The 144,179-nt window shown below is 37.9% G+C and overlaps 1 protein-coding gene and 1 long non-coding RNA gene across 3 annotated transcripts; one reads left to right on the forward strand and one right to left on the reverse strand.

Annotated features, from left to right (window-relative positions):
• Positions 1-8,051: 8,051 nt before the first annotated feature.
• TCF21 (transcription factor 21) lies at positions 8,052-11,139 on the reverse strand. Its single transcript, XM_082731186.1, has 2 exons — positions 10,415-11,139; positions 8,052-8,614 (listed from the first exon to the last, which is right to left on the reverse strand). The coding sequence occupies exons 1-2, from the start codon at positions 10,862-10,864 to the stop codon at positions 8,525-8,527; spliced, it is 540 nt and encodes a 179-aa protein (XP_082587312.1). The 5' UTR covers positions 10,865-11,139; the 3' UTR covers positions 8,052-8,524.
• Positions 8,569-84,232, forward strand: LOC309865064. 2 transcript variants are annotated; one of them, XR_014311934.1, is made up of 3 exons: positions 8,569-8,640; positions 29,636-29,775; positions 84,197-84,232. It is a non-coding gene; the product is annotated as an uncharacterized lncRNA (long non-coding RNA). The 2 variants fall into 2 exon arrangements; XR_014311935.1 differs by lacking the exon at positions 84,197-84,232 and adding an exon at positions 31,476-31,607.
• The last annotated feature ends 59,947 nt before the right edge of the window (positions 84,233-144,179 follow it).

Here is a 144,179-nt window from a genome sequence, read left to right on the forward strand (position 1 = left end):
AGGATAAATTTAATATAACAGATTAATTATAAAAATGGTTCCAAATCTCCACTCTTCCCTGATCCACACTCTATACAATATGACTTTGCAGCTTCTCCCATCTAGAGATAGATTCTATTTCCTCACCCCTCTGATCTATGATGTTCTGTGACTGGCGTTAGCCAATAGAACACAGCTGAAGGATGTTATCTAGATCTAAGAGGCCTTGTTTCTATTTTCTCTAGTCACCATGAGAGCAAGTACAAACTGGCCTACTGGGTGATGAGAGACATGTGGTTCAGTCCCTCTCATCACTCCAGCCAATAAAATAGCCCTCCTGCCACCAGACCTGTGAGTGAGGCCATCCCTAACCAGCTAGCTCTCAGATAAATTGCCAACCAACCACAAATAAATGAGCAAGTTCAGTGAGCCCAGCAGGGCCCTGCCCAGACCAGCAGAACTGCCCAAGTGACCTGCAGACTCTGAACAATAATAAATGTTTATTGTTTTAAGCCATTAGGTTCTAGTATGGTTTATTATATGATTAAAAACTAACTAACACATCATGGGTGAAAATCACCAGATTTTAATAACAGAATAAATAAATATTTTGGAATGAATTAGATTCTGAATGTAAAACATATTTTTGGAATATTTTAATGAATTTATTTTGTTTATAATTTCTTTTTTGTATCCCCGATAGTGACATAGGATAAAAATATATTAACTAAGAAGCCTGAGAGATCTTTAAATAAGTATAAAATAAAAATTTGAATTGAAAAAAGCATCATGTCATGATTTTATTGGAGGTATTCTTTTTTTTAGGGTTATAACCATCCTTAATTTCTTTTATCTTGGGGACTCTCCTATGTTTAAGGCAGAAGTCCATTTCAGTTTAAATATAATAATTCTATGCTTAGCTTTCAGCCACTTCTTCACTATATAACTTCAGGTAATATAATCCCCTCACTGAGTATCAGTTGTCCTATATGAGAAGTGAGGATGATAATACCTCCTGGTTAGGGTTATTCTGAAGATAAAATATGATAATGCATACAAATGTGCTCTGTGTTATGCAAATGGATGAAAACATTAGGAAAGCTGAATCTATGCTAATTAGCATATTTCTAAAAATGTTCAATAGTAACATTTTATTGGCTGAAGAGTGATGGTGATTTTTTCAATAAAATTTTTCTATTCCATAAAGTAGATCATTTGGTTATGTGACTATATCTTTTCTTGCTGTGGTTATCCCCACTCTTTCCCACAACGTAGATATAATGAGATCTGTGAACATGACCTTTTTCCCATCACATGTTGCTCACTGTTGGTGTAACAGAATAAAACCAGGTGGCCCATATGCAGACATCCCAGTCCTGACTGCATTAGATTACATATGTAGCAAGGAGATTTGAGATTCTTGTCTCACCTAGAACCTCCCTCTCAAAAAATCTGCCTCAGTCAATAGCCAACCTATCCATCCATCCCCAGCCAACCACAGTTGATGGGACAAGAGGCATACAACTGTTCTGGGGAATTTAATTAGAGCTTCTTAGAACAACTCTGTAGTGGTCCTGGTCTTGAGAATTCAAATTAAGACATGCTGAGATTAAAATTTTGGAGAGTGGAGTCTAACTGAATATACACATAGAACTGGTACCACAGTCAGTAAGTAACCTAACAGATCAATCACATACGAAAGAGAAAGTTCCGGAAGAATAGAAAGCAAGTTAGCACAGAAAATCAGAGGAGAAAATGCAGAACACTGGCAGAAAAAGCAGAGCTAAGGTCCCAGATAGAAAGAGAGGGTGTTTCACTCCAGACTTTCCGTTTCCCAGTAGATTTTCTTTACTGTTTATTTTATGCCTGGAGATGTCAGCCAGATTCCTTGGACTATCTTTACAATGCCTCATTCCCCTTTTTATTTGAGCCAGTTTGGAGGGATTTTTGTTCCTTGTAACCAAATGACCCCTGCTGGTTTGAAAAATTCTCCTGTGTTTAGCAATCTCTTGGATTTCTTTTTAGTTCTTGGTGGGGAAAAAAAAGCCTATTGAGGAAAAAAAAGAAATGATGGAGGAAGGAGCTATTGAGTGGTTGACAGATGCCTGAAAGTAAGAGACTGGGGAACCACAGAAGGTGATAGTATTCACATAAAGTGTGGAGAAGAAAAGGGATTCTAATGAGATTCATTAGTGAAAGACCCCAGGAACCAACCAGAACAGTTTAGACCTGAGGACTCCCCAGTGATGGTAAGAATTTTGAAGGGAGACCCACAGTGTTTTGAAAGACACAATACTTAATAAAGACCCCTTTCTTGGCTTTGGTATTCAAAAAAAAAAAATCCATATATAATGAGAACTCATGTTTTAGGTTAATTCCCCTTTGATAGACTTGATGGTGATTTTTTCATCATAGATTTATTTTTATTATAGAGTAAATTTCATCACAAATTCCAACATTAAGATTAGGCAATATATTTGAAACAGCCTGGGGTTATAGCAATGCTACAGGAACTTACCCAGCAGACAGAGACATCTCTAACAAGCTTTTTTTTTTTTTTTTTTTTAAGATTTTACTTATTTATTTGACACAGAGAGAGAGAGAGAGAGAGAGACAAGGGTGGGGAGCACACAAGTAGGGTGGAGCAGCAAGCAGAGGCAGAGGGAGAAAGGAGATTCCCAATGAGCAAGCACCCCATGTGGGTTAGGCCGGGACCCTGGGATCATGACTTGAGCCAAAGGAAGATGTTCAATAGACTGAGCCACCGAGGAGCCCTCTAACAAGCGTATTATTAAGCTTTTGCATTCATTCCTCTTCAAGCACTTGCTATGTGTCTGTCACTGCACCAGGTGCTGGGGAAACCAAGGTGAACCAGCCAACGCTGTGGTCCCTGCCCTCATGGAGTTAGAGTAGATAGACACAACTAGATAATAGAGAAATGAAAGAAAATAAGAATTACCTGTTGCCGGTAAAGTGATAGGTGCTGAAATACAGAACTTCCGAGCAGGATCCACGGCAGATAAGAAAGACAAAAGCTGAATGTAACTTGTTTTAAACACTTTTAAGACAACCCGAGCAATGAGATTATAAGAATTTACTATTGTTTTCTATTGGCTAGAAAATTACTTAGGGGAAATGTATATCATTCTTTGAAGTACTTTTATAATTCAGCGATGAGAAGAAAGGGAGAAGAGAGAAGGAAAACCAATTTTAATTAGTGTCTAACATGTTCCAGGCATTATGTCACCAAAGGAGTCATTATTACATGTAGAGGAACCAGGTCTGAATGGTCAAGTATTCAAAAGCTCCTTCCATTACACTATACACTAGATATAGATCTAACTTCATCTGTAAAAGCCAACGGACTACTTCCTTATCACCAACTTGGTTAATTTTAAAATAAGGTCCTGTAAACATTTTATTCTTACAAAGTGTCTTATATTATTTCTAGTATTTAAAGCACCTTCTAGGCTAATAATTCTGGCCTAAGGGCCGGATAAATTCATAACTAAAAATGTCATCTCTGGGAAGGAAAAAAGCAGATTTCATCTGAGTTGGCGGGGGAGGGGCAGATGAAACATCCCACGCCCGGATTGTGCCACCCAGTCCCATCCTGTCTGTTCGCTTTGTGCTTTTCTCAAATACGCACTGAGACGTCAGGGCAAGAGTTGAGTTTCCATTTAAGCACAGCAACAATCTCACAATTTCTTCCGTCGAGCTTCCTTCACCATAGTCTCAGAGAGTCAATGATTCAAATTCATTCTTGATTTAACATTCATGGAGGTGTGGGGCACAACGCTGAGTTCTGGGGGCGGGGAAGATGATGACGCTGTGAACCAGTCTGGTCTCCGCAAAGTTCTAAACGCCAGTTCCCTCCGCCCTTTTCAAGTTTTTCTCCTCCTTCTGCTCGGGGAGGGGATTTTAAGCCTGGTCCCCTAGGTGGAGAATCCTGTCCGCAGGAAGGTGGACCTGCGGAGCGGGCCCAGCCCAGAAGATCAAAGTCAAGTCGACCCCAGCCCCTCGGAGGAAGCCAGACGAGCTCTCAACAATGCAGCAGGCAGCACGCGAGCTTCCAGGGGCACAGCCAGCGTTTGGAGGGAAGGATGCAAAGCTAGCAAAGGAAGTTCGGCAAGACAACTGCGTGGGGAGGGCGCCTTCCTTCCGCAGTTGTGCAGGGTCCTAACCCTAGAACCTTCCGGGGTGGTGTCTGCGCGCCAGGCGGTTCGCACGCGGACCCGGCCGTCTCGGGGGCGGTTCTCAGAAAAGGCGGTGGACCCAGGAGACTGTGTAGGCTAGGGCTCGGAACTCGGAGCCTTGTCTCTCCTCCTCCAACCTACTTCATCAACACTTGGGAGTAGAAAAGCCGCCAATGAAAACCTGTGGTTCCTTACTCTGCCTCTGGGCTCGGGTCTCTGACCTGCCCGCCAGCCGCAGCCGAAGCTCGCTCTGCGATCACCATCACCTCCGGAGCCCCTCCACCCAAACCTAGGTCGACTTCCCATAGGACTGACGGGGTCCCAGCCCAAAGCCAACATACCCACTCCTACTGGAGTGAAAGGGAAATCTTTGCTGGACCCTCTGCGCAATCGGGGGTTCGCGGGGGGTGGGGGCTGGAGGGGGCGTGAGTCCTGGTACCCATTTTTTCCTACCCCTTTAGGGGTCGCAAAGGAACCAACAGCAGAAGGGCCTTAATCCATCCAGGGTTGTAATTCATCTGATGACTGAAATCTGTCTCGAGGGCACGAGATGCGCGCACAACCCTCAATACATGAGGGCCACACAAATCTTTTATTTTCTGAGGATGAATGATTTGGTTTCCCTACAGGCATTTAAACGTTAATCTGGAACTGGGAGAGGGGATGAAGCCTGATCATGGACTTCCACCAGCCACCTAGGTAATTCTTCTGGCTTAAAAGTCACCTTGGGCAGAATTTCCCACTGATCACCGAATATAACCAGAGGTACCAGATCTCCTTTACCACTTCTCTTTTTAGAAAGTCTCCAATTTGGGGGCACCTGGGTGACTCAGTGGGTTAAAGCCTCTGCCTTCCACTCAAGTCATGATCTCCGGGTCCTGGGATCATGCTCCGCATTGGGCTCTCTGCTCAGCGGGGAGCCTGCTTCTCCCTCTCTCTGCCTGCTCTCTGCCTACTTGAGATATCTGTCTGTCAAATAAATAAATAAAGTCTTTAAAAAAAAAGGAAACTCTCCAATTTGGCAGCAGAAAAACCTGGTAGAAACACAATGAATTGCTTGTAAGAAGTCCTACAAGCAATCAGAGAGAAAGAGAGGGAGAGCGAGAAGAGGGACTTCCTGCACTACAGGGCAGTTTTACTATCTGTCTACTGCTCCTGAGGACTCACAGACATGTTTATTTTCCAAGCTTCTGAAGTCTGATTTCCTTGTTCTCCCAGGTTTTGTTTTGTGTTTCGTTTGTTTTTGTTTTGTTTTGTTTTGTTTTTCCTGAAAGCACCTTCTAAGACAGTTTTTATAAGGAAGAGGCCAGGGGCAAGTCACACCCTACCCCTCACCCTCATCTGAGGAGCAGCAAAAGAGGTCCTCATTCTTTTCCCAGCAACCACTTGCCTCCTTTTCAAATCAAGGCACACCAGGTACCTGGACAGGGCAAGGGTAGGATGGCTGTCACAGGACTACAGACACTGGAAAGAAGGGCATGGTGGATGGGGGAGAGCTGGCTGGCCTAAGAGAAAGGTCCATGGGGAAGAAGTGTTTAGACTGTAGATGTGTGTATGAAGGTGTTTGGGGTGGTCACATTGCCACATTTCTGTGCCTAGTGGGGGTCATTACCCAGTCATTCCTATAGTGTTGCCTGCTCCTTTCAGTGAGTAAACCTGGTATTCCAAGTACACCCTTGCCTTGTGGCTGAGGCCCCTGTTAGCAGGCTTTCCTGAGAGCAAGACCCCAGGGTAGCCCTTCTGTTTACTAATCTCGGGCCCTGTATTTGCTCTCTGAACTCTGGGTTCTAGATTTTCAAGAAGTAGTCACACTGGTAGAAAGCTCTAGACAAATTTGGAGAACACTGGGGAGAGGTAAACGCATGTGAGAGAGAGAGAGAAAAATTATAACCTTCAGCATTGCATCAAAGACAGAAAAGTGTTTTGTTTGGGCAATAGAAAGACTATCACCTGTGCCTTATGAACACACACCCTTCTAGTTTCCCGTTGGAGACACTTTGAGGTCAGGTCAAGCATGGACAGCTCATCTCTGGCTACTTTGTGAAAGTAACTGATACTTGCACTGATCTTTCATAAAGTGATTACATAAATATAATCTCATTTGTGTCCCACTGAGGTTTTGTGAGGCAAAAGCAGAAAAGTACCAGTAAGGTTATTCTAACTTTCATCTCCATTTTCAGAGATGAGAAAATGGAGGATCCAAGCCGTTTCAGGGAGAACCTAGAGGTGAAACCCGGGCTTAACTCACATGTTCCCTATTCATAGCCTCATGCCTTATGCTGAAAGCAAAGGCTTCAAATTATAGGAAGGAGGTATAGGACTTTTAAAAAGTCCGTTTGCAGTTTGGGGGTCCCCAGAATGAGCAAGCAGAAATTTCTTCTCTGTGGGCCACCTGAGTAGGGTGCTTAGAATTTTGAGCACTTGGTTTATAGGAATGTAAGTGGGAGCTTGGAAATTTTGTTGAACATGAACAGCAAACATCTGAATCACTCTGGGACTCATTTCTGAATTGGATTCTGAATCCTGGAGCCAGGGACAATGGCCCTATGGTTGAAGTGACCAAATGCAGGAATTTGGAGAGGGTGGAGGTGGTCAGGGCTTGAATTGCACTCCTAAAAGTCAGGTGGGGGATGGGGGAGTGGTAGGAAAGCCAGACACCAGGAGAGGTCCTCTGACGTGCAAAAGACGGGCAGGCGGGTAAGGAGTGAGCCAAGTTCCCAGCCATCGGAGAGGAGAGATTTGCACTTGATAATGTGGTAGCTTTCACGGGCAGAGAACCTCCCGGGTTCACCTGTCAGGACCAGTGTCACCGGCTCCTTCCCAGAAGGCCAGGGCCAGGCTTCTACCCACTAAGCAGACTAGGGGTTGGTAGTAGGTGCACAGGATGGACCGAGGGAACTCTTACTCCAGGTACCAAACTGAGCCGAGAAAAAGGGAAAAAAAATCGAAAAGAAAGAGTAAATGAAGCGGAAGTTTCAAGGCCCTCTGGGAGGAATAACAGTATAAATAACCGAAGACGTCTTGTAAACACTGCGGTCATAACCCCGAACATTAAACAGCCCCGGTGGCATCTGGCGCATTGGCCGCTGCGGGCTGCTCTGGGGCAGCGAGTGAACCCGGTTCCAGGCTCCTCAGCCTCGCCTCTCTGTTTATCTCAACTTAATCTTCCCCCAACGAGCTGTTCCGTAGCATGGAAGATGTTTAAATTAAAACCCAGTCCGCCGGAAGTCGTGGCCGGGAGCTGAAGGCGACGGCTAACTGTGACCGATAGGCAGGCATGAACAATGTTAGAAGTAATTCATTAATTACTAAGAAGAAATATGTAGTGTATGTTGTCGCACTTCTTAAAGGTTATGGAATTTACACTTTTCATAGCTCCCATTATTTCTTCACAGTTTGGTACTGCGGGTTGCTCAGGTTCACATCTGCGCCCAGAAAACTAACAAAAAGTGAAATTTATCTTCCTGCTCCTGTCATCAATTTTACTGTGAAATATTTGAAAATCGGATTTTCCTTTTGGTGTGTTCTCCCCTGGAATCGTGTAACTGTTAGTAATGTTATCCCCCAACCTTTTTTTTCTTTTTCTTTCTTTCTTTCTTTTTTTTTTTTTGGTTCACGGTTACATTATTTATAATTATCTTAAAAGTAACCTGCAAACCTGAGCCCCGAGTTGCTTTTTGAGGTTTCATTGCAAAATATGAGCTGCACCTTCCCCGTGGAAATTGTGTTTAATCTTTCCCATTTCTAGAAGTCTGGATTGAGGTTCAAACAAATCACTTGTATTATCAGGCTTCCCCATATTCTCCCACTTTTCTAAGGTATCTATCTCTTTACCTATCTATCTATATTTTGTAAAAATCACACCAATGTCAGGGCTTTTAGCAATATAAAGAAAGATTTATTTTCGAAAGTAGCAAAACTTGTTTGAAAAAATATATATATCTTTAAGTGAATTACTTTATAAATGTGACTGTCAAAGTCAGCTATTCTATGATCTACATTTTACAACATATTGTACAAAAGATACACGTTGATAGGCTCTTATTATCTATTTATATATTTATAATTACATATTGCACTTGGACCAGCAAGGCTCGCAGAGTCATTCACGGTAGAAGTTAATAAAGTTAAATAGATGGGAATCTTTGTAAGTACAATTGATCTCCTCAGGTCTGGAAACGAATCTCCTCGTCGCTGTAAAGTGTTCTTGCGGGGTGGGGGCGGGGGCGGACAGGGAGAGGAGCGTTGCGAGGGGGAAGCACAGACAGAGAGCAGGGAGGGCAGGGGTCGCCTTCCCGGGGCCCGCTCCCCCCTGGGAGCGCGCCTTTCCCAGACTCGCACCTCCAGGGTCAAGACGCTGTGGTTCCACATAAGCGGCTCGCGGTCACCACTTCTTTCAGGTCACTCTCGGGTTTCCCGGCCACCATAAAGGGCCACGTCTGCAGGAGAGAAGAGAGTGGAGGAGGTAAGTGGCCTTGGAGGAGGAGTAGGGTGGGCTCCGAGCCTGAGACCAAAGGAGAAGGCGAGTTGGAGGCAGGCAGTTGGCGAGACCCGTTATCGCTGCAATTTGATAGGTGTTCTAGTGCGCCTGTGGCTGAATAATGAAAAAGGGTTGGTGCCGAGCGTAGCTCGGGGTGACAGAGCAAAGGGGTTCATCCTAGTTGTAAGAGAAACCGAAAAGAACAAGTTCTTGGAAAGCCCAAAGGTGTTGGGACCGTGGCACAGTCTGGAGGCCCCTGTCCCCGTGAGCCTAAGCAGGGAAGGCGAGAAGGTCCTCGTACCAAGTGGACACCAGGTTCCAGGCGAAGTGCCTTCGGGCCCATCTTCTGAGGCTCTAGCCAGGTTTCCGACCGCTTGCTTTCCTCCCCGTCTATTTTTCTACTACCAGCTTTCATTTCCTCCCTCACAAACCCGGGCTTTTGAACACACTTCCTAAATTAATCGGTGGTGCTTAAGGGGAGGGGAATAATGCTAATAAAATAATATACACTGATATTTTAAGATCATCTTTCTACTGGGCTAAGGGAGCATTGCCTTTTCTCCTTTCCGAAGTGTTTTAGAATAAAGCTAACTTAGTTTCTTCAAAGACGAGCACAGCAGCAACTGTAAACGAAGTGATTACTTTCATTTTAGTTCCAGATTTCTAAAAGCTATTTACTCATCTTTTTTTTTTTCGAAAAAGAATAAACTTTTAATTAGAGGGAGAAATATTTACCGGGGCAAAATGTCGTTTTGGATCCCCTCCCCCCAATTCCTGAAACCAATTCAGTGAGAAGACAATTCAAAGTTTCAAACCTCTCCCACTAGTGCTGGCCGATAAGACGACTTTTAAGAGGAAAACCTCTCATTCTTATCATATATAAACAAAGGTGCTAGTAAGTTGTGGTCCTTGTTTTTCTTTAGAGCCTGGAAGTCTTAAAATTAAATCAAATAGAAAAAGGAATTAACCCATACTTCTTATACAGCAAAATACATTTGAAAGAAAATTCGCCTCAACCAGCATTACTTTTTTTTTTTTTAATTTTAAAAGGCAGACTGAATAGGCATACTTTTTAACATAAAATATATCACGTTTTTAAATCTTCGATGAGAGTGACCTATTTTAATGTTATTTATTATAGACTCGTATCATTTATTACACGAATATTTGTGAGAATTTACTGATTATGCTGATAGTTGTTAGAACTTCTGGGAATTAAAAATGTTAACCTACCTGTAAGAGAAGAGCCGAATATTGAAGTACTTGGGAACTTACATGACAATTATGCGGGCACGAATTTGTCTGTATCTAATGGTTCCAAATATGCTTGGGAAAGAAGCAGAGTTGGGTGTTTTTGTGTACAAAAAATCAGAAAGAGAAAAAAACCAAGTTCTTCAGCTCAAAGAAAAATAAAGGCATTAATAAAATGCCTTCTGGGCGCGCAGCAGCTGGTCGGTGCTCCCCGTTCCACACCAGCCCTGATGGTGCTGGCGCGGGTTCGGGGATCCCTCCTCTTTGCCAGCTCAATACACTTGCAAACTCTTAATTGGGCTGCCACGTCAAACACTAGCATAAATCATCGCTGCTCCCGCGGCTTGCAGGGCAGCGAGCGAGGGCCGCGTGGGATCTCCTGCAAAGGTCCCCAGGGGCGCGCCGGGCTGGGGGCGGCAGAGGTGCGCGCACACACACTGGGCACAGCCGGCTGCGGGCGCGCCGGGCGGGGGCTTTCGGGTCGCCGCAGCGGCACCCGCGGACTTACCAGGTTGACCGGGTGAATGTAACCGTTCTCGTACTTGTCGTTAGCCAGGATCTGCCTCAAGTGCGCAATGTAGCTGGATGCCAGCCTGAGCGTGTCCAGCTTGGAGAGCTTGGTGTCCGGGGGCACCCAGGGCAGGGTCGTCTTGAGCCTGGAGAAGGCCTTGCTCAGCACCCGCATCCGGGCCCGCTCGCGCGCGTTGGCCGCGTTGCGCTGGACCTGCTTCCCCTCCTGGCTGACGCCGCTCAAGGGGCTTTTCTTGGTGGGCGCCTTCCTCCTCTTGCCCAGGCCTCCGCGGCCTTTCTGGGGAGACCCCGCCTCGCAGTTGGAGCTCTCCTCGGTGCTCTCGTTGGAAGTCACAAACTCTTTGCTCGAGTCCATTTTCAGCCCGTCGCAGTCCAGCATCTCCACCTCTTGAAGATCCTCCACATCGCTGAGGGAGCCGGTGGACATGTTTGGGGGAGAGGATGAGAGAGAGTGGGGGGAGAGAGAGAGAGAGAGCGCGAGAGCGAGCCCCAAACCAGGGGGCCCCCGGGTGTGGAATGTGGAGCAGCCACTTCGTGTTGGGAACTGGAGTTGGGGTCTGGTTGAGTCTCAAACCCCTTTCCCCTTCCCAGAGCTGTGAGAAGGAACGGAGAGGGCTTCTGCGGGGAGGAACCCGGCTGTGTTTCCCCACCCCCGGAGTCGTGGCCGCAGAGGAGTGTGAGAGAGCGCTGAGGAATTTGGTGGACACTAGGAATTTATCTGGGGGAATAGAGAGGCGGATCCTTGTAGCCCAGGGGAGGGGCCTACTAGGCCCTAGCGGACTCTTAGACCCCTTTCACAACCCGAGGGAAACTCGGGCAGAGACCCTGATTTCCAACTTGAAATGTAAATCCTCTCAACTGCAACACGCAAATACCAGTTACCTTCCACTTCGGCCCAGGAGGAGAGCGCCCCACCCACAGCCCCTCTCCTGGGCCATCTCCTAAGGCCCGCTTTCCCTCTTAAGAGGTCATAGCTGGTGGTTAGTGAGGATTTCAGGAAAATGACCAGATTCTTTTGCTCTTCCCGGGCCTTCCAAACACAAATTTCACAAGCATCTCCCTGTCCTCACTTCACCGCAATTAAAACACCAATTAAAATCCAGACAGCGATCAACTCCCTCCTGCCTGAGATGGTGGCTTTACCAAGGTATCTTCTCTCCTGAACTGGGGTAAATTAACAAAACAAGCACTTCACTGAACCTTTAGGATGATGCAGGGAAAGGACCCAAACATCCATCTGCACCTGGTCCCTTTAAAGCTATTAAGGAACTGCCTGTGTGTACACAAACATCCTTGAGACTCGCACACCCACAGCAACATACACAGTTTAGTGGGAGTGGGGTCGCGGTGAGAGTGAGTCACGCAAGTGTATGGAAAGCATTTTGTTAATTGGTAATCTTTTTGTGACGAAATTAAAACTTTCCCCTAAATTTCTTTCTAGAAATGCATTTAAGAATGTCTTAAGAATCTTAGCGGCTCTCAGATATTATTTTGCCTGGGATTTGTTTTCTCCCTCCCCCAATGCCTTGGCCTCCTCCTTAGGACCTCTTTGCTACCCGGGTTCCCCACACGAAGTTGATATTGCAGAACACGAAGCATTGCTATCCCTTCAGGAAAGGTTTTTGTTGTTGTTTTTGTTGTTGTTGTTTGTTTTGTTTTGTTTTTCCTTTCCTATCTCTAACTCCAGCCAAGACCCTCTTTTTCCTGGAGCATAAGAAAATCTGGAGAGCTAAATAGAAAAGCAAAGGGCGCCAGAAACCAAGAGCTTGCACAAAATCCGTGAAATAAAATTGGAGAGATGGAACGCATGGATCTTACTGATTCTTCTCTAGGTTTTCTTTCCTTGCAATTAGGCACCAAAGATGAGGGCTGGAGCAGAGTGTAAGAGCAGCTTCGGAACTTCTGGCTGGCGGTCTGTACCCCTCTCCGACATTAAGATATCATATCTCTAATCCTGGCTCAGCTGGGAATTCACTAACCTCTAACGTTTTGTTTTGTTAGCAGGGTCTTGTTTGCTTTCCCCCATGCTGTAAACTAAACAGATTGTCAGCAAATCAGTCTTTATTAATGAATTAGTGAGAACCCCTCCCCATAACATCTTTGCCCAGGATCCAAAATTTGTTAATCACCAGTGTAGAGATTTATGAGCTCTCTTATTTTCTGTTGTTTGTGCAGGTGGAGATTTAAATGACCATATCCACCACCAAGATTTATTGTGAGAGTGATTGATGTTATAAACCAGCAACAGGACTCTTCCCACAGCAGGGATGACAGAAATATCAAGTTGAAGTTGCCTTTGTCCTCATGCACAACGGAACCAGGACTACAACACAGAAAAAATATAATAATTTAATCTGAGATCCAAGACAGCATTAAGAGAACACCCAGCAGGCCTGTTAAACATTTCCCCACTCATTCCCAAACTAGTTTCTTCGATTTTCCCTCCCTTTTCTTGCCCTTAGGTAGACATGGAAGTTATTTTTAGGCTAAAAGAGCTATTGTGAAAGTAGGCATTGGTCACACTTTGTGAAATGTATGTTTGCAGCTCCTGAGATATCTGCAAACTAGCCACAATTTATTTATGTATTTATTTAGGCTCCGGAGTGGGATCATAGTTAAGAAAAAGAACTATGGCCACATACCAAGCTATTAAGCTGTATAGATTTTGCTTCTCTGAGCACTCTCTTTTGGTCAGGGGGGATAGGGTCTGGTTATCTGCCACACCTCAGTTGGTAGGCTGCTCAGGCTCTTAGAAGGACAGCAACCATCATAGAAATAAGTACTGCTGAACAGATTTCTGCGATTTTTTCAAGGTCTGAAGTGTAAGATGAGCAATTTCTGGAAGAGAGCAAAACTAGCTTCATGCCACAAATTGGTTTATGTGCCTAGCAATTATTATTGTTTTTTAGATAAGCAAGGATTAAGTCCACTTATCCTGCAGTGATACATTTAGAGTGGGAAGAGCAACTGGGTTAGTAATGAACTTTGGGGTGTCTGTGAACACTCTCCAGGGGATGGTTACCAGTTTGGGATGTGAAGATGTGAAGAAGGCTGTTATTTAGGTATCTGGATGTGAAGTCTGGAAGAAAGTCCATTAGTATAAATAATACTTTTTTTTCTTTCCTCTTGACATTTTGTGTCTCTCCCTGCTAATAAACACTAAGGGGCAAATGGGTGGGAGAAATGCCTTATTGGATTCTACTAAGAAAACCAGTTAAGCTGTAACTTAAGCTGTGCCAAATTCTCCCCAAATATAAACTATATTCTGTGAGAAGAGAAGCACTTTTGAGAAGCTGTATTAACTCTTTCGATAAAAGAGAAATACTTAGAACATTACTCTTTCAAAACGCCAACTAGAAAGCTTGTGGTTTGAAAGCAGGAGGTAGTTACTAAAAGTTCTTGCTTTATTCTTAAGAGAGAGTTTATGCCCCAGAGACATCTGGCCAATTTGCTGTACACTTCTAACGATTTGTTTTGCAAGAAAGACTATCTTTGAAAGATTTCAGGGCTAAGGAAAATCTATCTCCAAAGGTTGTAAAATGAAGATTAGGTGTGGAATGTGTCCTTGAACTTAAATCCTGGTCTATCAGCTGATAAATTTTCAGGAAGTTCAAATCTGATTCAGTTGTGCTTGGATGAAATAATTTGCTTCTTTTTTTTATGAGAAGGAAACCGTTACAGGCTTCTTTCAGACTTTATATGCCATCACATTCTCTTTCTTGGGGTGAAAGGGGGGGGGAATTATATCTTCCAATTAAAAATTTAATTCTTTTCTCATACTCTCCATTTTTTGGCCAGAAAGCACACAGGCTGACAAATTGGAGAAACTGCCAATTCTTTTTTTTTTTTTTTCTTTCTCTTCTAATGAACACCTCCTGAGGTGTTATTCTCTTTACTTGATGGCAACCACCACTTAAAAAATGTCTGGGCTTTCTGTGCAAATCAGTGGCTCTTTTTCCATTCAACAAAATTGTCACTGTATCCTTGGCTGCAACTAATTGATTGCTTTCCATCTCCTGCTCATAAGCTTATTTAAATCTGGTTCTTTTTTTTTTTAAGAGCAAGGGCAGGGAGGGGCAGAGGGTAGAGGGAATCTTAAGTAGGCTCCACATTCAGTGCAGAGCCTCACACAGGGCTCCATCTCATGGCCCTGAGATCATGACCTGAGTGGAAATGAAGAGCTGGATCCTTAACCGACTAAGCCACCCAGCTGCCTCCCCTCTTTTAAATTACATTTTTAATTTAATTTATAAAGTGAGTACTGTCTCTCCTTATGTGTTCCAAATTGTAATGGTGCTGGTCTATCATATTTTAGCAGTTAAAGTGAGTAGAACACTAGTGAGTGAGATTGGTGTCTATTTAAGGAGGTCAATATAGCGATACGGGTGTTGTGTTATCTATGCCTGGCATCAATTATGATCAACAATCAGAAGTCCTCTTCGTGTTCACCTACCCCTTCTGCCCTTTCCACATTTTATTCAATGAGTTGTAGCTCCAAATCCACAACACTAAGATTTAAAGCTGGCAAACAAAACAAAACCAACAACAGTAAAGCCCAAAGAAAGTCCAAACGCCTCGTGGCTTTTATATCCAAGAAGCAACCTTGCAGCTACATGCTCCATAATGTGACTTTGAAAGCAGCCAAGTCCATGTGCTTCAAGGACAGAGTTTACCTTAAGAAGCAAGTTGGCTGAAGGAACTCTGGAAGATAGTGAGAGATAAAACTTTCCAAATTCAATTTCATGTCCTCCCAATCCTAGAGTAATTGTATCAGACCTACTCAATATTGAGAAAAAAAAGTGGGGGGGAACCTGAACAACCCCCCTCTAGTTGGGTACTGGGTGAGGAACTCTGCCTCCATTCCTCTATTTTATGTAGCATCTTTCCTTTCTGTTGTCACTATTAAGGAAAGAGTTGATATACAAAGTGACCATCTTAATAGAGATCTGTGCCAGAGACTTTCCCTCCTTTAATAAAAGAGTTTTAGGAAAGCTTGTTTGAAGATGACTTGTCTGTATCTTAATGTGAAGCCTGAGAACAAATCCTCCTAAATTCTCCTAAAAAGAATAAATCTTGTGGATTACACGAAAGATACCTGTAAAACACATATATGTGAGACATGTTTATTGGTGGCTATAAAACAGAGATGGGCCAACTTGCTGTCAACCTCCTTCCTGTCAGGTTAGGAGGAGACGTGCGCTAGAATTGAAGCCTATTTCTGGTGATTATCTCCTGATCATAACCTTGTGGCAGGTGCTTTTCGGCTGGAGGAGTGAAGAGTCATGGAGTTTGGATCGCAGGACCGGCAACAAAGTCCTGAGACTGTGACTCCTGATCTCAGAAACATGAAATATTTCCAGATGATATACTTTTAAAAAATAGAACCCTCAAGTAATAGATGGTCAGAATTGGAAGGGCGGAGGACCAAGGGAGGCCTAACTAGCCAAGATTTCTGCGCAGGTTCACATTAGTTATCTGTGACCAACTTGCCACTTGAACCTATGTCCTGATTTGCCTTCTAATGCTCCTTGCACAAAGCCAGAGTGCTTTGAATTGTTCTTCCTATTTGAATAACAACAAAATATGTGAGAAGACTTATATTCTGTTATCCCCTGTAACAACTGAATCCTGAATTACATAAAATGAGGTAGATTTAAGCTATCCCTGGGCATAATGCCTAGAACCTCATCTAAAGGTGTTTTAGTAATGTAAGTTCCAGAATAGCCTTGTTAAAATCTCATCTCTACCATGAGGGCCTCATGGGTGGCCAAGGGCCACTCTTTCAATCTCCTTTTTTACATTTTTTTTTTTTTCTATCTCCTCTGCTAAAACTCTGGTTCCAGCCATCAAAATCTTTTGCTCAGATGACTATAAAAGTCTCTTAGAGGACCTTTTGTTTCCATTCCTGCCCTTCTAAAATCTGTTTCCAAAGGAATTGTCCAAGTCATTCTCCTACTTCAAATTCCTTAAAGCTTCCCATTGTGTTTGATATAAAGTCCAAATTCCTTATCGTGGCTGGCATGGCTCTACTTTGCTTACCACTTTCAACCACACAAAGCCATGTGTGTGTCCCTCCATGACACTGTATCAGTGCTTAGGTCAGGACCTTTGTCCCTATTCTTTAGGAGGCTTCTCTTTTGCTTTCTGCAAGGTTGACTTCTTAGTTTTCAGGTCTAATTTCAAATGTCACCTTCCAAGCAAGAACTACCCTGAGCATCCTTTCAGGAATATTTTTGTCCTATCATCCCATTTTACTTATTAGTAACAAATAACAGTAGCCAAAGTTTACCACAAATCAGACACTATTGTATTTTCCAGATTAACCCATTTAATTCTAATAGCAACTTTGGGAGTTAGGAATAACTAATTTTACAGATAAAATTGACTTACAGAGAGATTAAATGTTTCATTCGGAAAGTTGCTATTCCGGTTGTCTATTATTGTGCAATAACCCAAATTCGTGACTTCAGTTATTTCTCTTATTTCTGTGGGTTGACCAGGTTCTGATGGTTGGTTTTTACTTCTGGTGTCTCCTGTTGTTGTAGCTGGAAGGCATCTGGAGCTGGAGTCATTTGAAGGCTTGCTTAGACTGAACATCAAAGGTGACTTCTTTATTCACATACTCAGTGTCTCAGCGAGGATGGCTAGAAGAACTAGGGCCTGGCTGGGCGTCTCTTTCTATATAGTCTCTCCGCATGGCTTCCTCAGCCTGACAGTCTAATAGGGTAGCTGAACTTCTAATAGGATAGCTGGCCTCCTTCTGAGTGAACATTCTATAAGACCCAGATGGAGGCTGAAAGTCTTCTTACGACCTAGCTTGGAAGAATGCACAACATCATTTCTGCCTCATTCTCTCGGTCAAAATCAAGTCATGGGGGAGGGAACTATACAAGAATCTGAATACCAGGATGTATGGTTCATTGGCTGGGGCATGGATGGTTGTTGTCATCCTTGGAGGCTAGTTACTACAGTGGATAACTGCAAACCAAGATTTAAACATGATCTAGCTCTAGAGCCTTATTTTATATAGCTAATATGTCCTACTTGTTTTGTTTAACTGTGTTTACTTTATTATTGTCTGTTGACTCCCCTTCCCCCTTCTTCACTATAATGAAAGCTTTAGGAGTGCAGGGACTTTAGATCTAGACAGGTGGTTCAGGGTGGGTGAGTGACTGCTCCAAAAAGACACACCAGGACTCGGGTTCCTTCGCTCTTGTAACTCTGTTGTCCCTGAGCAGAAGTACCTTCCCATACATAGGTGAGGTCAGCTTACCCTTACCCTTAACAGTTCTCAGGGAGGGGAAAAGAAGGTGAAGGGCAAGTGGATTTCTTATAACAAGATCTGGAATTTAGACATATCACTTCAGTTCCTGTCATATTGGCCTCTTTAGCTGGAAAAGGAAAAATTTGGAAATACAGTCTCTAAATATGCTCAGCTTAAACTCAGAGTTGGGGGAATCCATTAGTAAGAAGAAGGAAAGCCAATTCAGTCTCTGGCCATATATTTGTAGCATAAAGGATTAGGTTAACATATATGGAAAAATACAGATCACAATTCTATGAAGTTTAAAATTTGTTCAAATTAAGTACTAGTGGACTTCAGTTCTTACTTGGAGCTCAGAAAAATATTTAACAAGCTATCTTTAACTGCATATGCGAGAGCACTCATCAGTGTGGGTCATTTCAGCCAATGTTGTCACTATTTTCTGCTTAGTAAATGGCTTTGTAAATTTGCTGTTTTTGAGGATAGACCAATGAAAAATGTTTAGGTTGCTGAGGTTATTACTAACAACCATTGGCCCTCACTAAAGTCCTTTAAGTTGCTTGTTTAATTTCTATCAATTTTGTCATGTGGTGGCAAGGTTGAGACTGAGTAGAAAACTTTTTTTTCTCTCTTTTAAAAAATTTTTTGTTTTTCTGACACACTTTCAAGATTTGGTAATAGTTTGCTGTCTTAGGTTGGGCTGCCATAACAAACCTATGTTCTTATAGTTCCAGAGGCTGGAAGTCCAAGATCAGGCTACCAGCATGGTTGGTGTCTGGTGAGAGCTCTGCCTGGCTTGCAGATGGCTGCCTTGTCACTCTATCCTCACATGGTCTTCCTTCTGAGAATGTGCAATGACAGAGATCGCTCTCTTCTTATAAGGCCACCAATCCTATTGGACCTACTCTTATGATGTCATAACCTGAATTGCCTTCTACATATCTTATCTCCAGTGCAGTCACACTGGAGCTAGGGCTTCAACTTACGAATTTGGTAGGGGAGGGGAAAGAACACAAATCAGTCCATAGCATTTATCTTTAGAAATTGTGACTGGAAAAAATATGTGTTTTTTAAATTCATTATTATTTTCAACTTTCCATTTACTCAGGATTAAGAAAAGATATGCCTAGGACACTTGTGTCATTTGAGGGTCTGCTGTCATCAATGTCACCATACCAATGTCAATGCCAAGAATGAGAATAACAAATTCCCAGCATTGTTTGTCTCAGTTTTCTTTTTAAGGACACTAGGAGGAAGAGCTTTAAATCTAAATTCATGGTCTATGACGAGGAGGGTCATCTGATACTCATTCCTAAAATCTGCAAAGGGCAATCCTCCTAGAGAAAGTAGGACCATTCTTTAGTCAGAAGCTCTAAATCAATTCTACAGAGCCCATTAGCAGAAGAATCTAGGAATTCTTTATCTAGTGCCTTTGAGTATACCACATAGCTCCCACACAGAAATAGACATGGGTTAGATCAATTCAGTAATAAAATTTGCCAAACGTTTTTGGGGGATTACTTATAGACAAAACAAACAGTGAATTAGCTTCACTGGGGTCTTTTTAACTGGTCACTCTGACATATTTTAGATAAAGCCAGTATTATTTTCAGCTAGAATGTTAGGCAGATACTATAACTTGCCCTCACATGAATAAGTGAATTCTTTTTTCTTTTAACCCAGTTGCAAAACTGACCAAAATGAGAAAATCCACCCAAGAAGGGGAGAGTAAAACATTTCTCAAAGGAACAAAATATTAAATGGAGAATATAATGCTCACATCCCACTGAATTATAAAAAATGAATGTCCTTAAAAGGACCATGATTTTTGCTCTTCTTATCCTCTTCTCTTAAGTCACTGTAACTCAGTAGAATACTTGCACTGTGTAAGAAGAGACCAGATCCAACTTCTGCTTATACAACTAACTAGTTGTTTGAACTCAAACAAGTCTCTTAATTTAATTTTGCTGGTTTTCAGTGCCTGTTTAACATGGCGACAGCAGGGATGGACCCCATGTTTGGGGTGCATTAACTGAGATGATATCTGTAAAGTGATTTAGTTTAGTCCTTAACATGTAGTAAACACTTACAAATATTGGTGGCTGTTGTGATGGTGGATGCTATGATAATTATCTCTAAGGCTCTTTTTGACAGTAGCAGTCTGGATTTTTTTTTTTTTTTTCATTTTCACTTTGGGGTAGGAGTAGAATTATAAGAGATAGAAACCTTTCAATAAGAATAACAATCATACAGAACGAAGAAATACCTTCTCTAAAAACAAAACCCTAAAAAAGTGTGTGTGGTCAAGGAGGAGTAATTTCAATAAAATCTAGAATTCTCTTATTTTTGGACCAAAAGCAGCTATTATGCCAGTCATAAAATTAAAATTCTATTCAGTATTAAGTTATGACTATTTTAGTCTTCCCCTTTACTTTCTGGTGATTTGAAGGATTTTGTCATTAGCAATTATTTTTCCCCCCTGAAAATTGAATTTGTTTAGTCCAGATCATGGTGGATAAGGATAAAGTATGTTTTGTAAGGGCCTCACAGTAAGTCAGTTATATCACCAAGCATTTAACCCTAGTGATAAAAAATCACAGCTCTCTACTATGCAAATAACTTGGCTTTTAAAAAAAGAAAAAAAAAAAAGAACTATCACCAAATATTAAATCTTAGATACAACCACTTTTATTTGGGATGGTTATTTTAAAATTGATACTGGGTTAGCATCCCTTTTGAATTTTTTTGTCATTTTTAAGAAATGTTAAAATTCTATTAAATAATTTTCTCTTTTGCCTTGGTAGGGGTACATTCTAAATTATTGTTTGGGGTTCTTAAAAGAGAAAAAGAACTATTTACAATGAAAATGATCTGCTTCCTATTTTTGGTTTTGTATTACTAATTTCCAAAATATTAGATCTCAGTAAGCCTAATAAAACAAAACAAAAGAAAATAACAAACAAAATTGTTCTCACCTACAGCTAAAATGATCCCATCCTGGGATCCTGGCCTCCAAGTTCATTCTCACAGAAAAGGGCCAATATCTTGAATAGCACTTATCTTTGGTATTCATGACTGACTGACAAACAAATGAAGAAATTTTGAAGTACAAGAATTGTCTTCATTTCCTGGGGCAGCTAAAACCAATGACCAAAAACTGAGTGACTTAAAACAACAGAAATTTATTCTCTCAGGTTTCTGGAGTCCAGAAGCTAAAATTCAAGATGTTCACAAGGCCATGTTCCTACTGAAAGCTCTAGAGAAGTATTTTTCCTTGCCTCTTCCAGCTTCTGGTGGCCCCACGTGTTCCCTTGCTTGTGGCCACCTATCTTTGCTCTCCATCTTTATCATCACAGGGACTTTTCTCTGTGTTCCTGCATCTTTTTCTATCTTTTATAATCATACTCTCATTAAATTTAAGGCACACTTGAGTCCAATATGATCTCATCTTGATTCTTATCTTAATTATATCTGCAAAGATTCTATATCTGGATAAGATCACATTCTGAGGTTCTGGGTGGACATGAATTTTGGGGAGGTACTTCAACCTACTAGAAGTCTCCATTTTGTGATTTACACTACACACAACCATGACCAAGGATCTCAAGTTGGGTCCCCATGGACTGAAAAAATCAGGGCGAATAAAAGAATATATTTAGTCATTTATTTGCATCTTAAAGAAATTTAGTTACATTGGATTCTTATATATATGAAAAAATGCAGCCAAACTTTACCTCTAGTGATGGGGGGGATCCACCAATCAATAAACCAAACATACAAAAACAATTTTTAGAATAACACTTTTTATAAAATTTTAAACTTATAGAACAGAAGGAAAATAATCATATCTTTCTAATATTATATTGATACCTGATTTCCCATTAAATGGAGATAGGTAATAAAATCATGAAGCTTTTATTTTAATGTTACTCAAATACATACTTTATTATTTCAATTTTTATATATGTATTTATATTCATATACATTTCAAGTATTAAAAGTTTTAAAAATTCAAGTCTTAAAAATTATCTAAGAACTTAACCACTTATAGCATGTATTTTTCATTATTTTACCTTTAAGAAGAAATTTTGAAAATTAGTCTATAGTTATATTAAGAAGAGCATGAAACGCCTCAGTGTTTCACCTTTGAGTTTTTTATCTCTACTAAGTAATTACTTGAGTCCAATTATTTTGCATTCTTAGCTCTCTCTTAAGTTCCCTTTCTTTAAAAAGTGCTCATAGTTTTGCAGCAATGTCTACAGTAGCCTAATTATGGAAAGAGTCCAGATGTCCATCAACAGATGAATGGGTAAAGAAGATGTGGTATCGATATCTACAATGGAATATTATACAGTTATCAAAAAATGAAATCTTGCCATTTAAGACGGATGGAACTAGACGGTATTATGCTAAGTGAAATAAATCAATCAGAGAAAAACAATTATCATATAGTTTCACTTATATGGGGAATTTAATAAACAAAAAAAGGAATATAGAGGAAGGGAAGGAAAAATAAAATAAGATGATATCAGAGAGGGAGAAAAACCATAAGAGACCTTAACTATAGGAAACAAACTGAGTGTTGCTGGAGGGGTGGTGGGTGAGACGAGGGCTAACTAGCTGATAGACATTAAGGAGGGCATGCGATGTAATGAGCACTGGGTATTATAAGCAAATGAGAATTTATTAGACTCTACATCTGAGACTAATGAAACACTATATGTTAACTAATTGAACTTAAATAAAATAAGTTATAAAAAAGTTAGTCTCTGATGCTGGATAATCTTAGAATAAATATGGTACCCATCCTCCTTCCTTGTGAACTTTTAGCCATTGAATCAAAGTCTCATAGATTTCCGAAACAATAGATACAGTATGTAAATTTGGTAGGTTTTTTTGTTTGTTTGTTTTCTTGTTTACGATAATCTTTTTTTCATAGTGGAAGGAGCCTGATGAAATAGGTTTCTTTCTCTCTCTCTTTTTTTTTTTTCCTTTGTGTTCTTTCAGTTGTGTTATTACTTCTACATTGAAAGGTCAGGATATGATCTCTTACTTTGATTAAAAAATCTTAATTTAAAAGATGATATGAATATGGTGCAACCAATGAAAAGTTATTCTGGGCACAGGTAAGGATCTGTGTTGTTTGGCCATTCGGGTGGAAGCTGGAGCCAGTGAGGACCTCCATCCAATCCAGCCAGCTGTTCTGCCCAGCTCAAGTGCTCACAGAACCTCCTCTCTGCTCACAGAACGTAGCTCACCACTAAACCAAGGCAGCTAACTGAATTTCTCTTCTTTTCCATGATGTAGCAAATCTTGGGAGTGCACAATATTTTTTTCTTTTTAAAATTTTTTTATAAAGATTTTATTTATTTGAGAGAGAGAATGAGAGCATGAGAGAGCACAAGAAGGGTGGAGGGGCAGGGAGAGGGAGAATCAGACTCCCTGCTGAGCCCCATGTGAGGCTCAAGCCAGGACTCTGGGATCATGACCTGAGCCAAAGGCAGATGCTTAACCTCCTGAGCCACTCAGGCATCCCACAACATTTTCTTCTTAACACTGACAAATACAAATTAAGAAAAGAATGAATGACTGCTCAGTGCCTGGGTAGGTCAGTGGGTTAAAGCTTCTGCCGTCGTCTCAGGTCATGATCTCAGGCTCCTGGGATCGAGCCCCACATCGGGCTCTCTGCTCAGCAGGGAGCCTGCTTCCCTCTCCCTCTCTGCCTGCCTCTCTGCCTACTTGTGATCTCTGTCTGTCAAATAAATAAAAAAATCTTAAAAAAAAAAGAATAAATGACTGCTATTTATAAAGAGCCATTGATCATAAAATTGAAGATACATAAATCAAATACAAACACAGTTACAAATGAGAGAAGGGTGTGTTTGAATTGAAGATGCCACTGTTAAAATACAGATTTGCAAAACATTAATTTAAAGGTCTTCTGAAAGCAAAAGACCAGAAGCTTCTGGCGTTTACCTTTAATTATGAGATTTATGATAATTGGTTGAGATTATTATTTAATATAATGGTTTTCATCAAATTCTAGTCTCAGTGAACTTTGGGATTGATTTCAACTTTAGCATGGAAATAAAAGCATATTTCTCTTCTTTCTTTGCAAGGTATTGTCAGGACAAAGTCCTTGACTTGCACTGCAGGTTCATAGACATTATGGAATGCCTTCTGGGGTCTAGGCAGAGCATGGGACATCACACAATGAGCTGTCTGATTTATACGAATATATACTTTAATGCTTTTCACTCTTTTGGGAAACATAATTTCAACACGTGACCTTAGTGGGTTGAAGAATAGGGTAGAGATGACAAGCAAACACTTTTTCCCCTCAATTTTCTTTCTATATTTGGATCTTTGGTGAGATAGGAGAACTGACTTAGATCCTGAACAGCAACTTATACTAACAAAAAACCACTAAATTGTTGGGAGAAATACTAACACGTGACCTTCTTCAGACATTCTCTAGGTGTATTATCATCACTAAATTACTTAGTGATGTTTGGTTGCATTGTGTTCTTTTATTTAAAAAATAAAACGTCTATAAAAACAACTCATGTTGTATTAGTCATCAGTTTTGGCACTAGAAGTCTTATTGACACATACCATGTGAAAATAGCTAAAAGAAAATGTTATCTTAAGGTTCCATACATGTTTTTTTTAACTTTTACCTATAGAAAATATAGGAATAAAACATTCTTTCTTACATCCCTGAATACTCATGTATTTTTAAAGCAAATGTTTGACTCTTTTTTTTTTTTTTTTTAATTATTCAGAGTGCCATAGAAACTCATTTCAATTGAGAAACCAAATACCTGGACCGATCTTCTTTGTGATGGCTTCACACTCCGTCATCCTACAATTTCCTTTACAGGCAAAATATTGAGAGAGATGTTGCCTTTTCTTTGACTGCTTGTTTCTGGAATGCTAGAGTCTACACCAACACACTTCACTTACATTTTTTCTCTCTATAGAAAACAATTAGGGGAATTTTCAACATTAGGACAACCCAGTGCCCATTGTTTTTTTCCCCCTCCTGAAAAATAAAGATAACTGATAAAACTAGTATTCTGGGGAAGAGCTTACATGATCTAAACTATTGCCTTTCTTCTCTGTTCAACAAATATAAACACCTATGATGATAATACACCTAGAGAATTAAAACACATTTTTAAATATTTTAGCTTTCTTATGTTTCTTCTTTTTTTTTTTTTTTTAAGATTTTACTTATTTATTTGACAGGCAGAGATCATAAGTAGGCAGAGAGGCAGGCAGAGAAAGCGGGGGAAGCAGGATCCCCCCAATACAGGGCTCCATCCCAGAACCCTGAGATCATGACCTGAGCTGAAGGCAGAGGCTTAACCCACTGAGCCACTCAGGCACCCCAGCTTTCTTATATTTCTTATCTTTAGTTTTGGGTTTCATCCATATTCAGGTAAAAATGCTCTGTTTTATTTAAAATTATATCCAAAAGAGGGGGATCAGTTTGGCAAAATTATGCTTTTATTTTTGGCTTTTCTAAGTTGCTTTCCTTTGAAGGCATGTTTGGTGCGTGATGTTCTCTAGTTAACAACTACCACATCACAAAACAAGCTTAGCTGAGAGTTGCAAACTAATGGAAACAAACAAACAAACAAAAAACCTTAAATGCCTTTGACAAAAGAAGAGAGGGTTTAAAAAGAGTAGGTGAGGTGTAAGTTATCATGAGGGCTGTGGGTAACTCTATAGGGTAAGTAGCTATTGACCTGTCCACAGAGTTACTGAAACCTCTCCCGGAGCTCGGGGAAGGAAAATAAAGTGTTAGTAGAAGTTTCCTGTAATCCTTCCTCTTCATGACATAGGATCCCTTGGGAAATCTGCTGCTGTTTTAAGATTTCTCTACTCCATACGGAGCAGTGATTGTCTTTCCAATGTCATGTTCTAGGCCCCTTAGCCAAGTAATCCAACTCATTCTTGGTGACATGCCATCTCCATGGGCAGGTCTTCCCAAGATGCCTATCTCTCACATTTCAGTTTTACTTTTAAATGGGCTCATTAAATTTCCACGTAAATGTTAAAATTTAGCTGACTGAAGCTGTTTCTTCAAAAGCTCAACAACTTACGATTGTGTTAAGTAAGTCAAACACACACAATGAAAGAATCAGATTTAGAATTTTGAAGGCACTATGATAGAATTTTAATTTTTGGAGTATGATTTGGAGTATTTAATTTTTTTGGAGTTTATTTTAAAATTGCTTTTGGAGTATATTTTGGAGTATTCAATTACTGAAGTATTATTTAAATAAAATTCACCCATGAACATTGGGGAGTTATGTGCTATGGTGAGTGCTGTGAATTGTATAGGACTGATGAATCACAGACCTGTACCCCTGAAACAAATAATACATTACATGTTGATCAAAAAAAATTAAAATAAATAAATAAAATTCACCTTTATAATTCAATGATTTTAGTAAATGTATGGAGTTGTGCAATTATCACTACAATCCAATTTTAGACCATTCCCATTATTCCAAAACGATCCCACTTGCTCATTTGTAGTTTATTTTCACTCTTGCTCCTGGTCCTATGTGGTCATTGATCTGCTTTCTGTGTGTGTAAATTTGCCTTTTCTAGACACATTATATAATTTATAAATGACATAATTCAGAAAATAATGATTCTTTCTTTGCATTTTCCCTTTTTTACTTAGCATAACATTTTTAAGGCTCATGCATGTTATAGTATATTAGTATTTTCTTCCTTTTAATTGGTGAGTGATAGTCTTGCATTTTAATTTTTAACCAGGTATTTGGCACAATATGGAAACACAGAGTCAGCTAAAGGACAGAGCTTTGACTTTAGTAATAATTTAGTATTAATACTTTAGTATTTGCAACTATATGCTAAGTGTTTTAAAGAAAGACAGTGAGATAAGTACTTTCTCTTCACTTCTAAAAACTGTAATGGAATATGATGACTAGTCTCTCATAATTTCTATTTAGAGTTCTTATGGAAATAACACTGCAGTTTGTTCTGGGAAGGTTGTTAAGAGAGAATTTTTAAAAATATGCATCAATAACTCCTGAGAGAGAAACTATGCTCCTAACATGATCTCTTTATACAGACATTGGCTGAGATATATTTTTCCCAGCTCTAGTCCCCCAGGTTACAGTAGATATGAGGAAAGAGAAAAAAAAAGAGTAACAATATAAGACAGAAAACAAAGGCTTAAAATTACACATCAGGGAAAATTACACAAACTACAATTACACTCAACATTATGGGTTAATCACGGAACAAAATGTTCGATGAAAAATCAGGCCACAAAAGACTCACTGTAACTGTTTATATAAATATATAATATATATATGAAGCTATATACAAACACGAAACTCAGATTAGTGATTTTATCTAAGGGTAGTAGAAGGGTTTCTGAGGGAGCACAAAAATAGATTCACTGGTGTATTAAGTAGTATTCTAGGTATTAGCCTTCATGTGTCTGGTGAGGGTCTGCTTCCTGATTCTGTCTTTTCCCTGTGTCCTCACCTGGTAAGAGAGCTAAGGAGTTCTGTAGAGTCTTCATTATGAGGCCACTAATCCCATTCGTGAGAGTTCTGCCCTCATGATCTGGTCTCCACCCAAACACTTTGCCTCCAAATACCATGACATTGGGGATTAGCTTTCAACATATGAATCTGGGGGTAAAAATAAGCATTCTGTCTATAACAGTGGTTTTTAATAGTATGTTCCTAACTTACATATGTATTGTATAAATGTCTTTATGTGTGGATTAAATATTATATAATTATATCCTTCTGTGATATAAACCAGGAAACAAGCTTGACACAACTCACATGATTTGTGAAGTCATTAATTTATCATGTCCTCTCAAATGATATGGAAATAGATTTTTATTTCTAATAAAGTTCTTCTTTGATAGTAGTAAATATTTCAGATGTTAACCTTCAAAAGAAAATCTGTTGTCCCATCTCCAGCAGAATGCCAGGAAGGACTACCTGTTCAAAGTGGTAACTTTAGTGAGGCCAAACAATTTTTTACAGACTGAGTATCTCTGGGGTTCACTGCCTTTGGGATTGATTATCCAGTTCTGTTCCTTGTTCACCTTTTGGGACTTTTCACTACTCATTAAGCACCTCCATTAGAGAGGAGGGAAAGGAAAGGAGAGGAGGTGAAATTCAAAACGCTCAATGTTATTTCAGTGTTGGTTAGCTAGCTGGGCTCTTAAGAGCTATAGGACAAATGCTGAAATTAATGGGCATGCCAAATATTTTTGTTAATCTGTGAAATTCACTTTAAGGTATTTTTTCTTACATTTTTAGATATAGTTCCAATAAAAATGGGCCTTTTGGATGGGTTCTGCCTCAAGTGACAGAAGACCTATTATGATATAAGCAAAGGGAAATTTATTGGCTCTTATAGGTGAAAAGTCCAAGGATGTAGTTGGGTCAGTACTTCCAGGGTTAGCACTTAAATTCATCATTAGAACTCAGTCCACATTTCTCCTCTGCCTCCTGAGGGGCTGACTTCTGTGTCAAGCTCCAAATGGAATTAGAATCTTTGCCTGAAAGTTTGAATGTACTTACTCCCATGTATTATCTAAGCAGAAGAGGGGGGAATGCTGTTTTCCCACAACTCCAGTGAAAGAGCTCAGGGCAACACAATGACTCTGATAGGTTCATACCACACAGATTTAACCCTGAAAAACTCTGATTACCCGCTCTCTTAGTCTTCCCTGAGGTAAAGATAAAAACCTTGAGCAGGTCATGGCACCTGGGTGGTTCAGGTAGTTAAGTGTCTGCCTTCAACTCAGGTCATGATCCCAGGGTCCTGGGTTTGAACCTTCTTTTTTTTTTTTTTTTTTTTAAGATTTTATTTATTTATTTGACAGAGAGAAATCACAAGTAGATGGAGAGGCAGGCAGAGAGAGAGAGGAGGAAGCAGGCTCTTTGCTGAGCAGAGAGCCCGATGCAAGACTCGATCCCAGGACCCTGAGATCATGACCTGAGCTGAAGGCAGCGGCTTAACCCACTGAGCCACCCAGGTGCCCCTGGGTTTGAACCTTATGTCCAACTTCCTGTTCAGTGGGGAGCCTCCTTCTCCCTCTCCCCCTTGCTTGTGCTCTCTCTCCCTATCTCTCTTTCTCTCAAATAAATAACTGAATTCTTTAAAACAAATGAACAAACACACATGCCTTGAGCAGGTCATATGTGTGACCTTCGCTTTCACTTCTTCTTTCTTTGTAATCAGGATTCTTTCCTTACCGGTATTCTGAACTTGCTCTTTTAAGGTCGTCATCAATTTCTGATGATAAAAACAATGGAGTTTGAAAGGAGTTTGGAAGAAGTTGATTGGGTGAACCTGGTGGTGGGTATTGTGGAGCGCAAGTATTACACAGAGCCCTGGATGTGGCGCATAAACAATGAATCTTGGAACACTGAAAAAAAAAATTAAATTAAAGAAATAAAGAAGAATTAAAAAAAGAAGTTGATTTCAACTCCCATGGATGACTGTGAGGGTTCAGAACTTTAGTGGATGGAGTAACCAAAGCTATAGTGGACAGCAGGAGAGCTAGAATTAGCAGTGGAGCCTGAAGATGGGTCTCCCATTGCTGCAATTTCATTATCAAACCTGAACGGATGAGGAGCTGCTTATGGATGAGCAAAAAAGGTGGTCTCTTGAGATGGAATCTATTCCTAGTGAATTCCTTCCATAGTGAAGATTATTGAAACAACAAAAATAGACTTTAGACTATGACATATACTTGCTGATAAAGCAGGGGCAGAGTTTGAGATGATTGACTTCAATTTTGAAAGAAGTTCTATTGTGGGTACGAGGCTATCAAACAGCATCGCATGCTACAGAAAAATTGTTCATGAAAGGAGTCAGTTAATGCAGCAAACCTCATTGTTGTCTTATTTTAAGAAGCTGACATAGCCCCTCCAACCTCCTTCAACCACCACCCTGATCCATCAGAAACCACCAATATTGAGGCAAGGCCCTCCATCAGAAAAAGACTGACTTGCTGAAAGCTCCAGTGATGGTTAGCATTTTTCATCAATAAGGTAATTTTAATTAAGTTATGTGGGGTTTTTTTTAGACATAATGCTATTGCACACTTAAGAGACTATAATAAAGCATAAACATCACTTCTGTAGGCACTGGGAAATCAAAAATTTAATTCAACTTATTTTATTGTGATAATCATTTCATTGCAGTGGTCTGGAACCAAACCTTCAGTATCTCTGAGGTATGCCTGTATGTAGATGTGTACATGGGTATATGTGAAGAATATATGAATATATATTATGTAATGATTATTTTCCTCATAAATTTGGATCATATATTTTTTGTATGTATTATATATTTAATATAGCCTAGATAATAGACAGATATATGTATAGTATTTACCTATCTATCTATCTATTGACTTGTAAATTTAACAAAATGGCTTGGAAATCTTTCCATGGTAACAAACATAGATCCACTTCATTGCAATGATTATGTAGTACTCTATGGTATTACTGAACCATAGTTTAATCATTGATGAAACATACACACACACACACACACACATACATATATATCATATATATATATATATATTTAAAATTTTCTCAATCTACTAGACTTTATTCTCTCTTCACATTATCTTCGATCACCTGTTTTATTTTCACTGTGTCTCCTTCACAAGTCACCTAAATGTGGGTTCTCTCTAAGGTTCTGCTGCTGCTCTTCTTATTTATTCCCCCTTTTTTAAATGTACTATTCAGCATAACATTTAGTTAAAAGTTTTTCCGCTAATTATAAACACAAATTATATTTTTCAACTGATATTAATAGAACAAAAAGATTAATGGCTAGAAGCAATAAATGTACTGGCAGTCCATCACCAAGCACACACATATACACACCTGCACACAACCATCTTATCTACTTACTCAAAGCTGCCTAACTTAACATACCTCTCTTTGTTTTAAGTCTCCTGACTGGTCTTTTTTCTTTTGTAATGTTCAGTTAATCCACATATAGTACATCACTAGATTCTGATGTAGTGTTCAAGATTCATTAGTTGATATAATACCCAGTGCTCATGACATCACATGCTGTCCTTAATACCCATTAGCCAGTTACCCCGTCCTCTCACCCTTCTCCCCTCTGTAGCCCTCAGTTTGCTTCCCAGAGTTGAGAATCTCTCATGGTTTGTCTCCTTCCCTGATTTCTTCCCACGCAGTTTTCCCTCCCTTCCCCTGTGGTCCTCTATGCTATTCCTTATATTCCACATGTGAGTGAAACCATATGATAATTGTCTTCTTTCTCTGATTGACTTATTTCATTTAGCATAATCCCCTTCAGTTCCATCCATATCGATGAAAACGGTAGCTCTTCATCCTTTCTGATGACTGAGCAATATTCCGTTGTATATATAAATCACATTTTTTAAATCCATTCATCCTTTGAAGGATATCTCAGTTCCTTTGACTGTTTGGCTATTGTGGGCATTGCTTCTATGAGCATTGGTGTGCGTGCGAACCTTCTTTTCACTACATCTGTATCTTTGGGGTAAATATCCAGTACTGGAATTACTGGGTTGTGGAGTAGCTCTATTTTTAATGTTTTGAGGAAACTCTATGCTGTTTCTCAGAGTGCCTGCACCAGCTTGCTTTCCCACCAACAGTGTAAAAGAGTTCTCCTTTCTCCATATCCTTGCCAACCTTTGTTGTCTTTTAATGTCTTTTTTTTTTTTTAAATTTATTTACTCTAGAGAGAGTGAGAGAAAGAGAGAGAGCACAACCATGAGGGGCACAGGGAGGAGAGAGAATCTCAAGCAAAGACTCTGCAGTGAGCAAGGAGCCCAATACAGGGCTCAATCTCACAACCCAGAGATCGTGATCTGAGCTGAAAGCAAGAGTTGGATGCTTAACCAACTGTGCCACCCAGGTGCCCCTGAAAATTTTGGTTAATTCGTAGGTTTTTCATTTATTTATTATATATAGGTTTATTATTTATTATTGTATAATCATGTTTGTTTTAATAATACTATAAAATTAATAAACTTAATAAACTAACAATATCAAAGTACAAACAATAGGGATGATTTCTGCCCAAGCAGGACTCTCCTTAAATATATCAAATAATGTTATAAATATGCTTAACAACCCATGACTATTGTCCATCTCACAGTCTCCTTTCACCATTTAGCAAATGTTTATTAGGACTTTCCACATGTCAAGTAACAGACAAGGGCCCTGTTGACTTTCTCACTCGCCTGTCTCTTGAACATCTTCATCTCCATCTGACTCATGAAGCTGGAATTCAACATGCTTAGTTCACCACAGGACCTGGTTTGAGGTAGTGGGCCATACTTGTAAAACTGCAAGTCAGCAGATGCCAATGTTGGATGGGCTTTTTTTTTCCTCCTTCCATTTCACCCACATTTGAAATTCAAACATTTCTCCAACAAATTCTTTTATAAATTTAAATTTGTGCTTCAAATAAAAAAAACGAGTTTTTTTTTGACTGCAGAATAGATATTAAAAAAAAAGATCTTTAATTTCCTGTGGCCCTTATTTTCTTCCAGTGAACTGACCACTGGAGAGAAATGGGTACCTGTGAGGACAGAAGAACACAGTCCTGTTTGGAGCCAGATGAATGGGTCATCCGCCTTTTGCTTCTCGATGACTCTGGGAGAGCTTGGGCGTGATCAACCCCTTTTAGCTTTACAGGATTGTTATGAAGATGGAGTGTTATATCACACACACACACACACACACACACACACACACACACACACACACACCCTAAGTCTCAGTAAGTATTAACTCTTACTTGACATACTCTATTTTGTGTTTCTTGAATGCTCCAAGTGAAGAAGGTTCCTTTCTCTTCCATTTTCTCTAGGTAAAACACATTATTTCTCTGATCATTTAGATTGCATCTTAAAATTTCTAGAGAAACTAATCATTATAATCATTATAATGTGTGAAATGTGAACTTTTAGTGAATTGTAAGCTATCAGTTCTAATCCTATGTGTCTGAGCAAACCCACTCACTACAAAAATCTCTGTATAATAAAATAAAGCCCATGGTATTAATTGATGTATTTGAATAAACAGTGACTAAAACACTAATTTCAAGATGATCAAAGTACTTGAGCAGTTCTCAAGATTTTTTTTTAATAACAGAATTACATCTTTATCGTTATTATAATTTTGAGGGAACTACTAAGCTTTGTTATACAAATGTAAGATCACCTATCTGCCATGTAACATTTAAAGTAGTTAAAAGCAAAGGAATATATTTGAAAAATCTGTGTCCTGTGCCTTTCAAAAGACCAAATTCCACTGTGACAAAATTATGTTTTACATTTCTTCAAAACATTTGGCAATTTCATATAAGTAAAAGTTTATATACTCATTTTATTAACTTTTCTGTATTAGATATTAAGAAATTACAAGATTACAAACTCATCTCAACAATATTAGCTTCCAAAAATATACTTTTTATTTAAAAGGCAGTAAATAGTTTGCACCAAGGTGTGAAGGACTGGCTGGTTTGCTCTCAGGAATTACTCATTTATTAAGAGCAAATATGGTAATTTGGAAAATCGCTGATCCCTAGAAAAATATTTATGCCACATGGGCTGAGTGCTTGACATATGTCATCACAATTAATCTTCCAATATTGTTTCTGGGTGGATATTATTGTCTCTCTTTATAGACATAAGACTAATACTGTGATTTTCTGGCTAAGTTCACTCATTCAAGAAGCAGGAAGAAGTTGATAGAACCCATCTTTTTTTGATTGATTCTTTTCCACGGCCTCATACTGTTTCCCAATGATTTCTTTCCTTTCCTTTCCTTTTCTTTTCTTGTTTCTTTCTCTCCCTTCCTTCCTTCTTTCTTTTCTTTTCCTTTCCTTTCCTTTCCTTTCCTTTCCTTTCCTTTCCTTTCCTTTCCTTTCATTCCCTCCCCTTCCTTCCTTCCTTCCTTCCTTCCTTCCTTCCTTCCTTCCTTCCTTCCTTCCTTCCTGTCTCCTTTCTTTCTTTCTTGAGAGAGAGAGAATGAGCAGAGGAGGGACAGACGAGAGGGAGAGAGAGAGACTCTTAAGCAGGCTCCACACTGAGTGCAGAGCCTGACAGGGGGTTTGATCTCATAACCCTAAGATCATGATTCGAGCAAAAATCAAAAGGCAGATGCTTAACTGACTGAGCTACCCAGGTGCCCCCTTAATGACCTGTTTCTGATAATATTCTTCATACAGAAACTTCTGAATGCATTTACTTGTCAGATGAAGTGATATTTTCTCTGACATAGGTTCTTGGGGACTCATCTTTTTATAATTGCTCGAAGTATTTTAAGGACATAGTGTGGTGTCTTAGCAAAACATGTGATACCTATTTAATTGTATTAGATATATATATTAACTTATTATGTTCATACTTTCATGAGTCTCAAAATTGACATACTTTTGTTCCTGGAGTACCTTTGTTTCTAAGCCACAGATTCAGAGAAAGCAAGCCTCATTCCTTGGGAACAGCATCAACAGCAAACAGAAACACAGGACTGGTTCTTGACACCTCTTTCTCTCTCATCTTCCATATAAGATAATCCATCATCAAGTTCTGTTGATTCTACCTCCTAAAAATTGATGGCATCTATCCATTTCTCCCATCTTCCCAGTCAACATTGGTATTCAAGCTACTGCCACCACTCACCTTGATAACCAAACTGGATTTGTTCCAAGTGGTCTCCTGACATGTCATGATACAGCCAGAGTGATCGTTGGATGCACAAATCTAATCAATTCAGTTCTTTGTTTCAAACCCTTGGCTTTTCATTGCCTTTAAAATAGAGACCAATACTAGTTCTTGGTGGGAGGTAGATTTGAGTGTGGCACATATACCAATGTGATGTTTCAAATATGTACAAAGCAGTAGTGTCTTTCATGCCTTTTCTCATGACTTGATATTATGAAAATTTACCGTGGCCTGCTATGGAGACAAAAATTGTTTCTCTAGAGAATTTTCTGAACCGTGATATTAGTACTGGTGTATTTTAAGTTCACTTGCAGAACTAATATGGTAGATAAGAAGGTGGTATAGTAGAAGGCTTCACAGTATGTGTTTGGGAGTCGGACCACCAATGTTTGAAACATGCTTCTCTGTTCCTTGTCACTGGAAAACTCACTTGATCCCTCTGGGCTTCAATTTCTCCATCTGGAAAGTAGAGGAAACAGTTTCTATTGTGAGGATTAAAAGAGATAATACATGCGAAATCTGCTTTGGAGACCTTGGCACATAAAAAGAATCCAGTAAATCAAAGCTGTTTTCATTAGGTTCTTTGGGCAGATAAGTAACATGAAATTGAGAAACACTATACAATTTTTTTTTTCCTAAACTGTCATTAGATCAATAAATGAGATCTAAGCAAAAATACCTAAGTGTAGGTATTTTTCTTACATGTTGAAACAAATTTTAAATTAGAAATGAGAAAGAGGAAATGACCACAGGTAACTAGAGAATCGAAATAATTTAAAGAGATTACTTTGTTCAACTATAGAAAACACACTTGTGACTTGTGACTGGAGAAAATACAACACAGTAAAACTCAAACCAGAAGGGACAAAAATCTAATAATTCTGAAAATAAATTGAAAAATTGTAAGACTTTCCATTACACTCCCCACCACAAAAGCAATAGGACTCGATGGTTTTATCATAGATTCTGTAGTCTCTAAGGAATACATAACTCTGTTATTACTTGCATAGTTTCAGAGGATAGAGAGAAAAGAAACTTTTGAAATTATTTTTGTAAAGCAAGTGTAATATTGGTATCAGATTTTAAAAATGCTAGTGTACTTGAACTTGTTAACAGCCATTCACCATATCTAAGAATATAAGTACATTCTTATGCAAATCTTTGGAAAAATCCTAACCAAAATATGAATACACTTCTACATGTATGAATACAATTATGTTTAATACTAGAAAATCCATTAGTGTATTCATTTTGTTAATAGATCACAGGAAAAAAGAACACATAGGCATATCTATATGTGTTAAAGACATTTGAAAAAATTTAACATACAGTCATTCAGAACACGTTATTATGAGGTTTCTGGGTGGCTCGGTCAGATTAAGTGTCTGACTCGATATCAGTTCAGGTCATGATCTTAGGGTCCTGGTATCAAGCCCCGGGTCAGACTCTATACTGGGTGTGAAGCCTGTTTGACATTCTCTCTCTCCCTCTCCCTCTGCAGCTCCTTTACCCCTCTAAAGGGGGGTACACTAAAAAAGAAAAATCTTATTTTTCTTATAATTAATTAATTTACATAATTAAGTAGAAATTTCTATAATGTACACTAAAAAAGAAAAATCTAATTTTTCTTATAATTAATTAATTTACATAATTAAGTAGAAAAAAGAAAAATCTTATTTTTCTTATAATTAATTAATTTACATAATTAAGTAGAAATTTCTATAATGTGGCAAAAACATATGATGAAGCACTAGACAGATTCTCATTGATGTTGAGGGCAAAAACATTTACATTATTTCTATTATTATTTATTATGGTTCTAGAAGTCTTAGCCAAGGCAATTAAACAACAGGAAGAAATGAGTTAGTTAAACTGTATAGGAGAAGGTCCATTTATTATTGTTTTCAGATGATAAAGTTATATACCTGGGTAATTGAAGAGAACCAATTGAAAAGCTATAGAAAAAAATTAAAGAACCAATAAAGATGGCAGCTTGTAAACTGATGTACAAAATTAATAATCTTCTTTTTAAAAAATATGTATTCATTTGAGAGAGAGAGAGTTTGAGTGCAGGGTCTGGGGGAGGGACAGAAAGAGAGAATCACCAAGCAGACTCCCTGCTAAGCAGGGAGCCCAGAGGCATGTGGGTGTGGGGCTCCACCCCAGAGCCCATGAAATCATGACCTGAGCCAAAACGGAGAGTCACACGCTCAACAGACTGAGCCAACAAAACAACCCAACAATTTTCTTAATACAAGCTAACAACCTGCTAGAAAATAAAAAGGAAGGAAAGGTTCCATTTACAACAAAGGATTAAATACTTAGGAAAAACTCAAAAAGCTATGTGTAATACCTAGTAATAGGGATTATTTATTGAGCACTTACTATTGCCAGATGTTATTTTAAGTGCTCTGAATCTCACTAACTCTTATTTCAACTCTCTGAGGCAAGTGTTTATTATTTCTCTTTCACTTGTGAGAAAATGTGGGCACAGAATGTTTACTTACTTAAGATCTTTTAAACTTGAGAACCTATACTCTTTTTTTTTTAAAGATTTTCTTTATTTATCAGAGAGAGAGAGGGGGAGAGAGCGAGCACAGGCAGACAGAATGGCAGGCAGAGGCAGAGGGAGAAGCAGACTCCCTGCTGAGCAAGGAGCCCGATGTGGGACTCGATCCCAGGACCCTGGGATCATAACCTGAGCCGAAGGCAGCTGCTTAACCAACTGAGCCACCCAGGCGTCCTGAGAACCTATACTCTTAATCAGTTGAATATAATTCCTCCTGGGCAGGAATGTCTGAAAAACATTTTAATAAACTGGGGAAAAATCCACTATAAAAACATACATTGTTCTTGTTGTGAAGACTTGATTATTTTGAAGATGTACATTTTCCCTATAAAAATAAATTTATTGTAACATCAATACAAATATACTGAAGATTTTTTGAAACTAGATAAGATAAATCTTCTAGTGCCAAAAAATTTAGTAACAAACAATAAGAGAGGAATGATGCCTTATATAAAATATATTATAAATATGATAATTTCATAATTGTTCATTGACACCTAAGTAAACACATACATCACTTAAATGATATAAAGCACCCAGAAATCAAAATATAAATGAAAATTTAGTTTCTGAAAAGAGTGGCATTTCAGATCAATGGAAAAATATATTTCTTCATAGAAATAAGCTGTATCCTTACTTCACTGCTTGAACCCAAATACATTTTAAATAGTCTAAAGATTTAAAAGTTGGGGCACCTGTGTGGCTTGGTGGTTAAGCCTCTGCCTTAGGCTCAGGTCAAGATCCCAGGGTCTCCCCTAACCCACATCAGGCTCTCAGCAGGAAGCCTGCTTCTCCCTCTTCTACTCCCCCTGCTTGTGTTCCCTCTCTCCCTGTCTCTCTTTCTCTGTCAAATAAATAAATAAAATCTTAAAAAAAAAGACTTAAAGTTAAAAAAAATTAAAACTATAAAACTATTAGAAGAAAAGTGAAGAACTTTTAAAAACGTATAATTTTAGTGTGTGTGTGTATGTGTGTGTGTGTGTGTGTGTGTGTTTATGTATGTGTGTGTGTATGAGGAGGGGGCATTCCAAACAAAGACAAAACCTGAAAGTCCTGAAAGGAAACAGTAATAAATGTGCTTCATACACATTTTAAAATCAAAAGACAGATTTCTGATAGAAAACAATATTTGGAAATATATGATAGATTGAGGATCCATGTCCTTAATCTATTAAGATCTTTTCAAACCAATATGGAAAAGGCCAACAACTCAGATAGCACCATGGATAGAAGACACAAAAGAAAAGATTCATTTCCCATCATAAAAAACTTTTGAATGAAAACTCATCTACCACTATCCCATGATAAGTCACTTTCATATATATCTTATTAAAATCTTTTCTATGTATATATTTTTCACAAAAATGGAATTCAATTTTATAATAATCTCTTTTGTTATCTTGTATATTATAAATATCTTTGGGTATCATTAAATGTTCTTCTATGACATAATTGAATGACAAACTCATTTTTATGTCATATATATTTGTTTCCAGTTTTTTGTTATTGTGAAGATTCCTTAAGTAAAATCTTTGTGTACATCCCTAATTATTTCTAATGAATAAATCCTCAGAAATAGAATTGGTAGGCTGAAGGGCATATGAATTTTAAAATCTTCTAAATCATAATATTGGACGTTCTTAGATTGCTCTAATTTATATATTTTCAAGAAGTGTTTGGAAGCAGATGTCTCACTGGATTCCTGTCAAAGTTGGGAATTACTATGTTAAGAAATCTTGACTAGTTAAACCATTGGAAAAGATATCCTATTATTATTTTAATATTATGGAAATGGTTACTATGGCTACTGAGATTTTTGGTACAATTTTAAGCATTCGTTTAATCTGGAAATGCTGAGTTTTCTTTGGCTCAAATGATCTGATCATTTTGATTTCTATGATCACTAGAGTAGGTATTCTTGCAATCAGTTTAGGAATAAAGTTTACAAATAGTTTCTTAACTTATGAGCTCTTGAGTAGTGGCTGTTAGTCAGGAAACCTACCTATGCAAATTAACCAAACACTCAGGCAAGAAGAAAAACTTGGTGAATTATCACAGAATTCAGATGATTCTCCAGTATTCTTGACGATGGTAAAGTTTTTACAGCTGCTTTCTATATCTTTTTCCTTATGATTTCTTTACATACTAAACTCTCCCTTCACAGAGGTTGGTTTCATTTCCAGCGGTCTAGGGAAGACACAAACAGCTCGGTGTTACATTGTCAATTAAACCAAGGTGGAAGAGGGGGAGGGGGAAGCAGTGATAAATGAGCAGTCATTTCAATGTTTTCTTTCCAGCAGAAATCAGAGCCAGATTACACTTTATCTCGCCCTGACTTTTAGCAAGATAGATAGCTACGCAAAATTTTCGGGTTCAAATAGTCTCCATCAAAAGAGCTAAAACCCTCATCTTCTGGACACATGGAACTTTCATCTTTTTAACTGAAGGGATCCGATTTCTTTTACTGAATAAGAAAGAGTGTATTCAAATTATCTTCCCAGCCTTAGGTCTTTAACCAACATAAAGGCAAACAATGAAAGAAATGAACATCACCATCACCTCTTGATGCAGAATTTTTTAGAGATTGCCCGAAAAGCACTGTTTCAGATCCCGAAAGCAAAGTGATTCTGTTTACTTGTTATCAACAGTCCCAGTTCCTGTTCAGAATGACCTATTCTAGGTGTCTAGCCTTGCATCCTCGCATTACCTGATAATGTAACGTTGGCCTTAAAGATGAAGCAACAATAAATTACATTAAAAGCATACACTATTGAAAAATAATTCCTTTTGTTTGAATTGCAAGTTAGAAATTTACCTATTTATCTTTGTTGGTCAATATTTAGTACAGATGTCTTTGTTCTTTTTTTTTTTTTATCTTTTAAAGATTTTATTTATTTATTTATTTGACAGACAGAGATCACAAGTAGGCAGAGAGGCAGGCAGACAGTGAGAGGGGGAAGCAGGCTCCCTGCGCAGCAGAGAACCCAATATGGGGCTCGATCCCAGGAACCTGGGATCATGACCTGAGCCAAAGGCAGAGACTTTAACCCACTGAGCCACCCATGCGCCCCGAGGTCTTTGTTTTTTAGAGGACTTCAGTGTAACTCTTCACGTATTAATGACAAATAAATCCCAAGAAATGCATTAAGTTCAGAAATGCATTAAGTTCAGAAAGTCAAGAATGAACTTGACGGTGGTTTGTTCTTTTCTTGTTAGGTGTAGGAGCTGTAAAGGCAATAGTTGTGGGTAGAATTCGTGACTCCAGGATCTAAATTATCTTCAGTTAAGAACCACAGTTACATGGTCCTATTCTATATTAAGTGGAATTAAATTTCAGGTTCAAATTTGTTAGTTCTTTAAACACACACACACACACACACACACACACACAACACCCAAAGATTTCTAAACGACCTCACTGATATATGGCCTGGATGGATGCTGCAAGACCAAAGGATTTTTACCAACATGGGCCTTGCAGTGTGGGCTCAGGACTGGGTCACCTGCAGGGCAACCCCACCAGATCTCAGATTTGGTGACCTTCCCGGAACCTGGCGGGGAAGGTGCGACTGGAGAGTGAGCGGGAATGTCCTCGGACTGGCCTGGAGGCAGCAGCCCGAACTACGGAGCCTGAGCCGGGACTGGGAACTTGGGCTGCCAGGGGTCCCCGCAGGGCGTCTGCAGGTGAAGACGCGCCTCTCCGAGGCCTTGCTTTCCCCTTTGGGTTGGGAGCAGGTGGGAGGATCTTCCTTTCCGCCCCAGGACCGCCCGGGGTCAGAGGGACTGTCCTCCGTTGCACAGCCCAGTTAATTTGTCAAGGTACCGCATCCGATAAATAGCTGTCTCCCTAGACCTTTATAGTGACTAATCCAAATAAATCGTAGTCACTTTTACTGAGCACGTCGGGGGGCAGCCGGGCTTTAATGGCTGTGCCTCCCAGACCTCCGGGGTAGTCTCACCCCGGCCTCGGCGCGCACCCCCGCGCGCCTGTCCGGGAGCCTCAGCCTGCGTCTCCGGCCACCGCGCGGGGATGGTAGCTCAAGCTGGTGCGATCCGCCGGCTGGCCTTGTCCTCTGCGCTCCTAGGGGCAAAAGCGAGGGAAAGCCTCTCTTTTTTTGTGGTCGTGTCTGGAATTTGACGGTCTTGTGTTGGTGGGGAGATGTCTCCTCTGGGCTATTGTTTGCTCCCTACCTTTCCATCCCCTTATCCTGCTGTCCTAAGCCTCGGAAATTCGAAATATCTTCTGTGTCCCTCTTGAAGCCTTTGGGAGAATCCATCGGATCTTACCGATTTCCTGTGGGACTTTAAAGCTTTGATCCCCAAACTTAGAGCTTCATCTTCCCCACTTCCATCCTTCCCCCTCTGGGGTCCCTCTGGATGGCTGCTCAAAATACCTGCTGGCGCCAGAGGAAATTCACTTGTAACAGATACCAGCGGGGGTAAAACCAACACTCTGCTTCCAGGGTCATTTTCCTGCCCAGCTTCTGCCCCATCAACTTGTCGCTTAGCGAGCCCTAACCCCGGGAATTACTGTGAATCCTGAGCGCCTAGCTGGGCGATTTGGAACCACTTTAATAGCCCCGATGATTGCTATTTTACATGTTGCTTCCCCCCCGCTCTGCCCTCCTCTGCTGTGTGCACAGGCCTCGGTGAGACAATTAACCCGAGGCCAAGATTGGTCCGCAGGTAGCTTTTGTAATAAGAATCTAGCGGGTCTTCAAGCAAAACGTAAAATACCTACAGTAAAACCCAACTATTTCACTCTTGCCTCCGAAACCACTACTAAAGTAAGAAATTAAAAAAATATATATTCTGAAGAAAGCAGCAAAGTTTTGCTTTGGTGAGTTAGATGAACTAGCAAGGTTGAACAGGCAACATAATTTTGCAATGGACTTAATTGCAAATATCAGTTACATTTCATATGCAAGATGAGACCTCATAAAGAATCCGTGTTATATGAATGTAGATGGCCCGGATGTTGAGAGAAACGATAAATGGAAGGGAAGACGTACTTTCTTTTCCTAAGAGTTTGTAAGAAGGTTTAATGGGTTTTATTTGTACAAATAAAATATATTAGAACATTTCTTTTCACAAAAGCAAAACCAATTAGTCCAGTAATAAAATATTTTTGACTGTTAAAGAATTTTTTTTTCCCAAAATTTTATTGAAATTCAAGTTAGTTCACATATAACGTAGTATTAGTTTCAGGGGTAGAATTTAATGATTCATCAGTTGCAAATAACACCCAGTGCTTGTTCCATCAAGTGCCCTTCTCTATGCCCACCACCCTGTTGCCCCATGCCCCCACCCACTACCCCTCCAGCAGCCCTCAGTTTGTTCCCTATATTTCAGAGTTTCTCATGGTTTGCCTTAATGAATTTTCTTATGGAATTTTGTCTATCCCATCCTTTTCAAATTTCACTCTTTACAAATTATTTGGCATGAATACGACTATGGGGCAAAGCTCTTAAGCACTATAAAATGCTGAAAAGAAAGTGTATGCTTTTTAAAAAATATTTCTAAACATTAAAATTTGTTAGAGAGATAGTGGCTACTTTCAGGTAGCCACTACCTGAAAATTTGCCTGAAAATTATCTTTCAAAAGGGAAGATTTAGCTCTGGAGTTGCTCTCTGCTTTGGCCCTGCCTTTGTGCTGCTGACCAGAGCAGTAAATGCTTACAGAACTCAGTTTGGTTGACAGCCAGAGAGAAAGTCTGTCTTACTCCAACTTCCCTGTCACCTAGGATATCTTGAGATGAACTCAGCTGGCTCGAGGTGTAATTTTCAGTCAAGATCCATGACTCTACGTTGTTCTACTGTGGTATCACTCTTATGGTCATGGACTTTTGGACTCTGTGAAGTAGAGTTTCCCCATTTTGTAAATCACTTATGGAGAGCTTGCCTGATTTTCAGTCGGAGATGGCGTTTAAACAGTGGTTGAAGATAAGGCACAGATATATGCTAAGAGTTAGTAACATCTTCCTGTGGGAAAAATTTGCCATATTTCAGATTTGGAGCTCTTTGTGGAGCCAAGTGTGACATACAATTTTTGTTACATGAGATATTTCTTGTTTATAAAATTTTCCGGTTTCTTTTTCTGCCAAAAAGAAATGGCAGAAAATATCTGCAAATAAAAATTGTAACTTAAAGACAGCATCTTCTGGGTCCTAGGAAAGCTAGCATGATTTTAAGGAGAATACCAAGGAAAACATATGAAATACTCCACAAATTAGAGGTAAATGCCAATGCGATTGCTGTTTCTTGAACCTTTCAGAGAGCAAGGAGCAGGCACTGGGGCAAGAGGGAGTTTCTCAGGATTCTCAAATTAAATTTCCGAGTTGTCCATTATGGAATTTATTTCATAATTAAAGTGTGCAAGCTCAGTTAACTAATCGAATTCTTGATTCTCACGCCAGAGTATTTGGTGGGTGACAGAGCATAACAGTGTTGTTTTATTTTTATTAACCTGAAAATAAGTCATTTTTTGACAACACCCAAGGTAACTGATTAGCTTCAGGTCAAAGTTGAGAAGCATGAAAACAAAGCTTTATTTGGGTAAATCAAATTATTGTAGTATTAGGACAGAAAAATGGCAACAAAGGAATGGGGAACAAAAGATTAAGATAAAAACAGTAATGCCAATTGTAATAATTGTATCACTTTGGATTTTCCACCTTTGACATACTTTTGAAAAATGATGCTGTCCTTTGTAACTTTCTCAGGTTAAAAAGCTCTTAAAAATAGGGACGCCTGGGTGGCTCAGTTGGTTAAGCAGCTGCCTTCGGCTCAGGTCATGATCCCAGGGTCCTGGGATTGAGTCCCACATTGGGCTCCTTGCTCAGCAGGGAGCCTGCTTCTCCCTCTGCCTCTGCCTGCCTCTCTGTCTGCCTGTGCTCACTCTGACAAATAAATAAATAAGATCTTAAAAAAAAAAGCCCCTAAAATAGTTTAAAATATAAGAATTACATTACCAAAAAAAGTAACACTGACAGCAACTTTCTAGTGAATTTAATTTGGGTAGAAAAACTAAATAATTGTGCTTCCAAATAAATCTAAGTCCAGATAATTTTTCGAACCTCCCTCCGCTTTTTGAAAAACAGCTCTATTGAGATCTAATTCACATACCATACAGTTCACTCATTTAGAATATACAATTCAAGGTATTTTAGTGTATTCACAGGATTGTGCCAATATAACTGCAATCTAACCTAAAATATTTTCATCTCCTCCTCCACCACAGAGACTGCCCCCACCACCCCAAAGCTCCCAGTAGCAGTCATTCCCATTCTCTCCTTTCCACACCAACACACTTTGTCTTTATAGATTTGCCTATACTGGACATTTCAGATAAGTAGATTCATATACTATGAAGTCTTCTGTGATGGGCAGCTTTTACTTAGCATGATGTCTTTGAAGTTTATACACATTGTAACATGGATCAGAAGTTCACTCCTTTTTGCAGCTGAATAGTGTGCCATTGCATAGATGCACCACACTTGATTTATCCGTTTATAGATAAATAAACAGATTTATTTAGGTTGTTTCCCTTTTTTGGACTTTATAAATGTTGCTATGGACCCCTTGGTACAAGTATTTTATGCTCAATGCTCGCTTTGCTTGCATAGATGAAGCCAAACTTTGCTTGACATGTTTGTCCTTGTGTGAAAATTCGCTCTTCACCTTGAAGAAAATAAAATTCTAACTGAAAGTTTTCTGCTCATTGTGAACTGTTTTCCCTGAACTATGCACTCACTTCATCTCTAAGCAGCACTGTAGGAGTAAAGAGTAATTTCATTTGTCTCCTCATGTGAACCAATTAGAAGAAAAGGAGCTGGAAAACAGGAGAAAATGGTTGTAGTTGTAGATAGGCAAATTAATAGTTAGCCAACTTAATCTATAATAAATAATCTATATTCAAGTGCAGTATTAGGACTTACAGACTTTGGATCTGGAGCAAGTTGGATGATATTTTTTCTTTTTCTTTTTTTTTTTTTTTTTGATTCTGCTAACTCTAAATTCTTGGATGCTTGCTTGCTATTGTAATTCCTACGTTCCCCAGAATATTCATCTTACACATTACAAAGTTCTCTCTTCCATTTGGTAAGCAATGCTTCTTTAGCCTTTTTTTTGGTTTGGTTCCCTCCATAGGCATTTGATTTCTGTAACTGCAGGCTCATTTGTGTTTTTTAAGGCGTAGGTAGGACACTTATACTGTTCTGCCGGGCAGGTGTGATGAACCTGGCTCCAATTGTATTTTAAAACATTTATTGTTTCCAAAGTAGAACTCTAAGGAGAGCAGATAGTATGACAGTAGAGAAAACGGACAGCTGTTAGCTCTTGAAATGTTCTCTGCAAAAAAGGGTCATACATCCACTGGAACAGATATTGATTGATTACCTGTCAACAGTGCTGGTATTTTGATGTTGATGAGTTTCTTTTCTCTCTCTCTCTCTCTCTCTCTGTCTCTGTGTGTGTGTGTGTGTGTGTGTTAATGTAGCTAAGAATTTACATTCTCTCCATTAAAATACTGCTCAAGCCTGGGCCACTTTTGAATTGTGGCATCATTTGAGAGAGATTGAACTTGTGTAATGTATTTAAATAAAATTTCCAAGCATAAGTATAAATATCTTTTTGCTTTAGAATATTATTTATTATGTAGATTTACTCTATAGTCTCACCTAGCACCTCCTAAAATTCCTGAGACTTTGGAACCCACCAGTTACGTGGAAAATAATCTGTAGTACACAACACTTTATTGTCTTTGAGATGCAGTCATTTCTGTTGAGATACCTTATAACTAACCTAGTTCCAACTGATTAAGGTTTACATTGTACAGAGTGAATTACAGAGCCAGTGGTTATTACTACATAGATACTAATAGCGAATAATCATAGAAAATTCAGAAAAAGAAAGTCCACTTCGGCAGCACCAGCACCACCTTTGTAAAAATCTCAACGTGTATGTTTCAAAGGAAATAAAGTAGAGCTCATTCAAGTTGCAAGAGGGAATTTTATTGGGTTATTCCAGTTATTGAGGCTCAGCTATGGCAGTAGGGTTAAAAAATCATAATCCCCATAAAAATACCATTGACTCTTTTATAACCTCAGCAGCCCCAATTCAAGATTACACTTTATTTGAAAGAAAATACAGATTTTCCTGAGCTGTATGAGGTTTAGAGTTAATGCGATGAGAATCAACAGGACTTCAGGGCTTTCCCATTCCCTTTCTCTTCCGCATCATTTTGATTAAATGCATCTATGTTTGAAACCCACACACAAGCTCTATCCTTTACCTTGAAGATCCTTTTAAAAAAGTGAGTGTAGCCAAGAAGTGGCTTTGGAATTAGGTGAGGTTAGTGATCTGAGAATGGGGTTCTAGACTTAGCAGCATGAACCCCTGAGGTATGGAGTCCCGATGAAGATACTCCACTCAGTTGACATCCCATTGGCCAAAGCTTTGGACTCCCTTTTCTTGCTTTAGCACTTCCAAAGAGATCCTGCCAAGTGAATGGAGTTCATTCTCCCCTGAACTCTGGAAATGCTTCCTTCCATGTGTGTTCCTATACAGGACAAAAAAATACTTGGGCGCTCAATACTGTAGGAGGGTACTTCAGGGCAATGGAGAACATTTAAACTATTTGATGTGCTTACAGGTCCTAAGCATAGCATTCTTTTTTTTTTTTTTTTTTGGTAAGATTTTATTTATTTATCAGAGAGAGAGAGGGAGAGAGAGAGCACAAGAAGGCAGAGTGACAGGCAGAAGCAGAGAGAGAAGCAGGCTCCCCACTGAGCAAGGACCACTGTTGTGGGACTCATCCCAGGACCCTGGGATCATGACCTGAGCCAAAGGCAGCCGATTGACTGACTGAGCCATCCAGGCATTCCTAGGCATAGGATTCTTCATTGCAGAATGATTCTCTGAAATTTTTCTTTACAACAAAAGAAATGAGACCTGACTTCCTTTCATGGGAATATGCAAGCTTAGACCTTCTTATAGTTAAACATGTGTATCTTCTTAATTATACAGAGAGTTCTAACTCCATGTTGCTTCCCTATTGCAAGACAAGTGGCCTCCTGACAAGCTGTCCTCAGAATAGGATACAGTAATTAATCTTATAGATATATTGACATGAGTAGCACACAGTCACCCACCAAAACCATTGTATGGACTGTGCACTGGCTTCCAATTAAACTTAAAAGATCACCTGGGTGGCTCAGGTGGTTAAGTGTCTGCCTTCATATCAGGTCATGATCTTGGGGTTCTGGGATCGAGCCCCCTGTCTGACTCCCTGCTCAGTCGGGAGTGTGCTTTGCCCTCTCCCTCTGTGCTCTATCTAGCTCTTGCTCTCTCCCAAGTAAATAAATAAAAATAAATAAACTTATAAGATACAAAAACAGGTGAATTAATGAGAGTAATTGATGCAATAAATACAGTATAAAATCAGATACCTGTTGTCTATAGGAGAGGGAAAGAGAAATTTAGCACAGAGGTTGGCAATCTAGTTATGTCATTTGTATTTCATTCTAAGGGTACTTATCATCTTGTCTTATCTAATTACAGTTACTATTATAATATGGACAGTTAAAATCTTAGGCTACTTTATATGTTGTCAAAGCTCATGTTCTGCGGACAGGGAATGAGTGGAAAATAAACATGTATCTCACTGGGAATTTCAAATTGATTTTATAAGTCATTTGGACATTCTCTATTGACAGATGGGAGCTGGATCTTGAAGAAAATACAAAGAAAACTTAAAGCCTCTGGCGTAAATACTGATCTTTACATTGTAGGATCCTGAGCTCTTAGAGTTTAAGAACCATGCAAATATCCTTACTGTAACTTTGAGTTGAAATATCAGAGGTAGAGTGCCATTGCCTAACTAATACCTTACTGTCCAATAAGTGTCAAAAATTGCTTGAATAATTACCGTGTACCCAGATACATGACTCTGTGCTTGGTGTGTATGTGTGTGTGTGTGTGCGTGTGTGTGTGTATGTGTGTGTGTGTGAGAGAGAGAGAGAGAGAAGAAGAGAAGGGGAAATAAAAGAATTTAAACCTAATACTCTCTAGTAACTAACAATACTTAGCACATAGTGCACAAAAGAAAGATTTTTGTTGAGGATTGTTAGTATGAAATAAAAAATAAAATTATTAAGGGGTTAATTTTGTAATGGGGGACAGAATAAATTCGGTTTTTACTATAAGTACTACATTCTTTTAGCAGTAATTTATTATACAATATCAACTAGATATAAATTAAATTTTTTTTCTTCTGAGGGATGGGAGATCTCATACCTTTTGTTTTTATTAATGTCTCTGTGTTCTGGAGCTGGGCCAGAATTGATGGTGTTTAATCAGTCACAAGTCCTTGGGACTTTAGAAACCATGATTTAAATTTACTTCTTTTTTTAAGAGGTGTATTTCATTCATTTTGGGAAAAAAAAATCTAAGTGCAGAAAGCACAAAGCAAAGAATAATCACAAGCATGATTCAGTTCTGAATAAATTTTATAATAAGGTTATCTTTGTTAAAGATGATTGATTGTTCAGTATCCCATTGAGCATTTATCTCTTCCTACATATTACACATAGGATGGGAAGAGTCACATCTCATTGGCAGAACAGGTATGCAAATGAATGCCTCTTAAAGCTTCTTCTACTTTGCCTGGATAGGGTTGGCACTATAATAAATAGAACAAACATTTGCTCTTTTTATTTTGCACGTTTTAAGCCGAGGGGAATATATTCAGTCAGTGGTAAGAGCTATTCGTTGTTTTATTTTAGAGGAAAGGAACATTTAAAGAACTTTCTGTGTTCCTTTTGGTTATAAGATTTTTGAAATATGTACTAAAGTAAGAGACAATAAATTATTGTTGCTTATAGTTCTTTCTTATTAAGGCAAAGAACAGCTAAAAGCTAAGGAATTATTTGTTTGGTCTAGCTGGGTCTTTCTGGTGAAATAAAAAATGTTGCCCTCAAAAAACATGATTCTTTTTTTATCCACGTAATCCAAACCTTCCAGCATAAACCTGACCTATATTATCACCTAAAGCTTAAGGGAAGAAACATGCACCATGACTTTTAGTTTAAAATAAATACTCAGCATTGTGCATGCTTTTATAAATTATTCAAGTCAGAAGTTCAAAAATCTAGCTATGTACTACTGAATGTTAACCGAGCATTTCAGATTAGCTTGTAGTTAATATTTGCAAAAACTTCTAATAATTATCAAGATGGCTTTTATTTGTTTTTTCTTTCCATTGGCCCATAGGATATACCAAAAGAAAACAGATCAGCCTCTTTCCTGATAAGAAAAGTAACCAAGAAGACCATCCGCAAAACCAGGATGTGAATTCTTTTTTTTTTTTTTTTTGACATGCGTCAAAATATGTTCATATACATTGTCTTGGGCTGATGAGATAGGTTATCTCTTATGGAAATTCAAAGATGTTTATACAAAAACAGTGAACATATGCATTAGTTTCTTTATCTTTGGAAAAGAAAGAAACTAGTGAAAATGGAAATTCCAGAAATGTCTGCTTCTGAGAATGAGATCCGTTTCAATTTTTCCAGCGCATAACAAAACACTTAAAAAATTTAAGCCTTTAACTTCACATACCAGGCTTGAGAAAATTCACGAGAGCAACCTGGATTTAGGGGGTTTAGACCAAGCCTTTGAAGTGTCTTAAATCTCCTTGAGACCTAAAACACTGTTTATAACCAACAGTTGCTTTGTAAAAACAATGTTGATGAGATGTTTTTTAATCTCATTGTTAAATTTTTATAAGAATATGTGGGTTGAGAAAAGGGAGCATCAGTATTACAAGATGATTTCATAAATTTGATTTATTGAATCTCAGAAATGGGGAACAGGATGCTTAGCAGGAAAGGGATTTATCAGTAGCTTTGCGTCCAGGAAGCAAATGAAAATATGGATAGCTGTATCAACTACAAGTAGATCTAATAATTTCTGAATGTTAGTATAAGACAGGTAACACAGAATCTTTAATGGGTTTTTTCTGTGGGTCTTTTTCGTTATTGTCACGGAACCCAGTATTTTTGGTGAACATGACCTAGACTCTGTGGAAAATACTCTATCCACTGATATATGTTTGGCCACAACATTTTGTTTTTAAAGCAAAATGTAAATTTTATTTAAAAGAGAATCTGTGAAGAAAACTAGTTTGGGAATGAAGTCTGTATTAGTATTTGGAACTGCTGACAGAGAGAGTTTTTTTCCTGAGGAAAACATTTCACTATCTTGCTGTGCTGTATATGTATTTTTCACATTTGTTTTGTAACTCACTTGTTCCTGGTTATGTGTTTTTGTAACATAGTCACTTTCTGGTAAAGAGAAGGCCACAGAATGGAGGGAGATGCAGTAAAGTCATCACCTTCCAAAATGTTGATTTCTTTTTTCTCAGCTATTAATTAGTCTGTTGGTCACTTTTTTCATAAAGTAACATCTCCTAGAAAACCATGGACAGAAATTTATGCCACTGCTGAATCCCAAATAAATAAAAAAGGTTATAATTAATTTCATATTAATTTAGATCAGTAAGAGGTCCGGTAAAGAAGACAGTTCAAAATACTTAGCATTTGATGTATCATATTATTAACATATGCTGCATTCTATTAGCATTTAATGCATCGATACATTTATTACTGTTTTCCATGAATTATATTTATTTGTTTTTGTTCCAATCACATATGCCCTGTAGACTTTTCAGCGTTGGCTGCAGTGAGCCCCCGCCTTTCCCCATCTTTCTTGATTCATTTTTCAGACTAACAACTTGATATTCTCCAATATCTTGTCCTTTTGGCTAAAGCACATCAATCCTGATATAATGAATATATTTTTCCCTATTTTGACTTTAGATCTCTAAAGCTTTATTATTACAGCATAATAATCTTAGATTTCTTAGCATTTTGAAAAAATCCCATCATACAATCAATGAGTGGCTTGAGGAAAGCTGTTATTTTGCAGGGAGGGTTGCTTTGCCCTTTTGTTTTATTTTGATCCTCACCACTGTACTCTTGAGAAATTTGGTGTATTTGTGCATATGTTGGAGAAAGTGAATTGCAATGAATCTTATCATAAGAATTGCATTTGTACTTTTTTTTTTTAAAGAATCAGTATTTCTTAAATGAATATAGGAACAATAGGAACAACAACAACAAAAAATGAATATAGGAACTAAAAAGGCAGGCTACCAAAAAGTGCATTTGGTAATGATGTCATTTTTCTCAAGAAGTTGCTGCTAGGGCAGCCTTCCCATCCATCTTATACATGAGATTACTCGTCCAAATTCTCATGGTAACATGGCAATACTAGCTTCAAGAGGTCTTTTTCCAGGATCACAGGCATATAAAACATTTGCTGCCGAGTCTGGCCTGCAGGCCTACACAATAGTTAAGAGACAGAATTAGTGTCTGCAGTTACAAAACAGGAGTCTTTGCATAAACATTCAGATATTTAGGTTGCCTTGAAAATCACCTTGAAAACCACAGGGTTCTTTTCATAAAGCAACAGGTGAATTGGAATAATGATGGCTCATTTTATGCTGTTCTCCACTCACCTCTTATGAACCACTGGGCCCTGCAAACCTTGGAGTATGCGCCTTCTGAGTCCTAGACAAAAATTGTGAAACCACGAGGGAGGGATTCCTCACTGATAATGATTACAATCGCCAAACATCATTTCTCAGAATGCCTCAGTTTTCTTCCTTGTACCTTTAAGTCATTTGGGAATCACCACTGAAGAATGGAAAAAGCAAATGGGCCTAAACCACAGCTTGAAATACTTCGAGTCAGACTGATTAGGAAACACAGCTTGAGAATGTGGGTTTGTTGGGTCTAGATCACGCAGATGGTCAGGGAAGACAAAGCAGCAGAAGTAATAACACTGTGCATTGGACTTTCTCAAGACCAATTTTAGACAGCTGGAAAAGGTGACACAGACTTCTAAGAGTCTTTTTTCCCCGGACTCCTACTAAATATGCCATATTTGTTCATCCATACGGTTATTAATAGATATCCACTTTTGGTGGAACCCTGAAACAAAGCACCTCATGCGGAAAATGCGTTGTTACATCTTGGCCTTTGGGTTCAAACAGGATGTTTTGGTTGTGATGTCATTCCCAGACTATCCCCTTCTGAAAGCCAATGATCAAGATTGTTAGAGGTATTTACTCAAGTGTATCTCACTTAACCTTTCCAAGATGGGCATGGATTCCAATATGAATGCTGGCATCATAATTAAGGGTAAGTGTCAGAATGTTTTGTGTGGAGACAGAGGAGAGCCATATTGTTTAAATGGAATATCAAATAAGGTACATTTTTCCCATGCCCTATAACATTGACACTTATACCTTGAAGACATTAAGTTTGGATTTGTTTTGAAGTTTCATTATCCATTGTCACATAATCTAAAACTTTTATATGGGCTGCAGTAGAGTCCAAAATGTTTTTGCTCATTTAATATTTTCCCAGAACAACTCTCATATCTTGGCCCTGAATGGCCAAATACCTTGCTTGCTGAAGATTCATCTTTGTGGCCTCATTATTTGATCCAAACTAGATGATAACCAGTTTTATTTGCAGGAAAACATTAATCTAAACAGAAGTATTCAGAACATGTGTGTAGAATCATGGCTCCTAATACACATCTATTTCATCATTTTCACTTCTCAGCATCTCACTAAGCTGCCTCTAGCACAATTTCTTGTTAATATAAATAGGAGTGTCCTCTTCAGTCCTGCATGTCTGTTTACATAGGCTGTTGATCAATTGTACTTGGATTTTTAAAATTTTCATGGCTATTAGACTGGAAGTCAATAGTTAAAGCACATCCCGTTAAATTTTTTTTCCTGGTTTTATTCTTAATTTAATAATTGGGAAATAACTGATTCCTAAATAGTGTTTGGCTCAAAAACATACGTCTTTTTTTTTTTTTTTGACACAATGCTTTGCTGTGGCTTTTGGCCAACGTTTATGTCTTGCATGTCATTTGTGAATGCTTTCAAATAAAAAATGTGCAGACTTGCATTTATTTTTTGGCCTCATAGACAGCATAAAAGCTGTTTCCATGCTTATTCTAAGCCAGTTCTGTAAAGAGATGTAACGCTACTTAAATTTTAAACAAATCAAGAGTCCCAAACAGGGCTGTGTTATGTTATCACATCTGGTCATTCTTTGCATTAAAAGGATTATTCTCAATATTTTGCAATGTTTGCTGCTTGGATATCCAAAATGTCAACAACAGACCAAGCCCATAACAGATCACTAGGGAGAAGAGACTATGGAGTGTAAAGAATACGATTGAAATATACTCTCATTTCTTAAATTGTTTTTTAAAATTTCAGATTAATGGATTCCTCCAAGAATTAATGGAAAACAGTAGAGAGAGATGCGTATATATTTAAAAAATTTGAATGTACATTGAGGCTCGTCATGCCCCTAGGCTCATAGATCACAGGTTAGAAACCCCTATGTCAAATTTATATGTTTATGTTTTATATCTGATATAGAATACATGTGTATGCATTTATGTGCTATTGAATATACATTTATTTATTATTTTAAAATTTCCTTTAAAATCTCCCCAATTAGGGCACCTGGGTGGTTCAGTTGGTTGAGCGACTGCCTTCCGCTCAGGTCATGATCGCGGACTATCAGGATCGAGTCCCGCATTGGGATCCCAGCTCCTTGGGGAGTCTGCTTCTCACTCAGATCTTCTCCTCTCTCATGCTCTCTCTCACTAATTCTCTCTCAAATAAATAAATAAAATCTTTAAAAAAATAAAATCTCCCCAATTAGCTAAAAGCATGGATAACTTAGTTGTTTCTATCTATGGGAAGTTTAATTCTACAGGATGCAGGTAGATGTGCTAACAATTAGGAAACAATATTTAATGAAATAAAAGCATGTTAAAAATGAGTAATTGACACAAAGGTATTTTATTTAACTGTGGTTGGTGAGACCACCTTACCTCATCCCTTTAACAGTTTTTGATTTCAAATGTTCATGACATGCCAGTTTTCTAGGTAAGTTTGTAAAAGGAAGAATGGATGTTAGTTCCCTTATGTTTTCAGTAACATTCAGTTCAAAATGCTTCCTTGTGATTCCTGCCATGGAGGCAGAAGAAATTTAGAAGCCTATTGTATAATTCCAAAATTATTTAGAATGTGTGATTTAGAGTGTTGTTCTTAGTTTCTAGGTATTTGGGTTTTTTGTAAGTCTTTTGTTGATGATTCTATTTTAATTCCATTTTTATTACAAAACATACTCTGTTTGATTTCAGTCCTTTGGACTTGAGTATAAATTGTTTTGGTATGGCCCATTTTGATGACTGTTTCAGGTGCACTTGAAAAATGGCATTTTACCATTGTTATTTATAGTGTCTTATATATGTCAATTAGGTCAAGTTGGTTGATATATACTTACTAATTTTTGTCTACTCATTCTGTCACTTACCGAGCCTGGAGTGTCTAAATCCCCCAATGTAATTGTCGTACTCGGTTGAATAGTGTTCCCCCTGCCAAATCCAAGTCTATCCAGAATCTGTGAATGTGCCCTTATTTAAAAATAGGGTCTCTGCAGGTGTGATCAAGTTAAATAAGGTCGTACTGGGTAAGGGTGGGTCCTAATCCAATGACTAATGTCCTTATATAACAAGGGAAGCTTGGACCCAGTCACAAAGGGCAACTTGTGAAGATAAAAGCGGAGTTTGGGGTTATGAAGCCACACAACAGGGAATGCCCAAGGATTGGCAGTAATTACCAGCAACTTGAAGTAGCAAGAAAGGATCTTCCCCTAGTGTCTTCAGAGAGAATATGGCCTTGCCAACACCTTGATTTCAGACTATTAAGCTTCAGAACTATAGGCAATCAATTTCTGATGCTTTAAGTAAAAAAAAAAAAAAAAAAAGGATGTTAGGATGCTATAAGCGTTGTCAGATTTCTCTGAGATACTTCAAAATTTTTAAAAAGCAAACATGTTCCATCATTTTGCTATTAACAATAAAAACCACAGTCAGATGCTTTAGCTAGCACAGTCTTACTAATATTTGTTTGTATTGTATGTATGAATGGGGTTATCTATGAAGATTTTCAACCAGATATTGGTCTGTTGCACTCCACTATCGGGCCAAGTTCAAACAGAAGTAAGAACACAAAGATGAAAACTCACCTAGGCCATTATTGATTAGTTAGTGATTGACTCTTATGCCAAATGCCAGGCTGTGCCCTGTACCTTTTGAGGATTCAAAAGCAGAATAAAAGCAGCCCCCTTCTTGAGGTGCTCCTAGCATGGTATGGGAGAGACATCTGTAGCCAGTGATCTCCTAACACAGGCGATCAGTAATCTATTCATGAAAATGTATGTGATATTTCAGGAATGCTTCCCAATTAATGTTTCCTTATCCGCTAGCCAATGTTTCTCTTCCTGCTCCTCACGCATCTTCATGGTTTAGGAAAGAGGCCAAAGCTACTCCAAAGGAGGTAAAGTTTAGATTGCAGCAAGAGGGGAAAGTTGACACCTTCTATTTTTGGAAGGCAAAAGGAGGAGAGAATAAAGGGTACAAGATGGAACACCTGTGTCCCAGCTTCCTGGAGTAGAAATTCCAAGACCAGAGACAGCTGATCACAAAGGGCTGTGCAGGTTCTGGCTTCCACCCAGGGAGAAGTGCTGAATGCTCTTCGGGGGGGAGGGGCAGAGTAGGAAGACGGTGCACCCCACTGAGGCATGAAGTCACAGAGGATGGATGAGTTGTGCCTGGAGAACATGGGGGCACAAACACAAAGGTGCCTGGCACAGATGCAAGACAGCCTCTTCCCCACCCAAAGCAAACCCCAAACCTAGGAGCTCTCAGCCAGTCCCCTGTGGATATGGCGCCCTCTGGAGGATAAGAGAAGAGGGGTAGCATCAGCAGAGACTCGCCTTGGCTGGAAGACCCAAAATAAAAATCATGAACACTAGGGTATTTATGTAAAAAAGACTTACTTAAACTGGAAGACAAGGAGAAGCTGTGAATTTTCAAGTTAGAACCGCTCCCCTATTCCTCCTTCCAACATCTCACTCACAGTGTGGGAGTATATCAGGAGAAATTGAACCCATGAATCCTTACCTCTGATGTGAAGAGACCACATTTTCTTCTCAAGTGTTCATATATCAGCTGGGAGGGAAAAGACAGTGGAAGTATGGTCCTATATGTTTTCATTTTCCCCCACTTGTCCCTCCAGGCAAAAGCTTACACAAAATAGAGTATATCCAGGTGTACTATGTCCCTGAAATAGTATTTCTAACTGTGCTTTTTCTAAGGATGTATTTAAAAAGGGTACACCTGATTTCTTGAAGTTTTGTATTTTGTTACTCGAATCATGCATCTCGGTCTCATTAAGGCCTAAGTGCCATTTCTCTCTGCCATTATTTACCTCTTTTGATGATTTGATGGCTCCTGTTACAATAAAGCAAAAGAAAAGATCTGATTTGTAGTATAATTGATTGCTACTACATGAAGAGTCAGCATGGAATATTCTAGAGCACCAGTCTTGGCAGGACAGATTTAGGGCAGGATTCGGCACCAGATAACTTTGGGCTTCTTGGGGCACCAGCTAAGCAGGGCACCAAAAGAAGTAGGCAAAGGGGGAAGGAAATGGGTAATACAGGATCAGAAGTCTAACAAGAGAACTATTTTAGTTGCACCATATTGCAACTCTTGTATAGCTTGAAAGATGAAACCATCTTTAGAGTTTAACTTTATTTTAAGTTATACATGAAAGACATCCAACTTTTTTTAGTGCTTATGTCTAATGCAAGTATTACCTGGCCCTGTGAAGAATAACTTTTTTTTTTTTTTTAAAGTAACCATAAGACAAGGATACTTTCCCAGCTAATTTTAAGAGGACCTTCTTGGATTTTTATTAGGTAAAATGAGAAGAAAAAACATAAAGTTTCGTCTGTCCTTCAGGAAAGTGATGCGTGAAGGGCAGGAAAGAATCAGGAGTTACTCTCTTGCAGGCTTCTACAGTAATCTTCCTTTTCTCCTTGTGAAGGGCTACTAAACCATATTTAAGTTACATCACTGAGTTTCCCAAAAGACACGTGCTTTGAGTGAGTGTGCTTGTTTTGAGAGTATGTTTATGGGGGGAGGGAGGTGGTGGAGGGCAAAGGAAAGCAAGGTGAGACCCAACCTCTCAGACTAAAGTGACAGGAAAAAAAATAGGTATGAGGCAAGTAATTTTCAGATTATGGAACAAGGTTGTGGAGAATCACAATGCCTCCAACACCCCCAACTACAGCCAAAGGCGTAGAGTCACTACATCTTGCTATGGAGAAGAGCAGGTTCCAGATCTGGTATGTGACCAGGATGTTGATGACTCACATTTCTTTCTTTCAGGAGACTGGGTCTTCTTTTCCCTCACAGTAGGGGTCAGAACACAGACACTTGTCTCGTGTAATTCTTTCTCTTCTTTTGAAAAAGTTATACAGATTTAAAGATAGGTATGTATAAAATAGACAAGAGTCTATCATCTGTCATCTGTCGATTGATCCATCATCTTTATTCCTCTATCTCTTCCTATTTCTGACTACATCTCTTCCTTCTCACCTGAGTATGTATGGTTTTCCACTGCCTAGTAAGGTGCTTTGCGCAGAGTAGCACCCAACCAATGCTATATCGACTGTCTGAGATACCTGAAAGTTACCCGCAAAAGTTTGTTACTCTCTTTTTAAGGGTAATATTATGAAAACATAAAATGTACAAAGTTACTTCAAGACAGCTAGTGGGTTAGTTGTTGTTAATGCTAGGATGACATTTCAGTGCTTCCTGTACTCCACATAAGTCATGTCCCCCGATCCTCAGAAGCCTGAGAATATTAGCAAGTATTGGGCCTTTCCATGTGGTAAGCTCCGTACTAAACACCTTGACAGCATGTACCATTTAATTTATTTTTCAAAAAACTCTTAGAAAATAGGAACTACTACAAAGTCTACCTTAAACTGAGAAAATGGAGGCTTAGGAAGGTGAAGTGATTAGCTTCAAGCCACATTGCTAGTCAGTGGTGGCCCAGGGATTCCAGAGGGAAGTCTAGTCTTCACCACATGTTACCTTTTCCATTTTGTAGAGGAATTAGTTGAGGTTTTTTTTTAGAGGTAAGTCAAATCGATGTCACTCTTCTAATCAATAACCTCCAGTAACTCACCATTTCAATTAATAAACATCCATAGCCCATATCATCACACAGAAGTTCTCTATTACTCTGTTATCACCTCCTACTCCTTGCTGTCTCTCCACTGGCTCTAGCTGAATCTCTGATGGTCCTTCAACACTCCAGACAAGACCCCCCTGACTAAGGAAGGGCCTTTGCACTCGCTGTTTCCTCTGTTGGGAATACTTCTTCCCAGGTAATCACAAGGTTCATGTGATTATCACCTGGTTCTCTCACCTCCTTAGGGCTAGTCAAGGATCACAGTGTCAGGTGATTCCTAATTATTCCCTTCCAAGTTGCCACCTTTCCCCTGTCCCCATTCTCAGAACTCCCCACCCTTCTTCCCTCAGGCTTTATATTTCTTCTTGGATATCTGTGTATATTGTTAGACTCGTCTATTTTTAAAAAAATTTAATTTTTAATTTTTATTTCTTTTCAGCATAACAGTATTCATAGTTTTTGCATCACACCCAGTGCTCCATGCAATACGTGCCCTCCTTAATACCCACCACCTGCCTCCCTCAACCTCCCCCCCCTTCAAAACCCTCAGATTGTTTTTCAGAGTCCATAGTCTCTCATGGTTCATCTCCCCTCCCAATTTCCCTCTACTCCCTTATCCTCTCTAACTCCCCATGTCCTCTTTGTTATTTGTTATGCTCCACAAATAAGTGAAACCATATAATTGACTCTCTCTGCTTGACTTATTTCACTCAGCATAATCTCTTCCAGTCCCATCCATGTTGATACAGAAGTTGGGTATTCATTCATTCTGATGGAGGCATAATACTCCATAGTGTATATGGACCACATCTTCCTTATCCATTTGTCTGTTGAAGGGCATCTTGGTTCTTTCCACAGTTTAGCGACCGTGGCCATTGCTGCTATAAATGTTGGGGTACAGATGGCCCTTCTTTTCATTACATCTGTATCCTTGGGGTAAATACACAGTAGTGCAATTGCAGGGCCATAGGGAAGCTCTATTTTTAATTTCTTAAGGAATCTCCACACTGTTCTCCAAAGTGGCTGCACCAATTTGCATTCCCACCAGCAGTGTAAGAGGGTTCCCCTTTCTGCACATCCTCTCCAACACACGTTGTTTCCTGTCTTGCTAATTTTGGCTGTTCTAACTGGTGTAAGGTGGTATCTCAATGTGGTTTTAATTTGAATCTCCCTAGTGGCTAGTGATGATGAACATTTTTTCATGTGTCTGATAAAGACTCATCTATTTATTAATGGTCGTCTCCCCTCCCTAAAATATAAGCTTCACTAAGAGCAGTCTTAAATAAAACATTTTTTATTATTATTTCTTTTAATTAATTAGAATAGAACTTAGCACACTCATGGGTGCCCAGCAAGTATTCAAATGAATGGCAAGAGTCTAAGAAACTCACCCAACACCAAACATTTAGTAATAGGCAAAGTAAAGCTTCATTGTAAATCCAGTATTGAGTTTATCCACGTATCAAATGCATCGAGTATCCTCCTGGGCTCTTCTTCTAAGTTCCTTGGGCTCTAATTATAATAGGTCTGGTGAATAAACAAACCAAACAGGAAAAAGGCAGCATTTGTTACTGTCTCTTAAAGTGGGATACTTTAAAGTGAGATCAAATCAGAGGCCAGGTCAGGGAAAGGGGACACTGGTCTTTAACAGAAAGGGAGTTGACAAGTGATGAAGTAAGGAATGTGCTGATGTTTCTGGGCTGCGTGGAGGGGCAAAGTGTGGGAAGGTCCTGCATGAAGTTGGTGTTGGGTTAATTAATTAGGGTGGGATGCCTGCACATTAAGGGGAGGAAGGAACCGAGGGGATTGAGTTGGAGTGGACTGGAGTCTCAAGTAGCAGTTACAAAGGCTCTTGGAGGCACAGGAAGGATGGGAGAAGTGCTGGGTACAGCTCAATTTGGCGAGTGGCCAAAGAAACATGTCAGATATTTGTGAAAACAGGCCACAGCTGCTGCACTTGACAAGCTACATGTCAGGCCTTTCCTTAGCCACCCACACCCCACCCCATCTTGTGTCCTGTAATAGTCATTTTCTTCCTAAGACGACCAGTCATAATTCAGTTCTCACTTGAAGGCATAAGCTGAGGAAAGGGGATGCTTGGGCTTCGTTGCTAATGGAAAGGGCTCCCAGCATTGATGAAAACCCAATCTCCACAGAAATTGAGAATTTAAATGTTCGTGTATTGAGGTCCCGACTCTTTTGCTCCCAGGATAATTTTTAAACGTGGTTACTCTTCTTGAATCTCATGATATCTAGACTTGTCATTTCTAAGACTTCTAGAATCCTTAAAGCCCTTTTTCACTCTCTTCCACTTCAAAATGCATTGGTCTATTTTGTCTATTTCTCCATCCTAGAGAAAAGATTCCAGATAGTTCAAGGTAAAACAGATAAATGTATACACTCATACATATACACTGGAAAGTTTCAACATAGAAAGGACAAAAACATTTAAAGCTCATACATATTGTTACCAAATAATAAAATTTGGCTTTACTGCTTGGTAGCATTTCTCCTCTCTCCCTTCTTCTTCCCCTCAAAACATGGACAGGGTTTGATTCTAGGCTCTGACACTTCCTAGCTGTGTAACCGTATCCAAATATTTGAGCCTTTATGCTCCATAATTTGTAAAATGAAGCTAAAACTAATTCTTAACTAAACAGGCTTTAGCAATATTTAATCAGGGAAATATAGATCACATTTGTAAAAGTATTAAATGTGAAATATTGCTATTATTTATAGGCACTGTAAATTCTTAAATGATCTTTGTGGTCTCTTACCCTGTTATGTATAGCATGTAGAAATGAATCCATAGAGAGGTATCCAAGTACTTCTTATGTTGAGGAAGAGAAAATATAATTATAGCTCTAGCTATAATTTTCTTATATTTCTTTTTTTTAAGATTATTTTATTTTATTATTTTTTTCAGTGTTCCAAAATTCATTGTCTATGCACCATACCCAGTGCTCCATGCAATACAAGCCCTCCTTAATACCCACCACCAGGCTCACCCAACCCCCCACCGCCTCCTCTCCAAAACCCTCAGTTTGTTTCTCAGAGTCCCTCAGGGTTTTTCTCCCCCTCTGATTTCCCCCACTTCTCCTCTCCATCTTCCAATGTCCTCCGTGTTATTCCTTATGTGAATTGTTATTTCTTGTTCTTGATGAAATTTGTAAGTGTATATGGCATATGGGAATCTCTTCTATTTAGGGAAATAAAAGTGAATATAAAGTAAGAGCAGGTCCAACATTCAGAAGTGAATTCTATTAATTTTGTCCATTATCAGCTTGTCTTTGTGACCCTGTTCAAATGCTGAGTGAAGCTGTTTCTTTGAATAGCACTCATTTGCATGCTGGCATGATATAAAGCATAGAATACAAGAACGTTTCACTCTTTAGAAGAGGGAGGCTGATGGTTTACTAAGCACATCTGCTTAGACTAAAGGTTTTACTCCAACTCACTTTCTTCCTTGAATTTCTTCTAACATGAGTTGACCCCTAGCTTATGAGGGTATTGTAAAGCATGGAAAAAGATTGCAAAAAATGCTGAAGCCAAATGAAATCCTTCATAAATTATTGATGAATACATTTACCTCATTGCTAATTTTGAACACTTAAATGTTTGACCAGTTGTTCTCTGGTCGCTCGATCGTTTAAACCAAAGGATATTATTGAGCACTAACGAGGTGCTGGACATGGTTTTACGGGCTAGCTACGAAGGTCAGATGAGACAAGTCTCTCCTCAAAAGAAAGCCTTGTGTAATAGGGGAGATACAGATTACCTTCATCTAATTCTCATGGGAATGGTGTGTTATCAGTACCAACCTATTTCTAGGACGATACTAAAAAGAGAAGCATTCTACTAGATGTATGGGGCATGGGTGGCCTTGAAGCCAGAATAGAGGTAACAAAGTCCGAACTCAAGGAACAACTGAATAGTACTTGGTATTTCTAGTTCGTGCAAATAGTCTAGTGAAGCAAGAGTATAGGTTGAGGGTGGAGACTGTCATCATATGTGGCTGGGAAAGGAATCAAGTCTTAACCTAGGCAATGACAATGAAAAGAGAGAGAGAGGAGAAGTTTTGTTGGACATATTTTTGAGGCATGACTGAAGAGTTCATGGCTAATGGCTTCATGAATTTAGGGGACCAGGAATTGGAGATAACGTGGCTCGAGTTTTTGACATTCATTGAGACAGGGGACACAATACAAATTTGTTTTTGTTTGACAAGAATGTATGCATTGATAATTCAGACTGAGTTATTTTGAGTTTGATTATTTTGTCACCATCCAATCAAAAACACCTCTGTCCTACTCTGTCTGGTGTTCAGATGGTCACACCATAACCTGTAGTTGCCCTGTGTCATGCATCCCACAGTTTCTTTGACTCATTTTCCATCTGCTATAGGATGTCTTCTGAGCTCTTGGTTTTTAGCTCTAGTGACAAGTAACGGAATTGATTAGTGCTAACCCAAATAAAACAAAAACAGCCTCTTTCCACAACTCAAATAGGACACAGATCAAGAAAATGTTATCTGTTCCCCTAGGTACAGTATTCCAGGTGACTATTTTGGGTCTTGCAAATATCTAAATCCTCAGTGGGACACAAGAATTAGCAAAGGAAAGTAAACAGGCATTTTAGCACACCAGAACACTTCTCTCAAGTCACAGATACGTTCCTGTTCATGAAAGTTAAACACAAGTCAATAAAGATTAACTAAACAGTTGGAAATACTACTAAATAAAAGCTGAGACTTTAAAGAATATGCACATTGCCAGAGGTTTGGCAAGAAGCTCCTGCACGTTCCTTTCTGCTTTATTTCTTAATACAGTTTCTTTAAAAATCAGCTCTGGTGGATGCACCGGATCCTCTGTTAATGGATTATTAAGAACCTGTACTGTGTACACAATTTGTTTCTTAAATTCAAAACCCCAATTTGTATTGCTGACAGATAAGCTTTTTTTTTTTTTTTTCTGGTTGAAAATCGTTTTTGAAATTATAGCATACAATGCAAACATATAAAAGTAACATATATCAAACAAGGGCTTATTTCAAGAGTCTTTAAAACAAATGAAGGCAAATCTTTTTTTGGTTTGTCAATTTGTATTCAGATGTCAGGCTAAGTATCTTAAGTATGTATAATTATGACTAGTGCATAATTTTAGAGGATAAGCATCTCATTTGTAGACCCAAGAGATCCATGAATTTCTAAAAATTTCAATTAACATTTTCTTTCTGGTCCTGTTATAATTTAGGTGTGTATTTTTTTTTTTTGGTCAGGATGAGGATAGAAAATGAAACTCAAACTAATTGATTCCGTTCCTTGGATATAGCTTCACTATAAAGGTAGACCAAGTTGAGAAGATTTAAATAACTCCACAAACTGGGATTAAGTTTCAAATGATATGTGCATGTAGAAGTATTTATACCAGTTCTTTTAATTATTGTTTATAATTGAAAAATTATTTAAATCATGGGAACCATGCATATTTCAAATGTTGAGATGTCTTTATTGGAAAGAAAGAAATATAGACTACTTTGATCATATGCTTTTTTTTTTTAAGATTTGATTTATCTATTTGACAGACAGAGATCACAAGTAGGCAGAGAGATAGGTGGGGGCGGGCGGGCTCTGCTGAGCAGAGAGCCCAATGTGGGGCTCTATCCCAAGACCCTGAGATCATGACCTGAGCTGAAGGCAGAGGTTTAATCCACTGAGCCCCCAGGAGCCCAGATCATATGCTTTTTTTAAATGAGATCTACTTATGGTTTAAAATATCTGTCTAAAAACTCTTTTATTTTTGGTTTCCAAAAAATCAAGCCAGCGTTGTTGGTTCCTCTACTTACAATAGTGATGGGTCCTCTTTGGCATAATCAGTTTTCTTATTCCTCTTTTTTTTTAAGATTAAATATGAGAATTTAACAACTTCCAGAAAAAAAACAAGAATTTTTTTTTTAATCCTTAAAGACTATATTTTAAAAAAAAAATTTAGTACCCAAGGAGATAATTTAAAAGTAGATTTGAAAAGTTTTCCAGATTTGACCAATACTCTTATGTCCAAGTTCCTGTTAGTTTTAAATAATTTCATTTTTAATTATTTAAAAATTTGAACCACATTAGCACAGACCATAGGAACAGTAAAATTAGTTATTTATTCTTGGTTGAAAATTGTCATATTATTTTAAATTGATTAATTCAGTTTTATTTTTTCCTCAGTTAATGTTACTATGCAGAACTAATGCTAAATCAATTGTCAACAAATGCAATTTTTCCTCAGAGGTTCAACATCTATCTCATCATAGCCAAAGATCTAATGTAGTTCCTTAAATAACTTGAGTTCCCCATTTCAGAGCCCTCTTCACTGGTTCTGGAGTTTTCTTACTTTTCCTTGTTAAGACTTTTTTTTTCCCTTATTTTTCTCTTGGTCCTGAATTTTATTTCCAAACTATCATTAAAACATTAGTGACCAAAATGGCTTAATAATTTGTACTTTCCAGGTACATCTTTCTTCACCACTAAATCAGAGTAATGCAATTGGAAAAACTCAGGTATGCTTTTTTCAAAGGGAGCTTTTTCAGTACATTTTTTTTTTCTTTAAGTAGGTTCCATGCCCAGAGTGGAACCCAACACTGGGCTTGAACTCAAAACACTGAGATCAAGACCTGAGCTGAAATCAAGAGTTGAATACTCAACTGACTGAGCCACCCAGGTGCCCCTTAGTACTTTTCTAAATTATACATGTAGGATCTGCTTGCCTATTTTTGATATTGTATTTCTATAATGATCTTACCATGCATTTTATGGGTCAGAGATTGAACCCATACAGGAAAGCTAACTTTATAGACATTGTCATGTTCTAGGGCAGGGATGCTCAACCAGGAGTGATATCCCTACCCCATACCCCTGCCCCAGACATATTTAGCAATGTCTGGAGACATTTTTCATTGTCACAACTGGGGAGGTACTACTGGCATCTAGTGGACAGAAACCAAGGATGCTGCTCAACATCCTATAATACGAAAGGACAGCTTCATAGAACAAAGAGTTACTCAGCCACAAATGTGAATAGTGTCAAGGTTGAGAAACACTTTTCTAGGGTAATGGCAGCCTGGGAGGCAGATAATTAATCTGGCTGAAAGGCTTTACTTTAGTCTGGTGTCAGAGGTGAAATAAATTTTGATTTTCTACCAAAATGGTACAACCAAACTGAAAGGGTATACTAGTTTTTTGCTTTGGTAGTTTTAATCCTTTGATAAAGGATTCAAATATATTTGCTTTCAAATTTAGATTAAAATTAAACCCTCTTTAATAAATTAAATAGTAAACCCTACAGTGTTGCCTTGATCATTAATATTATAGCTTTCGAAGTAATGCTTCTTTTTCTGTGTGTCTTATTTTCCTCCTCAGATTCTTTTTATTTTTTTCTAATTTGAGACAAATAACTCATCAATTTTTTTGAGTTGGTGTGACTGTATAATATTTATTAATGTTTACCATATTTTTTTCCACACTTTTAAGTTACATCTTTTTTTATGTTTGAGTTCCTCAAATCTTTCCATCGTTTATGTCATTCAGTAATTTATTCATTAAGTAAATGTTTATTAAATGCTAACTGTCCAGGCATTGTTCCATATATTATTGTCCTACAATAATGAATAAAAAAGACAAAAATCCATATAGCCAGGCAGTGTATAGTCTAGTGGAGTGAAATAATGGACAAGACACCAAAAAATCACAGAGGTATGAATGCTATAGACATAACTAAAGTGAGAAAGGAGAAAAGGAGAGCCATGGTGAGGGGTTGAGGATGAAATTCTAAGTCAGTTGGCAAAGTACAGACTCACTGAGAAAGTGACATTTGAGCAAATACCTGAAGAGGTGGTAGTGAGCCATGTGGATATCTGGGAGAAATGTGTTCCAGGAAGAGGAAACCACAAGTGCAAGGTCCTGAGGCTGGAATGTACTTAGAATAGTTGAAAGCAGCAGAGTCCATGTGGCTGGAAGAGAGTAAAGCAGAGATGAGGAAGAAAGCCATGGAGTCGGTGAGGCAATGGATGGGAAAATCAAGTTTTGGGAAGTTTCAGAAGGCTGTTCAAAAGATTTTGACTTTTACTCTGAGTGAGATGGGGAGCCATTGGAGGGTTTTGAGCAGAAGCATGACAAAATTTGACTTGTGTTTTAAAATGATCACTTTTGGACACTACGTGAAGAATAGACTAGAAAGACGAGGGCAAAAGCAAGGAGACCAATAGGGAACCTAGAAATGATGGTTTGGACCAGAATGCTAGCACTGGTAGGTAGCTTATTGATTTATTAATTTACTGATGAGAAGATTTATAAAAAAGAGAAGAGCCAATTAGCTAGATTAACTAGAGGACTGGTGTAGTAGATTGTTCTTCTCTTTAGCAAATATTTCAGTTTCCTTCAATGTAGAGTCCCTTCCTGTGGGAGAATACTGCACATCTGTCTGCTTGAAACCGGGAGGCCATGTGACTTGTTTAATCAGGAATATGTAAGCAGAGGAGAAGTGAGTTGGGGGAAATTGGAGGGGGAGACGAACCATGAGAGACTGTGGACTCTGAGAAACAAACTGAGGGTTTTGGAGGGGAGGGGGGTGCAGGGTTGGGAGGTCCTGGTGGTGGGTATTAAGGAGGGCACGTATTGCATGGAGCACGGGGTGTGGTACGTAAACAATGAATCTTGGAACACTGAAAAAATAAAATAAAATTTAAAAAAATAAATAAGCAGGGCTTTAAGAGCTAGCATTTGGCTTACCACGTCACATTTTCTTCAGCTACAAACCCAGCAATGCTCCAGCTAAAGTCTACCCTCTTAGTTTGGCTCCTGGAGCAGACCCATTGTAGCTTATAACTGAAGAGATATAGTGATGATATGTGGCAAGGAACAAACCTTTGTTGTTGGAGGCCAGTAAAATGTTCAGTTTGCAACATCACCCAGCTTAACCTGATTAATAGAAATGTAGTTGGTATTCACCAAAATCAAATGAAAACACCTGCTAGAAATGCAGGTTTTAGGTATGTTTGGAGTGACCAGGAGTTCAGTTTTGATGAGTGAGATTTGAGATGTTTATTACATAGCCAAGGGAATGGTTAAGTAGCTAGTGGGATATAAGGAGCTGAAGTTCAAGAAAGAAGTACAAGTTAAGGATCTGCATTTGCGAGTCAACAGCCTAAGACTGAACAGGACTACCAGAGAGGTGAATGGATAGGTAAGAAGTCCAGGAACTTGAGTATTCCCAATACTAACAAATGAGACTGAGAAGTATAGATAGCAAGGTAGGAAGATAACCAGGATGTGAGGTGTACTAGAACAAACAGAACAAAGTATCACAAGAATGATTATCTGTGTCGTAGGGTACTGATAAGTCAAGTGGGGTCAGGACTAGGAATTGACTTTGGGATGCAACAATGTGGAAATCACTGATGATCTTACCACGAGCAGCTTAGGTAGAGTGGTCTGGAGAAAGCTTGAATGAGATGGGTTCAGGATCCATTGGTAGGAAAGGAATGAGTCAGCAAGGGTAGACAACTCTTTTGACAAGTTTCCTGTAAAGAGAAGTGGAGACATGATGAAAAGTGAAATGGGGTTGAAAAAAGTCTTGGTGTTTCATTTTATTTTGTAAAATGGATGAAATAACAGCATACTGATGTGCTGATGGGAATGATACGCCATGGAGGGAAACAATTGGTGGGCCGAAGAAAGAGACAAGAATAGCTAGAAAGATGCCTTTTGCTAGCTGAGAAGGGATTGAGTGCAGTACACAAATGGGGATGTTGATTGTGACAGGACCACGTCAGGAACAGGATGGAAAGAAGGCAGGTGGGTACAGACGAAGGGCCATGGGTTCAGGTGGGTGGAGTGAGAACTTGGTGCTTCTGATTGTTTCTGTTTCTCATTAAAATTGGAAGCAAGGGCATCCATTGAAAATAAGGATGTGTAAAGAGCTGTTGGAGATTTGACATGGTTGTATATGTTTCTTCATCCATGTTTGGCAGGATGTGGGGTAAATATGGAGGGCAGGAGAAATGCATTTAGCTATGGTGTGAGGTTGTCCTACAAATCCAACAAAACAAAGATGGATAAAGAGTTTAAGAGTATATTGAGGGGTGTAATTACAAGGACTAACCATGGACTTTTGGAAGGGAAGTGAGGAGTGAGACAATGAAGAGGTATTCTTATGCATGCATTGTTGAAGTTGGAGACTAGGAGGAATAAAGTACAAAATAGAAGCTGTTGGTTGGAAAATGGGCTGCTTAAACTCTAGATTATAGAGAGGCTGTGATAATTAGTAATGACAGGGTCTAGGATATGCCTATGAAACTGAGCAACTGAGTAGGACTTAGGACAAAATCTTGGAAGTTTTTGACTCTGAAGCTACCCCAGTTCATCCAAATTCTTCTCTTAAACATTTCCTCTCATTTAAATCCCTCAATTAAACTCACTTCCTTTTTTCATGACTTTTATCCATGTAAATTTCAAATTATTAGAAGAGATTTCACAGTTTAGTTAAATTAACACTTGAAGCATCATGAGGAATCACTTTGGCTTACCTTAGATTATGTAGAATGAAAATATACAAAGTCACATTGAATAAGGAAGGAGTTTGTTGGGTATTACTTCAGTAACTGATATCAGTTCCTATCAAAGATGCACTAATCATTTATCAAAATCTCAATATATTAAAGAGTTAAAATTGGTTGTTTGTTCAGTATTTGGCTTAATGTCATGTTTTATAAAATATTATCTTGGGATTTCATCCCTGTCAGCATCATCCACTGAATTACTGATATTCTTAAGATGTTGGCTACTATTGGGCGCCTGGGTGGCTCAGTGGGTTAATCCTCTGCCTTCAGCTCAGGTCATGATCTCAGGGTCCTGGAATCGAGCCCTGCATTGGGCTATCTGCTTAGCAGGGAGCCTGCTTCCCTTCCTCTCTCTCTGTCTGCCTCTCTGCTTACGCGTGGTCTCTGTCTGTCAAATAAATAAAATCTTTAAAAAAAATAAAGAAGATGTTGGCTACTATCGTAGTCACTAACTATTATGTTGTGGAAATCAGACATTGAGACAAGAGGTACCTAACTATCAAAAAAGTTGAGTCTGTTGTTTATCTTAAACCCTGGAGAAAGTTCTATTTTTTACCTGACAAATCATAGAAGTGTAAGTTAACTTTGAAGAATCAGAACACCAAGTAAATTTTGATTACTTAGAAAAAGTTGGTGGTAATTCTTTTTATTTTATTTTATTTTATTTTATTTTATTTTTTGAGGGGGAAGGGAGGGACAGAAAGAGAGGGAGAGACAGAATCCCAAGCAGGCTCCATGCCCAGCGTGAGCCCGATATGGGGCTCAGTCTCATGACCTTGAGATCGTGACCCTGAGGTCGTGACCCAAGTTGAAATCAAGAGTCAGATGCTTAACTTACTTAGCCAACCAGGCGCTTCTGATCGTAACCTTTTGACCACATTCATCCATTTCCCTTCCCCTCTACCCTTGTCTCTGGCAACCACCAAACTGTTTTCTGTTTCTATGAGTTCAATCTTTTTCAGATTCCACATATAAGTGAGATTACTTTTGCCTTTCTCTGTCTGACTTATTTCACTTAGCATAATGCCAAGGTCCAGCCATCTTGTTACAAATGGCAAGATATCTTTCTTTTTATTGATGAGTACTATTCCATTATATATCTATATATATCTATATCTCTGTCTCTATCTCTATCTCTATCTATCTGTATCTATCCCTCTCTCTCTCTATATATATATACACACATATCACATCTTTGTTCATTCATCTGTTGATGGACACTTAGGTGTCTCCATGTCTTGGCTATCATAACTAAAGTTACATGAACATGAGTGAGGAAAACTCTTCAAGACAGTAGTTCCAGTGGTGGCATTGCTAAATCGTATGATAGTTTTATTTTTAATATTTTGAGGAAACTCTTTTTTTAATATTTGATGTTTTCCATAGTGGCTGAACAGATTTACATTCCATGGGCTGTTGTTTTCATTCACAAGGTTTTTAGCCATTTGTTTTGGTTTTCCATAGCTATGACATTAGTTCAGTCTTATGTGAGTAAGTAAAGCCCAAACAGTGGTTCTAAATGAGGATGAGGGTGGAGGAGTTGTGGAATCAGCCTGGGGAGGTTTTTCAAACTGCACATTCCTAGCTCCATTATCTCTGCAGGGATGCGGATATTTTCCTACAAACTCCCATTTCAGAATCACTTATCTAGAACACATCCGCAAGTTTTTCTTTGCTTCCAATTGGCAAAATTTAAACTAATACTTGAAAACTAACATTTTTGTGAAGTGAAAAACTATATGGAGCATTAGAATGTAGTAGAAAGGAGGTAATATTAAAAAAAATACTTTAGACCTTAGAGTTTCACAATCTTTTAGTTTAACAGTATTTTGAATCTTAGTTCGACAATCCCAGTAAAAAAAAAAAAAAAAAAAAAAAAAAAACTTTTAAAAAATCCCAGTCATATATATCCATAAGCAACTGTTTTTTCTTTTCCTAGAATTACTTCTTTAGGCATAAGGAGGTGTGTGTGTGTGGGGGGGGGTAGATACTGTGCCATGCATCTGTCAAACAACTATTTTTCCTGCTACTATCACAATTTCAGTAATATTCATTAAATATCATAGCACATGTGTTGTTGTGCTAGGCACTATGTGTGCTTGCCAATGGCACAATTATCACCCGTTTCCATCACAAGCTTTTCCAGTCCTCTGTGGGAGGAACCAGTGTCTTCTTTTTCACTCTCTTGGTGGGTGGTCTGTTGATTTGGGCTGACACTGTGCAGTATGTACTCATTTGGCTAAGCTGTAATTACACCAAGCATGTGGCATTTCTTGCTTTGTCTACAGTAAGATTTAGTGATATAGGAGATGAAGAACTTATCACATATACCTCAAATATTTGATGCAGGAGTAATATGTTGGGGACAGAGAAACTCTATGAATAAAAACCATCTGAATAAAAACAAAACAAAACAAAAACCAAAAGGAAAGAACTCAGGAGTATATGTAATAAGGAAATGACTAGCTCAGATGTGTAGCAGCAGCACTGCAGATTTTGAAATTGAGAAAGAAATTATATACCACCTTTTATTATTAGTTCTTCAACTAGAGAGGACTCTGAGGTCAGGCTGTAAATATTAGATCTGTCTGTGTCTAGAGCATGATTGAAGATGGTGCTCTGTGCGAAGTATATGTTTAGGGACTGTGTATTAATATACCAACAGATTAATTTTAAAAAGCAGACTTTTGTGCTTGGGTGATATTGGAAGTTAATTTCAATTTAGCATTGAGTATGACTTTGATGTTTTAAAACTTATTCGTGAAACCTACATTTAATTGTATACAGCCTTGTATTCTTTGTTAGTTAATATAGATTTCAAAAGTTTGGGATTTATTATTATGGTGATTAGCACAGACTAGTTGCTCAGTAAATAATAGATGAATCAAAGAAATCCAAGGGAAAAAGGAAGCTATAGATATGACATTCCCCCCCACACTCCCACCACTGCTTAAGCCTTAAGCCTAAGTAATGGATTTGAGTGAGCGACTATGACAGGAATAGTGAGCTACCTACCAAGGCAGGCCCTCCTCTGCTTTAGTAAAAGGAGGATAGCTAAACAATGCCCAGATGTCACTTACACTTTTCTCTTGTCTTTTGAGCAGGAGTGACTTGTTTCAATTTGGGGTGAGATTTTTCAGAAAGGTGTGTCTGGGGTTCTCTACATTCTCCTTCAGATTCTACTAGTTGGATAGAGATGATGATGTGTCTTTCAAGGAGAGACACAATAGGCAAGGGAGAAAGCTCCACTAGCATGGATATTAGCCCTGGATTGTGCAAATAGGAAATGAATTTCTATTTCTTTGCATTCATTAAAAGTTTCAGACCTTTTCTTCCCAGTAGTTTAGTTTATCCTAACCAAGGCAGTTTTAAAATTTGATTATATATTTACAGATAAAAAACGTCATGACTCAACCAATAAAATACTAATCAATGCTTGAAGTAGATTCAGATATATATTAGGTGATACATAAGGATAAAAAAATGAAGGATATTGTGATCACTTTTAAAGAAGGGAGACAATTTTAAGCATAGGATTTGGGGAGCAAACATGCAGGACAGAGACTACATATCACACAAAGATCTGGATTTCTGGGTGCTCTAAGATGACCTGAGTTTCAGTTTTGATTTTGCCATTCTGGTAGCTGTGTGATCTCAGAAGCCTGGGCTTTGGGTTGCCATCATCATACAAAGAAATTTAGACTACAGCTACTTCGAAGGAAGCTATATTTAGAGAAGAGACCCTGTTTTTAAAGTAAGAGTTGCTGTAGTTTCTTGGCCAACTTAAGAATGTAATCAGCTTTTAGTTACTTTGTCCTATCATAGCCTGCCTCTGTTGCTATGTACAATATTCATTCTTTGTGAATTGCAAGTAATATTTCATTAGATTTTCTCCAAACTATTACTTATTAGTTTCTGTCAGCCTCTTGCTTTAGAATATTATTTTTTAATTTTCAGAATCAGTACTACATAGAATAATTCTATTTTTTCTATATTTAGTAGTATAATGAGTAAATGAACTTATTTGTATTCAATAGTAATTGAATAAATTAAATAATATTTAGTTGCATATTGGATAAATATATTTTCCCCACATCTAGGTCTAGGTCATAATGTCTTTCCTGTAAAATGAATATGCTGGATTACTTACTCTTTAAGGTTCTTTTCTAAAAAATAAAAACTTCTCATAGCAGGAAGTTGGCCTAAGTTCACTAAGGGGAAACACTGGGCAAAGAAGAGGTGAACAAGCTGGTCAGCATCGAGGCAGCCATAGGCAGGGAGGATTTGTTTTCACTGGGGAATTCCTGTTTATCTAATAGCAACACTTTTTGGATTTCATATTCAAATCTAACACCTTTTGGATTTCATATTCGTGGTCAGTTTTTCTCTCTACAGCTTCCCTGTTTTTTCCCTGCAGTATTTCTCTCTGCAGCTTCCCTGTTCCACTGCATCATGCTGGCATCTTCTTTCTAGGGAATACTTTAACCCTATCCAAGTTCCTGAAAAATCTTTACTTCTCTCTGTGAGTAGGCATTGACAAAGCCCAGCAGGCAGGGGGGCTGTATGCAGTACCTCACTTCTCCAGTAGGGGCGCTGGCCACACTATGTTTGGTTTAACTGAAATTCCCTTTGGGTTTAAGGTTCTGCTTGTGAAATGTAATTTTTGCATGATATCTCTCCTTAAACACATTTTTATTTTATTTTAAATCCTTAATGTGTTTTATTTAACACACATATTTTATATACAACACTCTTACAGTAGTTAGCAGTATTCATCTAAACCAAATAGTACTTAAGGCTCTGAAGTTCTTAATTATGGAGCAAAGCATTTGATTCAAGACATAGACCCTTCCGGAAGTGCCTGGCTGGCTCACTCAGTTGGGCGACAGACCCTTCGTTCCAGCTCAGGTCATTGTCTCAGGTCCTGGGATAGAGCCCTAAGTCGGGCTCCATACTTAGCAGGGAGTCTGCTTGATGGTTCTCTCTCTCCCTCTCTGTCCCTCTGCCTGTCTTCCCCTCATGTTCTCTCTCTCTCTCTCTCTCAAATAAATAAATCTAAATCTATCTATCTATACCCACCCAAATAAAGTTCCTAATTCTTAAGAACTACCATCATCTTTGCCCAAGAATTTGTTGTTGCCCTAACTGGCCTGACTCTGCCAGTAACCATCTATATTTGCCCATTTTTAAAGGGTATTTATATTTAACATGTTATGAATGAAGCATTTTCCCTTCTCCTTATAGCAAGAGGGAAGTCTTGACATTACAATAGCATTACCCATTACACACATAGTCTCTGGCAGCTCTTTCTTCCTCTCCCACTGCCAACACACTTAATATGTATACAGTGGGATGTCCAGGTATCCAAGGTTCATTAAATACACAGTAAGAAGTTGAGAAGGAGAAAAACAGCTCAAAGTCTCTGTCAATCCGTCCCAGAGAAGTTAAAAGGCAAAAAGGTCAAAGTTTCCCTGTGTATGTTTAAAATTTTTTTAAATGAAAGAAGACACTGTTTTTATGTTCTGTGTGTCCAAGTGTTAACAGGATGAGAAACACTTTTTGTTCACATTCCCTTGTAACCTTGAACTGGGAATGTTGAAGTTCTTGCCTTTCTTTTTCATTACATCCCAAAGAAAGGTCATTCCAAATTCACTTGGCAATATCCAGACAAGCTATTTCCTAATCCTCAAAATAGCTTTTACTTTTGAGTGTTTCCCAAAAGTCTTAAAATACATTCATGAACTGTATATATACTTCATTTACTAAACTTTTGGGTTAATCCTTAAGAGAAATATAAAACTTGAAGAACAAAAATATTATAAATCTAGATGAACAGAAAAGCACATTAAAAATTATGTTTTTACTAATAAATATAAAGTAGTATAAATTCATACTGAGAAGAGAAAGACACCAATACCAGGAAGTTTAATTTTGGTGGTTCCTTCTATGGTTCATAATAATGTATTAACTTTTCAACCATAAAATATATATTCTTAAAATATTTTATTTATTTATTTGACTGACAGAGATCACAAGTAGGCAGAGAGAGAGGAGGAAGCAGGCTCCCCGTCGAGCAGAAAGCCCAATGTGGGGCTCGATCCCAGGCCCCTGGGATCATGACCTGAGCCAAAGGCAGAGGCTTTAACCCACTGAGCCACCTGGGCACCCTTCAATCACAAAATATTTTTATTTAAAATAAAAATACTAAGATGCAAATAAGTAACATTATTATGAAGTGATTCAAAATGACAAGTTCTTTTCCAAGGGTTCTGTGTGGTGCAGATTTTCTGCCAAGGTTATGCATTCCATTTTCTGAGATAGGAAACTCATTTCTTTCCTCACTCCACAAATACCTGTTGAGTGCCAACTGGTATTGGGCTAATATTGTGACACAATAGAGGAAGAAATAGGCATTAATCCAATAATCACATATACACATCTATGTAATCACCGTTTGTAATCTGTATTATGAGGGAAAAACATAGGGAGCCCTGAAAGACCTGATTTAGGCTGAATCATAGGGAAGAAACTTGTGAAGAAGTAACCACTGAATTATGATTTGAAGAATGAGTAGGAGACAAGTAGGTAGAAAGCAAGCCATGTCAGTGTGTGTGTGATGGTCCTGAGGTGGGAAGTAGTATGGTATGTGTGAAAATATGAAAGAAAGCCACTGTGTCCAGGGGACAGAAATTGAGGAAGGAAGTGTCCTTCAGGTAAACTGGCTATTAGAGTCTGAAGTCTAGCTAAGGAAAAATAAACATCTGAGTTATGAATTAGTTCACATGTATAAATGGTAGCTAATATTTTCTTCTGTTTACCCATTGAATTTAAAATTAGATTTCCATTTAGTGATAAAAACTGAAAGGACTAGGGATAGACTTGGAGGAGTCACAGGGAACTTTCTGGAGCCATGGAAATATTTTATATCTTATTTGGGATGCTTGTTATATAGGTATGTATGTTTAACAACTCACTGAATTAAATTTTACCTCCATTGGAAAAAACAGATTTATGGGCTAATATGAAAAACACATCAGCCTTATTTGGGTAAGGTACTCTCTTATTAAAATAAAAATAGAATTAAAAAATAAAATCTAGCTAAGGATTGTGATCTTTATTCTAAGGCTGAAGTAACTTCTTTTTTTTTTTTTTTAAAGATTTTATTTATTTATTTGACAGAGAGAAATTACAAGTACACTGAGAGGCAGGCAGAGAGAGAGAAAGAAGGAAGCAGGCTCCCTGCTGAGCAGAGAGCCCGACACGGGACTCGATCCCAGGACCCTGAGATCATGACCTGAGCCGAAGGCAGTGGCTTAACCCACTGAGCCACCCAGGCGCCCCCTGAAGTAACTTCTTAAAGTGTTTTAAACAAAGAGGTGGCAAAACCACATGGACATCTAAACAAATCACTCTTGGTCTGCTGTGAAGGATAAATCAGAGGGGGAGATGACAATGAATGAGGGAAGACCAGCTCAGGGCCTATTCAAATCGCTTGTGGGAGAATTGATAGCAGTAGTGGTGGAGAGAGAGGGAAGTAGGGAGGTCCAAGGGACTTCTAGAAGATAAAATCAAAGGAGAGATCCTAGATTTCTCACCTAGTGAAACTTAGAAGCATGGAGAAAAAACCTAAATTGATGAGGCACCATCTTCTCCCCTATTGAAGAGCAGGTAGCATTTATGTGACATCAGCAAAGGTGGCTGCTGAAGAAATTAGATGAGTAATTGGCCATCACGTGGTAAAAGTTTCACTCAGAAACAGGAAAGCCAAAGTTATGGCAAGATAGCAGCCAAACTAAGGTCGGCAGCAACAGCTGGGAGTTCTCTTGGGAAGGCTTGCTGAATGAAGCAACAAAGCCTGACATTCAATACTTGGTTATATATGGAGTGGCTTATGATTTCCCAGGCAGCTCTGCTCATGCCCCAAAGTAACCCAAGAAAGTGAAATCTGCTAAGTCACCTGGCTTACCTTTGGGGCAGTTCCATGTGTTCTCGAAACATCTCTCTTTCTAGGGTGCAACAGGATAGTCAAGGTTTATCATCCTTCCCCCACTAAATGGAAGCTGCTGTTCTAGAAAGATCTTGACATGGGGAGTTAGAAGACCTGGGGCTAAAGGGTGGCTCCAAACTTCTCTAGTGGTGTGCATTTTAGAGGTGGTTTCCATCATAATTAAAATGTGATTGCTAAAATCTATAACCTTGCAGAGCTGCTGTGAAGGTTTTGTATATGACAGGTACTCCACAAATGTTAGTAATAATAATCATAATAATGCTAAATAACTTTTATTATTAAAATATCCTTTCTCTCCCTTCTTTCTTTTATATAATTTTTCTTTTTGATCTTTTTTTAACTGCCATAGCTTCAGGTATACCCTTATTTGACAAATGTTGCATGCTCGTTAGGTATCAGACACCATACAAGGTGATGAAGATAGAGGGGAGAAGATCCACATTGTCTTTATCCTTTAGACCTTATGTTTAAAGAGATGAAGGCTAGGACTACTCTGTGACAGAGACTACCGCCTATTCACCAAAAATTTGAGTCCTTTTTTCCTGGACACATGGTAGATTACTTTCCCAGCCTTCCTTGCTGCTGGGTGTGGCCATGTGACCCATTAATGGAATATAAGCTTCTGTTACTTCTGGACCAAGATTTTTAAGAGGTAGATGTACTGGGAGCCTGGGTGGCTCAGTGGGTTAAGCCGCTGCCTTCGGCTCAGGTCATGATCTCAGAGTCCTGGGATCGAGTCCCGCAGAGAGCCTGCTTCCCTCTCTCTCTCTCTCTGCCTGCCTCTCTGTCTACTTGTGATTTCTCTCTGTTAAATAAATAAATAAAATCTTTAAAAAAAAATTAAAAAAAAAAAGAGGTAGATGTACTTCCTCTACTCTCTTTTCTCATTTTGCTGGTTATTTGGATGCAGATGATAATAAAGGATTCCAGGAGAAAGGCAAAGCTGAAAGATGGAGGGTCCCTAGATCCCTGATTTACCATGTCTTTTTGTCACCCAGAAAGACTTGCCTTAGACTTCTCCTAAGCAACAATAAAAATAACATCTATTGTGTTTCAGTCATTAGGAAGTTTTGTGCTTATTTGTTGCAGCAGTTAGCTACTTTACTACATTCCTCTTCAGTTCTCATTTTCCTTCTCTATTATAATCAATGACCTTAATACATTTTTGTTGTTGATGTCATCAAGAAGTCACTGTATCTCAGAATATCTAAAACAAAACTTATAATCTCACCTCCGAGACATTTTTTTGACCTACCTCTCTCTAATAATGACCTCGTTATAGGCCAATATATATAAGCCTCACACAGAGGAGTCGGCTTGACCCTCTCTTTCCCTTTCTGAGATGCAGTCAGTTACCCATTTCTCTACCTTTTCTTTTATGATCCTTCTAGAATTTGACTTTTCCTTTTCAGCACCTCTTATACCATCAGTATCACTAAGAAAGGTGTCTCTTTCAAGAGGTGAAGGGGCTTAAATTCAAGTCATGCATCTTGGCACAATGTTGCATCCGCTTGAAGGGATGGTTTTTTCATAGTTTCCATAAAAGTGTCAAAGGAAGGATTTCCTTTCTACCCTGACACAAGTTCCTTGAGTGCCAGAAAGCCCTGTGACTGACACACTAATCAAACCTCTAATGCTTCAAGCTGAGGCGATGGTGAGCATCCACAAGTTTACAACATTCTCATCAGTCTCCCCACTTCCAGTCTATCCTTCAAGCCTTTGCTTTATTAATCTTCCCAAAGTATAGATGTTAAGTATTTCTGCTTAAGAAGTTCAGTGGCTATTCCTTATCTAACAGAATGAACTTGCAGTCCGTGTATTCAAAGCCTACCATGATCTAAAATCATCTCCCTTCTCTTATCTCCCTTCTCTAGCCTTCTATTATTCTTTCCCATATTTCTCAATGAAAACAACATTGGCCTTTTGGGAAAGAACATTCCTTGTTATACTATAATGTCCTAAGGATTATGGCACATTCAGCCACACTGAGCCTATCTACTCAATGCCACCAGAGCCATCCAAAAATTTGACAACAAACATGTCCACACATTTTGGAGATGAGAATAGAACTGTCCTTGGTTGAGAACTTCTATACCACCAACAAAAAACAATATTTATTGAGTGTTTATATCTAGTATTCCCTTATTCAACCTATAGGTATTATTTTTCTGATTTTTTAAATGAAAGAACTGGCTCCAGGAAGTGAAAAGACATAATTAAGAATACATAGCTATTGAGAGAAGGAGAATTGGCTACAAAATGTACACTTACATATTACATCCAAACTGAGCTACTTGGCATCCCTAAAATCCTTTGTTCTACTTTGACTTTCCTCATTCTGTTGATTCTGCCTAGAACATCTCCAGATTTCTTTCTAGATATCCCTTTATTTAATCATGACCTTAGTACCATCCCCTTCGGGAACTCTTCTTTGACCACACTAAACCAGGGATCATTTCTGAGTCACTGTGGTGCTTTCTCCTTTGGTCAGCCAGCTTCACAGTCCGTTTTGGACTGTGCATACAGCTTCTCTCCCATGTTGGATCATATACTCCCTGAGGACAGAGCAATATTTGTTTCATTGTTGCTTAAAATATCTAGCACACATGTACCTTGCATGTGCTAAGCATTCTTGAAAAAAAGAAAAGAAAAGAAAAGAAAAGAAAAGAGGCCCAGTGATATGACAGAATGGGAAAATCATGGACTTTAGAGTTACTTTCACATCCAGGATATATCACCTGCAGCCATTGGCCTTGCACTTGTAATAGAATCTCCCCAAGCTTCAGTTTGCCATCTCTAGAATGATTGACTCCAACTCATTAAAATGAATAGATAAGAATATATAAAATACATAAAATATTGAACACATTATAGGACAAGTGATAGGACAAATGATATTAGAAGTAATAACAATAACAATTAAATATTAGGCCTTAAAAAATTAACACAAACATTTTTCAATACTGACCTAGACTAGACATTTTCCAGGAAGTCCAGGACTGCATTATCTCTTTCTGACCATGCCTGGGGCTGGTGTTTATTAAATGGTTTTGGCTTGAATGCTCCCTTTTCCCACACTATTGAGGTTGGTTCTGAGCCTGGGAAAGCTTAGGAAGATAGGGAAAGATTTTCCTAATATTCCCTATTAAGCTTCTGTGCAAACCTGGTTCTCGAGACACAGTCAGGGTTGTGAGAAGAAAGGGTATACTCATTCTGATCCTTTCTCACAGGAATTTCACTAGAGCATTGCACATCTCATTGTAATTCTGCAAAATTGTAATATTAATCCATCTGTCCATCCATCCATCTGACTACTATTTGACATTTTTAAGTTTCACTTATGTACCTATATCATCCCAGGAACTGGGAAATACAGTGAGGAGAAAGACATGTTCCTCATCTCAAGAACATCACAGTTAAAGAGGCAAAGGAGAGATGAACCTAATAAAATGAACACTGTCATCAACTAAAAAAGCATATACAAAATTCAAACTCTCCTTGAACCTTGATTCCTCTGTTAGCATTGAGGACTATTTATACTGTTTAAAATAACTCATAAAACAGCCTGTTTTTTTCTAATAATATTAAAGCAAAACAGGACCATTCATTACAAAGGCTAATCCAATTGTGAAGTTAGAGGGAATAGTCCACATGAGGCCACCCTTATTTCTGATATCATTTGCAAGTTTCAGAGATCCTTGAAACTGTTCACAGTTTGATAATTCACCAGAAAAGATCACAGAACTCACTAAAAGCTGTTATTCTCATGGTTATGGCTTATTACAAGGAAAAAATACAGATTAAAATCAGCCAAAGGAAGAGAGACACAGGATAGAGTCCAGGACTGAACCAAACATGGATCTTCCAATTGTCTGCTCCCCATGGGGATAGGAGAGCATTACTTCCCCAACAACAACACTGCGTACTGTCAAATGTAAATCTACCCCCACGATATTGGTGTCCAGAGTTTTTTTTGTCAGGGCTCCATCATGTAAGGATGATTTTTGCCCACATGGTTGATTTCAGTCTCCAGTCTCTACAAAGTTCAGCTGACACCACATGATCCAAAGCTTTTACTCTGAATGCATTTTTAATGTCTGGTGTGGCCAGCCCCTATTTTAAATTACATTAATACACTATTTAGTGTCACTCAAGGGTGCAGACAAAGACACTTGTGCCAGGCATGATGTTCCCAGGGCCCAAAGATTCCTCTGAGTAACCAATGACAAAGGCCAGACCTCTCTATGGGCAGGGCTGAAGTCTTTACTACAGATCTATTTGCAGTGTTTTTAATGAGAAACACCTCACAATTTATAGTAATTTAAAATTTTTATTGTCTACCCTAATCATCTATCTAAATGGGTTTTGGGAGTTTTGCTCAAAGGTTCAGAATGAAGTTAGTAAGATGAGTTTAGTGGATTATCAGATATATTAATTAAAATGTTATTTGTAAATAGTAAAAACCTGCTGGTTCTGGCTTAAGCAAAAAAAAAAAAAAAATCAATCAATCAATCAATCAATCAATCCTGGGATTTATTTTGAGGATTAGGGTAGTTCATGAAATTCAAAGACAAGAAGCTATCCTTTCTTCTCTTCTTCATGTATGTGCTTTTTTCTTCTTCTAGTTTGGAAGAAAATTGGTCACTCCAAGATTCAGGATACACATAATTTAACTTTTGAGTTTTGAGAACCTGATCATTTCTCTCATGGCCTTGATTCCAAATTTCTGCCAGAAAGAATCTAAAACACTCAACTTGGAGGAGTTATTTACCTCTGGCCAATCAGCTATAACCAGTGATATGGGGCCACAAAGCATAAATATGTGGCTAGTTGTCCAGAGAAATATGGCAGGGTAGATATCCTACTATCTGTTGACTATTGAGATCCACATTGACTACAAGGGAAGATCATTCATTAAATGGAATGTGGAGAAAGGTTTATGATAACTTAAAAGAAAGCTAGGTAGACTAATGGTTAAATCTTGAGATTTCAAGAAAGCTGATTATAGTTCTATTTTGTGGAACATTTATAGTACCATGTTATGTTGGACTGTGCATTATGGTGAAAAAGACATGACATTTGGATACAGAGGAACCCCATCTCAGTCTCTTACTAATGTTGAAGTTAATTATCTTTTTGGAGTCTTTGTTAACTTATTTATCAAATAGGGAAATTCCCAACTCATGAGGTTGCAATGAATAACAAATGAGATCATGTATGTGAAAACACTTCCTAAAATGTTAACCACACATTAATTATTATCTTTTGAAAATAATCCAAAGATTTTCTATTTTGTATATTTGAGAAAATATATACTTTTAATGAGTCTATTGAGTCTTTTGAACTCAGAATTGTTTATGGATCTAGGTGTACAGATTTATCACCCCAAAAAGTATTTCTTAGGGAGCAAGACTTATCCAACCATATCCTCATCAAACCAGATGACTGATTATTTTAACAATGAGGATATGGTCAATTAGGAGTATTGCAACATATTTCAAAAAATTTCTTTAAAATCTCAGAATTCTTTAATTCAATTCAAAACTGTTGAGTGGTCATGATGTGCAAAAAATTTTATTTTTATTTTTTTAAGAAGAAAGAAGCAAATTCATTTAATACCTTGATCTGGAAGATTTGTTTACTTCTTTAATACCTTTTTCTGATATGTTATAAATTTTAGGCATAATTGCTTTACCAAACAGTTACTGATTTCTTTAATGAAATGATTCACTTTCCCTGTGTTGCCTGGGTAACAAATGAAACTGCTATAGTTTCTCTCACTGTGGTGTATCTAGCAATTAAAATAAATGAGTATAAGCACCAAGTCTACTCATGAGAGGATGTCCTACCTTTCCCAGGGTTCTTCTCCCAATGATAACTCTGAGATCATCCTAGGAAGTTTTAAACTATCCAATAGGCCTGTCCTAGTCACTGTTGTCACAGTGGGAGAACAGGAGAGCTTTGGAGTCGCTCTGAACTACCACTGAAACACAGATATCTTGGTCTATAAGGTGCTATCTTCATTACTTACTGAAGAAAAAAATTCCTCAGTGGTGATAGTCACCACTACATGACTATCCCACTCATGGTTTCTCTAGATATGAGGGAAATAAAGAAAATCTGGTTCTCCTATGCTACCCTCACCTGTCCTAGCTGCATGCTCACATAGCTTGGCTCAGGCCAAGCACACTGGTCTGAAGGCTTTCCAGCTTCAGTAACAAGCTGTGTCATTTCTCTCTGAAACCTTCACATCCCAGCACTGGAATGTGTGACACTCAGTGCAGAGGAGAAACTCCATCTTGTCACAGAGATAGAGAAGACACTTCATTTATTAGAGACAGTTTGGAAGACAAATATTTAATATTATGCCCTATGGTTTAAAGCTAAAATAACTCTCCCATCTCATTTACAACTAACCAAGTCTGTGCTATACTATTCCTCTTTATTATTACTCATATCCTTATTTTCTCTTTGTAACTGTGATCACACAATGCTTGGGACAGCTTGGTTACATAAAGAAGATAACAAATTCGATGAAGAAACTCAGAAACGGAAAGCTGACAAACAGAATAAACAAGTTTATCATATTTCCAAAGGGAGAACATGACGAGTTTGCCAAGGAGACTGCAGAATTTACTAACTTCAGGCTATGTGAGTGTGTAAAATAGCTTCTAGGAATTTCGGTCACTTCCTCACATAACACTGCTAAGTTACAGAGGGATCAGACAAATAAACACAACATTGACAAATAACTCCAAACACATTTATGGGCCATTGGTGTTATCCACCATCTTTGATTGTCCCTCACTTCAATGTATTCTTTATTTCCTAATAGAAGAATATCATGTATGTTTATTATTTAAATCAGGCAGATTTCCTCTGAAGACTACATTTTCACATGTCTTCATTGATACAATGAATAATGGTTTATTTCAAAGCTGCCAAAACAAAGCACAAGTAAAAAATCATAAAAAAGGTATTAATCATATTAATCATATTACCCTCTATGTCTTAGACTTATTTGGATGAAGGGTTCTCTGTGTAAAAGCTTACTTTGATTTTAAGTTTGGTGCAGTTACTGATGCATTACAACTCTTTAGCAGCCCTGAAAGACTGATAAAACAATACCAGGGCTTAATTTGCTTTTTCTGGAATTCTTTAAATTTTAAGTGCATCTCCTTTTCAACCTGGATGTCAATAGTTTGGGAATCGAGTTGTGACAATGCCTCATTAGTGAAACTTCTCTAATAAATGTGAAATTAAAAATAAGAAAAACACAAATTTAAACTACAAAATTAAAGCGAAGAGATTGTTTTATTGTCTTTACTTCATATCTCTAGGCCTTTCCACCCAGAAAGAGAAGGACATTCCCCGGGCCAATAAGGTAAGGTATTTGGTTTGTACATCTCTGCCTTGAATGTATCAACCACAGTTCTCCTCTGATAGGATTTTACACTCATTATTCATATTATCCATATAAATAGGATAGGAAGGTAGGAAGAAGTAAGTTCTTTATGCATATGGTAAAATAAGTAAATTGAGGCCTATGTTTACACAAAGTTCACCTTAGTTTTGAAGAGCAATTTAATAGATTTCTTTAACCATCATGCTTTGGGGGAAGTAGACAGCCTGTGTCCAAGATTAGTCACGAGCAATGGAAGGAAGAAGGGAAAGTTACCTTAATGAAGACTTCTGCCTTTCCCTGGTGTATATTCTGTCTTCAGCTCTGAGAAAACAAATTTATATCATCTCTTCTGTCATCAAACTTTCAACTCCACCTTCCCATTCTTTGCTATCAGCTGGTGACCTCACTTATTATTTCCCTGAGAAAACAGAGGCATTCAGAAGAGAATGACCTCATCTCCCATCACTAAATTGACCAACCTTTACATATGCTTGCATGTCACCTTCCCTCCTGTTACAGTGATGAGCTCCATGCTCCTATAAGTCCTCTTGTTCCATCCCTTCCCCAGAAACTGTCATCTCCTCTCTCTTACATCATTATTTTATCTTTCTCTAGTAGATTATTCCCATGGGCTTCAAGTGTAATAGCTCCTGTCTTAAATAAAAACGAATCCTCCCCTGACCCTACACACAACTCCAACCTTTTTGTTGTTGTTGTTGTTCTTAAAAAAAAAAAATCCTGGGATGACTCATGTATACTCAATATATTTTAATATTTTGAACCCACTTTAATCAGATTTTTACCACCATTATCTCACAGAAACTGTACTTGTCAATGGAACCACTGGCTTCCAACTTGCCAAGCCACTGGTCAGTTCTCTGCACTATTCTCTACCCTTGTCTTGGTTGTGCACTCAGCAGTATGTATGTGTCACTGTTGATGGCTCTGTCCTTGGAACACTTTTTCCCTTCAGTACCTGTGACATTGCTTTCTTGATATTTGTAACTTCACTACTCCTTCCACTTTATCAGCTCTTCTTCCCTAACTTGATCTCTAAAGGTTGGCTCATCTTAGGTTGTAGACCTCACCCTCTTTCTTCTTTTTCTCCTCCTCACCCTCCTCCTCCTCCTCTTCCTTCTTCTTCTCCTTCTCCTTCATCTTCTTCCTCTTCTTTTCTTTTCTTTCTTTCTTTCTTTCTTCCTTCCTTCCTTCCTTCCTTCCTTCCTTCCTTCCTTCCTTCCTTCTTCTTCTTCTTCCTTTTTTGGGAGAAAGAAGACATGCATGGGGGATTGAGGGATCAGAGAGGAGGGAGAGGGAGAGAGAGAATTTTTTTTTTAAGATTTTATTTATTTTTTTGACAGAGATCACAAGTAGGCAGAGAGGCAGGCAGAGAGAGAGAGAGAGGAGGAAGCAGGCTCCCCACTGAGCAGAGAACCTGGCGCAGGGCTCGATTCCAGGACCCTGGGATCACGACCCGAGCAGAAGGCAGAGGGCTTAAACCACTGAGTCACCCAGGCGTCCCGAGAGAGAGAATCTTAAGCAGACTCCACACCCAGCATAACCCTGACTCGGGGCTGGATCTCATGACCTTGAGATCTTGACCTGAGTTGAAATTAAGAATTGGCCCCGAGCCACACAGGTGCTCCTCCATTTGCCTTTATTTACACACCTTTCCTAATGAATGATCTTCTGTGTGATCATTTACAATACCTCGGTATGCTCAACTTTATATTCTTCAGCTACAACCTTCTTCCTGATAGTCTGATGTGTGTATGTAAACTGGTTATTTTAAATTTTCCACTTGGATGTCTAATAGACATCTCCAGTATAATATGTCCAAAGTAGAATTCTTTTTATTCCCACCCAAACAGAATACTTCCAATTTCTCCAACTGAATAAGTGGTATTATATTTTGCTTAAGTCCTCAAGCCAGGAATCATAGTAGATTTCTCTCTTTTCTCCATACTCCACATGCAATCCACCTTCATCTGCCTTGCAATGTATCTTGAATCTGACCACTTTCCTTTGTTGTCACTGCTTCCACCTTTTTTAGAAAAATTGACTGTCATTTTATATCTGGACTCCAATCATGGCCTCCTAACCAGACTTGTTATTTTCCTCTGTAGTATCCTTATCACCAATTTTTCACTGGTTCCCATTCAGAAATCTATTTCTCTATATTATCAGACCCTTGAAAAACTATCCTACCACTTTCTCCTTGGTTCTTTCCACTTAAGTCATGTTTGCCTTCTTGACGTTATTCAAACCATCAGTGCTCCTTCCTGCCCTTGAGTATTTGGAGAACTATTCCCTCAGTGTAGAATGCTGTTCTCTCTCTCTCCTTCACAAAATTCAGGTCTCTGCTCAGACACTACCTTTTCAAAGAGAACTTCCCTGATTGCATGACTAAAAATGTCATCATCCTTCTCACCTGCTGTTCTCTTTCCCCATGCCCATTTTATTTTTTTCATAGCCCTTATCACATTTGACTTTGCTACTTAGTAATTTTGGTTGTTATTTTTCTGTCTCTGTCCATAAAACGTCCATTCATTGTTCTGTTTGCTGCATTCTCTTTTTCTTAAAACAAATTCTTCTTTGGGTATCTGGGACACCACTCTTTTGGTATTTCTGAGCTCTTCCCCCGCCTGATTTCAGACATCCTACTGCATAATGCCAACAAAATGGTACTGGACTAAGGAATGGGAAGATGCTAGGCTGGAAGGATTGGAGGATTATTTGAGCTGTTCAGGGAAATCAGAGTGGCTATCAGCAAATCTCAAGGTATGGAGGGCTAAGCTAGGGCCAAAGTAAGGTCAGAGTTGCAGCTGGGAGTTCTCCCAAGAGAAACAACAAAATTGGATATTCAGTGATGGTTTTAAAGTGGAGTGACTCAAGTTTTCCCAGCTCTGTTCTGGAGCAATCCTTCCTGATCTTAAAGGCTACATGCTCTAGGAGTACATAAGGTTCTCAGATGAAGCCAATTACTTTTATTTTCCTATATATCTCTTTTGTCATCTTCTCTCCTTCTGTTATCTGTCCTTTCACTTTGTAAGGCTTAATTTTAGTAAATAAGAGCAGTAATGCATCATAGAATAGAATATGTATGACAAACTTTTAATGCAAGAACACAGGAACAAAATGATGAGTAAAAATAGACTTTCCTGGAGCTCACAGACTAGTGCAAGAGATAAAATGTAATCTCATATGTGCATACACACACACACACACACACACATGGATACGAGTTATGGAAAGAAAGAATGACTATACAATAAAATCATTCAATAACCTGGATATCTGGGATAGTTTCCCAAGAGCTCATACTGGAAGATTGAGTAAGAGCTAATAACTAATTTGGGTCACATTGCTCTCCATTTATAATTTGGTACTCCTGTCTGTGCAGAACCAGAAGTTGAGGTATTTCCCCTTCAAGTTATTTCTTAATATTTACCAATAGAGTTGGCAACTGTGGATCTAAGGTCAAGTCCGGCCAAGTAGCAGATGAAGGACTGGGAAGGGTGGAGTCTCTAGAGGTTGTAAGTTATCAAATTGATAAAATGTTTAAAAGTTTAAGTTCCAGTTTCTATGGAGACAAAATGCCATATTAGAAGCTATATTTTGTGTTTTGTAGCCTGAGGCCAGTTATTCTCCAGAGAAGACCCAGGAAAAAAGTGTCATACAACACCTTCCTGGTACTATGGCAGACATCACTATTTATAGTCTTGTTTCTTTCTGAGCCACCCTGGCTCAGAATCCTTTTCAAGAATGTCTTCTGGGAATCTTCCTCCAACCAGTTGCTATTGACATGAAAGATAAATTCTATTTACTAATGTGACTCTGGGTGGTATATATGCCAGTAGTAGTATTTATTAATAAACTCAGTGTCTGGATGTATCATGTTTGGTGAAGTTATGGTGTCCCAACAACCAGATCCTGAGACTCAATGATAAAAAAAGAGATTCGACATCCTAGAGCAATAATTTTTAAACTTCAAAAGAACATCTTATACTTTTTTTTCTAATAAAAAATTTTAGAAGTGGTATTGAATCATAACTGTAACATACAAACCATATAACACAGGAATTAGTGGATTTGCAGCTAAATATGAAGCCCCAAACACTTTTTTCCCTATAGAAAATGCTGAGGCATCCTATGGAATTCTACTTCTCATGATAAACATTCTGAAAACCACTGTCTCTGAGGTTTGTCTTCTCATGATTTTTTTTATCATAATTCATAGTTCTGGAGCTCATGAATTATAAGATTCAAGCTAAACTGTCAGTCTTAAGCTAGGGTCTTCAAAGATTTCAAGGATGGCTTTGATCTGAAATGTCCTCATGTCTCACATCTTGGTCAATAAAGCCATTTAGCCACAAATCAATCAAGATTAAGATATAACAGTTTGGATCATGGACATTCTTTAAAAATCTAATAAAATCTATTGAACTTCCTTTTAAAAATGTATACACAAATACAGATACAGATCCAAGTCCAAGGAGTCTATGGACTTTCAGAAGCCCCATGCAAGAAAGTCCTGACTTAAAGATAGAGTCTGGGAGATTGAGTTCACTGGGCATCTACAGAAAAGGGGGGTTCAGCTTGGATGCAATCAGGAGTATTAGACCAGACCAAGAATTCTTCATATAATAATATTAAAAACTTCTCATCTTTTAAAGGACCAGTGCTTATCAGGGAAGGTCCTGAAATGTTCTTAATGTCCAAAATATAAATAGGAATTTGTCTTTAGTGTTGCTCCCTCTCTTCTCTGCAGTCATCCCCATTAAAAGTTATTCTTAAAGGAACTCAGAAAATATACAATGAGATGACGATAAGAAATTGCAATTCTGCTTGGTAATTGAGCTTGTATTAGATTCAAAGGCAAAGTTGGATTAACAAGAACATGGCCCCACTCACCTGGTTCATAAATGCTATCCTGTGCTGGTCCACCAGGAGAACTTTATCCCAGTGAGATGAGATGGCATCCTCTAAGACTGAGCTCCGGCTTCTTCTTCTTTTTCTTTTTTTCCTTCTAATTTTTATTTATTTTCTTTTTAATTTCTTTTCAGTGATACAGAATGCATTGTGTATGCACCATACCCAGGGCTCCATGCAATACATGCCCTCCATAATAACCACCACCAGGCTCACACAATTTCCCACCCACCTCCCCTTTAAAACCCTCAGTTTGTTTCTCAGAGTCCCCAGTCTCTCATGGTTCATCTTCCTTCCCGATTTCCCCCAACTCCCTTCTCCTCTCCATCTTTCCATGTCCTCCGTGTTATTCCTTATGCTCCACAAGTAAGCAAAACCATATGATAATTGACTCTCTCTGCTTCATTCAGCATACTCTCTTCCAGTCCCGTCCATGTTGATACAAAAGTTGGGTATTTATCCTTTCTGATGGAGGCATAATACTCCATAGTGTATATGGACCACATCTTCTTTATCCATTCGTCCATTGAAGGGCATCTTGGTTCTTTCCACAGTTTGGTGACTATGGCCATTGCTGCTAATGGACACTGGGGTACAGATGGCCCTTCTTTTCACTATATCTGTATCTTTGGGGGTAAATACCCAGTAGTGCAATTGCAGGGTCATAGAGTAGCTCTATTTTTAATTTCTTAAGGAATTTCCACACTGTTTTCCAAAGTGGCTGTACCAACTTGCATTCCTACCAACAGTGTAAGAGGGTTCCCCTTTCTGCAAATCCTATCCAACACATGTTGTTTATTGTCTTGTTAATTTTGGCCATTCTAACTGGTGTGGTATCTCAATGTGTTTTTTTTTTTTTTTTTTTATTTTTTTATAAACATATATTTTTATCCCCAAGGGAACAGGTCTGTGAATCACCAGGTTTACACACTTCACAGCACTCACCAAAGCACACACCCTCCCCAATGTCCATAATCCCACCCCCTTCTCCCAACCCCCCCTCCCCCCAGCAACCCTCAGTTTGTTTTGTGAGATTAAGAGTTCACTGGGCATCTACCAATTCCATAAGGGACTATTGTCTCCCTCCCAATTCCATCTTGTTTCATTGATTCTCTTCTACCCATTTAAGCCCCCATGTTGCATCACCACTTCCTCATATCAGGGAGATCATATGATAGTTGTCTTTCTCTGCTTGACTTATTTCGCTAAGTCAATGTGGTTTTGATTTGAATCTCCATCCACTGAAAGTGAAGGGATGGAGAAGCATCTTTCATGCCAATGAGTCTCAAAAGAAGGCTGGGGTAGCAAACTCTGGCCTCTTGAGAGTTGCTAAATTCTTCAGGATTTGAACACTTTTCTATGCTTTTATCACCAAGAACTAGTTTTGTAACCTACTAGAAAGATCATGAGTTGTGAAACCACCCAAAATTGAACACCTGTGCTTTTAAGTTCTGATTCTCTTTGATGGGAGTAGTCTTGACCTTCTTCTTCTATCCAGAGAGTAGTCATGAGTTACTTCATCTAGTAATGCCAGTGTTGGTCAAATAGCCTCCATTAGTCAGTAATTGGCTGATGGGTTCTTTGAGAGGTTGGATTAGGAACTCCAGTTGCGGTTTGGTGAATAAACTTAGGGGCACGATCAAGAGATCCCCAAAGGAATAAGAGTGGTCAAAAGAGAGAGACAGGTTATTGCTAATGAGGAACCAATAATAGAAATAAAGGTGCTCCTTCCCTACATAAATAGTCCCTTATGGAGAAACTTAGAGATGAATGGCATGTCAAGAAGACAGGGAGGAACTTCCCCAGACATGAAATCATGGTAAAATACTGGTAAAGCCATGTAAGCCATGAAGTAAAGGCTGAGATATGGTCCAAAAAAAAAAATTTTTTTTTTGCTGATGCCTATTGTTGGTCAGCAGAGTGCCTCAGCACAGTTTGCTTCAGCATCAGATTGTTTTGCTCAACCAACTGGCTTAGCATTTCCAGAGAACTTCTTGGTTATCTCTGCACCTGGTTTTAAATGGACCATTTCTTGGCAGACTCAGGTTCCCCACTGACACCATAGCACTTGAGACTTTTGGGAATCAACTTGAAGAGAAGATTGGAGCCCCCTAGAGAAAGAAACCCTTGGACATATACCCAAGGAGTTAAATAACAGAAGCAAGAGAGAAAACTGGAAGTTACTGTAACTTCATCTACAGCAGTTAAAAGGCTTTAGGTATCAAAGGAAGAAAAAAAAGGGGGAGAATGTAAATTTGAAGTTAGAAGACCAGAGAATAAAAATCTACAATTTGAAGGGTTAGTAAGGTGCTTATTATGTACAGTTCTTCAAATTGCGATATACAAAATGCAGTAAAGAAAAAGTTAACCATTTTTTAACTTTAACTTTTTAGTAAAATCATGTTTCCACTGAGAAAACATATTTAGTGGGAAAGAGGTCATGTCTGTGTCAGTTATGGAAAATTTTATTTGCTTGGAACAAAACACCCCAAGGTACCACTGTCTACCCTGTGGCAACTTGCCTTAATTTTATAGCAATCTGCCCTTAAGGAAGTCAACCTGGGAATGGTGCTTTTCAACTTTCAAATATTCATGCACTCTTTGTTAAATGAACACCTGCTGTCCTCAGGACTGCCTGTAAAATCGCTGGGAGCCTAGTACAAAATGAAAATGTCAGGCCCCTTGTTCAAAAAACAATAAAAAAAAAATGTTTTCCTTTTTTCCCAAGATGTTTCAACATGCCTTGGTTTCTTTGTTATTTAATACCAACCTATCTGGGCAAAAGTGGATCTTCACTGGCACAAGAGGAAGTCCTACCCTTCCTAACTCATGCTTAGCCCTCCACTTTAGGACAAGACAGGCTACATTTGCTGGGCAGGATTGGGGGAAGTGTGAGGGTAGTGTGTTAGGTAGCTAACAATCTCTCCTGGGGAGGGAGAAGGGAGAGGCAGCAGGAGGAGGCTCCAAGTTTCTGGTTCACTCTCCATTCTTCTATTGTACTTCATTTACAAAACACAAATTCAAAGATAAAATTACTAAGTACTTAAAGGTGGCAATTGCGGATCCTTGAGCCCTAGTGCTGGAGGGGACAGAGTGAGTTCCTTATGAGTCAAAGTTGTGGGGCTCCACTAGTCCAATTCTTACAGAGCTGTCCCCTGCCCCCAAGCCATCCTAAATTCGGAGATATTCTTCTTAGTTGAAAATTGCTTTGTCATAAGGCAGTGTAATGTGTTGCTAATGGATTGGTAATCAAAACCATCTCAGGAACTCCTCACAAATAAAGATTCCTGGGTCACAGTGCAGAGATTTCTCCTGGTTTGTATATTCATTCCTTCACATATTTATTGACACCTACTGGGTCCCAGGCCTTGTGGTAGGTGTTAAGAACAAGATGGAGAAGACAATAGTCAACATCTCTGTCATCATCCCTTCATGATGCATAGGGAGAGATTGAATTTACAGAAGTAATAAAAATCTAACTACAGATTATAAAAAGGGAGAAGGAAATGAACTAAGGAGAATCCTGAAGAGGGTTCCTAGAGGGGAAGACAGATGGTACTCCAAGGCTGAGTGAGTCATTCCAGAATATTTATTTCTAAGAACTTTCTCAGCCAATTCTAACTACTAATCAGGTTTGGATTTAACTAAAAGTCCAATCGCTGCCTATCCTCACCATGCTAGAGGAAGTTGGCAAATCTGCTTCTATATAGAAGACAAAATGAAATCACAGAATAATCTTATAATAATGAATATAGTTTTCCATATCACAAATTTTATCTTATCTTTTAGCTACGAATCTGCAAATCTATTAATCTTCCAAATACAGTGATGTCATATTTCATAAGCACCCAACAAGTACATTATGGGCCCAGGCAAGGTTGTAGTGTGTGACAGAAACATTACCCAAAAAAACATATCTCTTAATTCCCAGTCTGTAACAGACCACAGATGTCATCACATGTTTCCAACACTTAATACTGAACAAGAAACATCCTTATTTCCTTCATAGAATTACTTAAATCTGTCACAAGGTAATTAATGGATGCTGTGGCAAATCAGTCAAGTTGATAATAGTGATTTTTTTTTAATACAAAAAGTTGTGGGAGACAGTGTAGTTTTTCAAAATGCATAACTATACCTCAAATGCATGCCTCAATTGGTCCCTTCTTCTGTTTTATTATTTTTCTTATTAGAGTTTCACAACTATACCAGAACATGGGTAATCACACCTCAAAGTCAGCTGGGAGCCTGCTTCTCCCTCTGCCTGCCCACCTACTCTGCCTCTCCCTCCTGCTTGTGCTCATATGAGCTTCCTCTCTCTCTCTCTCTCTCTCTCTCTCTCTGATAAATAAATAAGAATCTTAAAAAAAGAGAGACACCTAACATACCAGTACACAAAAAGGTCAAAAGTAAAAAAAAAAAAATAGGAGAAGATATACTAAACCAATATCTGCCAAAATAATCAAAGAGTAGATAGAGAGATAGATGATAGGCCAGTCAAATAGACTTTGAGGTGAAAGTTACCAGTCATAAAGAGGACTGCTACAAGATGATAAAAATTTAATTCATTAATTGTAACCTGTATAGACTTTGTAGCATGGCTTCAAAATGCGTAAGGTCCTAATGGAACAATCCACAATAAGAGTATAATAGGTATAACCTTCTCTTAGTAGCTGATGAATCAAGCAGCAATTTTTTATTAGTATATGAAAATTTGGATAATGTTATTAACAAACTTGACATGAAAGATAAATAACCCTAAAGGAGAGATTACATCTCAGTTTCGATCATATGAGGAGCAGTTGTCAAAACACCCCACCCTCAGACAGAATTTCATAGAATTTTTATCATCTAGACCATTTTACAGTAAGTTAAACATCTATAATAGAGTTGTAGAAAAAACTAATACCTTTGAAAATTAATTTTAAACAGGCTTTCTAAATAATTGATAGTTAAAAATGAATAATAGTAAATACACATCCACATTGCAAGATCTAACTGAAGCATATTTTATAGTGAATTTATGGTTCCAAATGCTTATACTAGAAAAGAAGAAAGCTGAAAATAAATGAGCTAAGCAGCTTAGAAGTTAGAAGAACAACAAAATAAACACAAAGAAAGTAGAAGGAAGGAAACTATAAAGATAAGAGTGAAAATTAATCAAATGGAAAACAAATATACAGTAGAGAGAATCAGCTAAGGCAAAAGGTCAGTTTTGGAAAAAAATGAATAGACATTTTTAGGCTCCAAGAAAAGATGAAACAGTACAAATAAACACCATTAGAAATAAAAACGAAGACAACTATAGTACTGCAAAGACTAAGAAGATAAAATTGTAGAATAATACTTTCCAAAATATGCAAAAACAGCTCAAAAAACTTAGAAAAACTACAACTTAACTACCAATTCAAGAAGAAATAAAATGTGTTTATGTGTTAAATAAATTTAATCGAAGTTAAAAATGTATTCACATAAAAGCCAATTCCAGATTGTTTTAGAGCTAATTTAATTTAAAGAGTTAAGAAATACAATTTTATTTTTACTCCAGTGTTTCTGGAGAATCAAAAAGAGGAATACACGATCCTCAACTGTCTTTATTTATTTATTTTTTTGGTGAAAATGATATAACTTCATTACTTAAAATAGATAAGGAGCATATTAGAAATGAAAAATCACAGGCTAATCTCACTTCTGATCATAGATACAAAATACGAAACAAAAAATTACCAAACTAAATTAAAAATTAGGTCAAGTTTGAGCTGGGTTGTTGTGGGAATAAAAGGATTATTGGACATTAAAACTACTCATATTAAGAGATGAAAGGAGGACACCTTCTCAAAAGATGCATAAGTTTTAAAATATTTAACACTTCCCATGACAAGGATGTAGAAAACTTCTGAATACATTGGTTAGGAAGGTGTCCCAGAGTGGGTTCCCCTAGCAGCAGACACAGAGAGAGAGGTTCCAGAGAAGAGTATTTGGGAAATGATCCCAGGAAACTTGGGTGAACCCCACAAAGACTGAGCAAAACAAGCGTCTATCATCTATCTATTATCTATCTATCATCTATCTATCTATCATTTATCTCTCTATCTATCTATATATCTACCATTTCAGATATGTATATATAGGCATTTATGGAAACTTTACAATTTGGCCAAATAGCATCGTGTATTGCTTAGGGATATCTGTATATAACAGTATAAAGCAATTCAAAAGGATGATGCCCACAAAATTCAGTAAAGTATTCAGTTCTAATGTTCAGTGCATAGGAGATATTCTCTCTCTCTTTTTTTTTTAGGATTTTAAAAAATTTATTTATTTGAAAGACAGAGATCACAAGCAAGCAGAAAGACAGGCAGAGAGGGAGGAAGGGAAGCAGGCTCCCTGCTGAGCAGAGAGCCCAATGTGGGGCTTGATCCCAGGACCCTGGGATCATGACCTGAGCCAAAGGCAGAGACTTTAACCCACTGAGCCACCCAGGTGTTCCAGAAGATATTTTTGAGGAAGAGTAAATAAGGGTCTGAACTGTATTAGTGAAGCTCTCTTTCTTAAACTGGTTAGTGATATAAAACATGTTCTTATTATTCTGCATGCTTTTCCAAAAAACGACTTAAAAGGAAAACAAAGAATAAAAATATGCTAACCATACACATCAATATCAAGGAACTAGAGAACAAGGCTAATAATAAGCAATAGCGTATAACCAGAAGATTACTAAGAGAGGCAAAGCCTTGGCAGAAGTGATTGTGTGTGCGTGTGCGTGTGTGTGTGTGTGTGTAGAGCATATGTTATTAACTATAGAAAATATGAGATTTTATAAAGATCATATACTAATACATTTGAAAAATTATAAAAATATAAAATTCTGGAATTGACACTGGAAGACAATTTTTAAAACTTGTCTACATTAATAACCATTAGAGAAATTGAAGTAGAAATATATCCTACAGGTCCTCAGTTATAAACCTCAGGCCCAGAAAGTCTCCAGGTGAGATTTCCTAAGCTGCTCCAGAAAGCAGAACACTTGTTCCAGAAAACTAAAACAACTAACTTTTGAAATGAGGTAAATATAAGCCAACTTCAGAACTGGATTAGTATAACAGCAAGAAGGTAAATTATGAGCCTATAAAATTATAAACACAGATAGAAAGCTGCTGATCAAAATATTAGGTAACTAAATGCAAGAAAGCTTTAAGAATACCTTATAATCAAGTGGGGCTTGTCATTGGAATGGAAGAAGCATTTAATATTAGCAAATCTGTAATTTGCATATTAATCCTTAGATTATGTCAAAATTAAAAATTGCTTTATGCCAAAAGATACAAGTCATAGGGGAGAAGGTATTTCTAGTGTATACAGTAGACAAAAGATTATTATCTATAGTATTATTAAAAATCTAAGAAAAAGGGTGCCTGGGTGGTTCAGTCATTAAGTATCTGCCTTTAGCTCAGATCATGATCTCAGGGCCCCGGGATCGAGCCCCACATCCGGCACCATGCTAGCTAGGTCCATTCCATCTGCTTGTGTTCCCTCTCTCACTATGCCTGTCTCTGTCAAATAAGTAAAATCTTTAAAAATAACTCTAAGTATGTGCTTTGGTGAGTGCTGTGAAGTGTGTAAACCTGGTGATTCACAGACCTGTACCCCTGGGGATAAAAATATATGTTTATAAAAAAAATAAAAAATTAAAAAAAAACTCTAAGAAAAAGCATTGATACAGAAAAATAGTAAATAATATATATGGATAAATCACAGAACAGCATTTGTGAGTAGGTAGTTAACATATTAAAAATTCATCCTCACTTGTAATCATGGAAATGCAGGTTGAAACCAGCGAGCTAGCATCACACTAACAAAAATTTTAGAATTTCACAGGTGGGTGAAGATAAAGAGAGGAGTGCTGTCATGTACAGCAGTGGTAGTGTACAATTATGAAGCTACTTTGGAGAGCAATTTTGCAATTCATGGCAAAATTGAAAATACTCATACTATATGGCCCAGCTATTTTTCTTGTAACTTTATTCACTAGAAAAACACATCTGTGTGCAGTGCAATATGCAGAAATATGTACATTGCCAACTTGATCGCAATAGAGAAAAACTGGAACATCAAATAAGGATGTTGATCACTAAAATGTGTTGAATTCAGACAATTTATTCAGCAACAAAAATTAATAGCATTGATCTATATATATATCAATATGACTGGAATGCAAAATATAATTTTGAATAACAAAGCAATTAGTTAAATGATAGAGGTGTATATCAATATGATGGAGTAAATCACAAGCGTAATATTCTAAAATGCACTAGAAGGATACACACTAAAGTTATGATGGTGGACACTTCCTGGCAGAGGCGAGGAGGAGGTGGGATGGCAATTGTGGTCAAAGGGATCTTCAGTTTTATCTATAATTCTTCAACATTATCCGCTTTGTCCTCTTCGGACTTTTTTTTTTATTACCCTCCCTCCTCTTCCTCCTGCCTCTTTTCTTCCTTTTCCCTTTCTCCTTTCCCTTTTTTCCTTCTTTTTCTTTCTTCATTCCATCCTTCCTTTATCCCTCTATCCCTTAGTCCTTTCTCTTCCTTCTTTTCTTTTGATACAGGCTTATATGACTTACCTAGTTTTTTAAAAAGCGCATATAGAAGTTTTTTGTTTGTTTGTTTTTTGGTTTTTGGTTTTTTGCAGTCAATATAAGCAAATGTTAACAGCTTTCCGTTCTGGATGGTGGGCATATTATTATGTTAGTTCTATTATTCTTTGTATTTTTTTGGTCTTTTAAATGTTATTTTTCAAAATAAAAAAAAATGAAGCTTAGATTTTACCACTGGCAGATATTTTTGGTGAACTACTTTATACTAATTTCTAGAATTAGTTTGCGTTTAGTTATCACTGTTAATTAGGAAAGTTTTATTGTGATATCTATAATTTTTCAAGCATGTCCTGAGAACACTGGATTCTGATGATATTCATAATAGTCATGATCATATTCACGATATTCAGTTACTATTAAGGAAAAGAAAACTAGACATAAAATATATAGGTCAATATGGGAAGTTTTACTCTTTCTGAATACCAGAAATGAGAATGTATTCTCAGGGATAGAGGGAATGAGCTCAGAATTTTTTTTTTTAAATTAATTTTTTATTTTTTATAAACATATATTTTTATCCCCAGGGGTACAGGTCTGTGAATCACCAGGTTTACACAATTCACAGCACTCACTAAAGCACATACCCTCCCCAATGTCCATAATCCCACCCCCTTCTCCCAAACCCCTCCCCCCAGCAACCCTCAGTTTGTTTTGTGAGATTAAGAGTCACTTATGGTTTGTCTCCCTCCCAATCCCATCTTGTTTCATTTATTCTTCTCCTACCCACTTAAGCCCCCATGTTGCATCACCACTTCCTCATATCAGGGAGATCATATGATAGTTGTCTTTTTTAAAGGAATCTTTAACTTGCCTTGAAATAAAAGTGTATACATTAGTTCTCTGATAAAAAATAAAATTCTTGGGTGCCTGGGTGGTTCAGTTGGTTAAGCTACTGCTTTCAGCTCAGGTCGTGATACTGGAGTCCCGGGATAGAGTCCCACATCTGGGTCCCTGCTTGGCAGGGAGTCTGTTTCTCCCGCTGACCTCTCCCCTCTCATGCTCTCTGTTTCACATACTCTTTCTCAAATAAATAAATAAAATCTTAGAAAAAAAATTAACTTCTCCAGAATGGACATGGTCATGGATAACCTTGGTAATATTCAATGCATGCAAGATTTTTTGTGACCAGAATCAGAGTGAAAATCAACTCCACCAGGATAATATCTTGACTTGACAGTGACATCATTTTCTTTTGAAGAACCACAGTAGCTCTCATGTATAGTAAGTATTGCATATTGCTGAAAATGATATTCATGGTGTTACATGACTTGACAGGTGACCGGTATTAAAACTGCTTTTATTTTTCCTAAACACAAAATACCCATCTGACTTTGATTTCCAAAATGGCTTGGCACTATTCATTCTAGAATGTTTTTGTTGAAAAAATTTTTTATTCCATTTGGACAGTTGTTTGCTGGTGATGCTTCTATCATCAGAAGAAAAGTAAGGATTAGATTCTAAAGGTCTTAAAGCCAGGAAAACCAGGGATGGGCATAAAATAGGTCTGGCTGTGCAACAGCTAGATCAACACATAGAGGATAGACTTTGGATCTGGAAGACAACCTGTGTTGAGCTTCTGGATGTGCGTTCAGTCTTCTTTCAGCCACTTTGATCTCATTTGTGTAGCATGAATAATTTTAAGCTCTCTTGTGGTTGTGGTTCCTTTGAAGATTAATGAAATAATGGGTATAAAATGCTAATTGTTATTATAGGGGTTATTTATCACAATGACACTTTGTCAGTTTCTCTCTAATTTCACTTCCTTGTGCAGCAGTATCTGTTCTTTTCATCCGAATTTTATAGCATTTTCCCTTTATAATTTCCTACCTATATTATAAGCTTTTGTTCTATTATTAACTTTCTACCTCTCAAATCCTTTGTGGAATATAAAATATAAAGAAAATTATAATTTTTATTATTTATTAATAACTATAACCACCTGATTTAGATCCCTTGTGAGCAAGAGTGAATGTGGGCCAATTAAGTCATTCAATTTATCATGAATATATGTGTTCCTTTCCCAAACAGATGTAGGGGATTTGGAAGAAAGAATCATATCTTTCATGTCTTACAATTTCCCACAGTGCGCAGAGTGGTGGTTTGGTATGTTCTAAATTCTGACATTCAGCAAACCACAAACAAATTATACTTAATTGCTTTAGTAATAAAACATTACAACCTTAAATCTATTACTTGCCTGTATTATACCTTTCAAAAAATATATGATCTATTTATAAATGTTTCTACTAGGAGTTACATCACTGGTCCCTGCCACCCCCTCCCCACTCCAAGGATTTAAACTTGTATTTTTATCTCCAAAAAATTCTTTCATTATTCTGGACACAGGCTTTAGGATGTTATACTACTACAGGTTAAAAAGTACAATAAAAATAAATGTTCTAGTTATGTGATACTCTGGTGCTGCTTTTGACGTAGAAATGCAGTGTTAAAAATCCAAACAATGGTTTTTATTACTCAGTTTAAGTGGCATTATTTAAACACTTAACTGTATAAATATGTGGTTGTTATTTCTGAAAACACTAGTCAAAGCTAATATACATAGTGTTTTCAGACACTCTTCACTTGAATAAGGTTCTTTATCTGGCTACATTTCACTCCATATTAATAGAAGCTGAATTATGAAGAAATTCTGAGTCAAATATACAAATATATTTTAGTTTTTAAAAAGTGAATATGTACCTTGTATATGAACCAATGTTATAATTGAAGAAAGTAGTTCTAGATTAAGGATAGGCCCAAAAATCTTCAATGTGCTTATATTTTTAAATCACATATAAACCAAGAGGATTTGCCAACATTGAAAATTTAGAGTTTTGTGAGGCCCTGGACATTTGGGCATTTTCCGCACCCTATCTGAGTCATGTTAGTTGACATGTCCAAGTTTGAAATGACTTTGAATTACGGATTTTTTCCCACTCTCTTTCAGACTTTAGCTGAGTCCAAATTGGCTTGAAATCTAACTTGGTAAAGTTGAAAAATAGGCTTAAAAATAAACTTTATAAAGATAAAAAATACTTTTCACCTTCAATAATTTTTAAGGAATCTGGAATTTCAAGTTTGAGGTTTGACTAGCTTTATCTTTTTTTTTTTTTTTAACTTGAATTTTGAGTTTAGAGATCCAACATTTGATACGAACTTCTATGTATAGTCTTTGTTTTTTCACTGAAAATCTATGATAAAGAAAAGAAAAAAAATAATAAACATTAAAAGCAAACTTTCAGTAGGATAAAATTGACCTAAATATTCCATTAATAAATTTACTCTAAGTTTGAGAGTAAAGAGAACATTGCTCTCAAATAATAAGAAAAAAAGACTCATGACACATATAAAGTTTATCTAAAGAGCTGTCATTTGATGAATGGTATGACTTGATGGCCAGAACTCTTACTCCAAAGTTGAAAATCAAGTTGTGACAGTGGATGTCTCATTGAATACTACCTGAATGATAAAGACTAGTAATACCTTATTTATATAATTTCACTGCAAACAATTTTTAACTTTTTATTACTTAAGAAAACAGAGTACCACAGTCAACCATTGTCAGTATTATTCCTGGAAAGATTTTTATTTTTTAAATCATTTAACAAATTTTCTATTGTATTAAAATATTGCAAACCTACCATAAAAAATTCAGAATGAAATAAAGATAAAAAATTTGAACTCCCCCACCTCTCTATTTTCTAGGAGAGACTATATTAACCTGTTGATGTGTGCTTTCCTGGTTGTTGAACATAGTTAACAGATAATATAAAAATATGTGAAAATATAATCTCTTTCTCATGAATTAGATAAGGACAAAAGAGTCAGAATAATTATTTCTTCTCTGCCTGAGCTAGTTGAGTCTATTGGGAAGAAGTTTGCTGCAGTTATTTGAAGACAGTTTCCCTGATCAGTTTTTACTATCAATTTATTTCTAAAAGTTATACCATTTTCTCTAGTGTAGAGAGCCAATTCTGAAATAATTTTGGATGATGCACATCATAGACATATTTGAGAAGACAAATTTTTTGATTGGTTCAAACTTTATTATACTCACAATTTCCACCTGAAGGATGTAGTAAATTCACATATGGACCACTAAGTTCTTATTGGGATGTTTATGATTAAAAAATGAATTAAAGAATACGTATAAACAAATACAGTGGTATTTGTCTGTAGAGAAAGAAACTCAAGCTGCCTAACGAGTAAGTGAAGATAGTTTAATCAAATTAGTTGTGCGACAAAAGTCAATATGAAGTTTCCAAAGAAAATTTGTAATGGCCTATCTTGATGTCAAATTTGTGAGCAGATAGACACAGCCTAGCATTTGCCTCTGGGACATACATTCATAGCTCTTTGGAAGAGCTTCTAAATCTCAGAAAAGGCTGCCCCTATCCATAGTAAGTCACTTCACTCTAATAATCTTTGAATTTCTAGCTAAACTAGCCACTAATTAGACACAATTGTATCACTTAATCCTGCCAACACTAAGTAATCTACAAATACATAGTCTGGAAGCTCCTTGGCCAAGATAAGACTTGGTCTCAGATACCCAGGTGTTCTTGTGGCTGGAAATGCAGAATTCTAGGCCATGGCATTTCCTTCTCAGATTTCTTGCTTGCACTGTGGGTTTTGTCCCTCTTTTAGTACCTCATCCCATTTTTAAAAATTATTTTGAGTGATCTTATTCTTTGCTTTCTGCTCTGTTTTTGCCCAAGTTCCTATTGTTCAGTGTCTGTAGTCTTATAATTCCCATTGCTTTTGATTATTCACCTTGACCTACTTATCTATACATCCCTCCATTAGCCACCACTCCTTTAGCGTTTGTCGCCTGACTTTGGTTTCTCCTGGTTTAGCCAATTTCACACCTGTGCTGCTGTGCCTTCTTTGTTTTGCCATGGCTATCTTTGTCCTGTACCTGTTTCCCTTTTTTAATCTTGCTGACAGCCATTAATAATACTGTCACCCAGAGTATATGGTCATCTGCTCTCACACACCCAATATAAAATGGTAGACTAGGCATTGGGTAATGGGTAGACATTCCACTCAAAAAGGGGAAAACAGTTGGTATAGCAGTCACTGATCTGTAATATACTAGAAATGTGGCTGGGCATATTTTGTCAGTTTTTAAATTAGGAATCAGTATTTTTTCCTGAAACTGATTCTCTGTGGATTTTGGTTTGCCCTCAGATTCTTTGTTCTATTTGTGATTAATCCTTACTTTCTGTAAGAAATGGCCCATGGTACAACTGGATAAATTCTGAGTCCTCTTCCTGCTCAAAGGCTTCTCTTCATTTTGCACTATGTCCATTTCATTCCAAGCTGATATATTTCCTTTAAACACTTTATGAGCTTCCTGTGTACCAGTTAAAAACCTACTCCATCAGATAATGGAAACAATCCCATATTTCTTCCAGAGAAGCCCTTCTCTATTTTGGGCCCTCTATGAGACTGTGAGAAGCCTTATTATTTAACAGAGGATATCACAAAATATGCCTTAGACTTACAGGGCCATTTGTTGGAAAATATCTCCGAGGTACCATCTGAAATAATTCTAAAGGTTTAAAAATTTTAGTGGGTAGAAGAAGAATCAATGAAACAAGATGGAATTGGGAGGGAGACAAACCATAAGTGACTCTTAATATCACAAAACAAACTGAGGGTTGCTGGGGGGAGGGGGGTTGGGAGAAGGGGGTGGGATTATGGACATTGGGGAGGGTATGTGCTTTGGTGAGTGCTGTGAAGTGTGTAAACCTGGTGATTCACAGACTGTACCCCTGGGGATAAAAATATATGTTTATAAAAAAATAAAAAATTAAAAAAAAATTTTAGTCACAATCACATTTTTCCAGATTTGACATGTATCCTAAGACCTTTTGATCTTGAGAACTTAGTTTCTATAAATTTTATCAATAAGAACAATGATGTTTTTTCCTCAAACTACCAATAACAGTTTTCTCCATTACCTTATGCTTTTTTTTTTTTTTCCTTATGCTCTTATTGACAATTCCTTCAAAGGCCTTTATACTTCTGAGAGCAGGTTCTTTAAGGTACCTCCAGCTTTTGCTCAGTTCCCAGTCCCAAAGTCAATGCATACGTTTTGGGGTGTTGTTTACTGCTGTTTTCAGCAGTATCTACTTTCAGCTAACAAATTCTGTTTTAGTTATCAGTGCTCTGTAACAAATTACCCCCCAAATTTAGTACCTTAAAATATATATTTTTTTGTTTTGTTCATGGTTTTATGGACTAGTAATTCAGAAAAGGCTTGTATGGGCAATGCTTGCTTGGGATATCTTGGCAGTTGGGATATTGTTGTCTGAAAGCTAAGTTGGGCTGAATGTCTAAGATGTCCGAAGCACATGACTAGCAATCAGTGTCACTATTCACTGGGAGCTCTCAGCTAGGGCTTTTGACTGAGTGCCTTCCTGTGGCCTTTTCAGCATAGTAGTTTCAGGATAGTCAGACTTCTTTCATGATGTCTGGTTCCTTCCAAAGAGTGTCTCAAGAGGACTAGATGGAAGCTATATTGCCTTTTCTAACTTACTCTTGAAACCACACTGGTTATTCCTTACTCTATTGGCAGAAGTACTCATATGTCTTTCTGGTTTTAAGGCAATGGGACATGGACCCCCACCTTTTGATAAGAGAAGTATCAGGAATTTGAGACCATGTGTTAAAACTACCATACCAGGATAAACATATTGACAAATTACCTTGACAATATGTTTATTTACTAATTAGACAGTGGAGAAAACTGCTCACTCGAGCAATGCCCTTCATGCCAGGCTGATTAAATTATTTCTGCAGCTGGTCCAAATGTGGTCAGTATAGCTGTCTGTCTTTTCTCCTAACCACAGGACTGATGAAAAAGCTGGCTGTAAAATATTAGCCTCAGCATCTTGGCAAAAGAAAACAGGGCTCTCAACAAGGCATATCTGGTGACAAAAACAATTTTCAGAACTTTATCTTGTGATGTAGACATGTGGTTTACCCAATATATTTTTTTTCTTAGTTTGTTAAATAACTTCGAGACTCTGCTACCTTTCTTAAGGTAGTGATAATGGGGTTCCGCAGTGTTTCACAAGAATAAGAGTCTAAATCAGAAGAATGCAGATTTAGATTTTCCTTGCTGGAAAAATTATGGAATTCCACCACAAATAGCCATAGGTATAAGATGTCAAGATTGTCTTTAAATGCAGAGGGGACACTTGAGAAATTTATAGGAAAGCTGTGACCTGAATGGGAAAGATTCTGCAATTTTGCAACAACTTTCCTGGGCTTTCTCATTATGGTAGCTGGCATGACTGTTGCTTAGATTGGCAGAGCATCTTCACATAAGAGTAGAATTGCAGAACGTCCAGAGTATTAAATTATTAAGTTAATGTAATACCAGAGAGGAATTTGAAGTGCTGAAAATTATTTCACTGAAGATAAAGATAAAAAGAAATCGGAGTCTCCTCATCATTAATCCTCTCATCCTCTTATCTCTCTCCAGATCAGTCTTGTCCTTTCCTGGTGGTCTGGTGACTTCCCCCTCCCCTGCCTTCTGGCCCTCCTCCCAATTATCTTCACTGGAATACTGGGTCTTCCAATTCTTCCCCACATTGTTAAACTTTCTATAGGGTATTCCTGTCACCTCAACTTAACTGAACATTAATTTGCTCTGATGACACTCCCTTCCTCAAACTGATTGGGAAGAGAATCTGTACATTTCTTTCTCCCCTAATTCTGGGATTAGAAGATTGAGCCATATTTCTCCTAGCTCTCTATATCGGCATGAACCTTTAATTCCTTCTTCTTGAAACTCTTTTGTCTTGGCTCCTGATGCATTATTCTCTTTCATTATACCTTTTCTTTTTTTCTTTTTTTTTTTTTAATTTATTTGTTTATTTGAAGGAGGTGGCGGTGAGGCAGAGGGAGAAAGTCTTCAAGTAGACTCCTGCTGAGTGGAGCCTGACCTGGAGCTTAATCTCATGACCCATGAGATCCTGACCTGAGCTAAAACAAAGAGTTGGGTGCTTTACTGACCAAACTGTCCATTATACATTTTCTTTACAAACTTTCTGCCTTGGTTCCTTCACTTTGCCCTACCTTTTTGAGGATCAGTATTCTTCTGGATTTTTACCTGTCTAAAACTATGTGCATCATCTCCAACTTTTTTTTTTTTTTGTATTTTAATTTTTTATTTTTTTTATAAACATATATTTTTATCCCCAGGGGTAAAGGTATGTGAATCACCAGGTTTACACACTTCACAGCACTCACTAAAGCACATACCCTCCCCAATGGCCATAATCCCACCCCCTTCTCCCAAACCCCATCCCCCCAGCAACCCTCAGTTTGTTTTGTGAGATTAAGAGTTACTTATGGTTTGTCTCCCTCCCAATCCCATCTTGTTTCATTTATTCTTCTGGTACCCACTTAAGCCCCCATGTTGCATCACCACTTCCTCATATCAGGGAGATCATATGATAGTTGTCTTTCTCTGCTTGACTTATTTCGCTAAGCATGATATGCTCTAGTTCCATCCATGTTGTCGCAAATGGCAAGATTTCATTTCTTTTGATGGCTGCATAGTATTCCATTGTGTATATAGACCACATCTTCTTGATCCATTCATCTGTTGATGGACATCTAGGTTCTTTCCATAGTTTGGCTATTGTGGACATTGCTGCTATAAACATTCGGGTGCACGTGCCCCTTTGGATCACTACGTTTGTATCTTTAGGGTAAATACCCAATAGTGCAATTCCTGGGTCATAGGGCAGTTCTATTTTCAACATTTTGAGGAACCTCCATGCTGTTTTCCAGAGTGGCTGCACCAGCTTGCATTCCCACCAACAGCGCTCCATGTGCGTCCCTCCCGAAGCTGCGCGCTCCGTCGAAGAGGACGACCTTCCCCGATAGAGGAGAGGACCGTTCTTCGGTCAAGGGTATACGAGTAGCTGCGCTCCCCTGCTAGAACCTCCAAACAAGCTCTCAAGGTCCATCTCCAACTTTTTATATCTCTTCTCTGTCCCCCACCTCATTCCCCAATACTCTTACTCTTTTTCTGTAGTTTTTTATTTTAGTTAATGATATATCCACCCATTTGGCCACCAACCTAAAAACCCTAGAGTCAACTGTCATGTCAATCCATCATGACATATGGTAGATGCTACTTCTAAAATATTTCTTAATTCAACATTCATTAGTCAATAACTGCCATTGTTTTAGTTCAGATATCATCTTCTCTAATCTGGTCTTTGAATTCTCTTACTCGATTTCATGTTCTTCAGTTTCTTGCACAACCAACCCATTCTCCCTATTGAAGCCACAACAATTTTTCTAGTACACAAGTAGAATCATTTAACTTTCTTTTTTTCAGAGTACCTGTCAGTTCTCAAATCTCTGCAGGACTAAATCCACTAAACCAGCCTAGCTTTCCAGTTTCATATTCTTCTTTCTCTTCCTTGTCTAATGGGATCTCTTTCCACTTGCTTAAAATAGAGTATGATGTGTTCTCTAACACTGCGTGTGTGGACTATAGACTGTATATTCCCAGCATCTGGAGAGTATTTTCCATCTTCCTTCCTTTTTAATTTTTAAGATTTTATTTATTTATTTGAGAAAAAGAGAGAGAGAGAGAGAGCATGAGCAGTGAGAGAGGCAGAGGAAGAGGGCGAAAAACAGATTCCTTGCATTGTGGGGAGCCTGATATGAGGCTTGATCCCAGAACTCTGAGATCATGACCTAAGTCCAAGACACTTAACCTACTGAGTCACCCAGCCACCCTCAATCTTCCTTCCTTTGAGAAACAATTCTTTTTGAGATATGGTTCAAAATCATCTCCTTTGAGAGTTAGTTTGTTTGTTTTTTTACTATAGCACTTAAGGAGCAGAATAGAATAAACAATATTTTTTGAGTGTTAGGTATTGGCCAAAGCGTTTTTCCAAGTATTTAAAAATTATTCCATTAAATCCTCACAATAGTTAATGCAGTAATTACTATTACCCCTTTATAGATGAAATCAAGGGGGTGAATATTTTTTTGAGTTTACTGGGGGAAAGATTGTGTCCGCTTAGTTCTGTGGCCTTCACACCTAAGTCACTGACCACCTACAGTAAGCACTTTGGTAAACGTTTATTGAAGGAAGAAGAATGGAAAGCTATTCCATAGAGCATGAGTTACAATGTTGTTATTCATGGGAATACATGGACATAAGGATTAGAAAAGGATTAGTTTCTGCATATAATAATGTGTGGGATGTGCCATCTGCTAAGGTACCAAGTGAGAGCTAGATAAAAATAAATATAATAATGCTTTATATTTTACAAGTTAACATTGTTTTCAATGTTTTATATTTTTCCAAGCTGACATTATTTCTCAGAATGTTAAAAAACAAGATCTTATAATTTTAGCTTTTGTCTCCTTAGTCTGTCTTACCACATTTATAACTCAGACAAAATTTGAAAGCCTTTAAATAGGAATATGTATTTTGATATATTTTGGGAAATTAAAAACTTAAGGAAGTTTCAAGACCTTTTAAAAATTTTTTGATAGGTATGAATTAATGTTTATATAACTAATATTTGAGGTTCATGTAATTTTGCCTTGTATTAAATTTTAATCTTTCTAAAGTGCCAAGTCAATCAGCATTTTAAAATATTAGACTATGAAACTATTAAAACATGGTGAATATTTTTTAAAAAGGAAGAGATGCAAAGTAAACTTGAAGACAAACCATGGGTATTTGTCATGTAAGACCAATTGCATTTACTTTTTTCTAGTATACCTCTAGAATAAGTCAGGAACTCCTAGAATTTTAGAGTGAGGTTTGGAGAACATTTTACTACCAACCCTTGGTTGTAAAGCAAGCAAGTTAGGCAAAATTAACTACAGTTAATTTAGTGAGAATTAACCAAAGCAGAATTAGAACCAGTGACTCTCACCCAACACATTTCCAAATCCTTGATTTCTCTTTCTTTTCACTATTGTCTATAAAATAAAATGAGTGCTTTATTATCAATGGAAGCACAAACTATCTGGCTGATGACATTGCAGCATTGGCATTCGTTTGTTAAGGAAGGAGGGATTCACTTAAATTGTCTCTCTATCACTTTCCCTAGAATAGCCTCAAAAGGCCAAACACCAGTGTTAGAGGCATAAAATGTGATAAATACCCTGAAAATACAGTGTAAGACTCTAACATGAGGAGTTACAAGAAACATAACTTAGAGCAATTAGGAAGGATGTGCTTATCTTAGGTCTTCCCAGATTATATATAACCCTGCATTTTAGTATAAAACTGCCAAAGTTAGTAATAGTTTAGTTTATTTTGGGGGGAAGGGAGGAAAGACATTCAGACAAGTCAATTAAGGAAGAAATTCTTGCTTAAAATGCTTGTGATTGTAAACGTTCATATTCACTATGTATTAAATAAAAATTATTATTTGTGCACTATTCACTCCTTTTCATGCTCCAGTCTTGAGTTTTACTCCAAAGGGTGGAAGGATCTGCTTTAACTCAGAAGGTTTTTGAAGATTTCCAGAACCAGGGTCCTTGCATTTCTCCCGCTAGTACTTATCCAAAGCAGAGGTATCCGGCTCAGGGCTTTTTGAGAGAAAGCCCTTTGATTGTCCTGCATTTGGCCAGCTTCCAGCATTGCTGCATGATGATTAAGTGTGCTTTTACCCAAAAAAGTTCAGAAAAGCTTAAATTATTCTTGAAAAACAGAAAGCGTTATCAGACTTTTTACACAATGTAAAACCCAGATAATGTCCAGCTTTCCCTACCTCTAGACAGATGCGGCAAAGTGACCAATCACCAAGAGCACGGAAGAGATACAGATCTAAAGCCCAGAAGTGCAGCGTGCATTACTGATGCCTCTGTCAGGTACCCCAGTGCTCGTTTATCTAGTGTCATTCCCTGCCCTCTCCTCTGACCTTTCCAAATATCCAGATATTTATTTGAATTTTCATTAAGCCAAATCTGGGTCCTTCTACTTTCCTTATTGAGGAAAGGGAGCTGGGTGCATTTAGTTTTGCTCTTTTTGTTTTATTCAAACCAGTACAGAGACTCTGATACACACCAGGAAAGATTGCTACAATGGAAGAATGAACTGAAGTTCAGGTGCCAAGCAGGGGATGGGGAAAGAGAGACTCTTTCAAATTAGGAGATGATACAACTAGGTTCTTGCATGGCTTTGTGAGAGACTTATTATTTTAGGGAATAGTTTATAATTGCTATCTATTACACTGCTTATAATAGGATGTCCCATATTTTAGGTATTTTCTTACAGTAGAAAATTAAAAACCAATTTCTATCTTTCTCCTATCTTCCAAACCAGATCATTTTCTGGTAGTTTTCTTAACTCTCTTACCCTCAACTTAGCCCAACCTTCACATGCAAGCTTTTTTCTTTATGAGACAACCTGGATGCCAGCTATAAATAGTCCTTGTTTCAGTTCTGAAGGGACAGTCAGTTTCTTGGCTTCCATTAAGCTACATGCTCAGGTGCAAGCAGACAAAACACCTTGGCACACCCCCATCCCACCCCCCAGTGTGATTTTGTTCGGAACCCACTGGAACAACGTTGACTAAACCTGAGCTGTCTTATTGGTTTGCTCTTGGAGTTGGCCACCGATCCTCGTTTGATTTATCCACTGTTATGTTTTGATCTCTCATTCCCCTTCAGTGCCGGTCCAGAGTCAAGAAGAATCATGCAGTCATTCATTTACTGGATTAACACTTGCCAGCTACTAAGGGATATAAAATAAATGAGATGGGTATGGTCCTACTCTTCGGAACTGCTAAATTTGAGAATATGGATAAGTAAACAGGTAATCTAAATGCTGGGGAAGAGGAAGAACAATGTTATTAGGTATCATTAAAGGAGGATGCTTAATCCATCTGGGAAGATCAGGGAAGGCTCTGAGAAACAGTGACGGGTAAGTCAGGACCTAAAGGGTGCGTTGAAGTCAGCCAAGTGAGACCTGGAGAAAGGGTTTCAACAGAACCAATGGCATGAGTAAAAGTCTGGAGAAGACAGTGCCTAATGTACCTCAAGAAAGGGAAGTGACTGAGCAGGAGGGGGTCACAGAGTATGTGTGTTTGTCAGAGTATGTGTGGAGCTGGGAGCTGGGAGAGGGAACCGAGGATGGGGAACAGTAAGTAGAGGCTGGACTTTGTGAGGCAAGAGAACCAGTCTTCACTTAACCTTAAGGGCACTGGAAAGCCACTGGAGAGGGACATGGCTGGATTTGTGTTTTCACAAAGGTCGCACTGGCCAAGGAGGGCAAATGGGCTGGAGGGCACAGTTAGGAGGCTGGGCACTAGCAGGGCAGGAGGACATAGAGACATGTCCAGGTTCAGTAGTACTGAAGGGTGCAGGGAAGTGGGCAGACAGGAGAGAGGTTTAGGAAGCAGAACCAAAGGATTGATGGCCGATGAAGTGTAGGGAGTGAAAGAATGGAAGGAGGCACCCAGGACATCTTTGTTTCTGGGTTGAACAACTGAATGAATTATGATGCTTTTGTGTGTGTGTGTGTGTGTGTGAGCTAGAAAAAAAGAAGCATTTGGTTCTTCTGATTCTTGATGATCAGCCATAATTTCTTAACCATTCTTTCTTTGTCCCCCTTTCTCACCCTAACTGTTTTTGTCTTTCCCCATTTCCCTATTTTCCTGCAGGCAGTGGCCAAACTTAACGCGAAATACTTTCTCGCTTTGTTGTGTTTTAGAGGTGCTTAGTTTTTCTCCCATGAAAAACCTGACCTTATCATGTTCATGCATTTGTACATACTTCTCTGTCAGACATGTTCCCCACCCTTTATCTGTCAGGTCAGATTTGCCAGGCTCTTAGGCCCAGATCAGCCCAGACCACCGCTGCAAATCCATTCCCAGCGTTAGCAGCTTTACTGCATGGTTCTACCCCACTTCTACATTTGCTCGTATCTCCAGAATAAGACTTAGTATCTGCCGTATTGTCTGTATCCTCTCTCTTCATCTTCACAGCATCCCATCACCACACACGGGTTTTATGATTATCTCCCCAAAGGCAGCTCATTGTCACTTTCATGTCTCTACTATTATCATCAAAACGAGGGACTTGCAAACTTTGGGTGTTCAGTAAGAGTTGGATGATGCAATATGAGTGAATTGTCCAAATGCCTTTCTTTACAGATTGTTTTCAATCCATCCATTGAAAGGTCCATTGACTTCAAAACTTTTTTCTCAGTTAATCTTATTTATGAGCTAGTTTGCCAACATGCCCTTGAGTCTTGTAATCATTGTCCTCTGATAAGAATAATGAGGCTGACTGCAGGGCACCCTTGAGTTTGAAATACTCCTTACTTTTTCTTTTTTTTTTTTTTTTTTAAGATTTTCTTTATTTATTTGAGAGAGAGAGAGCACAAGCAGGGGGAAGATCAGAAAGAGAGGGAGAAGCAGACTCCCTGCTCAGCAGGGAGCCCAGTGTGGGACTCAGTCCCAAGACCCCAGATCATTACATGGGCCGAAGGCAACCGCTTAACCGACTGAAACATTCAGGTGCCCGAAACACGAAGTTTCCCAAGAGTGGGCTAGTGCTGTGTCTGTATAATGTGGACCGCAGTTCTCTAACATATCACAAAATGCTTCAGGAACATGGGGTTAGTTGTGACATCTTAGAAAAATTACTTAATCTTTTCTAAGTCTTGGTTTCCTTAGATAGAAAATGGTAATAATTTCTATCCCTTTAGTTTGTTGCAAGAACTAATTGAGCCAAAGCCTACAGAGCACTTAGCACAGTACTTGGAGTGGTAAAAATGCTCAATAAATGTCACCTATTCTTAATGTCTGCTCTCCTTTTAATTGTTTAAACTTTGTACATTTTTATAACTTCTGATTATTTTAAAACATTTTATTCTAAGAGACTTGTGACTGTGTGTATGTATGTATGTGCATGCAAGGATATGTGCATTTAACAGCTGTTGATGAATCCACATTTAAAGTAAACAGTGCATATAAAATGCACTACATTGGTCAGGAAAGCTCTTATAGTCTGTACATTTGCCTTTAGCAAAAACCTTATGAAATCTCTATGCCAATTTTTTTTTTAACATATTTTTCTTGCTCTAGTGGGAACCATATCTTTTATTTCTTTGGACTTGTATGGTGCCAATTACACTGTTTTTGTGCTTATTGGGCATTCAATAAACATCTGAACAACTCTGGCCTTGCCCCCTTGACCTGCAAATATGGGAGAAACCATTCAATTATGATAGTTGTGTCTACAAAGAACCATGAGCCTGGGGAGGGAGAGAGAAAGAGGTTAAGAATGATTATTTCCTGGGGCACCTGGGTGGCTCAGTGAGTTAAAGCCTCTGCCTTCGGCTCAGGTCATGATCTCAGGGTCCTGGGATAGAGCCCCACATTGGGCTCTCTGCTCGGCAGGGAGCCTGCCTCCCCCTCTCTCTCGGCCTGCCTCTCTGCCTACTTATGATCTCTGTCTGTCAAATAAAAAAATAGAAAAAAAAAAAAAAAGAAAGATTATTTCCCATCAGTGTGGGAAATGTTGAGTGAGAATTCTCTTGGCTGTTTCTCTGAAATTGGAGGGGGTTCTTTGTCCTCTTCAGTTCTCTATGTGGTGGTACTCAAAGTGAATTCTTGAGAAACTAAGGGGAAAATGAAAGTTGAATCAAGGTTCCTACACTACCCTGTATGGCTCCAGGATTCAGAATCTGGGTTCAGAAATCATGAAGCACTTTAGAGAGCCATATGGAGGATGCCTGCGGGCCTCAGTCAGTTAAGCACCTGCCTTCGGTTCAGGTCATGATGTCAGGGTCATGGGACTTGGTCCCTCATTGGGCGCTTTGCTCAGCAGGGGGTCGGCTTCTCCCTCTACCCCTCCTTCCTTCTCATGATCTCTCTCTCTCAGATAAATAAATACATAAAGTCTTAAAAAAATTTAAAGAGCCATATGGTTACAGGTACAGGGTTATGTTCCCAAGTCTTGCAATCTGCAGGCTCCTAGGAGTATCCATTCTCCAAAAGTAAAGCAAATCTCCTCCTTCCCTCTCTCTTTCCCTTCCTCCCTCTCTCTCTCTCCCTTCTGTTCTTCTTTCACTTTAGGAATTTTTTACAATTTTGGTAAAAATGTTTCATGATTATTACAAAACTTTAAGCAGTGTAGTCAAAGTAGACTTCATCATCACTCTTTTAGGACAAGGATGTGAGGTCTTATTTTTGTGGCTCCTGCAAGCAGTATAATGAGAGTACCTCTAACACAGGGTGGTTCTGACTGGCTTTAGAGGTTTCTTCCCACCACAGGGTTACCTGTGCTGTGTATTCTGTGTGCCTGGCTGAGATCTTCATGGTAAGGTTTTCTTATTTCAAGATCTTTCCCTCTCTTAATTGGGAGAAATTTACCTAGATGTGAGATGGCAAAGTGATGACATTTATTGATAGCCTGGACTGCCCCTGCTGGTCTCACTTTTTCTCCCTCTCCACTCTGTGTGTGTCTTCTGTGTCTCCCTGCTGGTAAGGCCTTTCTGGGAGGGAGCATAAGACTTCATTCCAGATTACATGCACGGATGGACTTCTTAATGGAAGAATGGAATGGAATTCATAAGCCATCTTGAAAAAGTTATTTCTAGGAAACACAGAGAGTTGTACGTACCTGCCCTCCTTCTACTCCCCTTTTCTTTTAAAATAGACATACCTACTTTAAAGGAACAGCTCATTTAAGTTTAATTGCACAAGATACCCATGGGAATGTTAGAATTCCTATCAAAGTACCATCCATCTTTTTCAAAGAAATGGAACAAATAATTCTAAAATTTATATGGAACCAGAAAAGACCTCGAATAGCCAAAGGGATATTGAAAAAGAAAGCCAACGTTGGTGGCATCACAATTCCGGACTTCAAGCTCTATTACAAAGCTGTCATCATCAAGACAGCATGGTACTGGCACAAAAACAGACACATAGATCAATGGAACAGAATAAAGAGCCCAGAAATAGACCCTCAACTCTACAGTCAGCTAATCTTCGACAAAGCAGGAAAGAATGTCCAATGGAAAAAAGACAGCCTCTTCAATAAATGGTGCTGGGAAAATTGGACAGCCACATGCAGAAAAATAAAATTGGACCATTTCCTTACACCACACACAAAAATAGACTCAAAATGGATGAAGGACCTCAATGTGCAAAAGGAATCCATCAAAATCCTTGAGGAGAACACAGGCAGCAACCTCTTCGACCTCAGCCGCAGCAACATCTTCCTAGGAACAACGCCAAAGGCAAGGGAAGCAAGGGCAAAAATGAACTATTGGGATTTCATCAAGATCAAAAGCTTTTGCACAGCAAAGGAAACAGTTAACAAAATCAAAAGACAACTGATAGAATGGGAGAAGATATTTGCAAACGACATATCAGATAAAGGACTAGTGTCCAGAATCTATAGAATTTGGATTTCAAAGTATTGTTCATCTTTTCTTGGTATAGAGTATGTCTTACTAAGTGTTATCCAATAGACATTCCAGGGAAGCTTTTGAGTTTTTCCTTACATTAGGTTTATATATATGATGTCCAACTGGCCGAAAAAGAAATGGACCAGAGCAGGGCACATAGCAAGCAAACAGTAAATATTGTTGTTGGATATTGGAGCCAAGCCCACACCAAGCTCTTCAGAAACTGTGTGACTTGGTGAGCCTGCTCCCTTACAGACTCCTTTAATATCAGACAATTTCAAGATCAGGAATGTCTTTGAAGTTTTTAGCAACCCCCATCGTTTACTTTGCAGAGAAGGCAGTATCGCTGGGCGTGCACAGTGTTGAGTGAAAGTTACTTGTGTCTTCAGGAGAAGGCCATGCTGCTGGAAAAGAGCAAATGTTATCTGAGAGGCAGCAAAGGTCTGCGAATGCTAATTTTTTTTTCCTTTCTTTTTGTAAGATTTATTTATTTATTTGAGAGAGAGAGTGCACAGGCAGGAGGGGCGAGGGAGAAGGAAAGAGGATCTCAAGCAGATTCTGCACTGAGCACAGAGTGCCACATGGGGCTTGATCTCACGACCCTGAGATCATGACCCTGAGATCATGACCCGAGCTGAAATCAAGAGTGGGTTGCTCTCAGCTGACTGCACCACCCAGGCACCCCTGGTCTCTTTATTTTTAAAGGTTAGATTAGAATGTGGTCACTTCCGGGGAAAGTTGTGGTGACCATTATATTTTACTGGTGTTATTGGTATCATTTCATAACATCATTTCATAATGAGCGATGTGTTAAAATCTATGTTGCCTCAAGTCAGGCAAGAATGTTTTCAAAACCACTAACTGCAAAACATTCATCTTTTAACAGCTTTTTATTTTCTGCTAAAAAATTGCATTGGTGAGTGATGTTTTTTAAATGATTTGCCCATTTCACAGATTTTTCTAAAAAGGATTTTTTGAAATTTCCCCACAGTTTGCACAGAAAATCAATGGTAGATGAAAGCTGGAAACTCAGGGATTTCTTCCTTCAGCCTCTGCTTAACCAATTGGAGACAGGCCGTCTCCAAGCTCTTTTTTTTTTTTTTTTTTTTTAAATGCCTATAAAGTGAATGAACTCAAGGAACAGTCTAGCATCCTGCTGAGATTGATATGAAAAAGGACAGGGGAAGAAAAGATTCCTCATTAATGGATTTATATCCTAGTGATAGGGCTAGAGGGTGGAAAGGTCATTGTGGAAAGTAAAGTGAAATATAGAGCTTGCAGAAAAATTATCTTGTTATCTGACTTAGAGACATGAAGCTGCACGTTACCCTCTGTTCGTTTATTTTTTCTCCTAGTTTTCCTTTTATTTTTAGATAAATGTGAGTCAGACACATGAGACAAGAGTAATTTTTAGAAACTCTCTTCCTTTGTAAGCTTTTGAGAGCAGAGTTTTGCACATTTTATATGGTCTGATTGGAAGTGCTATTTCGTATAAAAGGACAACATCTAAAAGCAAGGCTTTAAATCAGAATTTGTGAATAAGCTGGCAAAACAACTGGAATACATTATTAAAAGTGGAGCTTATGAGGCCATTCTTGGGCACAATTTAAAACTCAATTTGAAAATTGAAACTGAAGTTCTCCAGAGATAACTGAAAGGGGGAAAAAAAAAAGACCATGTACCTCTGAGAGCATTTCTTACTTTAACAAAGAAGGAGGCTTGATGATAGTTCCTTTACATATAAATAACTTCACTTAATTTTCAACAATCACTTGGTCAGGGGTGTTTTATTTAAAAAAGAAAATATGTAGATGAGAAACTTCAGGTCCTGACGTCTGTGTTGAGTGCAGTCTCAGTTACAGAGTGACAGTGACCAGGATTCCGACGGTTTTGTCTGACTCCAGGTCTCTGCTCTTACCCAATCTGGAAGTTCTGTGGTGTCTGCTTATTCCAGCCCTGGGATGGAGATGAGTAAAGTGTCCTGTGTCCCAGAGACCTCACAACAAGACACACACACAAATGATAAGATACAACTCATGACTCAGTCATGCTCATGTAGATACATGGCACTGAGATAGCACAAGGTTGGGAATGATTCGCTCTTCTGGGGTTGGGATGGAGCAGGTCAGCCAAGATTTTATGGAGGGTGACAAAAAGCCAGTTGAGTGGAGTCTTCCTTGTGGACAAGGCACAAGGGTCTTGAGAGACAGAGGAAACATCTGCACAAAATGGCTTAAAACAATGGCATAGAAGATATATTTGTAGGATTGCCAGATACAATAGGGCCCCAGTTAAATTTGAATTTCAGAGAAATATCCAATTATGTGTTAGCATAAGTATATCTCATGCAACAGTTAGAACATACTTATATTAACATATTTGCTGTTGTTGTATATCTGAAATCCAAGTCACTGGGCATTCTTTAGGCTCATTTGGTTAATTTCACCCTGGTATGCCTTTAGGACTCTTTGGAGGGTAGTGTATGAGGCTGGGAGTGTATCTTGTGAGGAGGGATGCTGAGTGACTTAGCCTGAGGATTAACGATGGGGGATCTACTCTTTGTTCTATGTGGAATAAACTGTATTCAAAACAGAATTCCCCTAACAAAAGAATATCTATTTATTCTATGGCTGGGGTAATTTATGCAGAGCTAAAAACAACAAGGAATTGAAAAACTATAGAACATTTTCTAGTGAAAAGGACTTTTCTGTTTAAAGAGTCATATAATAAAATGACCTTCAACAAACTTTCAAAGAGATTACCAGTGTCTGATTATTGTTTTCTGCAAAAATGAAAAAAGAAAAGGAGGACATTTGAGGGTAGGGGGGAATGAATAAATTCAGCAGAATACATTTATATAAAAATATGGTATACTGTGTTCCCTGTTTAATTTTTAAGTGAGAAAAAAAGGCAGATGGAATTGTTTTATCCCTGTGCAAATCCTTAAAATCCTAAAACTTAACCAAAATTATTCTGCTCTGACTCAGTGACCTGGAATTCTTCCCAGAGTCACAGAAGGAGTACCCCATGAGGACAATTAGGAGTCACCCTGAGGATGGCAGGTAGCATTTCGACATTCATTTGAATTTTGCAAGGTAATGGATTTAAAAAAAAAAAAACTATTTGTTACCGTATTTTTGCTTAACGACGTCTGTCCAATGTATCTGTGAGACGGAAGGGTGTAGCATGTCCCCTACCTTGGTAATGTTGGCTGAAATGAAGCACCAAAATATTTTGATGGTTTGTGAAAGCAGTGACTGCATACCAATTTAGATTTTTCTCTCCCTCCTCATTAAATATGTGACTATGTCTTTTATTTACTTTTCTCCTTGCTCCAGAAAGGATTTAAGGCAGCTCATAAATATATGCGAGACCTATCACTCCTACACATGCGGCTGCTCAAGCATTTTGATGAGCATACATTTTAAAGTTAAATGCAAAGACTTCTTCCTTTATGATTTGTGTGTGAATGTGCTTCTGGGGAAAGTTATTTTACATTACATTTTACCAACAATATTTTAAAATTTTTTATTATTTTGTGGTATCTAATGAATAATGGCATGGATTCTATGTGAAGTATATTTTGAGAACTACTACATATAAAATTTCTATTTGACCTGGAGACTTTTTTGTTGGTTTTATTGTGGTTTAATAGGAGATGTCACTGTCTTCGCTTAAGCCTGTCTTCACTTTAAATGAGGTTAAGGAAAGACAAAAAAAATCTAACCATAGTAAACACAATCTGAGTTTTGCCATACACACTTTTATGTAAAAACCAGATAAATAACCAAAAGTAGATGCTGGTCATAATGAATCATTTGGATTCATTGTTTTCCTGGATTATTTTTACTTTAGTAGGCACGCTATTGTTGCTTAAAAAGAAAGTGCCATTATTAATTTAAGGATGTGAATTGACAAAGAGTAAGTTTAGTCTGCTTTTAAATCATGGGTATTTGAGATCTTAACTTACCCGAGGAAGGATTTAAATAACAGCAAGGATGGTTTAAGGGCTAGAGTTTAACATATTCGAATGGGTTGCTTTCTGGATGTTGTTTTCAATGGTTTGGCAGACATCTTGTCAAATGAGCAGGGGTTTTATCAAATCTGACGATGGGTACACAAGGCTCCAGATGAGCTGCACAAGCTGGACAAGTAGCTGAATCTCACAGAAGGAATTTTAATAAAAATAACCAATAAATACACAGCCCTGTACCTGGGTTAAGAAAACAAAGTGGGAAAATAGCTCATATTGTTAATGCTGGAAAAAAATTGGCAGTGGCTTTTTAAGTTATAGTGAATTAACTATGAGTCAACAGAGTGGTGGGGCTCCTATAAGTTTAAAAGAATTTAAGTCAATTTTGGAGTAAACTTTTTAAGCTAAATAAGTGGTAATAATCCTAGTCAACATTCCACAATAGTCCAAAATAAATTTTTTTTAAATCCTGAGTTCATATCTAGGTACCGCATTTTAAGAGAACATGCTTTCAAAAACAAAAGATGTACTTTGTGAGAGACTAGATATAAAACTGTGTCAACAGAAGGAAAACTGCTAGAACAGTAGATTTTTTTTTTTAATCTGGAGGAAAGAAGAACTTTATCATTAAAGAGAAAAATGGTTATTCTCTTATGTCAAATGCATACACAGAACAAAACATAGAAATTTCCATATAAGGCTAGACTTACAGTCACTCTTGTATAGATAGAATGGGCTGTCTGAGGGGGTCAGCACCTGTCACCTGTGGGACAGGCTGAATAGAAATGACTTAACACAGGAGATCTAGTTCCTTCTATATCTGGTATGCTACAATTATAAGGATCTTTAGAATATTTATATATATTATCGTGGGATGTGTATCTTCTAAAACAATCAGTTATTTCAGGAAATTCAGTGGCATTATGAAACAAAAAACAATCACATGGATAAAGCAACAGGTTGATTGAGGGAAAATTTAAATTATAATGTTCAGTTATCAAGAAGATATGGCTTGTTTTTCTGGTAATTGGGTCATCTTGTCAACATGCATGCCTTTTCCATATAATTCTCAGTATAAATGGGCTAAATGAGTTATAACAAATACACATAAAACCCTGATCAAAGCAGTGTGTAAAGTACCTTTACTGTAAAATTCCATTACAATCACAAATTTTGTGTTGGTTGCATTTATGTGCTAGTGTGCCTTTCTAGTCTTTAATCATACAACGAAAATCCTCTAGAAAAACCTTGTCAAGCCCCAGAAAATGGTTCACTTGTTTGCAAGAACATTTGGTATTATAAAATATCCATATAACAAAGTAAGTCAGTCACTTAGAGTCTGTTTTAATAAGATTCATAAAATCAATTCTATGATTCTTTTTTTTCTCTTACCTATCAACACCCCTTCTATTTCATTTTAGCTAGTCACCAGCTGGCTTTTTTCCCCCCCACTACAAAATGACTCAAAACTGCAAGATAATTATACAAAAAGAGATTTGCTCCAAAAGCTACATGGAGCCAACTATGTCAGCAATGGAAAGAACTAGTACATTTTGTTTTTGGGAAAAAAAAAAAAAAAAAAAAAGAAAAAAGAAAATCCAGACCTGGCAATTTGCCCACTTAACCCCCAAATACTTTTGACCACTGAATTCTAAGTGAAGAAACTCATATTTTCTTTTTTCATTTATTTCTAAAACCATAAGTTATATATTTGGGTCATCTTTAAATAGGATTCCTTGTAATATTAAATTAGATTAAAATGTAATATATAGAATGTTAAATTTTCATGCAATATTGTGTATATTAGATGGTATTGGACTTGTTGTAACTAAGGAGTCAAAGTCATAATAAGAGTTTTAATATAAGGGTGCTTGGGTAGCTTAGGCATTAAGCATCTGCCTTCGTATCAGGTCATGATCCCAGGGTCCTGGGATGGAGCAGCACTTCGGGCTTCCTATTCAGTAGGAAGCAGTTTCTCCCTCTCCCATTCCCCCTGGCTTGTGCTCCCTCTCTTGCTTGTGTCTCTCTCTGTCAAATAAATAAACAAAATCTTTTAAAAAAAGAGCTTTAATATATTCCTGAATTAAAATCTCTTGGTGTTAAATTCCAGTAGTATCTTGGTTTCTTTCCTTTCTTGATATCTCAGTATTATTACAAGGTACACTTAGTTCCAGAATTTAGAAATCAGTTATAAAAACTCAAACCAGATTTGTCCAGCCAGAGTTGCTTCCTTAACTTGTCTTCAGGAAATAGACATGAAGACAGGAAAGCAGGTGGTGTGCTGTCTTCATTCACTGTCTTATTTTCTTAATAAATATAAGCCAGTTCGATCTACCACTTTCCAGGTTAAAGAAAACATAACAAACAAAACAAATAACAACAACAACAACAAAAAAACCTTGTCAGAGCTGAATGTCTGAGGGTACCCTGAACTAACCCCAGGCCTTAAGTTATGAACTCTAAGTGGCTTGGCAAAATGTATGAGGGTTAGAAAAGCGTGTTGAGAGAACTTTAGATCTTTAGCTCTCAAGAAGACTAAAAGTGATTCTGCCTTGTTATCTATCCCGTGTTCTGACTAACTCCTACCATATCCAGGGTCTACTCTAAAATATTTTCGTGCATGCTGTGTTATCTAATGGAAAGTTACATTTGTACGTTCAAAGCATGGAGTCTTGAAAAACAAAGCACTGCTAAATTATGAGGTCTTGCGGTTACATACCATTTTAATAGAGCCACATACTAAGCACCATAACTTTTAATTCATGAAAGCCTTTAGAGCCTACGTGTTGCATAGGATTGAGTTCTATCCTAATTACTTTCTCAGAAAAGCCAGTGGAAAATTAGATGCATCCCACCAGGCAATAAATATATCACACTAAACAAAATTTAAACTGCAGAACAATCAGCCCCTTTTCTTTGTTCTTTCAAAGGAGAAGCAGATTAGACCTTTTAAAAAAAGATCAAGAGCATTTTATGGGAAATTCAGGAAAAAACTATTTGGACTGAAATCAAAATGTTATGAATAGTACTTTCTAAGCAATGACACGTATCAGCAGTATTTGTAACCATAAGAACAATGTGATAAATTTTAATCACTTGGGACTCCAGCTCTGTGGGAAGTGCTTACTACACAGACATCATTTATAGGTTTCCAGTTATGACCTACATCTCCAAGACATTTTAATGATAAGTGGAGAAAGTAGATAGATTGTCTTCCTGGAGTGTTGAAGTTCCTGCTTGTTGTCATCCTCAGCTCTATTAAAGAGCTGAGGCTTTCAGAGGTACTCTTCAGTCTAGCAATCAGGAGGCAAGACCAAAAGGATGGAACTCTCTAAGATAAAGTATGCCAGAAACGTACACTCCTCAGGATTTCCTGTGGGAGTCTGACCAAAATAAAGCAATATTAATAAATATAAATTCTGGAACACTATTATCAGCAGAAACAGGGTCTTGAAATGTACCCTTGAAATTCCTCTAGTTTCCTCGGGCAGGTCAACTATTTCAATGTAATTCTACAAAATGTTAGACCTCCCTACGGGGACAATTGCTTTAAATTATATTAAAGACTCAAAGATTGTAATAGACATGCTAAATAAAGTAAGGAGTTGAATTTGTTGGATGCTCCAAATCTTTGAGCTCACTTGGGGTCCTTTGGCTCTTTGGCCTTCATGGCATTTTGGGACAATAAGATGTAGTTTCCAAACATCTCAACATCAAATAATATGCAATTGGTCAATCTGGTCATATTTTCCTTCATCTTTATGGCATATTTGGAGAGAACGGAAGCACAGGTAACACAGATGAAAATTAAAGAAAGATGAAAGAAAAAAACCTGAGAAGTCCTATGTTTTTAAACCATCAAGAATTGTCATTCTCAGTCAGATTTCATCCCAGTAATTTAAAAAATATGCTTTCCTGGAGCTCAAAATCAAGTGACGTTTCCTAGTCCAAGTTTTATCCTAAGGGCAGGACCTTGTGGGACTTGACTTTTTGCTCTTTCTGGGCTGCCATACTGCCTGAAGCAAGTAAATCCAATCTTGCAGTAAGGAAGACACTGTATTTACTTATTTTCTTCTTAAGCATTTGACCACCATCAATATGTGGGGAATGGAATGACTCCTGGCTATTTACTTTCTCATTGCATTTTTGACTTCAAAGTATGTTTTACCCCACAGAATATAGTTTTCCTTAGTAGACCTAAGAAAACCATTACACATGACATCCCACTCAAATCTAGTAATTTTAGAACTAGCTGGAATAAAACCTTTGTTTTACAAGGTTATTTGTGCAGTAGAACTAATCATGAATGTGCTTGACTTCTTCAGCTTTCTGAATAATCAGTAGCTACTAAAGTCATAGTCCTAAGAATAGAAAATGGAGCAGTAATCACTCTTCTTGCCTTCAAGAGTAAGTAAAAAGCAATAAATCTGAAGAGACTTCTGTTTTCTATTTGATAAAATTCTAATGTTTCTTCTTTCAAGAAGGAACTTCTTTAAATGTATGATCAGTGTGGTAGCATATTAGAGATAATCACCAAATGGAATCACCGAACTTGTCATTAGAGCCATATTTTAGATGTCCAAGGATATGACTGTCTTTTTTTAAATTGTTTCCATATTAAAATGTGAGACCTGGTTTTAAGCCAACAAAATACTCAGAATTAGGTTTTGTTAGTAGACACACTAAAGCACCACGACCCATGTTATTTGTTACTTATTCCTTCTAAAGAACCAGGAGAGAGCACAGCTATTTTGGTTCTCCAATGCTCAAATCTGACACAGTTTCTAAACAATTACTCCAAGAAAACATGGCCTTTCTTCAGCCAAATTGAGCTGCCAGTACTGATGATAACCTGGGCCCAAAGGAAAGAGCTCAAGTTAGTCTAAGGTGTTCAAGTCATAGAAGTTACCAATTTTAAGCAACCTTAACAATTTAGGCATTTTCCCTACTTCTCCCATCACAGCAATGAGTGGTTCAATGATATGCTTCCTCTTCTATACCAAGTCTCCATATGCAATAGCTTGTTTTTTTTTGTTGTTGTTTGTTTGTTTGTTTTCTTTTGCTGCTAGAAACTCATAATCCAGGTTGGTTTTTATTGTAGTTATTGTTGTTTCTTTCTTCTTCTGTTCGTTTTCTTGGTTTTTAATTTTTAAGGAAGAACTCTTTATCTTAATGGAAAGTTATGTCAGTGGAAATTTTTTTCTAAGTGCTTTTTATTCTCTCTCAATCTACTCTTTCAAGAATGCTTATCTTATGAGAAAAGATCCTGTCATGAACGGAGTGTCTGTAGAGCTGTTGAAAATACTGAATGATTACAATGCAGCAGAAGAATGATATCCAACACCAACTTTTGGGTTAAGTTAACTGAGTATGCTTTCTGTGATTAATAAACTACCCCACAGATTAGCCGTGAGAATTAGTTATTTAACCACAGCTATCGCTTAGCATAGATGTAATAGGCTATCAACTCAAGAAGTCTTTTGAACTGTAGAGTATTTTTAGTGTTTTGGTTTCCATCGAAATACCTCTTTCTGTTCCCTATTTTATGACTGTGGATAAAGACAAAGGAAACCCTTCAATTATGTGTTTAATTCAAAGCTTCTGTAAAGCAGGCAAATTCCAGTACATGACAAATTGTGCTCTTTTGGTTTGCAAGACTTTTATTGCAGATCCTGAAGTTCAGACTTACAGAGATGTAATGATAATAATCAGCCATCATCATAGAGGATCAGAGGAAATAAGTAGAAGGAAGAAGGTTCATTGTACTTGATGGAAAAATGATATCTTATAAGTGACAAAGCGTTGTGTCTAATCTTTAGGACTAGCAGATTTAGTCATTGCTTTTGACTTTTTCATTCACAGGGATGTTTATTGTTGAACAGTCAATCCAAACCACACTGTACTTTTGAACTTCCCATTCTAATGGGAAGGCCTTGTCAGAGAGCAATCTGAATTCACACAGATTTGAGAAGTGATGTAAGATACCACATACTGTGTTTAACAGCCTTTGAAGCTCAGACCCTCCCCAAATATAACACACACATCATTCCAACACTCACAAAGCTTAGCTGTGATGAACAGCTCTGTTGAGACTGAAATTACTCAACCAATGTCCCATCCCGAGGCTCACCGAAAATCTCCTCCATGAACAGGACCCTTTGAAGGCCCCTGTGTTCAGGGGAAAGATATGACCACATCAAGGGTCAGAAATCAATCTAGTTCTGATTATCCACATTATTATAGTCTGGGAATGGACCTGTGACGTCTAAGCCCATGGGAGAATGATGATCAGGTTTCATAACATTCATACTTAATTGGAGGGGGGGTGGGGATTTTACTTCTGTTCTCCTCAGACTGTATCCACATGAAAACATCATCTGAATTGGTTAGGGTTCCGTGTATTGTATATAGTCATGACAAATGAAATTTCTATTATGAAAAAACAGAAAGCACTCATAAATTTCTCCCCCCCGATTCCTCTTCCTTCAATTTGTTCCGTATGTCAAAAACAAAGCATAAATGAAACAAGATGGGATTGGGAGGGAGACAAACCATAAGTAACTCTTAATCTCACAAAACAAACTGAGGGTTGCTGGGGGGAGGGGGTTTGGGAGAAGGGGGTGGGATTATGGACATTGGGGAGGGTATGTGCTTTGGTGAGTGCTGTGAAGTGTGTAAACCTGGTGATTCACAGACCTGTACCCCTGGGGATAAAAATAAATGTTTATAAAAAATAAAAAATTAAAAAAAAAAAAAAGCATGGCTTAATGGGGACAAGCGGATTCTACTTCTGAAATTATGTCTTTGCATCTTTAACGTACAGATATCTTCCAATTTGGGCTGCTCTCCTCAATTTGCAAGAAAGTCACTAATTGACCCCTCATTTGAGTTTTAAAAGAACATGGTAGAATGTGAAAAATCTTCCTTATTATCTGAGCATAAAAATGATTGTATTCAAAGCACAGAATTTCATTTTCAAGTCAGACAGTTTTAGCCCTCTGTTATTAATGACTGGAATTTTAAAAAACAACAACAAACCACTCAGATATTTTTCCAAGACTCACAATCTGAATCCTTCCCCTTTCGCCAAACCTCCCACTAGACAAGTAGGAAAGATAAACAAAGCAACAGACCCCTGGGTTGTACACACTGACAAGATTGCAGGCCCCAGGATTAGAATGTTTTATCCCCATATCCAGTGTCTCCCAGAAGGACATCTAGTAGGAGGAAAGAGGAAGCATGAGGTTAGGAACTTGGAAAGATTGGGCAGATAGTCAAAGCACTGGATAGATGAGGCAGGCTGTAACTCATTAGCAGACCATCTCCCAGGGGCCCCTGCAAACATCCCACAGCTGACAAAGAAAGCAGAAAGCTTCTGACAGCCCAGGCCTGCACCCGCTGCACCCGCTGCCAGCCAGGCTGTCACTTGAGGTGTGCTGGAGAGAGAGTCCGAGGCATGCTGAGGGTATAAAAGCTATGAATCAATGTTTGCTGGACTGAAGACGTGATGAAAATTGTTGCCGTGATTGCTTTCGTGCAAGAGGCAGATGGGAATGGGAAGGGGAGAAAATGGTACCGTGACATTTCCAGTGCCATTTAAAATTGATCAGATGAGTAAGTGCTTAGCAGGCGCAGGGTACCAGCAGCACACTTCGGAACAGTAGAGGGGATAGCCTTTTGTTTTTTGGTGAGGACTTTATTAAAAAGTCCTAAGGATTTCATGCTTATGTTTACCCCAATGGTAAATATCCCAAGGATAAAAATATTTTTGTTAGTGAAAGACAGATTTGTTTTGACAGTGCTCTTTCAGTCCATTAAAGAATCATTTACTAATCTATGGCTGTATTTGTTTAAAAAAAAAAAAAAAAAGAGTATCCTAAGCTTCTGAGAGTTCCCTGGCCACACATGAGCCTCAGCCTCACTCACATTAGAAGCATAACAGAAGTTTGATCTGGAAAGATCTTTTGAGACCATCTCACCCAGTGGCTCTGAACTGAGAAGACACAGTGCCCCATTGAATTTTAAATATTTTGTATCATCTCTGTACTAGCTAAGATATCATTTATAGTTTTTCCACTATGCACACCATTTTTAAACCTCAGTGAATGTCCGGGGCACCTGGGTGGCTCAGTGGGTTAAGCCTCTGCCTTCTGGTCAGGTCATGATCTCAGGGTCCTGGGATCGAGCCCCACATTGGGCACTCTGCTCAGCAGGGAGCCTGCTTTCCTCTCTTTCTCTCTCTCTGCCTGCCTCTCTGCCTACTTGTGATCTCTATCAAATGAATAAATAAAATCGTTAAAAAATAACTAAACACCTCAGTGAATGTCCTACCTATAATAAGGAGAAATAAAACCAAAAGTAATTTATGATAAAACAATGTGTCAACTTCGGTGCAACTATACTAGAAAATAACATGAAGTAGTCCAAGACTTGCCCTTACTCGGACTGAATGAGTTTGGATTTAAATGAAGACAGTATGCAAATACATAGTGTCAATACCTTATTTTCGATTGGTATTTTGAAATATGGACTAAACTATTATATTCTCATAAATACTTAAGACTCACGATGAACATGACAATGCAAAATGTAGTAATATAGGTGTATTTTTTTGGTAACTCAAACACCACAAAAGGTGTTTTATTTCTAGAGAAATAAAGCATATTAAAATGTGATGAAGATACTTTATATTTTCATGCAAACAAAACAAAATTATGAACAAGTTTCCACCCTATACCTGGCAGACCTTGGAAGGCTGTATGGACATTTTCAGCTGCGACTGTTGTCCATGTAACAGAACATCAGGTATCCTTAGCTGGGTCCATTAGATACCAGTATTACCCTACTGTCTCAAATTTTTTATGGGAGCTGTAATTGTTCCTTCATAATTTTGCAAATGTTTCTATACCCAGGATTGAGAACTATTTTCTTATTTAGTCCTCTCAATCGACAGATTTAAAAATTGAGGCACTGAGAGGTTAATTTTTTTTTTAATGATTTTATTTATTTATTTCAGGAAGGGAAAAAGAGAGAGCAAGCATAGTGGGGCACATGGAGAAGCAGAAGCAGGCTTCCCGCTGAGCAGAGATCCTCAGTGGGGGTCTCTATCCCAGGACACTGGGATCATGACCTGAGTGGAAGGCAGATACTTAGCTGACTGAGCCACCCAGGCATCCTGAAGCCCCAAGAATTTACATCCCCCGTTCAGTATCACACAATTAGTTTTTTTCCAGAATCAGGGCTATTCATCAGGCTCATGGATTATTTGCTCCTTAACTTCAGTATTTTCCATCTTAGTATAATCTCTATGATGGCTTAAATCCTTCCACCCAGCCTCTATCCAAGTTTCTTTTCTTACACTCTGTAGTCCTTTCCTTGGGCCCAACTTGTATACCCACTATACCAGAACACTTTGTTAACGGGCCGCTTTGGTATCATTTTTCATATTTCCCATGCTCAAAGTGTCCTCTCTGATCATCTTTTTTCACAAGTACTCTGTTCCATGAGGAATTCTTCCATACCCACAGCTGAAATGGTCTCTGCCTCTAGTCTGCCTCCGCAGACGCCCTGCCACTGGCTGCCTTGCACCATCCTGAGAGTGTGTCTACCTAGTAAACACCTCAACGGCAGGGCCCACGCCTCCTACTTTTGTCTGTGTCACTCACCACTTCTCAGAGCTGTCTAACGCAGCGTAGGAACTTAGATTTGGTTCTCAGTTTTTAGTGTCAATCACGGCAGAGCACACGATCGTCAACCAAAAGGACGCTCGTCATCTAAGTTAAATTATGCAGCTCATCTCTGAGGCAAAACCCAACTTCCAACAATATGGCCATGCTGGGGAACATCTGGGAAAGAACAACAGAGACATCAGTCTGGCTTGCAGTGGTCAGGAAATGAAGTGGTTCATTCCTAGCAACGGCCCATTTTGTATTTTGGAGGCAGAGATATAAACAATGGCAGGCTTTGCAAAAGCAGCTGCAGTCACAAATCTCCCAACAAACTTCGTATGTGCAAACGACAGGAAGGACTCTCGGTGCCATATTGGGCTTCTCAGTCACACACAGGAGTGGGGCAATCAGGGGCCCTAGCATCTTTTTTGAACACAATGCAGAACAACACATTCATATCCTGCTTGCCATGTGAGTGAAGGTGGAAGAGAAGTGGGACAGGGTCACTGACACCAGCTGGTCATTTGTCAGGCCATTTATTAAGTGCCTGAACAGAAATTTCATCGTTGAACAACAAAACAACAACAACAAATTTTTAAGTAGAAAGTAACCGCCAAATGAAATCTGCACCAGTTTTATAGATTATATCTAACTTCAGGTTTTCTTTTTTCCCCAAGTGTCTGCTGACCCGTTGTCAGGTTGTTTGGGTTATCCCCTTCTCATCTCAACGTTTTATTGTGAAAGTGCAAGACGTGAGATCTCACATGATGTATTAGGCATATAAGTAATCAGGGAAAAATGGGGTAAAAACCCCTGTATTCTTTGGAAATATGCATAAATATTTACAAGTGGTAGAGTTAAATCCAACTTTTTCTTTCTTTTTTTTTGTGGATGAAATAAATCCCAATTTTTTGTAAATGAGAAACAACAAATTCTGGAAAGCTATAAGACAGCAAAGTAAAAATACTGGGGAAATTTATTCATGAACCCCCCTGAAAGGTAATTGCACACAATTTCCATAATATCTAGGGCTCTAACACTGTTATAGACTTACACATCTGAAATATATATATTTTTTTACATTTGTACATAACTTTGGTGAGAATTTGATCATTAGGTGCACATCTGGACAGAGATGATCTAAGGTCAACCCTATCTTGAATGTTGGGGACACTATTCAATCTATCAAATAATTTATTTTTGACTTTTCTCTTTTACTCTTTCTAGAATTTATCTCAAAGTACAGAATGAAAGCAGAGCTTGTCTACGTGTCAGCAATATGGGCAAAGACTGATCTGATGGCAGTGACTCTCTGGACTAGCCCAGTGATCAGAACGTTTCATTCTTCATTGCTTTGTGTGATTTGGTTAGATAGCAAATTCCATTCAGAAAAGAAAGTTTTCACTTAGAAGAGATATATTAAAATAATTACCCATGGCTCTTAGCATTAGTAGTATTTTTCGAGTAATTAAGCAATCATCTAAAACACTAGAGAAAATGATACAGAGGATGTGGTAAGCTTGGATTATAGAGGATGAGAAGAAACCATTTTATTTCAGAACAGAGGTTGATCTTCACCAATAATAAAAAAAAAACATAATTATTTTGTGCTATTGCTAGTTAGAAACCAGAGGTTAAACACGATTGGTAATAGTGTGGTTTTCCATTTCATCAGTGGATTTACCGTAATTATCTGGAGGGACTCATTCCCACTGCTGTTATTGGTTAGCTGGATGGATATGCGGTTAGCATTAAGTGGCAACTCAGTGCAGTAAAAACAAACTAGTGTGCTTGTCTTGTCATACAGACCTTCCTGTGAGAGGGGAAGCACAGGGTGGTTTCTCCTGATGAATGATTAAGAATCCTTTTCAAACCTAAGTATGGACTCATTGGATGATTTTTATTGAATCAGTTGATTACACAAAAATGGACAGACAGTGTGTGTAATTTTTAAAAAAAAAAGCAACATGAATTCTTTTTTGACCAGAAACACCTGGACATTTTACTTAAGACAAGCAAACTGCACGTTTATATAGACAAAGACTCTAGAACTGGAAGGGTGGGCTCTGAAGGGATCACATATAGACATAGGTGGAGATGGATTCCCGTGGATCTGGAGCTACTTGGTCTGTCTCAAGGCAATGAGGTCCTGAACCCTTGGGACAAGTCTTACTTTCAAGAGTAATATGCACACATTCCAGAGAAAAATATCTTATACAAACATTATGTAGGGTGAAATAGGAAAAGAAAAGAATATCATTTCTCACTTATTTACCAATTTTGTAATTTGGTAAAATTAGCAAAGAAATGTGGTACCTCATACTCCTTTGACTTAGATTATCGATTTCCATTTTCAAAAATGATTTCTATGAGCAGAGAATATATTGAGAAGGTTTCGTGATAACACTTTTGCTTTCATAAACTGATCACCTGGAGCAGTCTCTGAGACCATCTAATGCAGGAAACTATGCCAAAAATCCTAGACTCAGAGGCCTTTGCAAGGTTCCAGTCCTGGGACTCATAACTAAAGGTCAAAGACACATTTCCTTGGCCTTGCTTCAGGGGAAACACGGATGTGTGAACTATCTTTACTGATAAATTCAGGCTCCTCATTAAGATGAAGTCTATCTTTTTTTTTGTTTTAATCTTAATCTACATTTCAGCATCATGTCTAACACACAATTCTGCACCTGTCCCTCCTTTAACTGAGCTTTTCCTTTCCATGCACCCCCTGGCATTTGCTGTACCCTACTCCTCCACTCGAAATCATACCCATTCTTTAAGACTTAATCAGCATTGTTACTTCTTTCAGGAAGGCTTCCTGCATCCTTCCAAATCAGTTAATCTTATTCTTTTCAATATCTTCATGCTCCAAACCCTCGATAAGTGCACAGACATTTGAGGAAAACAAGAAAGGAAAAATAAAGTTCTATCATGTATTCAAGATTTTTAAAAGCACCTAAAAATAACTTTCAGTGATTCTTGTACTACATTAATGATACATATGTATGAAAATGAAAGGAATAGTAATTCTACTAATAATTTTAGTATGTATCCTTTCATTACTTTTAACTATGTTTGTGTGTGAGCATATGCATGTGGATATATGACATGATTTACACAAATGAAATCACATAATGAAATTTTTTGACCAGTTTATTTTTAATTGTTTGATATATTATTTATATAGTTCCACATTTAAAAAGAGTCAATGGCTGCACAGTGTTTGCTTGTATGAAGATAGCAAAGTTTATTTAACTAATGCCTTATTCTGGGGCATTTCAGGGTGGTTTTTTTTTTTCCATTTTGTGCTATTATAAACATCTTTATAGCAAAGTTTTTTTTTTTTTTCACATCCCTTCCAAAATATTTATTAGGTGTCTGTTTTGTCATGGGCATACTTTGATAGTTATACTGTGACATGTTATTTTCTCTGGATAAATTAATAAAATTTAAAAAAATCTGAGTCGAAGTATATGAAAACACTGAAGTATTGATTTCCCAATATGCTTCAAATTAGAATACATACTTATTTTTACACCTTTGTCAAACAAAGGCAACAAGTTACTTTACATTTATTTGGTTTTAAATGGCATTTTGTGTTTAAAAATATTTTGGGGTATTTTATTTCTTTTTTTTAAATTAAAAGTTATCCCTTATACAATTAAAATATCAAGTGTTCATCTCTTTCTTATTATTTTGGAAAGCTTCTTTATATATTGAAAAGATTAACCACTTTTCTATCACTATGTTGTAAATATTTCCTTTTCTTTTTTCTTTTTGTTTTTTAATTTACATTTGGTTTTGTTGTTACTGTTATTTTAAACAAACTAAAAAAAATTTATGAAGTCAGATATTTTCATTTTCCCCTTATGTGTTTTGCCTTTCATGTCATGCTTTGAAAATTCCTTCCTATTCTCAGCTCTTGTAGACCACTAGTTTAGAACAACTTGTATCCTTATGGTTGTATTTTGTCGATTCAGCTAATTTACAGGTGCATTTCACAGAATTCCATTCTCCTATAGGTCCTAGTTTCCTCCAATTGTCAAAAAAAAAGGCAATTTGTGCTTTACACTCAGAGGGTTGGCGCAGGGTCACCAGGCACTGTGGCGGCCCAGATGTGCATGTGTTGCCATGTTTCGACCAGCTCACCCTGTGGATCCTTGTTTCGTCCTCCATCTTCCCCAACTCCTGCACTTGGCGTGTGTTTAGATTCATCACGCAGTGCCTCAGTTCCTGCAGGACACCTGTGCTGTTAAATCTGGAGACTCGTGTGTGCCTGGGTGGCTCAGTCAGTTAAGCATCTGCCTTCCGCTCAGGTTATCTCAGGGTCTTGGAATCGAGCCCCTGCATCAGGCTTTCCTGCTCAGTGGGGTGCTTGCTTCTCCCTCTCCCTCTGCTACTCTCCCTGCTTGTGTGCTCTCTAGCACTCAAATAAGTAAAGAAAATATTTTTAAAAAATCTGGAGACTTGGGGTTGAGTTAAATTCAAAAAGTAATCACAGAAGCAAAAGTATCTTTAACATTGTCTCTGTAATCAGTAACATGGGATATCACATAAGGTATTCAAGTCCTCTTTGACACATCACATTGTTCTATAAATATAGCTTTCATATTAAAAAATATTAGTACAAGTAACATAGGTTTTGTTGTTACTGTTAATAAGTTCTCATAGTTTTTCAAAAGAGTCTTTGGGTTTTCTTTTAGTCTTTTTTTTTTTTTTTACAATTTTATTTATTTATTTGAGAGAGATAGAATGCGTGGGAGGGAGGAGCAGAGGGAAAGGGAAAATAGAGATGTGGGGCTCTATCCCAGGACCCTGAGATCGTGATGTGAACTGAAGGCAGATGCTTAGCTGACTGAACCACCAGGTGCCCCCAAGTCTTTTGGGTTTTTTAATAAAGAAACACAAATAATGATATCTTGTATTTTATTTCAAAATTTCCAATGTTTTTATTTTCCATAACTTACTGATAATCTAGACTATACAAACAATGCTAATCTATTTATGATTTTAGCAAGGAATTTTTGCTTAATTAGCTAGTGTGGATAAATTAGCAAGCATTAGACTTACTTTTGGTAAAGTTATATAATTGATACAACCAGTGTTTTTCTAAAAGCCTGGATCAATTAGTAGTCATAATTAAAGCCAAATATAATTAGTTATACAATACTTGGATTTTCTAATAATTTGCAACCAATTGACATGGTGAAATCTGTGTAATAAAACAGGCATCACAATAATGGTAGAAGAGAAATAATTAAATGAACTATCTAGCTGACTTTCTCCCAGGTGCTGAAGAACCTGTTGGCTGGTCTTGTAAGGTCTTGGGAGCCAGGTTTTCCTCGAGAAGGTGAGGTTAGCCTAGCCCCCTAAGGGTGGGAGGCAGAGAAAAAAACAATTTGGGGTTTCTGGAGATTCAGCCGTGTGTGTGTGTGTGTGTGTGTGTGTGTGTGTGTGTGTGTTGACAGTAGACCAGGGCTAGTCTTGAGTTAATTGCAAAATAATAGATCATATTACAGGTTTCTTCCCCTTCCTTTTGCTCTTTCCATGTTATGTTGCAGTGAGTGTAGGAGCAGCTTGGGTGGTAATTACTGTCCACGTTAAGAACTGCTGCGGGGAGACTTAGCTATCATGTAACTCTTGTTTAAATCTCTCCAGTGTGGGATTTGATGTTAAGCCTTCTAATGGACAAGTGATAATTCTCTTGGGAAGAGAACTTTTTCCTGTCACTAAACTACAGTTTGAGGAATAGTCTTCATTTTGTCCTTCAAACATGACCCTTATTCAAAATAAAAAACAAAAGCAAAAATTGACTCTTCCACATATAACCTCTACATCCAAAACCATAGCTCCCTGGGCTAGGCCATTTTCATAAAAAAAAGGATGAGTATTTTTTAGTCTTTTCCCTGCCAGTCTCTTTGCTTCAGATAATCTGGAGAGAAGCAGGATCTGATTTCTTTGCATTTACTGGCCTAAATAACTTAATAATAAATGTGTTAGAGAAAACTTTTGCTAATAATTAAATCCCCTTAAGTATGTTTCCTATTCTCATTGGCTTAGGGAAAAACTAAAGGTAGAATTTATTTAATAAACATTTAAAAATAAATTGGAAAATTCAAGAAAATTCTATTGAGTATTTTTTTTAAAGATTTTATTTATTTATTTGACAGAAATCACAAGTAGATGGAGAGGCAGGAAGAGAGAGAGGGAAGCAGGCTCTCCGCTGAGCAGAGAGCCTGATGCGGGACTCGATCCCAGGACTCTGAGTGACCTGAGCCGAAGGCAGCAGCTTAACCCACTGAGCCACCCAGGCGCCCTCTACTGAGTATTTTATATAAATTGTAAATAGCTATGTCTGGCCCTAAGTACTATTGTGAACTGGGCAAAGATTTTTGGACCTATCCAAGATTTTGGTGGCAAGAATCAGCCTATATCTCATAAGGCATATAGTTCAGTTCCTACAGCATCAAAGTCATACTTTCATTTCTTCACCTGTTTTCTGCTCACCTCTAGGAGTTTTATAGAGACTGTTTTTATCATAGAAGAAAAGAAATGGTTGACTGGCAAAGGTCAGTGTTCAGACTTAGGAAGAACTCAGCATGAGACACAGTAAGAATAGGGTGTCCTCAGTGCCCCATATCTGACAGTGTGGCTTAGTGTTCATGTGTAGGGTTTGCCCTGAGTGTACAAATACCTGAAGAGATGGAGATTTTTCTCCATAATCATAGCACAAAATTCTCATTGAGTTTTGACTCTTGATATATATCCTAAATGTCAGTTTTCTGTCATTGCTGTTTGCCTGTAATTGACATACTTCATTAAGTTCCCCTCCTTTCAGTCTAGCTCAGCACAGGAATCAGATCTCACATCAGAAGGACTGAGTGCTGTTAGACATGAAACTAGCATGCCACCCACCTTTGCACTTCATGCTCAAACTCACATAGCTTCCACTCCTTCAAGAAGCACCTGTCAAGAAAGATTTCAGCAATAACCTGAATAGTAACCTTCAAGCAAGTCAGAGAGCTCCAGCTGAAAGCATGAAACCTGGATTTTTAAAAATAAAAAGTTTGATAGATGCTCCTTAATTGCATTACAAAATGCCTTCATAACAGGGAAGTAAAGTCTTCTAGAGAAGACAAAAATTGATTCTTTATTGTCTTACAGAACAAGGATATAAGTTAATCATACCTATTAAGTAGAATGGAAAACCCAGCATTCTTGCAAATACTAGTGGACAAACACCAGGGAGGTCTCTTGTGTTTCTTTGTTTCTTCCTTCTCTTATTTTTCATTTGGATATTTTATAAAGCCTGATAAAACCTAAACATTTGATGTCTATTGATTAAGTCATAATGTACGTATTCAGACAAAAGATGTGCTACAGCCTGAATGTTTGGGCTAAAACTGAATACACAGAACAATCAGTTGTCACAGGCAGAAAATACTTTTCCTTTGAGAATAGTTGTTTTTTTTTTTTTTTTAAGATTTTATTTATTTATTTGTCAGAGAGAGAGCGAGCGAGAGCGAGCACAGGCAGACAGAGTGGAAGGCAGAGTCAGAGGGAGAAGCAGGCTCCCTGCGGAGCAAGGAGCCCGATGTGGGACTCGATCCCAGGACCCTGAGATCATGACCTGAGCTGAAGGCAGCTGCTTAACCAACTGAGCCACCCAGGTGTCCCAAGAATAGTTTTTAAAGTAAATTTTATTTTTAACTTCAAACTGTGTTTCATTAAAAATGTAATAATTCTTAAACTTCCATGTGAAGCCATTTTCATTCAAGGTAGAAATACCTGTAGTAGTGTTTTAGGTTGATAAGCAGCATTGAACTTCTCAATGACGTGAATATCTAAACATGGCTATAATACCAGAAAAATTCTAGAATATTTTTAGTTCAGTTACAGTAAAGCATAAGAATGTCAATTCCTGTGGTAAGGTACAGTGAGAACACTAATAATTATCTAATATCGTCATGAAGAACAGAATTGAAAGAAATTGTTCTAGAAAAGGAGGAAAATGGAGAAGCTGAGGAGTAATACACTGCAAAGAAGGATGAGGGTAGCCAGATGCAGGATGCATTCACATTCTAAGATTTGTCAAAGACAGTAAAGAAAAGACTTAATCAGGGGAAATGAGGTGGTAAATGAAGAGGAAGAAGGAAGCCACAGAAAAGAATACCCATTAAAAACACAGTTCAGGGGCACCTGGGTGGCTCAGCATATTAAGCCTCTGCCTTCAGCTCAGGTCATGATCCCAGGGTCCTGGGATCAAGCCCCACATCAGGCTCTCTGCTCAGCAGGGAGCCTGCTTCCCCTCTCTCTCTGCCTGTCTCTGCCTACTTGAGATCTCTGTCTGTCAAATAAATAAATAAGTAAAATATTAAAAAAAAAAAAACCACAGTTAAGATTGTTTTTCAGAGTCAATCTGAGGGTTTTGAAGGGGCGGGTGGGGGGTGTGGGAGGTCGGGGTACCAGGTGGTGGGTATTATAGAGGGCAGGGATTGCATGCAGCAGTGGGTGTGGTACAAAAATAATGAATACTGTTATGCTGAAAATAAATAAAAAATAAATTAAAAAAACACAGTTTAGTCAAATTGATAACATTTGCATAATAATTTAAAAGCTAAATTCCGGGTAGTTAACACATGATGTAGTATTAGTTTCAGGTGTACAACTTAGTGATTCAGAACTTCCATATAATACCCAGCGCTCATCACAAGTGCTTTCCTTAATCGCCATTGAGGATGAGGGGAATGGGGACTCTCTTCCCAGTGTTGGTGGGAATGCAAACTGGAATGCAGCCATTCTGGAAAACAGTATGGAGGATCCTCAAAAAGTGAAAAATGGAGCTCCCCTATGATCCAGCAATTGCATTTTAGGAACTTACCCAAAGAATACAAAAATACTAATTCAAATGGATCATATTATTATTTGTCAATTAGAAATGTTCCCCCATGAATATGTATTATAAAACTGCTCTCTATCGTGCTTTCCAAGAATAGTGGTGCCTGATAAATATCTTTTTATGCTCTTTCATTTTGATATATTGAATTCAATAATTTTGAAAGTGAAATTAAGTTTTAATTTTGAAATTTATGGGAGTGAAATGGCACAGCTTTCCTTAATAATGATAAAATAATTTTTAAAAAATACATTATTTCACACAATGAACAAACTGTGCAAGTCAAAATAGGGCTAATTGTGCAACCTCTATTAGGCATCTGTGTTATAGAAAAATGAGAAAATCTAATTGTGGCCCTGTATTATTTGCCATACAGTTTTATTGCCTGAGGGAGATGATAATAAAGTAAACAAGAAATAATATTTAATGTAAGGCAGTGTTATGAAATGCTATGAAGTTAACCACATTTAGAGCTGGAATCTGAACAAACAGAACAATTCACAGAAAAACATTAAAAATAGCTTATTTCCATTTCATGAGGAAGGAATCTGCTGCTCTGTAACCCAGAGCAGCTATTATTGTTTAAATTTAAAGAACAGATTCTGTTCTCCATTGTATTTGCCTGCCCAGTAATGTTCAGTGCTGCTGAATACTTTCTTATTTCCACAAACTGTCCTCCTTTGGCTTCAGGAGTACCATGTCTTCCTGTTTTTTCTTCCTTTCTGTACATTTCTTTTCAGCCTCCTCTGTCAGATCATCTACCTCTCCTCATTGCTGAAACATCCTTTCATCTCAAGCTTCTGGTTTGAGCTTTTTGTTTTGTTTTGTTTTCATGACGGATGTTCTTTCTGGTAGATTTCATCTATTTCCATAGCTTCTGCTATCCATCCGTCCATCCATCCATCCATCCATTCCCTTTCCATCCATCCATTCTTCTTTCTACTAGTTTCTTTTCTTTTCTTTTTTTAAAATTTATTTCTTTTCAGCGTAACAGAATTCATTGTTTATGCACCACACCCCCTGCTCCATGCAATACGTGCCCCCCATAATACCCACCACCTGGATCCCCCAACCTCCCACCCTCCACACCTTCAAAACCCTCAGATTGTTTTTCAGAGTCCACAGTCTCTCATGGTTCATCTCCCCTTCCAATTTCTCTCAACTCCCTTCTTCTCCCCACCTCCCCATGTCCTCTTTGTTATTTGTTATGCTCCACAAATAAGTGAAACCATATAATTGACTCTCTCTGCTTGACTTATTTCACTCAGCATAATCTCTTCCAGTCCCGTCCATATTGATACAAAAGTTGGGTATTCATCCTTTCTTATGGAGTCATAATACTCCATAGTTTATATGGACCACATCTTCTTTATCCACTTGTCCATTGAAGGGTATCTTGGTTCTTTCCATGGTTTGGCGACCATGGCCATTGCTGCTAATGAACATTAGGGTACAGATGGCCCTTCTTTTCACATCCGTATCTTTGGGGTAAATAACCAGTAGTGCAATTGCAAGGTCATAGGGAAGCTCTATTTTTAATTTTTTAAGGAATCTCCACACTGTTCTCCAAAGTGGCTGTCCCAACTTGCATTCCCACCAACAGTGTAAGAGGGTTCCCCTTTCTGCACATCCTCTCCAACACACTTTGTTTCTTGTCTTGCTAATTTTGGCCATTCTAACTGGTGTAAAGTGTTATCTCAATGTGGTTTTAATTTTAATCTCCCTGATGGCTAGTGGTGATGAACATTTTTTTAATGTGTCTGATAGCCATTTGTATGTCTTCATTGGAGAAGTGTCTGTTAGTTTCTTCTGCCCATTTTTTGACATGATTATCTGTTTTGTGTGTGTTGAGTTTGAGAAGTTCTTTATGGATCCTGGATATCAACCTTTTGTCTGTACTGTCATTTGCAAATATATTCTCCCATTCCGTGGGTTGCCTCTTTGTTTTGCTGACTGTTTCCTTTGCTGTGCAGAAGATTTTGATCTTGATGAAGTCCCAAAAGTTTATTTTTGCTTTTGTGTCCTTTGCCTTTAGAGACATATCTTGAAAGAAGTTGCTGTGACTGATATCGAAGAGGTTATTGCCTATGTTCTCCTCTACGATTCTGATGGATTCCTGTCTCACGTTGAGTTCTTTAATCCATTTCGAATCTATCTTTGTGTACCGTGTAAAAGAATGGTCGAGTTTCATTCTTCTACATATAGCTGTCCAATTTTCCCAGCACCATTTATTGAAGAGACTGTCTTTTTTCCACTGCATATTTTTTCCTGCTTTGTCGAAGATTATTTGACCATGGAGTTGAGGGTCCATATCTGGGCTCTCTACTCTGTTCCACTGGTCTATGTGTCTGTTTTTATGCCAGTACCATGCTGTCTTGGCGATCATAGCTTTGTAGTAAAGCTTGAAATTAGGTAATGTGATGCCCCAAGTTTTGTTTTTCTTTTTCAACATTTCCTTAGCAATTCAGGATCTCTTCTGATTCCATACAAATTTTAGAATTATTTGCTCCAGCTCTTTGAAAAATACCGGTGGAATTTTGATCGGAATGGCATTAAAAGTATTGATTGCTCTAGGCAGTATAGACTTTTTAACAATGTTTATTCTTCTGATCCAAGAGCATGGAATGATCTTTTATCTTTTTGTGTCTTCTTCAATTTTTTTCATGAGTGTTCTGTAATTCCTTGAGTACAGATCCTTTACCTCTTTGGTTAAGTTTATTCCCAGGTATCTTATGGTTCTTGGTGCTATAGTAAATGGAAGCAATTCTCTAATTTCCCTTTCTGTATTTTCATGGTTAGTGAATAAGAAAGCAACTGATTTCTGTACATTGATTTTGTATCCTGCCACGTTACTGAATTGCTGTATGACTTCTAGTAGTTTGGGGGTGGAGTATTTATCTAGTTTCTAATCTACATACTGAATCATCTATTTGATATTTAACCTGTCTTCCCTCTTTCTAGTGCATTTTTAGAAAGGTGACAGGTTATACATATCACTATATATTTTTAATTTCATAATTCAGAATTACTTGACTCCTTAGAAAATGGACTGAGAGTTTTTCCTTTAAAAAAACATGTGAGGTTAGTAGAGCTTTTAGCCATTTGCCCTGTCTATTACATCTTTGTGCCATTTTGTAATAATAAACTGCCTCAGCCTGTGTGAGGGTCCTAGACTCATGTTTAGATTTGTAAGGTAATAAGTTCAAGGAAAACTTAGCTGAGGTCTTTATACTCAAACCACTCTTCCTTGATGTTTATACTTTATGCTAAACATGTCTATAATATTATACATTTTATACTTTTACATTTTTACAAAGTTTTGATGACAAGGAATGTCACATCTGTACATCTGAAAGTGGCCCTTACTTCCTCACATATAGATAAGAAGTCTTTTTATGACCTCTTCATGTATTTAATTAGTTTTGCCACATCAGAATTCATCCTTCTTAATTGAACATGTAAATATTTGTAGACTATGGGTTGAATAGTGATTCTAATTCTAGTATCTTTGTGATAAAAACCCTTCCAACAGGAATAAGTGAATGTCAAATTCAGTTTATAAGCCAGGTAAATATTAACTGCTATCGGTCTGTAATGTTTCAAAACATTATGGTTATATTAGAAAGAGCAATATTGCATACTGCATATTTATTTTAAATTTAAAGTTCTCCATATCAGCATTGGCTTTCTTCTTTACCTTATTCTTATGTAACTTAAGTAGAAATTACGTCAACATTTCATGCTTTTATGAACAAAATATTTCTGCTTACCTATAAGAATATGGTTCCTTTCCTAGAATATTTCTTTCTAAATAAACTAGGACAAATCCCATTCTGGGCTTATTGTCATAAATGAGTCCTTATGAAGGTAGACTCCACTTAAGGCTAAAACTCCGTGAAGAGTTTGCCAGGGCACTGCCTCTCAGTTTCTCAATACTGGACCCTTCAAGTTCTTCTGTGCTGTCCTACTTGTCACCTGCCATGCCATCAGACCTTGGGAGATTCCTTTTTTTCTAGATAGAACTGTCTTGCACAGGTGACCATTGTTGTTACCAACACTTATGGGGGAGTATGGGACAAAAAATGGCTCTTTTAAAAAAAAAATAGTATTGTATAGTTCATTATCTCAGGTATCTATGTTTAGTATGGCTGAGTGAGTTCCTAATGAGTGAGTTCCTAATGGATCCTGTCCTCCTACAGGTAACAATTATAAACTCTGAATAAACTACATTTAACAATGAGAATAACTTTTATCTCCCACAGGCTTCCAGTTAAGGAATGATGTCATGAGGATAAAAGCTACAGCATAGGGAATATAGTCAATGATATTGTAATAGCTTTGTTTGTAACAGCTATGTGCTACACCTGCTTTTGTGGTGAGCAGACCTTAATGTATAGACTTGTAGAATCACCATGTTGTGTATCTGAAACTAATGTAGCATTGTGCATCAATTATATCTCAATTAGAAAGAAAGAAAGAAAGAAAGGAAGAAAGAGAGAAAGAAAGAAAGAAAGAAAAAAAGAACAGCAACCCAAAGACACTGATGATTGAAAGAAAGCAAGCTGATTTGGGGTAGGAGTGGATACCAGGAAGGAGGGAAAAACACGGGGTAAGTTGCCCACTCTGTATGGCTTTTAGCCTGAAAGCAGACCAAAGTTAGTGTTGTACTGGATGGCTAAAATTCCAAAAGATATATAAAACCAATTTTTTTTTAATTTTTTATTTTTTATAAACATATATTTTTATCCCCAGGGGTACAGGTCTGTGAATCGCCAGGTAAAACCAAATTTTTTTTTGCAGAAGAAAGAAAACTAACAGAGTGAAAAGGCAATCTATAGAATATGGATTCTATATCTATACTAGATGTAGAGAAAATATTTGCAAACCATATATCTGATAAAGTGTTAATTTCCAAAATATAGATGGAACCCCTACAACTCAATAGTACAAAAAACAAAAAACAACAAAAAAAGCAAAAAACTTGATTTAAGAAGGGACAATAAAACTTGAATAGAGAAAAAAATGCTACAGAGAAAAAAATGGACAAAAGGTATATAAAAAGATGTTGAACATCACTAATCATCATGGAAATGGAAATCAAAACTACAGTGAGATACTATCACATACCTGTTAGGATAACTGTCATAAAAAAAAAAAACAAATTTTGGTGAGAATGGGGAGAAACTGGAATTCCTGTACACTGTAGTAGGAATGAAAAATGGTGCAATCACTACAAAAGTAGTATAGTAGTTCTTGTTCATTGGTTTTTCTTTCCTTTTCCAAAGTGGTCAACACAATGTTTTTTAAAGATCTATCCAAATGTCATATATACATGTAGTGATGTAATTTCTAATTGCTGTATATCATCACACAGTATGTGTGTAGTTACCATATTTACTTCCAATTTTCCTTGTTATAAACACTTAGGATGCCCCTAAACAGCACTATGATGAATATTCTTGTTCCTTTTTTAGACATATACCCAAGAGTGGGATTCTTGGGTCATCAAAGGAATAGAAATTGCCCCCTAAGTAGGTTCTCACCAGAAGTGTATGAAATGTCCCATTTACAAGTTTCTATGTTTTATAGTCAGTTAACATAAAGTGGTGTCTCATTATTATTTTGATTTATTTTTCTCTGATATCAAGGGAAGCTAAGAATTTCTACATATTATTGAATGTTTATATTTTCCCTTTTGTGACTTGCCAATTTATATCATTTATTTATTTTTCTTGTGCATTTCTTGCTTTTTCCTTTTTTTTTTTTTTTTTTTTTTTTTGGTAGCTGTTCCTTGCATATCCTGGATACTAATCTCTTGTTAGTTTCAGATATTTGCAAATATTTTCTACTAATCTGTCATTCACATATTAAAACTTTGTATGTGATAGGTTGTTGAATTAAAAACTTAATTACCATGAGTTTGATAAATATATTTTTTTTCAACCTACAGTCTATGCTTTTGGGTTTTTTTAAAAAATTCTTCCCAATACAGAGGTTACAATGATATTCATTTTTTTTTTAAAGTTAAATAGATTTGGCTTTCACATTTAGGTAGTCAATTTATCTTGAATTCCTATTTGCAATATGGTATGAGATTAAAATCTCACTTTCCTTTTGCTCCAAGAAGCAAAGCTAACTTCCCAACTCCTTAACCATGCAACCCATTTTTCCTCACTGATTTATAGTACAGTCTAATATAGAAAGAGTGTTCATAAATATGAGTCTGTTAGTGAGTAATTTGTTTTTTCCCACTGATCTGTTTATCAATTCCTATACTGTTTTTATATATATTATGGCTTTCTAGTGCATGCTAACTTCTCACAGGCGGAGTCCCTCCTATTTGCTATTCTTATTCAAGTTCA

This window comes from Mustela nivalis, assembly GCF_964662115.1.
Source record: "Mustela nivalis genome assembly, chromosome: 5".
Lineage (NCBI taxonomy): Eukaryota > Metazoa > Chordata > Mammalia > Carnivora > Mustelidae > Mustela > Mustela nivalis.

Coding starts and splice junctions, on each gene's coding strand:
- TCF21 (XM_082731186.1), bottom strand. CDS start 10,864: ATGTCCACCGGCTCCCTCAGCGATGTGGAGGATCTTCAAGAGGTGGAG. Junction 8,615..10,414: donor ACATTCACCCGGTCAACCTG/GTAAGTCCGCGG, acceptor TCTCTCCTGCAG/ACGTGGCCCTTTATGGTGGC.